The following is a 112,350-nucleotide window of genomic DNA, read 5'->3' as shown; positions in this document are numbered from 1 at the left end:
AATGACCTGAATTACCGTCGTCTTATTTGCTGCCTGAGACTCCGTTCTGCTCAGTATAAGGAGAAAGGAGACTGCGAGCGGAGGGACTGTGCACATCTGGGAGGCCAGAGTGACTCTGTGACTATATGGTGGCTGCTATCTCTCTACCTGATAGCTGCTAGCACTACACATGGCAGGCTGCTAGCACTCCACATGGTAGGCTGCTAGCACTCCACATGGTGTGCATAGTGTGGGGGCCTCTATCAGAGGTAGATGATGGCCCGATCCCAGCCTGTGCATAGGGGGAAGACCTCTGGTCTCTAGAAAGTAAAGAAATGAGACGACAGATCCCAGATGTTTGTTACGGGTTTATTGAACATATTCTTACTTATCGTCTCTACAGAAGGACATTTCCAGCAGACAATCTAGGGGACGGGGGTTAATAACTTCATTACAGACAACGTCATGAACTCTTAAAATTATGTATTTTCCGAAGAAAAAAAAAATATTAAGATCCACGGGCAGAACGCAACAAATAAATAATCTCTGTAATGTTAATAATCTATTAGTGTTCGTATGTATAAAATATACAATAATTTAAGATATTTAATATACAGGTTAGTTGTAGCATAGGAACCAGGGAGGCAGCAGCCTGGCACTGTGAACGGGGTGGAAAGGAAGCTGGTAATGTTTCTGGGGGAGGTCATAATATTTACAAGCATCGCTTGGAGAGGACCCTTTTTCCATGTGTCCTAGTAGTCATGTGGACTCTATAGATGGGGGGGGGCACCAGCTTGGGGACCCTCGCTCTGTGTAGGATAGTAATCCTCCCTATATTAGTGGCACCTACTCTTGAGCTGTCCTATATAATCCTACATATCATATATATAACTGGGTAATAGGTCTGGAAAGTAGAGCACCCAACACCAGCATAACAAGCATCTATGTGACTACTACGGGGGTCCCGCTTGGACCTTTGCCATGGCATTAAACATATGGGTGGGATATACATTAAAACAGATTACGAGCCAAGAACAGGGGTAGAAGGTTCAGCCCCAAATTGCTACATTGGCTGAACACTTCCCCCCCATTTCACTAGAGATTTTCCCTTTAAATATTTTTTTCTGCAAAAGTGCCACTGTAAAGCGCTGCTCTCTCTGGCTGCCGGGGGGCGCTCTGAGCCTCGCGCCTCTCCCTATATATCTACAGTATATTCTAACAACACATCCAAACATTCAAGTCCTAAAAATGAAAAAAATAAATAAATAAAAAAGGCCACAGCCAAATTAAATTTTCCCCTGAATTATGGCAGTCGGTGGCGTTTCGGGGGGTCCAGGCTGCTGACAATCAGTAGTGAAAACCATCAGTGCTATAAATGAAAAACACAAAACCCCCAGAACGATAAAACAAGAACTACAAGCCATCGGCAGCAGGGTCATGGACGAGCTCATCGTCGCCCCCTATGTGCTAAACCGACAGAAAAAAATAATATGGCATCCAAAGGGGTTAAGGGGACGACGGGTGAAGAGAGACTTCCGCGTGCATGCTGTAGTGACGTCCGCCATGACCGGCCTATCGGTACTGATCGTCCGATGCTGAATAATGGGCAGAAATTAACACGGCATGGCGGACGCTCGTCTCGATGAGCGGCTAAGAGGTAAGAAAAGCTGTGCAAACATTGCAGTTCAGGTATACATTATATTCTCACTCTCAACCCCGCGCTCTATATATATGTACACCATATATATATATATATATATATATATATATATATATATATATATATATATATATATATATATATATATATATATATATATATACAGAAAACAAGAGTTTTCCCAGAGATGAGACATGCAGTGCTATTGCAATAACCAGGGGGAGCAGGGAAAGGAGCATGTACAAGGAAAAGGAGGAATGTGTAAGAGCGCCACCTAGGAGAACAATACCATAGAATACTATATGTAGCAGGGCAGGCGCCTAAATGCACCCCCCCTATTCTCTAACTATTGGTACAGGCCACTCATTAAAAATGAGAATGGGTCATTCCCAAAATGAGGTTGGGAAGGGGTGACTTCCGTGACAAGAGCGATCCAGATGAGCCATTTCCGGAGAGACAGATCATCGATCACAAGACGACCCGGATATTAGTAATTTCTGGTTAATTATAAGTGAGGGGTCATCTTGTACACCGTGTACATGCAGTGACGTCACCGGATCCCACTGAGCGGCTATTTGTAGGATAGCAGCAGTCCACGATTCGTCCGCCCTCGCCTGTGTCCTATAAATGATGACATGGTGTGTGGTATGAGGGGCCTGAATGCGGCAGGAGAGCGGCGGGAGCGATACAGGGTGCTGATTACAACGCAAACAGAGAGTCATCCACCCGCTCCTGCTTCTTCCGATTTGTGGGATTCTCTGTCACGGAGGGCTCTGTGGTGGGGGGAGACGGGAGGTCCGGGACATGCTCTACGGCTTTGGCTCGTTCTTCCAGAAACTTGTCAAATTCTGTAAAAGGAAAGATTGATAAATAAATCCCCATCACTCCGGAAGGGGTCAGGGAAAGGCCGATGGAATCCCACGGCACCAGCCTCCCCAGAGCCAATCCAATCTCACCGCACCGGCCTCCCCAGATCCCCTCCCACCGCACCGGCCTTCCCAGATCCCCTCCAATCTCACCGCATCGGCCTCCCCAGATCCCCTCCCACCGCACCAGCCTCCCCAGATCCCCTCCAATCTCACCACACCGGCTTCCCCAGATCCCCTCCCACCGCACCAGCCTCCCCAGATCCCCTCCAATCTCACCACACCGGCTTCCCCAGATCCCCTCCCACCGCATCGGCTTCGCCAGATCCCACCCGTACCGGCCTCCCCAGATCCCTTCCCACCCGTACCGGCCTCACCAGATCCCACCTATCTCACCGCAACCGGCTTCCCCAGATCCCCTCCAATCCCACCGCACCGGCCTCCCCAAATCCCCTCCAATCTCACCGCACCGGCTTCCCCAAATCCCCTCCAATCTCACCGCACCGGCTTCCCCAAATCCCCTCCAATCTCGCCGCACCGGCTTCCCAAGATCCCCTCCCACCGCAGCGGCCTCCCCAGATCCCCTCCCACCGCAACGGTTTCCCCAGATCCCCTCCAATCTCACCGCAACGGCTTCCCCAGATCCCCTCCCACCGCAACGGCTTCCCCAGATCCCCTCCAATCTCACCGCACCAGCTTCCCCAGATCCCCTCCCACCGCACCTGCCTCCTCAGATCCCCTTCCACTGCACAGGCTTCCCCAGATCCACTCCCACCGGCCTCCCAAGATGCCCTCCCACCGCACCGGCCTCCCCAGATCCCCTCCAATCTCACTGCACCAACCTCCTCAGATCCCCTCCCACCGCACCGGCCTCTCCAGATCCCCTTCAATCTCACCGCATCTGCCTCCCCAGATCCCCTCCGATCTCACCGCACGGGCCTCCCCAGATCCCCTCCGATCTCACCGCACGGGCCTCCCCAGATCCCCTCCCGCCGCACGGGCCCTCCCCAGATCCCCTCCCGCCGCACGGGCCTCCCCAGATCCCCTCCCGCCGCACGGGCCTCCCCAGATCCCCTCCCGCCGCACGGGCCTCCCCAGATCCCCTCCCGCCGCACCAGCCTCCCTCTCGTTACATTGCCCCGGCCTGCCAGAATCTCTCACTACATTGCAGCGGCCTCCCATAACCTCCCTCTAGCTTACTTATGACCTCCTATTCTATTACACTGACCTCCAATCAGCAGCCTCCCCAAACCCATCTTATCACACTGTTACGACCTCTACTGACGACTCCATTAAACTCGTCCAGCCTCAATTGACTCATCACACTGGCCTTGCTTCTGCTGACCCCCATCACATTGAGCCATTCTACCTCTCCCCCACTCTACATTAGCGTCCTCCGAGATCCCCCTCCACTGCACTGTGCCAGGAATGCTCTTCCACCAAGTGACCCACCATCAGCCTCCCCGGACCTCTCCTAACCTGTGTCCTGAACATCATCTGCATAGAAGATACACCGGGCATTTACCTTCACTGGTCACTCCTTCCTCCAGTTCTTCCCCCTTCTGTAAAAAGAAAATTACATTATTCTATAATAAAGACGAGAAACACAAGAATCGACCAAGAAGAAAGGTGAAAACGGCTGAGTCCCAGGTGCCCACTATGTGCCTAGACTAATGCAGAAATCCCCCCACCAGTGACATCACACCATACAGCTCTGATAATCCCTCCCACCAGTGACATCACACCATACAGCTCTGATAATCCCTCCCACCAGTGACATCACATCATACAGCTCTGATAATCCCTCCCACTGAAGACATCACATCATACAGCTCTGATAATCCCTCCCACTGAAGACATCACACAGCTCTGATAATCCCTCCCACCAGTGACATCACACCATACAGCTCTGATAATCCCTCCCACCAGTGACATCACATCATACAGCTGATATTCCCTCCCACTGAAGACATCACATCATACAGCTCTGATAATCCCTCCCACTGATGACATCACATCATACAGCTCTGATAATCCCCCCCACCAGTGACATCACATCATTCAGCTCTGATAATCCCTCCCACTGATGACATCACATCATACAGCTCTGATAATCCCCCCCACCAGTGACATCACATCATTCAGCTCTGATAATCCCCCCACCAGTGACATCACACCATACAGCTCTGATAATCCCTCCCACCAGTGACATCACATCATACAGCTCTGATAATCCCTCCCACCAGTGACATCACATCATACAGCTCTGATAATCCCTCCCACTGAAGACATCACATCATACAGCTCTGATAATCCCTCCCACCAGTGACATCACATCATACAGCTCTGATAATCCCTCCCACTGAAGACATCACATCATACAGCTCTGATAATCCCCCACCAGTGACATCACATCATACAGCTCTGATAATCCCTCCCACTGATGACATCACATCATACAGCTCTGATAATCCCCCCACCAGTGACATCACATCATACAGCTCTGATAATCCCTCCCACTGATGACATCACATCATACAGCTCTGATAATCCCTCCCACCCGTGACATCACATCCTACAGCTCTGAATCGCTCCCACTGTTGACATAATATCATCCATACTGGTGGGAGAGGTTATCAGAGGTATATGTGTATGATGTCATCAGTGTGGAGGGATTATCAGAGGTGTATGTGTAGGATATCATCAGGGTGGAGGGATTATCAGAGGTGTAGGATGTCAGTGGGAGGGATTACCAGAGGTGTATGTGTATGTCGTCATCAGTGGGAGGGATTACCAGAGGTGTATGTCGTCATCAGTGGGAGGGATTACAAGAGATGCATGTGTATGATGTCATCAGTGGGAGGGAGTACAAGAGGTGTATGATGTCATCAGTGGGAGGGATTACAAGAGGTGTATGTGTAAGATGTCATCAGTGGGAGGGATTACAAGAGGTGTATGTGTAAGATGTCATCAGTGGGAGGGATTACAAGAGGTGTATGTGTAAGATGTCATCAGTGGGAGGGATTACAAGAGGTGTATGTGTATGATGTCATCAGTGGGAGGGATTACAAGAGGTGTATGTGTATGATGTCATCAGTGGGAGGGAGTACAAGAGGTGTATGATGTCATCAGTGGGAGGGATTACAAGAGGTGTATGTGTAAGATGTCATCAGTGGGAGGGATTACAAGAGGTGTATGTGTATGATGTCATCAGTGGGAGGGATTACAAGAGGTGTATGTGTATGATGTCATCAGTGGGAGGGATTACAAGAGGTGTATGTGTATGATGTCCTCAGTGGGAGGGATTACAAGAGGTGTATGTGTATGATGTCCTCAGTGGGAGGGATTACCAGAGGTGTATGTGTATGATGTCATCAGTGGGAGGGATTACAAGAGGTGTATGTGTATGATGTCATCAGTGGGAGGGAGTACAAGAGGTGTATGATGTCATCAGTGGGAGGGAGTACAAGAGGTGTATGATGTCATCAGTGGGAGGGATTACAAGAGGTGTATGATGTCATCAGTGGGAGGGATTACAAGAGGTGTATGTGTATGATGTCATCAGTGGGAGGGATTACAAGAGGTGTATGTGTATGATGTCATCAGTGGGAGGGATTACAAGAGGTGTATGTGTATGATGTCATCAGTGGGAGGGATTACAAGAGGTGTATGTGTATGATGTCATCAGTGGGAGGGATTACAAGAGGTGTATGTGTATGATGTCCTCAGTGGGAGGGATTACAAGAGGTGTATGTGTATGATGTCCTCAGTGGGAGGGATTACAAGAGGTGTATGTGTATGATGTCCTCAGTGGGAGGGATTACAAGAGGTGTATGTGTATGATGTCATCAGTGGGAGGGATTACAAGAGGTGTATGTGTATGATGTCCTCAGTGGGAGGGATTACAAGAGGTGTATGTGTATGATGTCATCAGTGGGAGGGATTACAAGAGGTGTATGTGTATGATGTCCTCAGTGGGAGGGATTACAAGAGGTGTATGTGTATGATGTCATCAGTGGGAGGGATTACCAGAGGTGTATGTGTATGTCGTCATCAGTGGGAGGGATTACAAGAGATGCATGTGTGATGTCATCAGTGGGAGGGATTACATGAGGTGCATGTGTGATGTCATCAGTGGGAGGGATTACATGAGGTGTATGTGTATGATGTAATCAGTGGGAGGGATTATCAGAGGTGTATATGTATGATGTCATCAGTGGGAGGGATTACAAGAGCTGTATGATGTCATCAGTGGGAGGGATTACAAGAGGTTTATGTGTATGATGTCATCAGTGGGAGGGATTATCAGAGGTGTATGTGTATGATGTCATCAATGGGAGGGATTACAAGAGGTGTATGTGTATGATGTCATCAGTAGGAAGGATTATCAGAGGTGTATGTGTATGAGGTCACTGGTGGGAGGGAATGACATCATACCATACATTACAGCTCTGATAATCCCTTCCACCATTGACATCATATTCCGGTAATGTTGGTCACATTGATTTCTCACTAAGCGCATATACACAGACATAGCAGTTCAGACCCATATCCGAGTGACGAGTAGAAGAGCATCTCACCACGTCCGTCCCGAGCCACTCTTCTAGGTCATCCATGTCCGAGGCCTGCGCCACGGGAATCTACAGCAAGCACGTGCAGCCAAAATACATCCAGAAGCATGAGGCGCGGTGGAATGGCAAAACGAGCAGGGGAAAAATAAAATGAATAAAAGAAACAAAAAATGCAAAATATGACAACAGAAAATGTGCTAAAGATGAAGAGGTAATAACGGAGAAAGGAAAACAACATGAGGATGACAACGCCATAGCCGGGGCGGCGGCGGCAGAACAGGGCACTAGAACAGACATGTTAGGAACCTGTGACTATAGATCTTCATGGATGCCCCTGGGCAAGTGGGCAAATGTTTTACTGACCAGGGCTTGTCCAGAAATGGCTGCTTTACTGAACTCAGTAAGCCACCAGGGGGCGCATGATTAAAAGGTGCAATACCAGACGCTGCCTGCAGATGAGGGTGGCGCTGCGCCAAGTGGTTTTATATGGAGGATATTAGGCTATAAATTAGCAGCCATGATTCCCAGACTAAGCCTAAAGCATAAAGTCTATGAACTCTTAATATACTTTATGTTTCACCATTTTTTGAAGATCTCTTCTTGCTGTCAGTGAATATAAGGTGTAGTCAGACCCAAAGTCCGATGCTAGCCTAGTGCCGCTCATATGGTGCTTCCAGAGATGCTGGAATTGTTGAGAAACTGACACATAAAGAGAATGATTATGATTGATGGGCAAGCTTCATTCCGCTATTAAACATACAGAGACATGAGACACGTCTAGGGATCGACAGGTTAGCGGCTGCGGTGTCAGTGGAGATTAGCGGGCGGTGTCAGCGCTACAGGGACGGGCAGCGTCTCCGCTCCTCGTATAAGCACAAGTTTGCTTCCATGCGATTATGATATAAGGGGTGAGATCTCGGGATGACGACCATTATCTGACCCTTTAATCTGCTGCTCGTCCCCCCCTTCCATTCAGTATCGGGCACTGGCCTCCATTTTGCCTGTTGTCGCCATCTTGCCTGTCCTCACCTCTGACGCTCGCCAGCTGTGGGGTTGTTACCTGCTGCACCAGTGTTTTCCAACCTGTGTCTCTCCAGCTGATTCATAACTACAACTCCCAGCATGCCCTGACATGCTGAGGGCCGGCTGGTGATCACGGCTATAGAAGCCCCCCAGGCCGGCTGCGGTGCAGAGCTTACATAGGAGCGGCGGGTGCGAGGCTGGCACGAGGACCAGGATCAATGACTCGCACACGTGTCAGGGACTTTAGACAGGAATCGTCTCCTGGAAACACAAGTCGTGTCACGGGGGAATTTGGACCCGTCCGCGTGAAGTGCTGGATGCAATCAGTGCGGCATTGCTTCCTATGATAAGAAGGGTATCGCCGGCTGCAGGAGCGAGCGGAGGGTTCTGCATGCACGAAAAGCGGAGGAGGAGAGGAGAGCACAGCAGCCCCCGCTTATTTCAGGGGTCAATACTCCAGAACTGACAGAGAAGTTCAGTAAAGTAGTCTCCTCTGCAGGATCTCCTCATATACTCCTCTCCAGGATTCCCTCATATGCTCCTCCACTCCAGGATCCCCCCTCATATGCTCCTCCTCTCCAGGATCCCCCCTCATATGCTCCTCCTCTCCAGGATCCCCCCTCATATGCTCCTCCTCTCCAGGATCCCCCCTCATATGCTCCTCCTCTCCAGGATCCCCCCTCATATGCTCCTCCTCTCCAGGATCCCCCCTCATATGCTCCTCCTCTCCAGGATCCCCCCTCATATGCTCCTCCTCTCCAGGATCTCCCTTCATATGCTCCTCCTCTCCAGGATCTCCCCTCATATACTCCTCTCCAGGAATACCTCATATGCTCCTAGTCTCCAGGATCTCCCCTCATATGCTCCTCCTCTCCAGGATCCCCCCTCATATGCTCCTCCTCTCCAGGATCTCCCTTCATATGCTCCTCCTCTCCAGGATCCCCCCTCATATGCTCCTCCTCTCCAGGATCTCCCTTCATATGCTCCTCCTCTCCAGGATCCCCCCTCATATGCTCCTCCTCTCCAGGATCTCCCTTCATATGCTCCTCCTCTCCAGGATTCCCCCTCATATGCTCCTCCTCTCCAGGATCTCCCTTCATATGCTCCTCCTCTCCAGGATCTCCCCTCATATACTCCTCTCCAGGATCTCCCCTCATATGCTCCTCCTCTCCAGGATCCCCCCTCATATGCTCCTCCTCTCCAGGATCTCCCCTCATATGCTCCTCCTCTCCAGGATCCCCCCTCATATGCTCCTCCTCTCCAGGATCCCCCCTCATATGCTCCTCCTCTCCAGGATCCCCCCTCATATGCTCCTCCTCTCCAGGATCCCCCCTCATATGCTCCTCCACTCCAGGATCTCCCTTCATATGCTCCTCCTCTCCATGATTCCCCCTCATATACTCCTCTCCAGGATTCCCTCATATGCTCCTGGTCTCCAGGATCTCCACTCATATGCTCCTCCTCTCCAGGATCCCCCCTCATATGCTCCTCCTCTCCAGGATCCCCCCTCATATGCTCCTCCTCTTCAGGATCCCCCCTCATATGCTCCTCCTCTTCAGGATCCCCCCTCATATGCTCCACGTCTCCAGGATCCCCTCATATGCTCCTTCAATCAGTTCCTCCCTCACATTTTCGGGCCCCTCTTTGGAATCCCGGGACAGCATTTAGCGTGGGCAATTGGTTCAGCTTTGATGAAATGTCCTCATCTAAAAGGACTGCAGAACCAGACTACACAAGGCATGCTTTCAGACGGTTACCATGGAAACACATTGTCGTGTATAGGAGCTGTGGACACAAAGTAAACTATCCCCAAAATTATTTTAGACACATTGTAAATACCTGTTAAAAAAATATAGATAATTTTAGTTAAAACTTGTGTTTATCCCAGGAGTCCAGACACAGACGCTGAGGATCAGGATTGCAGGGATTAATAGCCAGATATCTGCGAGTCGTGTGCACTGCATGATGGGACGTGACGGCAGACACACCGCCATATGCTGGATACATGGACGTCGGTCCGTCCTAGGATGCCTCGATAGACCCGCAGGCGCCAGGGTTCGCTGCTATATTACCCTATAGAATATATATGTTCTGCAGTTACAGGGGTGGCTGGTGCCGTACAAGCAGATATCCGGCTGCTCACGCTCCGCTCGGTTAGGTTGGTAAGATGCCACGAGGGTGAAGGGGGTCAGATGGTTATGGGGGAGGTCTACCTGCGGGAGCACTGCTCACCATTCCTTGAGTAATGAGCCACTTGTCTATGGGCTCCATGGCTGAGACTCCAGCTCTACCTCTCCTCTGGGACAAAACCCCAAAATGGCGTAAAAAATAAAAAACACAAGAAAAAAAAAAAAATAGAGATTATATACCGTGAAACAGTGTGAGGAGGACATGATGCATAAAGAGATGGTGCCCGAGTCCACGCACATGATCCATTGATCTCGGAGCGACCAGGTCCTTATCATTAGAGAAATAAGCTTTATAGCTGAGAGCAGCACAATCGGCAGCTCATAAAGACTAATCATCAATACTACGCTCACAGCGGTGCGGCCTGATGGATCAATGTTCGCCTCCGCCGGGGGACGAGGGCAGATGCATCGATCTGCTCTGCAGGATCAGCACTCGTCTGTGACCGTGAAGCTCCTATTACTTCAATGCATTGGTCTGGCACCACCTATTGCTCCTAAGAAGGAACTGCGGGCTGTATACCATTGTGCCAGAAGTCATATAGTTAAAACCAGCCGATGACCAAGGCTCTGGCCGGGCGCTACATACCCCTCCTGTGTTCTGCTGCCGGACATCTAAAGCAATTGCCAGCCCACCGAGAGCTTGGGGGTCCTCGTACGTCACACTGCCAGAGAGAAAAGTGTCAATTAAATAGATGACACATGGCAGTAATAGATGCAAGTACTTTTTGTGTAGTCTTCAAGATGACAACCTTCACCCTAATAACAGGATTATATTTATATTACCCAATAATATTGATAATAAAAAGCAGAATTCTATTCACCCAGTGTCACTAGAGGGAGCTTATTGCATAGGGTTTATGTATGTATTCACTGTATCTCTATACAGGGAGCTCCCCCTAGTGGTGACTAGACAGGATCTAATGCATCTCAGTATACAGGGAGCTCCCCCTAGTGGTGACGACAGACAGGATCTTATGTATCTCAGTATACAGGGAGCTCCCCCTAGTGGTGACTACAGACAGGATCTTATGTATCTCAGTATACAGAAAGCTCCCCCTAGTGGTGGCTGCAGACAGGATCTTATCATGTATCTCTGGATACAGGGAGTTTCCCCTAGTGGTGACTGCAGACAGGTTCTTATGATGTATCTCTGTATACAGGGAGCTCCCCCTAGTGGTGACTGCAGACAGGATCTTATCATGTATCTCTGTATACAGGGAGCTCCCCCTAGTGGTGGCTGTAGACAGGATCTTATGTATCTCTGTATACAGGGAGCTCCCCCTAGTGGTGACTGCAGACAGGATCTTATCATGTATCTCTGTATACAGGGAGCTCCCCCTAGTGGTGACTACAGACAGACAAATGTAAATAATCACATTCTGTGTATGAGATTTGGAGCTGTAAGGTGAAAATTAAGATGTATTATGAAGTGAATCAGCACAGAGGATTGGATATACATCAGCACTTACACGATCACTATGTGCTGAACTCACCAATATGTTTTGTTAGCGATTTCCTAGGCTATAAGACACCACCATGCACAGATCTCATACTCACTCCTTCCTCTGTTCGGCCAGAGAACTGCTCCTTGTTTGTGCAAACATATCGAAGTCGTCCCGCGGGTTGGTGTTGGGGAGCGCGCTGAGGGTGGAGCTCACACTATTAGATCCGACATCTGAAAGAGAAAGTTTCCTATTTAATTTTGAGACCAGATGCAGCTTAAAAAAATCCCTCCCCCCCATTTAATAGAGCAATGTGCGGCTCTTCTAGACACGGGGCAGGCGAGCGTCGTCACATGGGCCTGATTAACTTCCACCCATAAATCTGGTTTGCTATGGATGTCACAGGGAGTAGTTGACTTTTAGGACCCCTTTATCCTAACCTTACAGCTCCCATTCTCTTCCCGACCACGGAGCCTATACATCCGCCTAAATCTGCAGGAACCTGTATTACTGAAGATCAGACATTAATGGGTTAAGAATGGCTGCAATTTGTTGGATCATTTCGTTGTTATTTACCAAGTCCTCCCAGCTGGGTTGTTAGTGACGCCGGGGCGGTGTTCCCCACCATTGGGCTCACGACTGCAGGGGATCCAGGACCCAGGTCTATCAGATTATCCTCCGTGACCTCACTCAGCATCTGCGACGGGAAATACATAATCAGTGGCTACTATTTAGGGGGGGGGGGGGGGGGGGACTACAAGCTTAAAGCGGCTCCGGCGCAGTCTCACCCCGTTCGTGTTCGGAGCGGCGCGGCCTGACCTGTAGCGCTCGAACCTAATGAAGAAGGAACGGCCATTAGTCAGGAGGACGTGCGGCGTCAGGCTCTCCACAACGCTTCTTCCTTACCTTTCATATCTGAGGAAGACGTTATTCAAGTCGTCGTTGACGTGCAGCAGCTCCTCGGTCACCTCCTCGTTGGACACTCGAGAGATCAGCTCCACGATCCGCTGCTGCATCGCTCGGCAGGTCCGGTTCAGGTCCTATAAACACGGACAGTCTGGGCCCAGATCCGAATCCCAATAATGCGGGGATCCATCCTCTGTATCGGCGGAGCGCCCCCTACCTGCAGAAGCTCCAGATCAGAGGCGTCTTCTTGGCCAGGAGTCATCTCCGTCAGCATCTCAGACATGACCTTAGTGTTTCCGCGAACGATATCCAGCTCGCTCCTCAGGCGGCCGATCTGGAGTGTAAGCAGAAGACGTGACCGCGTAGATATAGTGAGCAGTGGCGATGACTCCGGACATGGCCCGTGAAAGCCTATGGCTTACCTGTTCTGAGTTGGCAGTGATTGGCCCACGCACGCTTGGCGTAGGTGCTGCTGGGGTGGTGAATGGCGCCGGAGATGACGAGAAAGAACCCGAGTTCGCCCGCTGGTGGGACTGGGGCGTATGCATGTTCATAGCGGGGTCCACCTCGGGCACGCTCTGTGTAAAACAGGACACATTACAAGGGAAACTTCGGCCTGGCAGCTACAGTCCTATAGTCTGTGTGGTCACAGGTCTGGAGAGTCATGTGCCGAATAATTGGACTTTTCCTAGCAATGTACTGCAGCTGCCGATAATCATGTAGAGCGCACACTAAGACTGACAGCAGAGGACACACTGCACCCGATACACTGCAGCTATGAATTATTAATCCTGTAGTCTCTGTCTGCAAGAAAATTCAGTGGCCCGGACCCTGCAGACGGCACAGGAGATCGCGGCTCCTCTACATACCGTAACACTGTGGTATTGAATTATATAGTGTAAGCGATCAAATTATTGTAGGTTTCTGTCACCTAGGGACACTAAAAAAATAAATGAAAAATTAAAAATAAAACGTTATAAAAAATATACACATGTACAAAATAGATTTAAAAAAATAATATGTGTTTATTTTTCATTTTTCCATCATTTTCTTAGTTTCCGTAGGTGACAAACCGTAAGAATAGTAAAATATTTAATTTGTTTAAAATGATTAAAAAATAAAAAAAAAATTACCCAGTTTTTACCATACAATAAACGCTGTAGAAACAAAACTCCCACCACCACAAAAAAAAAAAAGGTATGGCTCTTGGAATAGAAGTAGGGAAAAATTAAAAATTCTTGGGTCCCTAAGGTCCTGTCCTTTTCCAGATCTGCACGGATGTGCGTCGCATGAGATTTTCTACAAATTAAAGGTGATTTCCTACCCTTTGTGGAGTGTGTATCGGAGACAGGGCATCGAGATCGGCCATGGGAAACTCAATCCCTTTTCTTTTCAGCTCTTCATAAATATGCACCACTCCGGTGAGGTCGGGGCTGCTCCGAAACGCGTCGGCCCAAGCCTGGAAAACAGGAACAGAGAGATAAGAGACATAGATGAAATCCCAGAGACATTACTGTCCACAGATACTTGTGGAAGGAGGACAATTGGAGCAGGAATGTCACCGCACAAAACATTGCAGGTTCTGCTATCTGGCAACATGAATGCACACGGGAAGCACGAAGTCTAAATCCCATCTATATGAGGGAGAATAACACCATCGCAGTCACAAAAAGATGCCAAAAACGATCGAGACTTCTCAAACCTCAGGTCTTGTACCCGATCATCCTCATAAGAGCGTCGCTTACCTCGCTGACTGTCTCAATAGCCAAAAAGCCAGGGATGATGGGGATAGATGAGCCGGAGAAAAGCCTGCTGGGTACTGAGGCTGCTGAGGTCCCCGGCACAGCGAGGTCCCTGTGACACAGGAGCCCAGCGGTCTGCCCAGGGACATATGATCTACCCAGAGAAACCTCATATGAGCCGCCATCCAGCTGATGGGACACGCGGCACTAGAGCGATCAGTGTCCAATGTCTTATTTATCAGGTAATTTGCTCACTAATTTTTAACTAGTGATTGTTAATATGATTCACGAATGAGAAACAGAGGACAAGGGGAGAAAAAAGGAGGTCTAGAGAAAGAGCAAAAGAGAGAGAACATAGGAATGTGAGGGCCAGAGAGAGAGAACATAGGAATGTGAGGGCCAGAGAGAGAGAACATAGGAGCGTGAGGACCAGAGATAGGAATAGGGGGGGGGGGGGGGAGGAGGAGGGAGAGGGAGAGGGAGAGGGAGAGGGAGAGGGAGAGGGAGAGGGAGAGGGAGAGGGAGAGGGAGAGGGAGAGGGAGAGGGAGAACACAGAAACGTAAGGGCCAGAGAGCGAGAGAACACAGGAACGTGAGGGCCAGAGAGAGAGAGAGAACATAGGAACGTGAGGGCCAGAGGGAGAGAACATAGGAATGTGAGGGCCAGAGAGAGCGAGAGAACATAGGAATGTGAGGGCCAGAGAGAGAGAGAACAGAGGAATGTGAGGGCCAGAGAGAGAACATAGGAATGTGAGGGCCAGAGAGAGCGAGAGAACATAGGAATGTGAAGGCCAGAGAGAGAGAACATAGGAATGTGAGGGCCATAGAGAGAACAGAGGAATGTGAGGGCCAGAGAGAGAGAACAGAGGAATGTGAGGGCCAGAGAGAGAGAGAGAACATAGGAACGGGAGGGCCAGAGAGAGAGAGAGAGAACACAGGAACGTGAGGGCCAGAGAGAGCGAGAGAACACAGGAATGTAAGGGCCAGAGAGAGCGAGAGAACACAGGAACGTAAGGGCCAGAGAGAGCGAGAGAACACAGGAACGTGAGGGCCAGAGAGAGAGAGAGAGAACACAGGAACGTGAGGGCCAGAGAGAGAGAGAGAGAACACAGGAACGTAAGGGCCAGAGAGAGAGAGAGAGAGAACACAGGAACGTAAGGGCCAGAGAGAGCGAGAGAACACAGGAACGTAAGGGCCAGAGAGAGCGAGAGAACACAGGAACGTAAGGGCCAGAGAGAGCGAGAGAACACAGGAACGTAAGGGCCAGAGAGAGCGAGAGAACACAGGAACGTAAGGGCCAGAGAGAGCGAGAGAACACAGGAACGTAAGGGCCAGAGAGAGAGAGAGAGAACACAGGAACGTGAGGGCCAGAGAGAGAGAGAGAACACAGGAACGTGAGGGCCAGAGAGAGAGAGAGAACACAGGAACGTGAGGGCCAGAGAGAGAGAGAGAACACAGGAACGTGAGGGCCAGAGAGAGAGAGAGAACATAGGAACATGAGGGCCAGAGAGAGAGAGAACATAGGAACATGAGGGCCAGAGAGAGAACAGAGGAATGTGAGGGCCAGAGAGAGAGAAAGAACATGGGAATGCGAGGGCCAGAGAGAGCGAACAGGAATGCGAGCGCCAGATAGAGCGCATAGGAGGGAGAGAGAGAGGGAGAACATAGGAGAGGGAGGGAGAGAGGGAGAGAGGGAGAGAGGGAGAGAGGGAGAGAGGGAGAGAGGGAGAGAGGGAGAGAGGGAGAGAGGGAGAACATAGGAGAGGGAGGGAGAGAGGGAGAGAGGGAGAGAGGGAGAGAGGGAGAGAGGGAGAGAGGGAGAGAGAGAGAGAGAGAGCGAGAGAGAGAGCGCACATAGAAAGAACATAGGAATGCGAGGGCCAGAGAGAGCGAACAGGAATGCGAGGGAGAGGGAGAGTGAGAGTGAGAGAGAGAGAACATAGGAATATGAGGGCCAGAGCGAGAACATAGGAATGTGAAGGCCAGAGAGAGCGAGAGAACATAGAAATGTGAAGGCCAGAGAGAGAGAGAGAACATAGAAATGTGAGGGCCATAGAGAGAACATAGGAATGTGAGGGCGAGGGCGAGAGTGCGAGCAAAAAAAAAAAAGAGAAAGAAAACATAGGAATGTGAGGGCCAGAGAGAGAGAGAGAGAAAAAGAAAGAAAGAGAGAGAAAACATAGGAATGTGAGGGCCAGAGAGAGAACAAAAGAATGTGAGGGCCAGAGAGAGAGAAAGAGCATAGGAATGCGAGGGCCAGAGAGAGCGAGAGAACATAGGAATGTGAGGGCCAGAGAGAGCGAGAGAACATAGGAATGTGAGGGCATCAGTAAAGCCCCCCACACACATTGGAATGTCATGAGGGAGTGCGAGAGAGCGAGAAAGAAAGAAAGAAAGAAAGACAGAAAAAGGGAAAAAAGGAAAAGAGAAAGAAAAAAGACACGAGAGGAAAAAAAAAAAAAGAGAAAGGGAGTGAAAAAGAGAGAAACAGAAAGAAAAAGAAAATAGAGAAAGCGAAAAAAGAAAAGAGAGGGAGACAGAGATAGGGCTCAAGAACATGGGAGAAGAGGGCTCAGCTCCTTGTCCCAGTAGCACCCTGCGCTGCCCACCTGTATCAGGGCCAGGACTTTATCCTGCACGATGGTCGGGGGGTTGTTCTTAGGAGAGATGATTTTTACCAGGACTCCATCTATAAAGTCGCGGTGCGTCACAAGCACATGAAATCGATGGCCACAATTCTTCACACAAGTCTCCAAAACCTGAGGAAAAAAAGTCAGAGAAACATGGATTTTTGTGAGTAGTCACCGTAAAATCCTTTTCTCCGAGACGCTCATTGGGGGACACAAGTACTGTGGGGTGTATGCTACTGCCGTTTGGAGGCTGACCACTAAGTATACAAAAAAAAAGTTAGCTCCTCCTCATACACCCTCGCCCCGATTGCGGGCAGAAACCATTTTAGTGCAATAGCAGTAGGAGAACACAAAAACAATTTAGCCTTAAAGCAGAATACCATATGTCTGAAAAAGGACCACCTTAATTTAAAAAAGGAATTATATTCATTAAATAAACAAGAGCCAACTGGCTATCAGGGTGGGTGCTGTGTCCCCCAATGAGCGTCTCGGAGAAAAGGATTTTACGGTGAGCACTCACAAAAATCCATGTTTCTCCTTCGTTTCATTGGGGGACACAGGTACTGTGGGACGTCCTAAAGCAGTCCCTGGGTGGGAAGTCAACTCACCAATCCAAGCGGCATGCCCTCCTGTCTAAAGGTGCGCCACTGCTGCTTGGAGAATTTTTCTACCCAGGCTCGCATCTGACGAAGCCTGAGTATGCACATTGTAATGCTTAGAAAAAGTATGTAGGCTGGACCAGGTTGCCGCCTTCCATACCTGCTCTGCCGAAGCCTGGTGCCAAAGCGCCCACTGCCCGAGTAGAGTGCGCCCCTATATCCCTGCTGGAATCGGTGTGCCTCTAATACGGTAAGCCTCTTGAATAGTTAGACGAATCCATCTGGCTATGGTCAACCTTGAGGCTGCGAGCCCCTTCCTGCGCCCTTCGGGGATCACAAACAGTGAGTCTGTCGAAAAGGTGCCGTCCTCGACACGTACCTCCTGAGCGCTCTTACTAGGTCCAAAGTGTGGAGCGCCCTTTCCACCCTATGTACTGGCGCTGGACAAAATGAAGGCAGCACAATGTCCTCATTAATGTGGAAAGAGGACACGACCTTCGGCAGAAAGGGAGGAGCTGGTCTAAGGACCACCTTATCCTTGTAAAAGGTAAGAAACTGTGCTCTACAAGATAGGGCTGCCAACTCCGAGACCCGCCTAATGGAAGTTATGGCTACCAAGAATACGAGCTTCCTGGAAAGGTATGATAATGAAATTTCTTGTAACGGCTCAAAAGGAGCTTCCAGCAGGACACGGTTAAGATCCCAGGAGTCTATGGGCGCTCTATAGGGGGGCACCAAATGAGAGACCCCTTGAATGAACGTCTTGACCTGCATATTAGTAGCGATCCTTCGCTGGAAGAGGACAGACAAGGCCGATATCTGTCTCCTAAGGGAGCTCGGGGCCAATCCTGCGTCTAGGCCTGACTGAAGAAAAGCCAGGATGTTGGGAACCAAGAAGGATAGTGGAGCAACCCCGTGCCTCTCGACACCAACGAAAGAAAACCTTCCAAGTGTGATGGTAAATTCTCGCCGAGGTAGGCTTCTGGGCGCTAACCATTGTAGCAACCACTTCACGCCCAAACCCCGCCTGGGTCAGAATCCAAGATTCAACGGCCATGCCGTCAAACACAGGGCCCCTGAGTTCGGGTGGCAGATCGGCCCCTGAGACAGTAAGTCTGGTCGTTCCGGCAGACGCCAAGGAACGTCTGCGAGGAGCTGCACTAGATCCGCGTACCATGCCCGATGGGGCCAGTCTGGGGCCAGCAGAATTGCCAGAACCCCCTCTGTCTTGATTTTCCTGATGACCCTCGGAAGTAGTGGCAGCGGGGGAAACAGGTATGGGAGCCGAAACTGGTTCCATGGTAGGACCAACGCATCCACTGCGATTGCTCGCGGGTCTCGAGACCGAACGACAAACACGGCCATTTTGGCGTTTACCCTGGAGGCCATCAGATCCACGTCCGGTGTCCCCCACCATTGGCAATCTGCTGGAAGACTTCGGGGTGCAGGGACCATTCCCCGGCCACGACACCCTGCCAGCTTAGGAAGTCCGCTGCCCAATTTTCCACGCCTGGTATGTGGACTGCTGAGATTACCGAGTGGTTCCCCTCGGCCCAGCTTAGTACATGCTATCTCGCGCATGGTTGCCCTGCTGCGCGTGCCTCCCTGGTGATTCACGTACGCCACTACCGTGGCGTTGTCCGATTGAATCCGGACCGGATGTCCTGCTAGAATGTGCTGGAAATGTTGCAGTGCCAGCCGCACGGCTCGTATCTCCAGCAAGTTGATCGGGAGGCGTGCCTCCTGATGCGACCATTGCCCCTGAGCTGTGTGATGGCGAAAAACTGCTTCCCAACCGAGAAGACTCGCATTGGTTGTGATCACCAACCATTGATCTGGGGGAAAAGGTTTCCCCTGAAGAAGAGAGGAGTCGCGCGCGTCCACCACTGCAGTGACCGTCTGACTCGAAAGGACAACCTGCACTGATGATCAAGCGTGAATGGACTCCTGTCCCAAGATGTCAAGAGAGCATGCTGCAGGGGACGAAGATGAAATTGGGCAAACGGAATCGCTTCCATTGCCGCCACCATCCTCCCTAGAACCCTCATCCCGAACCGAATGGTGTGAGGGCCTGGTTGTTGAAGTTTCCGAACTCCCTGCCGGAGCGCTCGAGCCTTGTACTGAGGGAGAGTTACCAACCCTCGGGAGGTGTTGAAAATCATCCCTAGGAACGAAATCCTCTGAGCTGGGACAAGGGATGACTTTTTCCCGTTGACCAACCATCCTAGGCGCGATAGGGTATCCAGCGTGATGTTGACATTTTCCTTGCATGCCCGAAAGGACGGACCTTTCACCAAGAGGTCGTCTAAGTACGGTAAAGCCACTATGCCCCGAGAGTGTAGAATGGCCATGACGACAGCCATTACCTTTGTGAACACTCTGGGGGCGGTGGCCAACCCGAAAGGCAGAGCTACAAATTCGAAATGCCAACCATCGATTGCAAAACGTAGGAACCTTTGATGCGGGGGAAAAATAGGGACGTGCAGGTAAGCATCCTGGACGTCGATCGAGGCCAAGTATTCTCCCTGCTCCATGGCCGATATGACTGAACGGAGAGATTCCATTTGAAAGTGCCTGATTCTGATGAACCTGTTCAGGAGCTTTAGGTCCAGAACCGGCCTTACTGTCCCGACCTTCTTGGGAACTGCGAACAGGTTGGAATAAAAACCTTGAGTTCTCTCGCACTCTGGTACAGGGACAATGACCCCGTTGCGCTGAAATACCTTGATGGCCCCTAGCAACGCCTCTGCCCGGGATTCCGCTTTGGGAAGCCGGGAAAGAAAAAAATCATCTTGGAGGATGTCTGACAAATTCTATTTTGCACCCGGACGACACTAATTCCGCCACCCATGCGTCGCGTGCTACCGCGACCCAGACGTGGCGGAACCGGAGTAGATGTCCGCCCACTCTGCCGTCCTCGGGTAACGGATGCCCCGAGTCATTTGTCTGAGGGCTTCTGGGACCTGGCCCCCCCCCTCGACCTGGGCGGGCGGCCTTGCATCCTGCCCAGCGGGATGGCTCTATACGTGACCTGACGCTCCTTGTCTTGGTTGTAGCGAGCTGGGGCGGCAAAACTGGCCGCTGCCATCCACCCGGGGAAGCGAAATGCTCGAAAGCGTGCCTGAGGCTGACGAAATGGCAGTTTAATTTTCTGCTGTGGGAGAAAACTGCTTTTTCCCCCCGTAGCATCTGAGATGAGTTTGTCCAATTTTTCCCCAAAACAGGCGGCTACCCTGATAAGGCAGGGAAGTCAAGGATTTCTTGGAAATCGAATCAGCCCGCCATAGCCTTAACCACAGGGCTCTTCTAATGGCGATTGCATTCGCCGCCGCTAGTGTTGCGCAATTAGCCGCATCTAAGGACGCATTGATTAAATAGTCACCCGCCATCGCAATCTGACCTGCTATCTCAGACACTTCCGTCGGCAGGTCTCTATCCTGTAGGACCTTATTTAAAGAATCTGACCATGACATCATGGCCTTGGCTACCCATGTTGCCGCAAATGAAGGAGAGAGCGCTGATCCTGATGCCTCATACACCGAGCGGGCCAAACTCTCTCTGAGCCGACCGTTGGGTCTTTAATGGAAGAAACACTAGGCACCGACAACAAAGTTCTTGAGGCCAAGCGTAACAATGGGGGATCCACAATCGGAGATTTCGCCAATCTCTTACAGAGCTCTGGTGCACACGGTTATCTCATTGCTAGCGTTTTTTGGCCCGAAAAACGCTTGTCTGGACGTTCCCTGTGACGCTGCACTATTTCCTCGAACTCTGGATGAGTGCTAAACACTCTATGCGGTCGCCTGGCCTTCTTAAAGGATACCTTATGACCTGAGGTTAGGGAGACATCCTCCTCAATACCAAAGTCTGATTGACAGCTTCAATGAGACTGTCTACCGTCTCCCGACACCCCGGGGTATCCAGGTCCAGGGATTCCTCCGCGTCATAACCTGAACTCTGCTCGCTCCCGGAAAATGGTGACGGTGAATGAGATACCGCACTCACGGATGCCGAAGCACCGGAGGGGCCCGGAGACGCAGTGTGGGTTATATTCCTATGAGTCTGCCTAGAGAGAGTGCGGCCCCTGCAGGTCGGAGGCTCCTGTGAGGTGGATGAACCTTCCCAGACAGGCGAGCCATCATCTCTGCCCCTATCCGGGGCCTGAAGGGTCTCGATCGCCTTCGTAAGCGAAACCATGGACCGCGAGAGTGATAACGCCCATTCCGGGGGGATCCAGACCCCTGGGCTCCGTCGCAGGGGAGGGCTCCTGGGCGCGTTCGGAGTCACAGGCTTCACATAACTTAATAGTCTGCGCTCGTGGGAACATAACCCCACAGGAAACGCATGCGGCATAAAGGAACGTGTGCGTTTTTCCTTTCCCAGACATATTGCTGATTAGGCCAATTTATGAAAATTTGAAGGGAAAGGAGGAAGAGGAGGAGGATAACCCCTTAATGCGCGTAGTGTGGCTCCGGGACGGGGTCGCACTTACCCTGCTCCTGTGTGCCCCCCCCGCGCTCCTGGGTCTGGCTCCGATGCGCTCCTTCACCTCTGGGCAGGCTGCGAGGTGCTCTCCCGGTCGTGGCCTACCCTGTACTAAAAGCCGGGGCCTCAATTTATCCGGCGCCTGCCCTAGCCACGGGGGGCGGCGCCGGATATGACGTCACGCCGGGGCGGGGGGGTGGGGGAGGCGGAACTTTCATCTGCGGCCTAGGCCGAAGCCGCGGGCTAAATTAGTCACCGCCCGCCCGTGCGCTGACGGCCCCACTACCCCGCCGGTCTCCACTCTCCTTCACCTCCGCTGGCGGTGCTCCACATCCGCGGCCCTGCTGTCTTTCATGCCGCTCTCCTCAGCCACGTGCAGGTACAGGGAGGGAGGAGGGGAAGGGAGGAGGAGAGGGGGGGAATGGAGACTGCCAATCACAGCCCTAGCCCCGACAATATATCACTGATAACCAGTGGCAAACATCAGGGGATTTAATAGTGCGACCCCCTGCCAAACGCTGCCCAGGGCCTTCCCCAGCTCCATACCTGCTTCTCCAGCCACTGGGTAGCAGCACCTGGGGTAATTCATTTTTGGACGGTGCAGGCACCCTAGCTCCGTCTGCCTTCAGGGGCGAGGAGAGGGATCGTCCGCCGCCATGCAGCACCGCCGTCTTGCGTTGGTGGAGCAGTGGGGGCCGCACAGACTAGTCTTGTGCCTCTGTGCATGCCCATGGTTTCAATACCTAGGGGTGGACAGGGCTAAGTCTGGCATAATGTCCCACGTTGCGGGAAAGGATACGTGGAGGGACACTCGCACGTGCTCGCCCGTTGATGGTTTTCAATAGGATGCGTTGCCCCTGTCTAATCTTCATAAAAAAGAATAAAGAAAAATAGATGTCCAGTGAAAAGTCCCAGAGATGTCCCTCAGTGCGGGAAAGGATCCGCGGAGGCGATACTCAACGCGTGCTCGCCCGCTGATGGTTTGGGGAGATCGGAGCCTTTCAATAGGATCCGTCACCCCTGTCTGGAGAGATCCAGACTGTGTGTGCCTACATAGGACACTAAGCAAAAAACTGGTTTCCGCCCGCAATCGGGGCGAGGGTATATGCGGCGGAGGAGGAGCTAACTTTTTTTTTTGTATACTTAGTGTCAGCCTCCAGACGGCAGTAGCATACACCCCACAGTACCTGTGTCCCCCAATGAGACGAAGGAGAAAAGAGACGTTAGCATTCCTATTACTGTCTTTAAGAGCTTTGGTTGCGATCAGTAAATGGGGACATTCTTAGACTATGTTCACATGCAGTGATTTTTTTTTTCCCAAACACCCATTTTTCAGCACTTTCACAGTTTTGTTTTTTTTTCAGTGCATTTCGGGTGTGGATTATACGTGTGCAAGTATAACAAAGTTAGTTTTATTCACTGAAATGCAGCGTTTTTTCACTTTCTCATTGCTTTCTATGGGTGAAAAAACCTGCAAACATGTGAAAAGAATTGACATGCTGCAGATTTAAATGAAGCTGCAGTTTTCCAACTCAATCAGGGAAAAAAAAAAAAAAAAAACAAGAGTGTGCATTTCTGAAATCTCATAGCTTTTGCTAGCACTCTAAAAATCAGTGAGCGGGCGTGCTCCATCTATCAGGATAGAGACGCTGAGCTCAGTGATTGGCTGCAGTGCTCTTAACGCTGCAGTCAGTTACAGACACTGGGAGAAGCAGCAGAGACTCAGTGATGGACCCAGGGAGGGTGAGTACAGCGCATCTTGTAATTGAAACACAAAGCAAGTTAGAAAGTTGTAGAACTTTGCGTACCGTCAGCGCCAGCATCACTTCTCTGTAATTCTTGTTCCCGTTCAGCCTCTTCTTCAGGGCTCGAATTGCATCTTTTGGCCTAAGGGAAAAAAAAACAAAAAAACAGGGGGTACTGAAAAAAGTTTGGGGTCCAATTTTTTCTTTTTATGGTAACTTCCCTCTAACCTACCACCCCATCAAATGCAATAAATCAGGTTTTCATGAAAATTCTGATTCTGAACCATGTGCTTAAGGCGACTGTTTGGATGACGTCAGCATGGAGGCGACAGATATATGTAACCTTTCTGGATCAGTAATGACTCCAATGTGTCACAGAACCTGCGAGAAGTTCACCCGCAGGGTCCCTGCGCTGAACTCACCCTTCCTCCGTCTCGTTGATTATGTCACAGATCTCCATGTTCAGCGTCCAGTCTTCGCTCTGCAGGGAGCCATCTGTGGCTTTTTCTGCCAAAACACAAAAATAAAAAATATGTTAGAAAAAAAAAAAAAAAAAAAAAGAAAAACTAATTTATTTCTGGAAAAGTTTGGTGATGACAATCAATATGGCCGCCATCACAGGGGTCATAACCCAACTTTTCCTGACTGTAACCTGAACTTTCAGAAGAACTTTTGACATGTCAGAAGTTTTGATCTTTTGAGGGTCCGGGTGCCGAGAACCCCCCCAGTGAATAGGGAAAAGGAAGTCTCGAGGGTGAGCCACTCAAACCCCCACAAATCAAAATGTCATCAGAAAAATAAATTCAGTTAAACATTAAAGGGGTTCTCCGCTCTATAATAAAACTTTCCAATACTCTTATGATTTCATTCACCGCCTTTTTCAAGATCCCCTCTTGCTGTCAGTGAATGGGAATAACCACAATCCAAAGACTGAAAACTTCTGGTGTCGTTACAATGTATCATTGTAGGTAAGAGCCCCTAAGATCTGAAGTTCGGGGGGCGGCTGGAAGAGTCTCGTACAGCTGCTTTATTATTGGTAATGCCTTCACTGAGACACTGTGACAAACTGCAGCTGTGTGAACGGGATTGCATTGGGTAAAATCTTTTTTTTTTTCAGCTTTCAAAAAAAGAGAATTCACTGACAGCAAGCAGAGATGTTTTTTTCTATCTTTTTAAATAAAAGATCCCCTTTTAAATAAGAGATGACACCCTTCCGAAAGAGAAAAAAAAAAAAAAAAAAGGAGGAAGCCCTCCAAAGGATGGAACTTCATCAACCATGCCCAAGCTGCTGCAGCGCTTCTTTCAAGCGTTGACTTACCATTTACATTAAGTAATTGCCTATAGAAGCACATCCCTGTTACCAGACCCCCATTCATATTTCCTACGTCCCCTTATGTCGCCCCATTACCCTCAGTCGGTCTCCCCCCTCTATTGTAACGCACCCATCAGCGCCGGCTGCGGCGGCCTCCACTCGGTGGCTCGGAGCTCTGCGGTGATGATATATCTCCAGGCGAGACGCAGCGTGGACAGGACCCAGTACAGAGTGATCATGGCTGTCCTGGGGAGGCAGAGACGTGCGGCTCCTCATTTACTCGCCCGTGGATGCTGCTGGCACGCTACATTCGGCGCCGCTGCAGCCGGTTTAACCCCCGAGTTCCCTGGAGGAGACGCTGCAGATGTGCGCTAGGGATCCACAGGAGACGAGGCTCGCACTGCAGCACTGCACATCTGTGCAGTAAACGCGCGGACACTGCAGAGTCAGCAGAGTCCCAACCAAGCCATCAATCCGGCGTCGCTCCACCCAGAAACTGCACCGTCAGCAGCTGCAATAAGGGGGCCCCCCGACCACCAGAGCAGCCGCCGCAAGCGCCAAAGGCAGGAGTGGCAGCGCCACAGCTCCGACCGCCTGCTGCAAGGGTCCTTTATCTGCTCCTGGGAAAGCTGGGTGACAACCAACATGGCGGACAAGTTCTGTCAATGGGAGACCAGATAAACCCAGGAAAGTGAAGCATAGACAGCTCTTACTGATCAGGGAAATTGAGGAAAATCAGGTGACGTAAGCAGCCATACTGACGGTTTCCTAGAGAACAAACGCTCACAAAAAAGACTAATCTGCTTCTTGGAAAGCTGGGTGATCACCACATTGCACGTCCGTCCTACAAAACACTATGCGGATCTGTAGGAAAGCTGAGCGATAAGCGCCACAAGAGATGGAATGGCGGCCATATTGGTCCTCACCCGGATTTACTAGAAATGCGCAGATTTATCCAAATAGACTGAAGGAAACATTTATTGTCAACCAACCACAGCAGAGTTTTCATTTTACCACACCAGTGTAACAACCAATCACAGTGCAGCTGCCCATTGCAACAAATCGGAGTAGTTTTCATTTTTGCACTTCAATGTAGCAACCAATCACAGAGCAGCTGTCGTTATACCACAACAGTGTAGCAACCAATCACAGAGCAGCTGTCATTTTACCACAGCAGTGTAGTGACTAATCACAGAGCAGCTGTCATTTTTGCCACCAATCACAGAGCAGCTGTTATTTTTGCCACAGCAGTGTAGCAACCAAAGAGCAGCTGTCATTTTCGCCACAGCAGAACCAAACAGTACAATTTACATTTTACCACAGCAGAGAAGCAGTCACAGGACAGCTTTCGTTTTACCACAGAAGTGTAGCGACCAATCACAAAGCAGCTTTCATTTTACCACAGCAGAACAGCCACCAATCACAGTACCGTTTACATTTTTTGTTCCCCAAGTAACCAATCACAGAGCAGTTTTTATTTTGGTGCAGCTTTTAAAAAGAAAAAATGAAAAGCAGAGTTCTCATTCGTTGCTAGATAGAACAAACACATAAATGAAGCCTACAGAAGCCGGACTGAGGGAGGGAATAAAAAAACACAAAAATGTGACCAGACCCTTATAACGCTCCGGCACTAAGCTGTACTGTCCCTCAGGTCTGTATGGAGATGCAGTGAGATGAGGGGCAGGTTGTGTCCAGAGATAAACGGCTCCTCAGCGGGGCACTGCAGAGCGGCGCGGGCTGCGGATGTGTACAACTTATCAGGATATCTCATGCGGAAAATCTGAATGTGAGGAAATGAATCCATCACTGCCAGGAGAGGCTGCACCGCGCAGCACCTGCCGCTCCGCCCTGTCAGCGTCTGTGCACACGCTGCGGATTTGGCTGCGGATCCGCAGCAGTTTTCCATGCGGTGTACAGTACCATGTAAACCTATGGAAAACCAAACCCGCTGTGCACATGCTGCGGAAAACTCTGTGCAGATTTGCTGCGGTTTTGAATCGGCAGCATGTCAATTCTTTGTGCCGATTCCGCAGCGTTTTTACACCTCTTCCATTATAGGAATACGCAGGTGTAAAAACGCAGGTCATTTTACCTGCGGATTCAGCTAAATCTGCGCGGAAAAATCCGCAGCCAAATCCGCAACGTGTGCACACAGCCTCAGGGGGTCACTTACTTATAACACATCACCACTGCAGCTCACATAGGGTTAGTCACACAGGTTTCCTTCCCTCGTCACTGCACTGGTGACAAGTCAGGACTCGGAGAACAGTGAGGGATTCTGCAGATTTTGATTCACATTTGCTACGAATTTCTCCAGTGAAAATCCAAATTTAAAGCACAAAGGGTGAAATCTGCAACAAGTTCACAACAAAATCCGCATGTAACACGGAGGGAAAGGTGGAAATCCGCCACAAAATCCGCATGTAACAGAGATACAGAGGGGGAAACCTCAAACAAAATCTACATGCAACACTGAGGGAAAGGGTGAAATCAACCACAAAATCCGCATGCAACATGGAAGTAAAGGGGGAAATCTGCAACAAAAACCGAATGTAACATGCAGGGCTGTGGGGGCGGAGCTCATTTTGGTGGAGTCGGTATAAAATGGACCGACTCCTAAAATATATAATAAATTGGGTACAGTAGTTCAATGCAGAATGTGCTGAATATTTTTTCATAGGAATTTGGGAAAGTTATGAAATGTCCTATAAATGACTGTTCTATTCCTGATCTAAGGCTACATTCACACACAGCGTTTTTCCTGCGTTTTTTGAGGATACGTTTTTCAGCTGCAAAAGCCGATCAGCTTTTTAAAAAACCGCATCACCTGAAAGGTTTTTGAGCTCATAGATAATGTTTTCAATAGCAAAAGCAGATTAGAAATCTGCTCTATCCATTTATCCATATCTGTATCCATATCATATCTGTACCAAAAAGAATGAAAGCCGGGTAGCACACCGACTAACACTCCTTTTTTTTAGCACCAGTGAGGTACACCTCATAGCTGCCCAAAAGGACGCCCAGGACAGGCATTGCTCGTCTTCAGTAGCATCAACTGATAGTTGGAATAAATAGCCTGCATTCACCACATCTTCTTAAGGTGAAGGCTTTATTTTCAAGTCTAGGGGTGTGCAGTATGAGGTTCTGCAGCAGCTGAGGTATGCAGTATGAGGTTCTGCCCCCCCCCAGGTTTGATCCTGGCTACGCCCATAGTGTGAATGTAGCCTGAGGATCTAGGCTTTATCTTAGCCGAGATAAGTCATAGTGTGTGTGTATGTGAGTATATATACAGTACGGACCAAATGCTTGGACACACCTGCTCATTCAAAGCGTTTTCTTTACTTTCATGACTATGAAAATTGTGGATTCACTCTGAAGGCATCGAAACTATGAATTAACACATGTGGAATTATATAATTAACAAAAGTGTGAAACAACTGAAAATACTGTATGTCTTATATTCTAGGTGCTTCAAAGTAGCCACCTTTTGCTTTGATTACTTCTTTGCACACTCTTGGCATTCTCTTGATGAGCTTCAAGAGGTAGTCACTGGAAATGGTTTTCACTTCACAGGTGTGCCCTGTCAGGTTTAATAAGTGGAATTTCTTGCCTTATAAATGAGGTTGGGACCATCAGTTGTGTTGTGCAGAAGTCTGGTGGATACACAGCTGATAGTCCTACTGAATAGACTGTTAGAATTTGTATTGTGGCAAGAAAAAAGCAGCTGAGTAAAGAAAAACGAGTGGCCATCATTACTTTAAGAAATTAAGGTCAGTCAGTCCCAAAAATTGGGAAAACTTTGAAAGTGTCCCCAAGTGCAGTGGCAAAAACCATCAAGCGCTACAAAGAAACTGGCTCACATGAGGACCGCTCCAGGAAAGGAAGACCAAGAGTCACCTCTGCTGCGGAGGATAAGTTCATCCGAGTCACCAGCCTCAGAAATCGCAGGTTAACAGCAGCTCAGATTAGAGACCAGGTCAATGCCACACAGAGTTCTAGCAGCAGACACATCTCTACAAAAACTGTTAAGAGGAGACTTTGTGCAGCAGGCCTTCATGGTAAAATAGCTGCTAGGAAACCACTGCTAAGGACAGGCAACAAGCAGAAGAGAATTGTTTGGGCTAAAGAACACAAGGAATGGACATTAGACCAGTGGAAATCTGTGCTTTGGTCTGATGAGTCCAAATTTGAGATCTTTGGTTCCAACCACCGTGTCTTTGTGCGACGCAGAAAAGGTGAATGGATGGACTCTACATGCCTGATTCCCACCGTGAAGCATGGAGGAGGAGGTGTGATGGTGTGGGGGTGCTTTGCTGGTGACACTGTTGGGGATTTATTCAAAACTGAAGGCATACTGAACCAGCATGGCTACCACAGCATCTTGCAGCGGCATGCTATTCCATCCGGTTTGCGTTTAGTTGGACCATCATTTATTTTTCAACAGGACAATGACCCCAAACACACCTCCAGGCTGTGTAAGGGCTATTTGACCATGAAGGAGAGTGATGGGGTGCTACGCCAGATGACCTGGCCTCCACAGTCACCAGACCTGAACCCAATCGAGATGGTTTGGGGTGAGCTGGACCGCAGAGTGAAGGCAAAAGGGCCAACAAGTGCTAAGCATCTCTGGGAACTCCTTCAGGACTGTTGGAAGACCATTTCTGGTGACTACCTCTTGAAGCTCATCAAGAGAATACCAAGAGTGTGCAAAACAGTAATCAAAGCAAAAGGTGGCTACTTTGAAGAATCTAGAATATAAGACATATTTTCAGTTGTTTCACACTTTTTTGTTAATTATATAATTCCACATGTGGTAATTCATAGTATTGATGCCTTCAGAGTGAATCTACAATTTTCATAGTCATGAAAATAAAGAAAACTCTTTGAATGAGAAGGTGTGTCCAAACTTTTGGTCTGTACTGTATATATGTAATCAATATTATACAGTATTACGTGATTACAATTTATTACAGTTTTTTGTGTTCTAAAGTTGAATTCCAATAAATAGATATTATGTTCTATCTAAATATCTTGATTATTGGATCATAGAAATTATTAAATGTCTGATGTTCACATTGTACTACAATAAATTTTTCACTTAAATATAAGCAATATGTGTGGGAGTCGTGGAGTTGGAGTCGGTGTAAGGGAAATTGAGGAGTCGGAGTCGCAGGTTTGGCTTACAGACTCCACAGCCCTGGTAACATGGAATAAAAGGGGGAAATCTGCCCCCCAAAAATCTGCATGTAACATGGAAGGTGGAAATCTGCATATAACAAGTAAAGGGGGAAAATGGCCCAAAATCCGCATGTAACACAGAAGTAAAAGGAGGAAATCTGCAAAATAAATCTGCATGTAACACGGAAATAAAGTAGGAAATCGACCACAAAATCTGCATGTAACATGGAAGTAAAGGGAGAAATCTGCCACAGGATCCGCATGTAACACGGAAAAATCTGCATGTAACGAAGAAGTTAAATGGGTAAAACGGCCCAAAATCCGCATGCAACGCGGAAGTAAAAGGGAAACCGGTGACATTGGACCGTAAACAATTTCATAATTGAAGTTTCTGCAGTGAGAACGGTCCTGAAGATTCGCAGTTCTCTCACATTATGCCCTGAGGATGACTAATAAGCGATACAAGCCCTTTAAATGTACAAGTACGGTATTCGGTCAGCATTTTACCTCAGTATTCGGTCAGCATTTTACCTCCGTATTCGGTCAGCATTTTACCTCCGTATTCGGTCAGCATTTTACCTCCGTATTCGGTCAGCATTTTACCTCCGTATTCGGTCAGCATTTTACCTCCGTATTCGGTCAGCATTTTACCTCCGTATTCGGTCAGCATTTTACCTCCGTATTCGGTCAGCATTTTACCTCCGTATTCGGTCAGCATTTTACCTCCGTATTCGGTCAGCATTTTACCTCCGTATTCGGTCAGCATTTTACCTCCGTATTCGGTCAGCATTTTACCTCCGTATTCGGTCAGCATTTTACCTCCGTATTCGGTCAGCATTTTACCTCAGTATTCGGTCAGCATTTTACCTCAGTATTCGGTCAGCACTTTACCTCAGTATTCGGAAGCCAAACCCAGGAGTGGGTGATAATCCAGAAGTGGTGACGCGTCTCTATTGTACTTTTCCCCTGATTGTTCCTCTCCCGGTTTTGGCTACGAATACTGAGGTCAAATACTGACCAAATACTGAGCACAGCCTAATGGAGGGGATGCAACCGGTCAATGGAGTGTTAAAGACGAAGTTCACCTTAAAAATCATCTGTGTATTACCTTCGGGCCCACCAGAGGTAAACGGGAAGAAATTCAGGAAATTGTGTCATCTACCTGGAATTACCATCATGCTCTGGCCCGGGGCCGCACCTCTACACCACGCCCGGGTAAATGGCGGCCTCCTGACATTTCGCCCTGATAATTACTATTATTATTATACACGTAGCCCTTATATACCACAGTCACAATCACTCGGCCACTTCTTTTTCCTGACAAACGTTTTGCATAAAAGCAAAAAAAATTTTTGAGAAATGTCCAAACTCACAGCTATCAGTGACAGAATCTATGAGGTAATGGACAGCACTGTATATAGAGGTGTATAGTGAGTATATGGGGATACAGCACTGTATATAGAGGTGTATAGTGAGTATATGGGGATACAGCACTGTATATAGAGGTGTATAGTGAGTATATGGGGTATACAGCACTATATAGGGGTACAGAGAGTATATGGGGTATACAGCACTGTATATAGAGGAGTATAGTGAGTATATGGGGGATACAGCACTGTATATAGGAGTATAGTGAGTATATGGGGGATACAGCACTGTATATAGAGGTGTATAGTGAGTACATTGGGGTATACAGCACTGTATATAGAGGGGTATAGAGAGTACATGGGGGTATACAGCACTGTATATAGAGGAGTATAGTGAGTATATGGGGTATATAGGACTGTATATAGTGAGTATATGGGGTATACAGGACTGTATATAGAAGAGTATAGTGAGTATATGGGGTATACAGGACTGTGTATAGTGAGTATATGGGGTATACAGGACTGTATATAGAAGAGTATAGTGAGTACATGGGGTATACAGGACTGTATATAGAGGAGTATAGTGAGTACATGGGGTATACAGGACTGTATATAGAGGAGTATAGTGAGTATAAGGGGTATACAGGACGTTATATAGGAGTATAGTGAGTATATGGGGGATACAGCACTGTATATAGGAGTATAGTGAGTTTATGGGGTATGCACGACTGTATATAGAGGGGTATAGTGAGTATATGGGGTATACAGGACTGTATATAGAGGAGTATAGTGAGTATATGGGGTATACAGGACTGTATATAGAGGGGTATAGTGAGTATATGGGGTATACAGCACTGTATATAGAGGGGTATAGTGAGTGTATGGGGTATACAGGACTGTATATAGAGGAGTATAGTGAGTATATGGGGTATACAGCACTGTATATAGAAGAGTATAGTGAGTATATGTGTATACATCACTGTATATAGAGGAGTATAGTGTGTATGGGGTATACAGGACTGTATATAGAGGAGTATAATGAGTATATGGGGTATACAGGACTGTATATAGAGGAGTACAGTGAGTATATGGGGTATACAGGACTGTATATAGAGGAGTATAGTGAGTACATGGGGTATACAGGACTGTATATAGAAGTATAGTGAGTATATGGGGTATACAGGACTGTATATAGAGGAGTATAGTGAGTATATGGGGTATACAGGACTGTATATAGAGGGGTATAGTGAGTATATGGGGTATACAGGACTGTATATAGAGGGGTATAGTGAGTATATGGGGTATACAGGACTGTATATAGAGGAGTATAGTGAGTACATGGGGTATACAGGACTGTATATAGAAGTATAGTGAGTATATGGGGTATACAGGACTGTATATAGAGGAGTATAGTGAGTATATGGGGTATACGGGACTGTATATAGAGGAGTATGGTTAGTATATGGGGTATAAAGCACTGTATATAGAGGAGTATAGAGAGTACATGGGGGATTCAGGTATACAGCACTATATATACGGCTGTGTGTGTATATAGGGCTATCTATATATGGGCTGTGTGTATATAGGGCTATCTGTGTATAGGCAGTGTGTCTATACAGGCTCTGTGTATATATGGGCTGTCTATATATATATATATATATATATATATACGGGCTCTGTGTATATACGGGTATACAGCACTGTATATAGAGGAGTATATGGGGGGATTCAGGTATACAGCACTATATATACGGCCCTGACTGTGTATATACAGGCCGTCTGTATTTGTGCTCTGTGTATATGGGCTGTATGTATATACGGGTATACAGCACTGTATATAGAGTATAGCGAGTACATGGGGGATTCAGATATACAGCACTATATATGGGCTGTGTGTGTATATACGGACTGTCTGTATATATGAGCTGTGTATATACGGGCTGTCTGTATATACGGGCTGTGTGCGTATACACGCTCTGCGTGTGTATATGGGCTGTCTGTATACGGGCTGTGGCCTGTGTGTGTATACGGGCTCTATGTATGCGGGCTGTGTGTATACGGGCTGTGGCCTGTGTGTGTATACGGGCTCTATGTATGCGGGCTGTGTGTGTATACGGGCTGTCTGTATATGGGCTCTGTGTGTGTATACGGGCTGCCTGTATACGGGCTCTGTGCGTGTGTATACGGGCTGTCTGTGTTTATATGGGCTGCGTGTGTATGCGGCTCTGTGTATACATACGGGCTGTGTGTATATATATGGGCTGTGTATATACTTGCTGTATATACGGGCTCTGTGTGTGTATGCGGCTCTGTGTATATACTTGCTGTGTATATGGGCTCTGTGTGTATATACGGGCTGTGTGTGTATACGCGCTGTGTGTATATACTTGCTGTGTATACGGGCTCTGTGTATGTATATGGGCTGTCTGTATACACGTTCTGTGTATATACGGGCTGTGTATACATACGGGCTGTGTGTATATATATGGGCTGTGTATATACTTGCTGTATATACGGGCTCTGTGTGTGTGTATGCGGCTCTGTGTATATACTTGCTGTGTATACGGGCTCTGTGTGTATATACGGGCTGTGTATACGGGCTCTGTGTATGTATATGGGCTGTCTGTATACGGGCTGTGGCCTGTGTGTGTATACGGGCTCTATGTATGCGGGCTGTGTGTGTATACGGGCTGTCTGTATATGGGCTCTGTGTGTGTATACACGCTCTGTGTGCGTATATGGGCTGCCTGTATACGGGCTCTGTGCGTGTGTATACGGGCTGTCTGTGTTTATATGGGCTGCGTGTGTATCAGGGCTGTGGAGTCGGAGTCGGAGTCGGAGCTCATTTTGGTGGAGTCGGAGTCGGAGTTGGTATAAAATGGACCGACTCCTAAAATATATAATAAATTGGGTACAGTAATTCAATGCAGGATGTGCTGAATATTTTTTCATAGGAATTTGGGAAAGTTATGAAATGTCCTATAAATGGCTGTTATATTCCTGATCTAAGGCTACATTCACACACAGCGTTTTTCCTGTGTTTTTTGAGGATACGTTTTTCAGCTCTATCTATCCATTTATCCATATCTGTCTATCCATATCGTATCTGTACCAAAAAGAATGAAAACCGGGTAGTACACCAATATATATTCTGTTCTATCTAAATATCTTGATTATTGGATCATAAAAATGATTAAATGTCTGATGTTCACATTGTACTACAATAAATTTTTCACTTAAATATAAGCAATATGTGTGGGAGTGGGAGTCGTGGAGTCGGAGTCGGAGTCGGTGTAAGGGAAATTGAGGAGTCGGAGTCACAGGTTTGGCTTACCGACTCCACAGCCCTGGTGTGTATGCGGCTCTGTGTATACATACGGGCTGTGTGTATACGGGCTGTGTGTATACGCGCTGTGTGTATATACTTGCTGTGTATACGGGCTCTGTGTATACACGTTCTGTGTATATACGGGCTGTGTATATACGGGCTCTGTGTATATGCAGGCTGTGTGTATATGCAGGCTGTGTATGCGGGCTCTGTGTATACATACGGGCTGTGTGTATACGCGCTGTGTGTATATACTTGCTGTGTATACGGGCTCTGTGTATACACGTTCTGTGTATATACGGGCTGTGTATATACGGGCTCTGTGTATATGCAGGCTGTGTGTATATGCAGGCTGTGTATGCGGGCTCTGTGTATACATACGGGCTGTGTGTATATGCAGGCTGTGTATGCGGGCTCTGTGTATACATACGGGCTGTGTGTATACGGGCTGTGTGTATATACTTGCTGTGTATACGGGCTCTGTATATACGGGCTCTGTGTATACGCGCTGTGTGTATATGCAGGCTGTGTGTATATACGCGCTGTGTATACGGGCTCTGTGTATGTATATGGGCTGTCTGTATACACGTTCTGTGTATATACGGGCTGTGTATATACGGGCTGTGTATATACGGGCTGTGTATATACGCGCTGTGTATATACGCGCTGTGTATACGGGCTCTGTGTATACACGTTCTGTGTATATACGGGCTCTGTATATACGGGCTCTGTGTATACATACGGGCTGTGTGTATATGCAGGCTGTGTATGCGGGCTCTGTGTATACATACGGGCTGTGTGTATACGGGCTGTGTGTATATACTTGCTGTGTATACGGGCTCTGTATATACGGGCTCTGTGTATACGCGCTGTGTGTATATGCAGGCTGTGTGTATATACGCGCTGTGTATACGGGCTCTGTGTATGTATATGGGCTGTCTGTATACACGTTCTGTGTATATACGGGCTGTGTATATACGGGCTGTGTGTATACGGGCTGTGTGTATACGGGCTGTGTGTATACGCGCTGTGTGTATATACGCGCTGTGTATACGGGCTCTGTGTATACACGTTCTGTGTATATACGGGCTCTGTATATACGGGCTCTGTGTATATGCAGGCTGTGTGTATATGCAGGCTGTGTATGCGGGCTCTGTGTATACACGTTCTGTGTATATACGGGCTGTGTATATACGGGCTGTGTATATACGGGCTGTGTGTATATACTTGCTGTGTATATGGGCTTTGTGTATATACGGGCTGTGTATATACGGGCTGTGTGTATATACGGGCTGTGTGTATATACGGGCTGTGTGTATATACGGGCTGTGTATACGGGTTCTGTGTATACACGTTCTGTGTATATACGGGCTCTGTGTATATGCAGGCTGTGTGTATATGCAGGCTGTGTATGCGGGCTCTGTGTATACACGTTCTGTGTATATACGGGCTGTGTATATACGGGCTGTGTGTATATACTTGCTGTGTATATGGGCTCTGTGTATATACGGGCTGTGTATATACGGGCTGTGTATATACGGGCTGTGTGTATATACTTGCTGTGTATACGGGCTCTGTGTATACACGTTCTGTGTATATACGGGCTGTGTATATACGGGCTGTGTATATACGGGCTGTGTGTATATACTTGCTGTGTATATGGGCTCTGTGTATATACGGGCTGTGTATATACGGGCTGTGTATATACGGGCTGTGTGTATATACTTGCTGTGTATACGGGTTCTGTGTATATACGGGCTGTGTATATACGGGCTCTGTGTATATGCAGGCTGTGTATATACGGGCTGTGTATGCGGGCTCTGTGTATATATACGGGCTCTGTGTATATATACGGGCTGTGTGTATATACTTGCTGTGTATACGGGCTCTGTGTATACACGTTCTGTGTATATACGGGCTGTGTGTATATGCAGGCTGTGTGTATATGCAGGCTGTGTATGCGGGCTCTGTGTATATATACGGGCTGTGTGTGTACATGGAGGCCCTGTACTCTATAGATGGACGGTAGAAGACACGGTCCGGCCCGCGGGCCTCTTACCGACACACTGGCCCACCGGGGTGCTGTACGGGTTCCCCAGTAGAAACTCCATCTTGATGACAACAAACAGCCGGCCTCTGCAATGGTTCCCACAGACAAGCCAAGGTCCCGCCTGCTCCCTGTGACCATTGGATGCATTTACTGCATATCTACAACCATTGGTCTCTTCTTCTGTCAATCAATATAAGACTCTACCCATTTTTCTAAAAAAAAATAACCGTCATCGACATCTGATTCGATAGTTGTCCTGTCATTTAATTTGACATACTGACTCCTCGACCAATCAGAAATGAGTTCTTTTCCTTGTCTCCCGCTTCCGATGAAGATGACAGGACCAACACCCGCCCCTTGATTCTGATTGGCCAATGGCCCATGACATTGCTTGTTCATTAAGAAGACCCACCTTCTCGTGACTTCATTTTTTTCAAAAACCAATTTCTATTGGCTAATCACAATTTGAATGACAAAACTTTATTTGTCCCCGTGTTTATTTAAGTCTATGCTTGTTTATTGGTCCATGTGGATCACGTGCCCCGTTTCCCTTAGTAACCATCCAAACACTGCACCTTTTGCAGATCTGACAGGTAAATAATGGCACTTTTGTGCCTTTCAGTTTATTTATTGTTTTTTTTTGTTTTTTTTTTAATTGCACTGAAGCATAAAGAGAATCCTATGCGTTGTCATTGTACAGCGGGTTCTTTAGGAATAGTCAGCTGTGGAACTACAAGCACCAGCGACTCCTCCCTGTGGTGTAGTACACCGTTCTCTGTCTTATACCTTTTATTTTGGTTTCTTGTCGTTTTTCGCCTCTATCTCTGCTTGCTGTCAGTGAATATACAGATATCTGAAGACAAAGGTGAAGAAATAATTTTTTTTTTCATTTTTAGGAAAGAAGCAGAAAGCGAGTGCCATGTACGACACGGCGGAGCCGAATGTGATCGACGACGGGATGCTGAGAGACGCCGTGGAGGAGCAGGGTCCGCGAGGGGAGGCCGGCCGCATCGCCAAGATGGAGGGCGTCAGCTTCCAGGACGTCACCAGCTTACGCCTCGATTTCAAGAGTGAGAAAAGCGTCTGCGGAACCGCGGGCCAGGACCCGCTCCGGGGTTACGTCACCCTCGGGTGTCAGGGTCCTGGAGGGGGGGCTCCATGTCACTTTCACAGTTTTCCTCCTCGACCTCCAAGAGCTAGAACTTTTTTTCTTCCAATCCATACAGTCGTCTCGCGGCTCGTTCTCTGCGGTACAAGCTGCAGATTTACTTTCACCGTTTTTTCCTCTGTACGACTTTCTGATCTCTTTATTTTCCATTTTTTTGTAAGGAGAAGTGATGATAAAACAGCATTTTTTATTTATTGATTGATTTAATTTATTCTATTTTTTTTTATTTCCATGTTCACTGTATGAGCTTTCATTTCCAGCTTTTTATTTTATATATACATTACATATATTTATGCATATATATAATTTCTTTTTACACTTTTTATTATTTTTCTTAGGTAACTTGCACTATACACTACAATAATAATGTAATATTGCAGAGTATTGTAAATTACTGATCTCAAATATGGCAGACGCAGGGGATTTCACTGAGTCCCTCTGGCTGCCATGAGAAAGTCAGTAGCACCTCTACCTCCAATCGCAGACACAGAGGCCTTTATCTAACTATAGAGTAGGTGATAAATGTATTATCTCTCGGGAGTCCAGTGATCATTTGGGTTCTTAGCCGTGTTCCATCTCACTGCCATCAGGATTGTATGACATGGCAATCACGCATGCACGATGCCATGTAATGTATATATGATGGGGTGCTGTGCTAGGCTTTCTCCATCAGTCCTATAGTCCTGGTGTTCGACCTCTGCTCTATTCAGTCTCAACAATAGTGAGACAGAACGAAGGATCAGAGCTCCCATTTCATAGAACGCTGTTGTTTCATCATAGCTATCACTCAGGGAACAATTAGGGAGGTTTACTTAATAAAATTGCTGTTCCAAAGTGACTTGTGACACTGGAATAATCCCCTGAGGTGGCCAGGACCCCCACTGATGTGATGATGGAGGTCCATGCTGCATGATGTGACAGATGGGTATACATTGGTTTAATTGTTTCAGACATCCTGAAGGTGGATAATCTGTGGCAGTTCCACAATCTGACCAAACTACAGCTGGACAACAACATCATTGAGAAGATCCAGGGACTGGACACGTTGGTGCATTTAGTTTGGCTCGGTGAGTAAACTGCTTTCATACAATTCCTCTGTATTAACGTTATCGCTGGGAAACTTGCAGATCATGAGAATGTTGCTCTCTTGTAAGTCTGTATCCTCCATTCATTTGTTCCTGCACAGAGGCACTCTTGACTGTTCAGGGAACTACCACTATTCCTATTCTACCCAATATGGCGGGCTTCAGTTCTCCGTACAACTGAGCGGCTGCACGCCCTTCACTCTCGGATGACCGAGTGATGGCATATCATAGGAAAATCGGAAAAATAACCAATCGTGTTGTGACATCTTACAGACATGTCTTTCAACAACATTGAGATGATTGAAGGTCTGAGCGCTCTCCCCAAGCTGGAGGATCTGAGTCTGTACAACAACCGCATCTCAGCCCTGGAGAACATGGACAGTCTGAAGAATCTGCAGGTCCTGTCCATAGGGAACAACAACCTGACCTCACTGGAAAACGTAAGGCTGGACACAGGGTTCGGAGGGGTGGGGTATGCACTGCAATCATTCATTTATGACCTATTCCCTAGATGGATATATAAATGTAGGATCGCTGAGGTCTGACGGCCCCAATGAGGATCCCAAATTCCCATGTGCGACCACGACTGCTAGGCAGTGACTGGAGCAGTGGTCACGTGAACTGTCGCTCTGTCATGATAACTGGGGTCTCAGCAGTTAGACCCCATACATTTGTCATATATCATGTGCATCTCGCATAGCTCCCTAGAAAGTCTATTAATTTGTTATGGAATAATTTAACTCTTTTTAAACTTAAAGGGAGTTTTCGGGGCCAGAGCAATATGGCTGATTTCTAAGGCCAAATTCAGATGTCTGTATATCATGGTCTGAGAACAACCAGCATTACACAGAACGGATGCAGCATATTTAAGGCTGTCAAATCCCGGTCAGGTAACCTGTTGCCAGTCCTCACACTGTGGGCCGTACTCTGACCATGAAACACACAGATATCTGAATCCAGTCTTAAAAATCGGCACCGCACCTGTCCATGTTTTGTGTCTGAGCTGTATTGAAGTGACTGTAGCCAAGCTGCAGTACCTGACACAACCTGTGGACAGGGTGGTTCTGTTTAAGAAGAAAGCAGGCACATTTTTCTCCCCCGTGCAGCCCCTTTTACTCTCTATATGACTAATGATGTTATGAGGGATGCATAAAACTCCTGACATCTTCACATGACACCATGTTATTTCCTTGCCTCCAGCTCATCTACCTCCGCAGATTCAAGCATCTCAGGACCCTGAATCTATCTGGAAATCCACTGTCAGAAGATGAACATTATAAATTATTCCTGGCGGCTCATCTGCCTGACCTGGTGTACCTGGACTTCCGACTTGTAGACGAGAACATAGTATGTACATTGTTCTTTTCTCTGCAGTATTACCATAGCCGAGGACCGTAGTAAAGGGGGTCCCAACTCTAAGCTCTGTTCCATGCAAATCTATCACCGCACTTGCATAGAGCTGTCCGAGTCCTCAAGATCTGGCTTCACTGTGGATTACTTCCCACAGCAAAGAATAGAAAGAGACTGAGGTGTGACCGCGCACGCCACCATTGAAGGTTTTTTTCATGGATGCACAAAGGCCATCATATGGGGGGCTCTATCATTAGGATAACAGGTCTTCGTAATAAAACATTTTTTAATAGGTGTCAATTGATAAAGTAAGTAAATGCATAAATCTACATTATTGAAATATAAATGTGGCAGTGGCACAGAGCCTTTAATTTAAAGGGGTTTTTCAGTTTATATATATTGATGGCCTAATCTTAGGATAGGTCATCATTATCAGATCGGCGAGGATGCAGCACTTGGTAGCCCTGCCAGTTGCATGAGATCAGTTTCGGATCTGCGCATGGTGCAGATCCGTCAACATTATAGTTGTCAAGTACTGCACAAATGCACCTATTCTTACGCATGGGAGTAGTGGCTACAGCCACTATACAGTTGACAGATTTGTTCTGTGCAACTGATCCCATCCGACCGGCAGGGGAGCAGAGTGTTGCATCCTCGCCAGTCTGATATTGATGACCTATCCTAAGGTTAGGCCATCAATATAATCGTAGTGGACAACCCCCTTAAAGCCTCCTTTTTGTACCATAGAGGGACATTGCTAACGTGAAGTACCAGTATTCTATCGAGGAGCTGAATCAGAATGAGACTCTGGAGAGGGTGAAGCAAGAGAAAGAGGACAAGCATCAGCAAGAGCTGGATGCACACAAGGTACTCCCCAAATAATAAACCTAATTATGGGAGTGGCTTGATGTTACCCTGTCCAGCCCCCTCATCATTCATGACATCATAGTGCTGTCCCCGTCCCGTGCAGACTCCCAGTCATGTCACAATCTTACTATAGACCCTAAAATGAGCTTTTTTGTTAAATTGCAAAAATACTAAAACTGACCAGAAAGAAACAAGTGTGAACAGGTACAAGCTGCTCTGACTAATACATTTATTGATAAGGCCGCCTATGTGGAGTATCTGAATGGCCCCTTCCTGTTTGAGGGAATGTACGCAGAGGACGTGGAAGGAACCCGGCTCGCATCCCTTCCCGCTGTAGCTGAACTTGTGGAATCATATCCTTTTATTATGCATTTTGTACAGTGAATATGGCGGTATTATGTGGACTTGTCCAGGGAGCATCATTGAAAGCAAACCTGACCTTTCATGTAAAACCTGTAGAAAAGCTGCCGGCATCGCTCACAACAAGGTGCAACTGGTTTTGGTGCACAGGCCAGTTTAATATGCTCTGTAACTTGCCTTCAGGGGGGTGGTGGTGCCTGCATTCTGCCAGCACTATAGGTGCTGAAACTTCCTTTCCTTCACTTCCCAGTATGCATTACTTCTATCATTGTCCAATGGCTTGTCTGCCCTAAGATGAAAGTCGTTTCTCTGTTATGTGGTTTGACAGACAGTAGATCAGAGAGACAAAGACCCACCCCCCACTTCCTATTGAGAAACAAACACCCACCCCCCACTTCCTATAGACAAAGACCCACCCCCACTTCCAACAAAGACCCACCCCCACTTCCTGTAGAGACAAAGACCCACCCACACTTCCAACAAAGACCCACCCCCACTTCCAACAAAGACCCACCCCCACTTCCTGTAGAGACAAAGACCCACCCACACTTCCTGTACAGACAAAGACCCACCCCCACTTCCTACAAAGACCCACCCCCACTTCCTACAAAGACCCACTCCCACTTCCTACAAACACCCACTCCCACTTCCTACAAAGACTCACCTCCACTTCCTGTAGAGACAAAGACCCACCCCCACTTCCGACAAAGACCCACTTCAACTTCTACAAAGACCCACCCCCACATCCTGTACAGACAAAGACCCACCCCCACTTCCTACAAAGACCCACTCTCACTTCCTACAAAGACCCACCCCCACTTCCTACAAAGACCCACTCTCACTTCCTACAAAGACCCACCCCCACTTCCTGTACAGACAAAGACCCACCCCCACTTCCTACAAACACCCACTCCCACTTCCTACAAAGACTCACCTCCACTTCCTGTAGAGACAAAGACCCACCCCCACTTCCTACAAAGACCCACTCTCACTTCCTACAAAGACCCACCCCCACTTCCTGTACAGACAAAGACCCACCCCCACTTCCTACAAACACCCACTCCCACTTCCTACAAAGACTCACCCCCACTTCCTGTAGAGACAAAGACCCACCCCCACTTCCAACAAAGACCCACTTCAACTTCTACAAAGACCCACCCCCACTTCCTGTAGAGACAAAGACCCACTTCCTACAAACACCCACTCCCACTTCCTACAAAGACTCACCTCCACTTCTTGTAGAGACAAAGACCCACCCCCACTTCCTACAAACACCCACTCTCACTTCCTACAAAGACTCACCTCCACTTCCTGTAGAGACAAAGACCCACCCCCACCTCCTACAAAGACCCACTCTCACTTCCTACAAAGACCCACCCCCACTTCCTGTACAGACAAAGACCCACCCCCACTTCCTACAAACACCCACTCCCACTTCCTACAAAGACTCACCCCCACTTCCTGTAGAGACAAAGACCACCCCGACATCCTACAAAGACCCACTCTCACTTCCTACAAAGACCCACCCCCACTTCCTGTACAGACAAAGACCCACCCCCACTTCCTACAAACACCCACTCCCACTTCCTACAAAGACTCACCCCCACTTCCTGTAGAGACAAAGACCCACCCCCACTTCCTGTAGAGACAAGACCCACCCCCCACTTCCTACAAAGACCCACTCCGACTTCCTACAAAGACCCACCCCCACTTCCTGTAGAGACAAAGACCCACCCCCACTTCCTGTAGAGACAAGACCCACCCCCCACTTCCTACAAAGACCCACTCCGACTTCCTACAAAGACCCACCCCCACTTCCTGTAGAGACAAGACCCACCCCCACTTCCTACAAAGACCCACTCCCACTTCCTACAAAGACTCACCTCCACTTCCTGTAGAGACAAAGACCCACCCCCACTTCCTACAAAGACCCACTCTCACTTCCTGTAGAGACAAAGACCCACCCCCACTTCCTACAAAGACCCACTCCGACTTCCTACAAAGACCCACCCCCACTTCCTGTAGAGACAAAGACCCACCCCCACTTCCTGTAGAGACAAGACCCACCCCCCACTTCCTACAAAGACCCACTCCGACTTCCTACAAAGACCCACCCCCACTTCCTGTAGAGACAAGACCCACCCCCCACTTCCTACAAAGACCCACTTACACTTCCTGTAGAGAAACAAAGCCGCTCCCACTTCCTGTAACAAAAAGATTATTCTGGCACCATATGGCGGTTCGGTAATTCTTGATCCCCAAAAGTTTTCGGCGCCTGCCCTCTCACCACTTCCTGCCTGTGCGATTCCTTAGCCTGCCCCTCACCTATAGGACAAAGTGCACTGAAATCTGCCAGAATATATTCGACTACGGTCTTCAGCACCATGAGAAGAGGGAGGCAGAGATGGCGGTATTCAACGAATGTCTGCAAGAAGCCGTGACAGAAAACCAGGAGGCCGGAGCCAAGAAAATCCAAGAATTAGAGTCGAAAAATAACGAGGTGAGGAAGACGTCACCGTCTATCGGGCTCATGATAATGAATAATCCTGCAACCCACCATTGCAATTCTGCACCGTTTTCAAGATCTCCGCTTGCCGTCAGCGACTGCAAACCTAACCTTGTCACGGCTGAGGATTTGCTCCAGTTACTCCCATTTTTTTCTTCCTGTCCCACTTTTACAGCATGTATTGACTGCACTCGCCGGAGTTCTGTGCTGCAGCTCGGGTTGTTCTGTTGCGCTATATTCATAATTGCAGTAGGTCTGTTTGTGCTGTGTTATATAAGGGCTTATGCTTTTTTTTTACCTTTTTTCCGGCAGCTGCTATATCAACTCTCCCAGATCACCGAGCAGCAGATTCTGGATGCTAAATCCTTGCAGTACAGCCAGGACGTGGCCCAGCTGATGGACGCACTGCTACATCTGGAGATTCAACTGGTGGATCAGCTCGAGGTAAATGTGTCCGCTTATGTAAATTCTTCATTATAAGTAGTTTTCCCTCTGTTGTTCCTCCGGGAAATAACTTAATGAAACCATTCCATCTTGTCATTTTGGTGTCCCTGCACCTGTAAATCAGCGCTGGCAGTGGGGACGGAAACACCGTGTACGAGCCATTGCCAGGAGGAACAATGGAGGGGAAAAATTAGATTTGTGCAGCTACAGCAGCGATGCTTTGGGTCGGCGATAACCTGGTCCATTCTCCTTACTGCAGGAAATCTTAAAGGAGTACGAGCGTAATATCAGCGATCTGGTGTCCACATTCCTGGAAACGGTGCAGAGCCTATATCCTTTCTCAGTCTGGAGGCAGCGAACAAAGTAAAACGAGTTTCTACCACATTTTTCAGTTTTGTAATACACCATCTATATATCAGTGCGTTCAGATGTTCAAGATCTCTGCTTGCTGTAGTGCAAGGAGATCCTTTCAAGTGAATAGGGCAGGCTGTGAAGTTGCGGCTCTAGGCAGGGGCGCTGCAGACCCTACATACTTAGGATCGGCAGAGGTCGGACCCCCAGTAATCAGCAACCCCGTCACGACAAGTGCCTTTAACAGTGCTCCACCCGCAGCTGTTAAATCCTGCTGTCAGTCACTGATAGCGGGATTTAACAGATGCCAGCTGGAAGCGCGTCACAAATCCCACCCATCGGCGTGCCTGTCACATAATTGGAGGGGGGGGGAATGGTTGTAATGACAGCCAGGGGTCTGCAGAAGACCCCTACGCCTGTCATTGTGGCTCTACTGTGAACGCCGGCTCGTGGTCGGCGTTCACAGGTTGTGACTTCTGCTTTGCAGAGAAGCTTCAAGTCCCCTAAGGGAACTATTAAATACAGTAAAAAGTTAAAAAAAAAGTTTTAAAAATATGAAAAAGAATAAAAAAAAAAGCAAAAGTTCAAATCACGCTTCTTTTGCCCCATTAAAAAACAAAAAAATAAAATAAAAAATACACATATTAGGTATTGCTGAGTTCAGAAACGTCCAATGTATCAAAATATAAAAACAATCCGATGAGTAAAGGACGTAACGATAGAAAAAAATAAGAAAACGCCATGTGTTTTGTCTGCCGCAACACTGCAATAAATTGCAATAATAGGCAATCAAAACATCAAATCTACCTCAAAAACAATAAAAACTTCAACGCAGGGCACAAAAAGAAGCGCACCCCCTCCCCCAGTATCCAGAAAAATGAAAATAATCAAAGATAAAAAAAAAATAAGCAAAAAAAATGCTTTCTTACAAATTTTGGATTTTTTTTCACCACCTACCATAAATCAAAAAGAACCCATCCATGTTTGGTATCTGCACACTCGTAATGACCTGGAGAATCATACTGTCATGTCAGTTTTACCATATAGTGACTATAGTAAATGAAAACCCCCAAAAAACAATTAAGGAATTACACTTTTTTTGCAATTTCGCGGCATTTGGAATTTTATTCCATTTTTCCAGTACACTATATGGTAAAATCAATGGTGTCAGAAAAGAAGCCCTCACGTGGCCATATTGATGGAGAATTAAAAAAAAGTGGCGCTGGGAATAAGGGGAGGAAAAACGGATACAAACAGAAAAACCACCCAGAGGTGATGAGGTTAAACTTCTATCTGGATGAATGCAAATGCTCGTGTGCGTTAAATGTGTACAAGAGGTAGAATCATCATGAATGGTTGAATAATATATATATATATATATATATATATATATATATATATATATATATATATATATATATATATATAAAATGTGTGTATACTCACCCTCCCCAGGTCCAACGCCAAAGCTCCAAGTGTCTCATTGTCTGCAGCGCGGATGTCTCATCATGGCAGCCAATCAGTGAGCTCAGCTCTTTGATGGCATGATTTGATTGGCTACAGAGCTCTTGACGTAACATCAGACAATAACAGAACCCGGCGCTGGACCTGGGAAGGGTGAGTAATGCGCATATTTAAAAAAAATTGAATCCAGGTAACAGCGGTTTTGCAAAACCCCTTTAAAGGCATGTTCTAGCCATATGCTATTCCTTATTAACCCCTTTTTAAAAGTAGATACCTGGCATGAGCAAGACATTTCGCCAGTGAACAATAAAATCCTCCCATTCACTGACAGCGAGCAGAGAAGTTGAAATCCGTTCTATAGGAGACAATTGCTTAACTTTTCCTTACTAGTGAATGATCGCCATTACAAGGGTTTATTGCCTCCCTGAACTTTTTGCTTCTTTTTGGAGATAAGCGAGGTAAGCAATGTTTCTGGAGGGCCTCCACCATGCGAGATCAGGGATAATAAAGTGGCTGATAACAGGGAACAATAGATAACCTTTAGTTGCTTACCAAATGAAGATACGATATGATACTGAGTGAGGGAGGAATAGATAAAAAGACAAATCATTGGGTAAAGTGATGGAATTTTATTACTACGGTCACAAAAATTTGCCCTGACTCGTCCCCGTACAATGGCCCAGATCAGAGACCTAGAGAACCAGCACCACGAGAAGCTCCTGGAGCTGTGCATCAGCCTGCTGGAGAGCGTCCTGAAGGGGGAGATGGACGAAGACATGACCGATGAACTTCGAGCGGTAATATAATACTTAGATCTAGCAGTGTAAAGCATGGTGGACAGAGCAGATATACCGAAGTCGCTGCTCGCGGTCACTCTCTTTCTACTCTCCTAACAGTTATTTGTAGACAAAGACACCATCATTAATGCGGTCAGCTCCTCCCATGACATACACATGTTGAAAATCGACAACCGAGAGGACGAGCTGGTCACCAAAATTAACAACTGGGCTACAAACCTGGTACAAAAGGTGAGATTTTTTTTTTTTATTTTGGAGGTTGTACGAGGTTTTCTGTGACAGCTGCTAAAAGGTCACAAATCGAAAATCAAAAAAAAAAAAAAAAAGAAATAGATTTAGAAAACATGGCAACAGCGCCCCCACCTGTCTGCAGGTTGTTTGATATTACAGCTGTAATATCAGACACAACCCAGGGGCATGGATGGCAGTTTCAGAAAGAAAGAAGCCATGTTTTGTTTTTTTTAAGGGGTTGTCCACTACTTGGACAACCCCTTCTGATTTCCTATGTTCCCTCCCTTGTAAAATAATAACACCTATGCTCACATCCGGTGCCATTCCAGTGGTGTCTGCACTGGTTCTCCCTGCAGTCAGTCAGCACTGTGTCCACTCTCCCGGCCTTCGGACAAATCGCGTACATCTGGAGGAGGCAAGAGCAACTTCATTCATCATTTTTCCCACTGTAACTGGGGCATCACTAAGAGCCTCAGTTACTGAGGAGACTGGGAGATAATTTTCTGGGAAAGCCGACCCAGCTCGGCTCCGATGTTGGAAACCTAGCAATATTGTGGCCTGCAGGTCCTACAGAGTTGTCTGTGAGTACATAGCGCTCAGTGATCACTTTATAGTAGAAGACAGGAGCGGTAATAACCCGCGTCTGTCATCTCCCCAGGGTCCTGAGATACCATCATAGCTTGAGGTCCTACGATCGCTCCCTGCCGTCGTTACACCAACCGGTAATTCATTTTATGTCAACTTCTGTCAAGGTTCACAGGGAAGAACTGCAAAGGAATCGGAAGCGGGTCGCCGAGATCAACGCGTACATCGATCACTTGCGAGACGAGCTGGACAACCTTGACGTGCTGGAGCAAATATGACAGTCTCTCCGGCCAAGCAAGGAGCCGCGTTTCACGCCAAATTGACCAAAAACTGTCATTTAAGGTTCAGTTCACACACACATGACAGCTTTCTCTTTGTGGAAAGTCTCCTTTAAAAGGGTTGTCCAGGATTAGAAAAAAAAAAAGATGGCAGCTTTCTTTAAGAAAAAGCGCCAACCCAGACCATGGATTATGTGTGAAACTGCAGCTCAGCTTCAGTGGAGCTGTAATACCAAACACAAGTCACGAGTGGCGCCGTTTCTGAATGAAAGCAGACTTTACCTCCTAAATCTCCAAAGGCCTTTCTCTTGCTGACCACTATCCAGCCCTGACTGAAGAGGGGGCAAGAACACCGAGACCCCCCCCATGACTACAGATTGCTGCCTTTCATTTTTGGAGGAGTCTCTTGTTTGGCTAAAATCCTAAGTCATCAAAGGGTTAAACATTGACCTCCGATAGGTGGAGAACGCTCCTGCTTCCTTTTGCGGCGCTAATTTGCATACTTTTCCCTATACCTGCTGGGTGGTCTCCAAAAGAAAGAAAAAGTCCCCCCCCCTCCGCCCCAAAGACTCTAATGAATCACCTGACCACAACAGTCATTTTGTGTAATTGGCCCTAGGAAGCTCATCAGCGAGGAAGAACGATCCTGTCATGTGCAGTCCTATGTAAACCGACAACACATTATATATTAACCCTTTTCTCATTTATGATATTTTTTTTTTATGTTTCAAAAAAAGTATACATGATTAGGAATGGAGCTTTTTTTTATGACTTGATTTCCGACTGTTTTGTGTACACAGCTCCAATGCAGACCTATAACTACAAATGAACCCTGTTCACCTGATCCTGCAATGACGCCTCCTTTTATCCGTCCCCTACATCTTGCTAACCTATCAAGAAGTACAGGACTGCTTGACTGCACAGATGGCTTGTAGTCTGTAACCAAGGAATCGCAGTATTCTGCATGGGAGCTGTGAACACAAAATGGATTTTTATGTTTTGATTTTAAACATTGAAACAGCATTGTGGTGAGAAGCGAGATGTCGTCCGTGCGTCATGGTGGATCTCGAACGTCAGTCCTGCAGGAGCTTGTGCTTAATACTGGAGCTTGATGAACAGAGATGGACAAAGAGGGTCCCTGCAGCCGTTCGGGCCTGTAACTCCTGAAGGTCGTAGTCGTGAGCCCATTCCACGTTGCGCCAGCGCTGGATCTGCCGTCAGAGAGAATAAAGGGTTAAATGTCCATCAGATAATAGTAGATGAATCTGAGCCCTTTGATCCTACCTGGAGATTTCTGTCACAGGTTCATCCCTTCCATTACAATGTTGTACCGTGCCAAAGGGGTCTGATCCCTAAAGCAAGGGTCTACAAACTGCGACTACTAGACTACAACTCCCGGTCTACCTCATAGGCTGTTATAGTCTATGTATAGCTGGAGACCCATGCTCTATAAAACCCTTTCATAATGGTGGTCCCAGATCACAGGCACCCATTATATAACAAAGGGTCCTTCCACTGGATTCCCCCTTTACATATGTCAGATATCAAAGGGTCATTCCACTAGATTCCCCCTTTACATATGTTGAGTCCGGATGAACGAAGCGAGCTCAGGAGCTGGAGATGCCAGCCGTGTTATCCAGATGCAACAGCAGCAACCAGAGCTAACTCAGTTTGCTGCTGTTTAACTATTTAACGACTGTTGTTAATCACTGAATGTGGCATTTAAATAGCTCACATGCCATTGACACCCCCCCACAATGCAATCGCGGGAGTCGATGGGATATCATGGCTGCTTTGGACATGCAGAAGGCCTCCATGGCTGCTGCCATCAATGGCTCTTGGAAAAATAGGAGGAAAAACAAAATATATATTTTTTTTGCTGGTTTTAAGTCCCACGTTATAAATATATACAACCACAGAAAGTATGTGCACCCCTTCCTCTCAGGCTGCCGTTAGGGAGACCTCTTTTACCATATCATGGGCCTCTATGGGGAATCGAGGAGTACTTATTCCCAGGAGACCGATGTACCTGATACTCCTCCTCCAGGCGGGACAGCAGGACGGCCTTTTGTACAGTCATGAATCGATCCAGAAGGCCCAAGGCGAGTATCAGCGATTTCAGCTGAGAAACCATAAACTCGATGCCTGCGGAGCAGAAATCATCAGAGTAGGGACACAGACGCAGCCCCGAGGAGCGGACAACATGGCGGTCACTGACCTATTAATGACCAGGAGTTGTAGGAGGCCAGATGGCGGTGTAACACCTCTCTGGTCTCATCTGGAATAAGTGGACCCATGATGCTGGTGGACGAGCCGATCACAACATTGTACCTGAGGAGCAGAACCCGCGATAAATAGTTTTGTTTTCCTAATTGTATATATTTTTGAATAAAAATAATTTTTGCAATTGTGTTTCATTAAAATGTTTCCATCGTTTGCCTTCTACAGTCTCCGAGTCGCGCTGTCTACTGCTGGCTGCATAATGAGTAGACGGAGATTCTATCAGTGAGCTCCTTCTGAAGGTCCAATGAGTTTCTAACTCTTCTATCTAAGCTCCGCTAAGCTTTTTTATGACCATATTAAAGTTGAAACTGTCTGTAAAAGCCAAACGGTGCAAAATAATTGATGAAACCCAATTGCAAAAATGAATTATTATCCCAAATAAAAGCATTTCCGTGAAGAAAAATATATTGTCCCCAGAAATGGAACATCCCTTTAACGATACACGGGATGTCAGAACACTGCACCCTCTCACCTATTTTCCGCCCATTTCAGTACAGGGTCCCATTCGTTCGTCTGTAGCTCTACCAGTGCAGGGGGCTCCTCTACTCGGTAACTGCAGGGGGAAAACAAAACAGGAAGGAGTGAACGGTGTGGTCACATTGTGGGGGTGAGTGGTGCGGTCACATTGTGGGAGTGGGTGGTGCGGTCACATTGTGGGAGTGGGTGGTGCGGTCACATTGTGGGAGTGGGTGGCATGTGTGCCCCAGCAGGGCAGAGGAATTCAGGAGCGGAGTGTGTTACTGTCATGGGAGGCAGTGATCTCTCCCGTCCTATGAGGAGGATGTGACTGAGGACAGAGCAGGAGATCACAGTAGCACAGAGTATTTCAGGAGCGGTCTGTGCTCATCCTGTAGGTTAGGGGCAGAAGAGTCAAGTGTAAGGCCTCATTCACATGTCAGGTTTTTTTTTTTCACGTATGAGTAAAACTGAATGAGTTGCATCATTTTTATGTCTTCATGGGGAAGAAAGAAAAAAAAAAGTTTCTCTTTTCTAATGCAACAGTCCATGAAAATCGGACAGCAGTCAAACGGACATGTGAATGAAGTGTAAGGGCGATCTGCAGCACAGAGCATTTCAGGAATGCAGTCATAAACTGGGAGGCAATGATGTGGCCACTTTTATAATAGTGAGAACAAGGCTGAATGTGCCAGGATCAGTGGAGAGGGGCGAGAAGGAGACGTGGGAGGAACAGAGTCGGCCCAGCAGCACAGAGGATTTTAGGAAAAGAGTCAGTGAGAGGCTCCAACCCAGCGATGGCAGGAGGCGCAAGAGACTCACCAGATGGTATCTGTATCCAGGAACTTCAAAGAGGCCGCGATCAGCTGCTCCTTACTCCTGTGCGTTGGGTTATCCAGAGCCGTGTTACACAGGGTGGTCTGCAGGACGGGAAAAGAGGGGGGACAGATAGATAATAGATGATGGATAGATAAGTGTTTGTGTGGGTTTCCTCCAGGTTCTCCGGTTTCCACCCACACTCCAAAGACCTAGTGATAGGGAATTTAGATTGTGAGCCCCAATGGGGACAGTGATGATAATGTGTGCAAACTGTAAAGTGCTGCGGAATATGTTGGCGCTATGTAAAAGGAGATTATTATTATAAATAGAAAGATAGATAATAGATAATTTCTTGGATGGTCTCAGTTACCAGGTGCATTGTGAAGAATTTGATGGTGTCTCGCTGGGATTCCCACTCGGTGGCCACGGCTATCGCTAGAGGTTCACTCGGGACAGTAAAGATCTTTCCTTGCGGGGTCCGTAACTTCCTACGATCCAGGCTAACCTCAAATCCACCTGATAATTACAGCAAACATCAAATTATTCTACATATTTAGAAAGGGTGAGAGCAGCAGAGAATGGGGGCGTCGGAGTCCAAAGTCATCCGGGGTGAAACCCGCCCAATCCACCATGAAGACAGCACTCGACTCCTTTCCCTTGATATCTTATCCTTAGGTTAAGCTGGGACTTTCACTAGTAATATTAGATCTACTGGGGTCTGTCATTTTTAGCGCTGGGAATTGTATATCCTCATCTAAATAAATAAATACCCCTGTAGATGGCAGAACTTTGTTTCTCCGACACAGAGGTCTAAATCTGTATACACAATGAATTGTATTATTGAGCTGTGCCTGCAGCTACCACTAGAGGGAGCTCTGTGCTTACTGGTCTTATTTTGAGCCTAATAAAAAAACCCAGTCTGCAATGAGCTCCCCCTTGTGGTGGCTCCAGGTAGACACATATCATGTAACATTTTTGTCTATGGATCTCTGTATCAGAAAACAAAGAGACTCAGAGTGCATAAACACATGCATGAATACATATTAGCCTTCCTAGGAGGCAGAATATAGGTGCGAGCTGCTCACCTTCACCTTGGGAAATGCTGACACTCTCATAAAATTTCTTTCTTTCTAGAACAATAGAAAACAAAAACAGAAGCTGGATCGGATACAGATTATACGGTAATTCACAAAATCTACGAGTGGATTATAGGGATTGTCCAGGATCAGATTCATACATCACATGTAATATGTTTAGATAAACAGCGCCACCCCTGTTCGCAGGTTGTATGTGGCATTACAGCGGAGTTCCATTACCAGGTGTGACGCTGTTTCTGGCAAAAAAAAAAAAGCCAAGATTTTCTCTAATTTACACAACCCCTTTAATCCAGACTAGGCGATTTTTCATTTTTTTTTTTTTGCGTCCCCTTCTTAGAAGAGTGGTAACTTTTTTTCATATTCTTCCAGTCTCATAGCTGTGTCACTGTCGGGTCTTGTTTTTTGAGGGACGAGTTATAGTTTTGAATGTCGCCATTCATTTTACCATTAAATACACTAGAATATGGGGAAAACATGAATTCTGATTATGTTTGTGTGGAAGGTATCAATATAACTGAAAAATAACCTGGCGGCACAACTCACATTTTTGGCCTTTTTTTCCCTGTCTTTTCATATCTTGATAGTCCGAATTTGTACCGATGCAGCGACATCAAGTAGGTTTAGCTTTCATTTTTTAAGATTTATTTTTATTGGGAGAACGTTTCACTTTAATTTTTTACTTTATTTTCTAGTTTCCTAAGGGGAATTTTCATGATCACTATTCAAGTGCCGACCTCTCTGCCTTGCGCTCCCCATTATTGACATTTTGGCATGGTCGCCCCCTTGGCTTCCACTCTGCACCCTCCCGCGCTGCCAGCTCTGTAACATCAGGGGCAATGATCTGCTCAGCCCTGAAGGCAGCGCTCGCAGGCTGGGTGGTAATAAGCTTGTAAGCTGCACTCCTTGCCTAAGAGACCGGCCACCCCTGATAGACAGCAGAGGTGGCTGGTAGCCTTGGCAATAAACAAAAGTAATTCTTAAGAATGGCGATAATTTATAATAAGAGGTGCTTACATACGCTTTATCCATATAAGAAGCATCCCCTCATCTATGGGGGTCACATACTTGTCAGTACTCACCAGTAGGGGGAGCATAGGACCTCCTCTGGGTGACGATGCTGTCCAGCGAGCGCAGTTTGCGGCACAGGCCTCCGGTCACACCCGCAGGACGCGCTGACAACATACGGTGAAGGATCGGCAGCATCCTGACAGTGGGGGGGTATTTTTGCACTTAGTTTAGAAAACTAAAATAAAAGAACACAAAATGCTGAGTGTGAATATAAAACAATAGACCTTAAAGTAAGAGGCTATTTTACATTTAAAGGGGATGTCCACCTGTGGAGATATTTACTGAAATACATTGATTTTGGGGTTAAAAATCAATTTTGCAATTGGGTTTCAGTACAGATTATGCACCGTTTGGCTTTTACAGGCCACAATCAACCCTGATGAGGTCTGCAGTCATAGATCAGAGAGGAGCTCAGAAAAAGCCAGATAAGAGTGAGGACAATCAGAGCGAGCTCACTGATATATGCTCAGCTAACTCATTCAGCAGCTAAAGAAGGTGAGAGGTGCAAGATCTGTGATGGCGCCCAATGGCAAAAAAAAAAAAAGAACAGGGCGAATCTCAGGGGCCACAGCACTGCTACCAATGTACCTGCTCACATCACACAGGGGCAGGTGAGCGGCGCCATGCTCATCCTCCCGGCACCTCCTCCTCTGGGCGCAGCCATGTTGCCGGTGACCCTGGCTGCGTCTCCTCATACGTCACATCCCTCTTCCAACCAATCACAGCCTCCGCTCCTGCACACGAGGACTACATCTCCCGTCATTCAACGCTCGGCTCCTCGACCAATCGTATCGCCTGGTGAGGGTGTGGGTGGAGCGTCTGTCGGCCAATCGCTACGCTCGGTGGTGAAGAGGCCCAGGCGCTCAGGCCGGGAGCGGAGAAACGGCCGAGCCCTGCGGGACGAGCTGTGCCCAGCGGCAGGGGGCGCCGGCCCTGGATATGCCGGTCCGAACTGAGGCTAGCAGCACGGCCTCCGGCTCCTCGTCCCTCATCCCGCCACCTCCCATCAACACGCAGCAGCCCGGGGTGGCCACCACCCTGCTGTACAGCGGCTCCAAGTTCCGGGGGCACCAGAAGAGCAAAGGCAACTCGTACGATGTGGAGGTGGTGCTGCAGGTGAGCGGCCCTGTGCGGCATGGGGGGCTTCTCCAGGAGAGAGGGGCCCGGGGGTCCCTCCTGTCCCTGCTCCTTATTTTATGTCCTCACCCCCTATCTTCCTATTTTGCACCCCACTTTCCCTGGAGACAGCACAGGTTGCCCCCCCCCGTTGTCGCCCCGTTGATGCGTTATCAGGGGGTCCTCACCTGCTGCCGTCACCACCATCATCAGCAATGCCCCCTCTGCCTGGGCTGCAGGGAGATGAGCGGCTGCCGGACCCCTCTGATCCCTGGCAAACATCACGGTAGACCGCCCGGTCCCCCATCGTTGGTGTATACTGCCCCCCACAGGGCGAGGACGTGGCTGCTGTTCTCCCTGTGTAGCCCCCCGCTGTCCCCGCACCGATCCTCTGCTGCATAGTGATGATACACAGTGGGGTCACAACAGACGATCCGTCACCACGCAGCCGCCTGAGATCCGCACATGGGACTGATACACTGTGACAAAAGCTCAGCAGTGACTGCTCTTCTGAAGGCAGCAACTTGCTGTTTTTCTTTTGCAGCTTTGTAACACTTTTCCCTCTTTCATCGTTTTCTGCTTTCTCTACGTGAATTGGAGCCACACGGGAATGTCACGCTCTGCAGGAACGTCTGGACTTCTTGGCCTTACTAGAGAAACATCTCTTGCCCCTTTAAATCTGATGACGCCCTGTCTGTCAATCACCTGATCGCTGCAGCCAGTCACGAGTGTGGAGGGATCCATGGAGTCACCTGTATCGTGTGTTCACAGCTGTGGGGTTGTTACAGTTGTAACCAGTGTAGACCATGAGACCTTCAGGCTGCGACATTGGAGCTTAGAGATTTGCCTCCTCACATTGATCTCCGATGGTTCATACTGGAGACAACGCTAACAAACCCGCAATAATAGGTGGGAAAACCTTCCATAAAGCCTCTCTCTGGCTGCGGGTCTTGTGCCGTTGGCAGCGAGTCTCCTGCGGTGCCGCCCTGCTGATAGCTGTGACCCCCCCCCTCTAGTCCCAGCACTTGCTCCATCTAGCGGTGACCTGCGTGGAGCAGCGACGTACCGCACAGTAGGGTCCACGCCCCTGCCAAGGCATGAGTGTGATGTTAGAGATGCTGGGCCTCTGTGGGACGCTGATTCTTTATTAGGGTACTGTTGAGTTTGTGATGCAGTGCCACTGTGATAATGCTGTATTCCGGGGGGGACAGGAGGTGTTGTCATAGGGGCTCGGGTGCTAGTAAACCTCTTTCTGCTCCGCAGCACGTGGACATGGAAAATGCTTATCTGTGTGGATACTTGAAGATAAAAGGCCTTACTGAGGTGAGTGACCCTACAGGTAGAATGAGCCCCATTACTGACAACCCTGCCATGGAGCCCTTTTCCTGAATGCCGTGGGGAATACTCTAGATGGCTGGACAAGTCGTATAGAAATGGTGGTCATGAATATTTAGGGGGGCTTATTTTTATTTTCTTTTTGTTTAAAGGCATGGAGGATTAAAAATAATCATCATAGGCAAACTCTCCATCCAGCACGGATCACTTTGTTCATACACACCGACTGCGAAAATGGCATTGGCGCTGTTTAGACATTGCTTTTAACCTAGGGTTTTCCTGTGTGGGGTATTTAGAGGTGATGATGCCCATGTATCCCCCAGGACGAGAGCAGCGCTAGGTCTGGAGGGACAATGCCGTATTTTAGCAAAAGCAGGGTCACAATGCAGATCAGAAAGCCACTCGGCGGCCCCATGCACTTTGCCGTTTTGCTGCTGTGATGCTTCTTGGTTTAGAGCACCGGGGTCCTCTTTTCTCGTGTGCATTTTAGGAGACTTTTTCGCTATGACTCTGCCATCTGGACCTCCCCCCTAAAAATAAGAAGCAAGGGAAGCTGCAGGGCGTAAAGTCGGTTGGCGCCCATATAACGCACTGTCCTAGGAGCTGGGTCTCTGTGAGTTGTATTCCCATCTCCGATATTTCTGGCTGCGAATCCCTCTTTTCTAAACCCTGTGTCTATTTCTAGTCTGGGTACCCATGTTCTGCCGCCAGGAATAAGGAAGTGGTCGCCATGCTCCACTCTCATCACCTCTGTGGGAGCATGCTCGCTTGGCAATTATCACTACTTCCATAGAAGTGAATGGAGAGGGTCACACACTTGCAGCCACCTCTGGTTCTGACTGATCGAGATGCTTCAGCTTTCCCATTGTCTGGTATTACAGCTTCTACCTATAGAATATGATAATAATAGCCTCCTTCATCCTCTTTTTAGGAATACCCGACCCTCACCACCTTCTTTGAAGGGGAGATAATCAGTAGAAAACATCCTTTCCTAACCAGAAAGTGGGACGCGGATGAGGACGTGGACAGGAAGCACTGGGTGAGCGTGGGCAGTGTGTGGGCCGGTCGCTCTCTGCCTCTCGTATTCGGCCCCCCTGGGCACTGATCCATCGTCTCTCCACACAGGGGAAGTTCCAGGCTTTCTACCAGTACGCCAAAACCTTTAATTCCGATGACTTTGGATTCGAGGAACTGAAAGCTGGTGATTACGTCTTCATGAGGTGGAAGGTGCGTTTCCCTGTAACATCTCGTAAAGGGACTATTATCCCCCCCCCCCCCCCCCTGTCTATAGGATGAAGGGTTCAGATTATAGACCCCCCCCCCCCATCCATCCATGTGATTTGGGGTTTACATGGTTTCCTCTCTCCGTCCTCTGCAGGAACAGTTCCTGGTGCCTGATCACACAATCAAAGACATCAGCGGCGCTTCCTTTGCCGGCTTCTACTACATTTGCTTCCAGAAGTCGGCGGCATCCATAGAGGGTTACTACTATCACCGGAGCTCAGAATGGTGAGCGCTGCCGGCCTCGACGTGACATTCCTGCAAGAAGAATGTAATGTTCAAAGGCAAAAAAAATACTTGCACCACAAGAGGGCACTGTTCTAGTATTAGTGTTTTGCAGCTCTTGGCACCATATGGCGATATAATGCCTTGCAATACGGTACCATTTAAAGGCGTTCTCCATCCCTTAGCGCAGGTGCATTGCCATCACTTCATGATTACTGTAACTAATCATCTGCTTTTGCAAAGCATTGGACTTGGCCAACCAGTAGCTGTAAGTAAGGCCGGGATCACACATGCGCGACACTCGGACGGGTCTCGCAGACGCACGCTCCGCTCCCGAGTGCCGGGTATTAACATGCGAGACTCGTCCAAGTTTCTCGCTTGTGTGATCCCGGCCTAAGGCTGTTTCCATTCGCTGCTAGCTAGAAGAGTTTTTATGAGCCCTCTGTTTCTCTTCACCTTGCAGGTATCAGTCCTTAAACCTGACGCATGTCCCAGAACACAGTGCACCCATCTACGAATTCCGGTGACAGGAGCCCGACCTCGCCGCCGCCATCACCACCGTAACACCGACAGAGCGGAGCTGACCGCACCGAAACCTGCCGTTTCCTATCTGTCCGAGAGACTCTGAGAAGAATGTATGAGTGTTAAAGCAATGACGCGTGCAGCGGCGTCCACTCTGTACGCAATTTTTATTTTAATCCACTGGGTTCTTTTTTTCTTTTTTTTTTTTTTTTTTTTTTTTTTTTTTTTTTTTTTTTTTTTCCTGCTTGACATTATTGCGCCTCCAGCTTTATCCTTCCAAGACTAACATGGACTCCTTTGCCTAAATGCACCCCATTGGACCAGAACGTGGATTATTGCACCCACCCTGGACAAATGCAAAATAGTGGGGGTGGGTGCTGCTGAAACCCCCCTGAACATACGAGCTTCACACTCCATCTATGGGGGATCTACCCCATTTCCTAATATCTATTAGCAAATCTTTTCCTCCCACCCCGTCCTCCGGTCCCAATGTCAAAAAGGAAAAGTTTTTCGGACTGCAATACACTTCTCCGTTTTCACATTGAAAATGGGAAATGTCAGATTTTTTTTATATATATCTATAAATATATATTATAAATACACATATATTTAATCAAAGTATAAAAAAAAATTCTATGGATGCCTCCTGAGAGCCGACCGAGCTGCTGAAGATTCAGTTCCGTATTTTGCGGCGGCCTATTTTTCCAGGGTATACCTAAACGGGTGACGGAGACGCATTGCACCCCCTGCTTGTTCAGTCTCATTTTAATGAATTCTGTATATCCGAGCTTCTCAACGGTCTAAGTGCAAAGTGTGGGAACAGCGCCACCGGCTGGCAGACTGTGCTCACCACAGCTGAATGGGTTGAAAGAAAAAAAAAAAGTGACCAGCGGCGAGGCGGACTGTTGATGCAAGTGACCATTTTATATTTTAATTTTTTTGCGAGGAGCCTGTTTTGGAGTTGTTGTCGTATTTGCTATGTGTCATGGATTAAAGCGTGGCTGGCTTTTCTCTCTGATTCTCCGCCAAAAAAAAAGAGCTTCAGGCTTCTCATCTATTCCACAGTCGCTGCACATTTGTTGAGAAACACATTTAATATTTTTTTTTTTTTCTTTATTCCCCATCAAAGAAAAACTCTTGCAGTTACACTGCTGACTTGTTGCTTCAATGTGACATTTACACTGATTAGAGTGGATGAAGAGGTCAAATTGATTTTTTTTTTTTTTTTTAAATATATATAAAATAATATACCATAGAGTGTGGCAGAAGACTGCCGGGTAAATGTAGGATTTAATCTAGAGCATCTCTTGCACTAGGGCACATCGCAATGCATTGAGTTCTGGCAGCAACTGGAGCACAAGAACCGATTTGATATTTCATTGCAGCAAATGCACAATAAAGAAAATATAATTAAAAAAATAATCTATGATGATGGTAGGAGGCTTGATCAGCCTGGAAATGGAAGGTTGCAAGGTCATCAGTCTTTGCCCAGTGTAAAAAAAAAAAATGAAGTGGCAGCTGCGCACTTCTGTGTGAAGGTTTTCATTGTTGGGCTGTGTGCACACTGCGTCTTCCGCCCCCCCATCAACGAAACATAATGCACAGTGCACATATTTCAGCTTCTTTAACTGCTGCAGGGTTGGGAAACCTTCAAGAGGGCAAAAAGAAGCAATCATTCTTTGGGCTGCTTCAGAGGATAGAGGGTAAAAAATGCTGGTGGTGAACAATGGTTGAAAACCCTACAGGAACCTGCTTCACCTGCCGGCAACTAAAAAAATGTGTGCACATGGTGTGTTTTTTTTTTTTTTAATTTTTTTATTTTTTTTTTTTTATTAGAGAAGCTTATGGAGCAGAAAGTCTCAATCACTCATCTTGGAGGTTTTGCTCCGAAAACTCCGCAAAAAGGCTATTGTATTCACGGAGTCTTAGGCCAGTTTCACATCTGCGTTTCAGGGAGCAGCGACGGCCGCTGCTAAGCCCCGAGCCTCTGCCGGTAGCTCCGCCTATCGGCGCAAGACGCTGCACGCGTCCTTCGTCCCCATCTATATCACTGGGGATGCAGGCTGTGCGCAGTATGCGTTTGGCGGCGCATGTGTCCTTTTGACGGTGCGCCTAGCGCAACCAAATTGCAACAGGTTGCGTTTGGCGCTGGTCGGTGCACCGTCAAAAGGATGCATGCGCTGCCAAACGCATACTGCGCACGGCCTGCGTCCCCAGTGATAGGGGACGCATGCAGCGTCATGCGCCGATAGGCGGAGGCGCGGCAGGGGGCGGGGCTTAGCGGCGGCCTGCGCCCTGAAACGCAGATGTGAAACCGGCCTTAAGAACCTCTAAGGGTAATGTGCACACGCTGCAGATCCGCAGCAGTTCCGCAGATGGTACAGTACCATGTAAGTCTATGGGATTTACAATCCGCAGTGCACATGCTGCGGATTTTTCCCTGCGGAAAAGCTGCAGTTTTAAATCCGCAGCATGTCAATTCTGTCTGCGGATTCCGCTGCGGTTTGACACCTATTCCATTGTCCAGGTGGCAAACCGCAGGGGAAAACCGCAGGCCAATCCTCAGGTCACTTTACCTTCGGATCCGCACGGAAAAATCCGATGGTGAATCCGCGGCGTGTGCACATAGCCTAAGAGTATGAGTTTTTTTGTAGATCCTGTAAAGTGGCTTCAATAACACTTCATTTACATTGTGAATCTACTTTGCAGGTTTTCAGCCTGTTGGCCGCATTCACACATTCAGTATTTTACATCAGTATCTGGAAACCAAAACCAGGAGCTGGTGAAAAATGCAGAAGTGGTGACGTGTCTCTATTATACTTCTCCTCTGATTGTTCCACTCGTTATTTTGAGTTACAAATACTGATGTAAAATACTGACCAAATACTCATTGTTTGAATGTTGCCTAAAATTTATTTATTTTTTTTTTTTTCCCTGGTTTTGAAAAATGCTTGATCGGAGGTGGGGAAGTTCATGTCATTTTCCTTGTTGAATCTGCTCCAAACTCGGCACTGTCCAAGCAAAATACTCCAAAATAACGTGTCAATGGGGAAAAAAAAAACGCTTAAAGCCAAAAAAAAAAACAACTCCCCAAGAAAGAGCGATTCTTGAAGCTATTTCCACTAGTAAACGTGTTGTTTTTTTTTTTTTTTTTAAACACCCCCCCCCCCCCCAAAGAAAGAAAAAAGTTAACCGAGTGCACATCCCCTAAGGGTACAGTCACACATGGCTGCTACGCTGCAGATTTTCTGTCTGGATTAGGTGGAAAACTTGCAGAGTTTTCCAGGGACGGCACCACGAGTGAGAGATTACCAAATCTGGAAAGTCTGCAACGCACATTTTAAGGGTGAGTGCACACAGTGCTTATTGAGCTGCGGATTTCTCCGCACGCATTTGCAGGTAAGGTGACCTGCGGATTTGCCTGTGATTTTCCCCTGCGGTTTGACACCTGGACAATGGAATAGGTGTCAAACCGCAGCGGAATCCGCAGAAAGAATTGACATGCTGCGGATTTAAAACCGCACCTAATCCGCAGGGAAAAATCCGCAGAATGTGCACTGCGGATTGTAAATCCCATAGACTTACATGGTACTGTACTATGTCTGCGGAACTGCTGCGGATCCGCAGCGTGTGCCCATAGCCTCAAACTGCTGCAGAATCCGCAGAAAGAATTGACATGCTGTGGATTTAAAACCGTAGCAAATCCGCAGCATGTGCACTGCGGTTTTGAAATCCCATTGATTTGCATTATACTGTACAATGTCTGCAGATCTGCTGCAGATCCGCACTGTGTGCACATACCCTTAGGGTTTGGCCACCTGTATCAAACAAATAATGTACTTCCACGAAGCAAAATCTGATCAGAAACGTGGATTAGATTTTAAGAAATCTCATCCCTATGCTGAAAATGAGAGTTTTCCAGCCTGTGGGCATCTATGCAGACCTTGGTACGGATTTTGTTTCTATTGATTTGCTGCTAAAATCTCACACACAATTGCAATTCCAGGGGGATTTTGTGAGTTTTGCTGCAGATCTCCAGAATAATCAGCAGTGGGAAATCTAGTATGTGCGCACACGCCCTAATGCTAGTAACGCAGGAGACCTTTTCTAGCTCTTAGCCATCAGGCGTCTGCTTGTTGAGTCGCGCCATGTATTTTCTGCAAGGATTTGGCAGCATTTCTGTGACCAAAATCCGCGGAGGTGTGCGGCCGTACCGTAATGAGATGAAACTCCTTACTGGTATGTGCACGTTTAACTGAAATCCCGCCTGAAGAAAGTGATAAAAATGGCGAGCCGTGCAAGAGTTAAATCCAAAGAGGTTATGCTTACGTTTCTTCTGCAATATTTTTTTTTTTTTTTTGGGGGGGGACTTCTTCGGTATACCCCAACGCGACTGTTCTGATCAGGAGACCCTCAACTGGTCCAGAAATCGTGGTCCGTGCAGGGAACATAAAACTCAGACGCCCCAATCCAGCCCTAATCTGCGATCTAGTGAACAGAAGTGAGCTTTTTCATGGCCAGTCTGAATTTTTTTTTTTTTTTTTTTTGGGGGGGGGGGGGCATGGAGCCGCTTTAAAAAGTGCCTGAGAAAGCGCTTCATTAATACATTGACTCTTTCTATTCAGTTCAGCGTTGTGAGTGCTCTCTTCCCACTTCCAAGTATTGAAAAATGACTAATAAAGTGTGTGTCATTCTGTATTGGATCCTGATTAGGGGTGAGCGGACCCATGGAAGTTCCGGTTCATGACCCTAACTGTCCAGTATGAACCCCAAACTTTTAAGTTCAGCTTCGCTCATCTCTAAGGGCTCATACTCACGAGAGACTCGCTCGATTCTTCGCATGAAAACCTGGCACTCGGACCGGAGCGTGCGGCTACATGCATTTGTGTAGCCGCACGCTCCGGTCCCATTACCAGCGGCAGTGCCGAGTTTACACGCGAGAGATTTGCACGATAATGGTGCGAGTCTCTCGCAAGCGAGTATGAGCCCTAATCCTGATAACAAAACTGCTCCAATCTAGGCGATGTTCTATCAAAAGGCTTTAAAAAAACATTTTGGGAAGAAAAGCTCCAAAAAACTCTTCAAAACTGCGTCAGGAAGCAAAAAAAACTCCCCAAAGATGGGCCGTTTTCTGGAGCAGATTCCGTCTAAAAACTCATAATCTTCAACTGCCTCAAACGCATTTTTCGAGGTGGTCAAGACCTACAAAAACGGCTTCAGAAAAGGGAGTTTCTGGTGAAATGTTTCTTTTCCAGAAGTGTTTCTTGAAGAGGGTCTGAAGGGTTCTTTGCAGCCTTTTAATTGGATAATGCCTAGTTTGAAGAGGTTTCCTTCTGTATCCACTCCAAAAACGTGATCTGCCCTGACTTATTTTTTTTACCAGGTCCTCTTCAGGGTAAAAAAGTTCCCAAAACTCTTAAGAACAACAAAGTGAATTTGCCATATAAATGACTTGTGAGCGTTTTCGAAGAGGCTTTTGGACCGGATCCGCTGTAAAAACTCATTGTGCCCATACCATAATGTTATGTTCACACTTATTTTATTTTTTTCTTGAGGAATTTTTGGAGCAGAAATGGACTATATCCACCCAAGTGTCACTTTTGCTGAGACTTAGGATTTTTGTTTGTTTGTTTTTTTTTTTGTGCAGGAAGATGAAGTTTTTGAAGAGTTTTGCATTTTTGAGGAATTGAAGTGTTTCTTCTCCCAAACCTCCTCAAAATCCTCCGTGTGCACAAAGCCACCAATTGTCAAAACATCTCACTTTCCTTTCCTGCTCCAAACATTCAGCCAATATATTTTTTTTTTTCCTCTATGTGGTGATTTTTTTTATGGTTTTTATTTTTTGCCTTGAAACGTTTGCTTTCGAGAAGTCTTTTGTTTTGTTTTTTTTTACGATTTTTCTCCCATTTTTTTTTAAACCTGTTAATAAAATGTTAGCGTTATTATGGCAGCAAAAACGCCTCAAGTGCTTGTTGTTTTTTTTGTTTGTTTTTTTTTTTTAAAAACCTCATTGACTTCAATTGTAAATGATGGAGTGGCTTCATGGTGGAAAACACTCCAGGGACGGTCTGGTTCTCTTTAAATCAAACTCTTGGTGTTTTTAAAAACCCGAAACTAGTGGAATATCCCACTGTCTACTGAATGTGATGGTGTCGGTGATGTCGGAGGCTCGGGCTCTTCTAGGGGAGCCCATCTTGGCTCCGGGCAATGCCTGGTACTGCAGCTCGGCCCCATGGACCGTTCTGGGCCGATCGCTTCAGTACCGTTCTTCATCAATCATGACGCCAGGAATTAAATATATATTGGTGTCTGGTGTAAAAATTAAAGACTTTTAACCTGTTCGCATCCATTTTTAGTCTTTTGCACCATTTTTTATGGTATTGGGTAACACAATGGCTTAATTTGAACCATTTAAGCCTGGTTGCTATGGACACACTGCCTAGCAACCATTTTTCCATAGGTTTGCTAAGCAGCAGTACCCTAGCAACCAGCGTGTCTTAAGATTTCTTAGGCCAAGCTCACATAAAGCCGAGGACGGAGAAGGGGCATGGAGGCTTGGCCGAGCCATAATGCTCTGGTTAATCTGGTGCAGACAGATTATTACAGCCTGACAACTGCTGCTAAGGAGAGTATTCCTAACAACCAAGCTGTCAGGTATCACAGAGCTAGTCAGGGATAACCCCTTTTATTGCCCATACAGCTTAAAACCAAAATTGAGCACAAAAACCTCTTTAGTCTCCCTGAGAACAGTTTAAACTGGTTAGAAAGTATGTCTATGAGGTATTAGGCTGACACAACTAGTTTTGGGATAGACAGGTACATGAATGTCTTTTATGCCCTTACTAAAGATGGCGACCGAATGACGGGCGCCGGGTAATGACGTCAGCTGGAAGCTCCGCCCTTCCCCGGCTGCAGTGTGCTTCGCTTCGCTTCCTTTCACGCCTGTGCTGGCAGGAGTCAGTAGGCCGCAGACATGGGGATCCTGGAGAAAATCTCCGAGATCGAGAAGGAGATCGCCAGGACCCAGAAGAACAAGGGTGAGATGGGGGAAGGGTCTGCACTGGAGACGGATATAGGGGGATGATATAGTGGGGAGGCCCTGCAATGGTCGCTATAGTGGGGGGATCCTCCTTTACTGGTTATAAGGGGGTATAGCGGGCAGGATTTGTACTGATGATAGGGGGATATAGGGGGCAGGACCTAGTATTGGTTATAGGGGGGATACAGTGGCAAAGGCCCTGCACTGGTTAGTGAGGGGGATATAGTGGGGAGGGCCCTGCACTGGTTATAGGGGGGATATAGTGGGGAGGGCCCTGCACAGGTTAGTGAGGGGGATGTAGTGGGGAGGACCCTGCACTGGTTATAGGGGGGATATAGTGGGGAGGACCCTGCACTGGTTATAGGGGGGATATAGTGGGGAGGGCCCTGCACTGGTTAGTGAGGGGGATATAGTGGGGAGGACCCTGCACTGGTTAGTGAGGGGGATATAGTGGGGAGGGCCCTGCACTGGTTAGTGAGGGGGATATAGTGGGGAGGGCCCTGCGCTGGTTAGTGAGGGGGATATAGTGGGGAGGACCCTGCACTGGTTAGTGAGGGGGATATAGTGGGGAGGACCCTGCGCTGGTTAGTGAGGGGGATATAGTGGGGAGGACCCTGCACTGGTTAGTGAGGGGGATATAGTGGGGAGGGCCCTGCGCTGGTTAGTGAGGGGGATATAGTGGGGAGGACCCTGCACTGGTTAGTGAGGGGGATATAGTGGGGAGGGCCCTGCGCTGGTTAGTGAGGGGGATATAGTGGGGAGGGCCCTGCGCTGGTTAGTGAGGGGATATAGTGGGGAGGGCCCTGCACTGGTTAGTGAGGGGGATATAGTGGGGAGGACCCTGCGCTGGTTAGTGAGGGGGATATAGTGGGGAGGGCCCTGCGCTGGTTAGTGAGGGGGATATAGTGGGGAGGGCCCTGCGCTGGTTAGTGAGGGGATATAGTGGGGAGGGCCCTGCACTGGTTAGTGAGGGGGATATAGTGGGGAGGGCCCTGCGCTGGTTAGTGAGGGGATATAGTGGGGAGGGCCCTGCGCTGGTTAGTGAGGGGGATATAGTGGGGAGGGCCCTGCACTGGTTAGTGAGGGGATATAGTGGGTGGGGCCCTGCACTGGTTAGTGAGGGGGATATAGTGGGGAGGACCCTGCACTGGTTAGTGAGGGGGATATAGTGGGGAGGGCCCTGCACTGGTTAGTGAGGGGGATATAGTGGGGAGGGCCCTGCACTGGTTAGTGAGGGGGATATAGTGGGGAGGGCCCTGCGCTGGTTAGTGAGGGGGATATAGTGGGGAGGGCCCTGCGCTGGTTAGTGAGGGGATATAGTGGGGAGGGCCCTGCGCTGGTTAGTGAGGGGATATAGTGGGGAGGGCCCTGCGCTGGTTAGTGAGGGGGATATAGTGGGGAGGGCCCTGCGCTGGTTAGTGAGGGGGATATAGTGGGGAGGGCCCTGCGCTGGTTAGTGAGGGGGATATAGTGGGGAGGACCCTGCGCTGGTTAGTGAGGGGGATATAGTGGGGAGGGCCCTGCGCTGGTTAGTGAGGGGGATATAGTGGGGAGGGCCCTGCGCTGGTTAGTGAGGGGGATATAGTGGGGAGGGCCCTGCGCTGGTTAGTGAGGGGGATATAGTGGGGAGGACCCTGCACTGGTTAGTGAGGGGGATATAGTGGGGAGGGCCCTGCACTGGTTAGTGAGGGGGATATAGTGGGGAGGGCCCTGCGCTGGTTAGTGAGGGGGATATAGTGGGGAGGGCCCTGCGCTGGTTAGTGAGGGGGATATAGTGGGGAGGGCCCTGCGCTGGTTAGTGAGGGGGATATAGTGGGGAGGGCCCTGCACTGGTTATAGGGGGGATATAGTGGGGAGGGCCTTGCACTGGTTAGTGAGGGGGATATAGTGGGGAGGGCCCTGCGCTGGTTAGTGAGGGGGATATAGTGGGGAGGGCCCTGCACTGGTTAATAGGGGGGATATAGTGGGGAGGGCCTTGCACTGGTTAGTGAGGGGGATATAGTGGGGAGGGCCCTGCACTGGTCAGTGAGGGGGATATAGTGGGGAGGGCCCTGCACTGGTTAGTGAGGGGGATATAGTGGGGAGGGCCCTGCACTGGTTAGTGAGGGGGATATAGTGGGGAGGGCCCTGCGCTGGTTAGTGAGGGGGATATAGTGGGGAGGACCCTGCACTGGTTAGTGAGGGGGATATAGTGGGGAGGACCCTGCACTGGTTAGTGAGGGGGATATAGTGGGGAGGGCCCTGCGCTGGTTAGTGAGGGGGATATAGTGGGGAGGGCCCTGCACTGGTTAGTGAGGGGGATATAGTGGGGAGGGCCCTGCGCTGGTTAGTGAGGGGGATATAGTGGGGAGGACCCTGCGCTGGTGTTAGGGGGATATAGTGGGGAGGGCCCTGCGCTGGTTAGTGAGGGGGATATAGTGGGGAGGGCCCTGCACTGGTTAGTGAGGGGGATATAGTGGGGAGGGCCCTGCACTGGTTAGTGAGGGGGATATAGTGGGGAGGGCCCTGCACTGGTTAGTGAGGGGGATATAGTGGGGAGGGCCCTGCACTGGTTAGTGAGGGGGATATAGTGGGGAGGACCCTGCGCTGGTTAGTGAGGGGGATATAGTGGGGAGGGCCCTGCACTGGTTAGTGAGGGGGATATAGTGGGGAGGGCCCTGCGCTGGTTAGTGAGGGGGATATAGTGGGGAGGACCCTGCGCTGGTGTTAGGGGGATATAGTGGGGAGGGCCCTGCGCTGGTTAGTGAGGGGGATATAGTGGGGAGGGCCCTGCACTGGTTAGTGAGGGGGATATAGTGGGGAGGGCCCTGCACTGGTTAGTGAGGGGGATATAGTGGGGAGGACCCTGCGCTGGTGTTAGGGGGATATAGTGGGGAGGACCCTGCGCTGGTGTTAGGGGGATATAGTGGGGAGGGCGCTGCACTGGTTAGTGTGAGGATGCTACACGGGCTTGGTATATGGCCGCCTATGATCTCTTCCCGTTTGTCTTCCAGCCACTGAGTATCACTTGGGATTGCTGAAGGCGAAGCTCGCCAAGTACAGAGCCCAGCTCCTCGAGCCCTCCAAATCTGCTGCCGCCAAAGGAGAGGGCTTCGATGTGATGAAATCCGGCGATGCCCGAGTGGCACTGATCGGGTTCCCCTCTGTGGGTAAGGTCGGTAACCACCCTGATCCCTTGTGACTACCTGTACTCTAATTCTGCATAACAGCATCAATCTGCCATATACCAGACCTGAACACATCCAGAGCTGCATTCTAAATGGTTGCACTTGTGCAGACTCGCACCGCAGTGAGATGCCATCCTATAGCGCTTGTTGCTCTCCTGCATTATGGAGGATGTGACATAGTAGATTCCGCATTTGGCCTGCAGGGGCAGCAGTGACATCCGGCAACATAAAGGGGTATTTCACCCACAAACATATCAACCATCCCCTGTGCATGTGATTAAGTCACTGGGGTACAGATGCCTGGTATTTCTCCGATTGCAGCCGAGCAGTCAGGAGGAGATTGACTAGATCCTTAGTTGCTCTTGCTCAGTGCTGCCCCCTACTCAGACTCTATCGATGTTTCATGAACAGCTGGGCACCGCATAGAATTGTGAATGCAGCTCTGGATGTTACTGGAGTATGATGATAATGTTACCATTTACCTATAATGTTCTTTGAATGTTTTTTTGGAATTTTGATATCGTTTTCCAGTCCACATTTCTGAGTCTGATGACCTCCACCGCTAGTGAGGCCGCCTCCTATGAGTTCACGACGCTGACGTGCATCCCGGGAGTGATAGAGGTGAGGCTGATTGGAATTTTGCATGATTTTTTTTTTTTTTTTTTTTTTCACCGTACCATTTTCAAGAGCTCTGCTTGCTGTTATTAACCCCTTAGTGACCAAGCCAACGTTTACAATTCTGACCGCTGTCACTTTGTGATAATTACTTTGGAATGATTCAAAGAATCCCACTGATTCTGACATTTTCTCGTGACATATTGTACTTCGTGTTAGTGGTAAAATTTCTTCTATATGACTTGTCTTTATTTATGAAAAAAATGGAAATTTGGCAAAAATGTTGAAAATTTTGCAATTTTCAAACTTTTAATTTTTGTGCCCTTAAATCAGAGTGTCTTGTCAAACATAATAGTTAATAAATAAGATTTCCCACATGTCTACTTTACATCAGCACAATTTTGGAAAAATAATTTTCTTTTGTTAGGACATTATAAGGGTTAAAAGTTGACCAGCGATTTCTCATTTTTCCAGCAAAATTTACAAAACTATTTTTTTAGGGACCACCTCACATTTGAAGTTGCTTTGAGGGGGCCTATATGACAGAAAATACCCAAAGGGGACACCATTCTAAAAACTGCACCCCTCAAGGTGCTCAAAACCACATTCAAGAAAATTATTAACCCTTCAGGTGCTTCACAGGAACTGAAGCAATGTATAAGGAAAACACTAACATTTAACTTTTTTCACCCAAAAAAAATTTTTTAGACCCAAACTTTATTTTCACAAGGGTCACAGGAAAAAAGTGGACTGCAAAATTTGTTGTGCAATTTCTCCTGAGTACACAGATACCCCATATGTGGGGGAACACTACTATGAGGACACATGGCAGGGCTTGGAAGGGAAGGAGCAGCATTTGACTTTTTGAACGCAAAATTTGCTGGAATCGATGGCGGACCCCATGTCGCGTTTGTAGACCCCCTGATGTGCCTAAACAGTGTAAACCCCCCACATGTGACCCCATTTTGTAAACCACACCCCTCAAGGATTTTTATCCAGGGGTATAGTGAGCAGTTTGAATCCACAGGTACGACACATTAGGTCGTCATATTGAATATATCGTCATTAGTGTTGAGCGCAAGTGCTCGCTACTCCAGTTTGCATCGGGCGCTCGGGTATGCACCGAATATCGCTGGTGCTTGAGTGACATGCCCTGCCCCACATGTTTCTTGGCTGTTAGACATCCCCAAAAAAACTTGCAGGGATCTGTGATACTCGGTGCATACCAGAGCATCCAATGCAAACTCGAGTAGCGACGACTTGCGCTCAACAATAGCCGTCATATTGTCATCGGTGTTTTTTTACTTTTGAAAACCCCCCAATTCTAACTTCAGTGCTAACCCCAACTCTAACCATAGCCCTAACCCCAACCCTAACTGCAAAGAATGGAAAAAATAAAAAAAAAATTATTTTATCATTTTTAAGTAACTAAGAGGGTGACAAGGAGGGGTTTATTTACTATTTTTTTCTTAGGGTCTATGACAGTGATCAAAATGAATTAATAGGAATAATTTCCTCTTGTCGCCGAGTACCGGCTGGCAGATCTCGGCAGGCGCACTGCGCATCCCGCCGCCATCTTCTTCCAGCGGAGGTATCGGGGGGGGGCTTGGGGGACCCCATTTTTCTCACCTCTGGTATGCTAGATCATATCAGAGGAGAGAGAAATGATTTGTAAATCTAACTTTTTATTTAATTTTATTGTGATCGCTATTATTCGGTGAATAACTGCGATCACATGACAGGGGACCGTAAAAACCACATAAGTGAACATATATTTCCCTATAAAATTCAAATTTATTTATCTCAATTAAAGACCAACCCAGTGAAAAACTGGTATGTATGAAAAATACCATAAGATAAAAACCTAACCTAGACGATACCCTACAATAGAACGAGGCTTTTTTCCTGCCTAGCTGTGGAGGTTGGCACCCTAATAGGACGATTTTGGCGCCCCCACTCAAGGTAGGCTTTCCCTCACTCCCCTAGTTCACCCTGGCAAAAAAAGGTGGGAAAAAAATGTCCAAAAAGAGCAGAGGTGAAGTGAGTCTTGAAACTAAATAGGTACCCAATAAGTATAGTAAAAACCAAAGTACATGACCTTTTCCTTCCAAGAGATCAGAGGGACTGCTCAATCACAGTAATGTATATATTTAGAGTCTTATAGGCACATACAACAATAATTATGGCACACATTTTTTTCTTCATATAAGTAATGAGACATGTGTTAAGCAATAATGTCAGCAAAATCCCTCAGTTATTAGGCAATGATGATGTCCTCGTCTACTATGGCAGGCAGCATCCATTTGAGTACAACCTCCTGATGAACCGTACCATTTACAGGGAAACGCGTCGGGGTGCACCTGAGTCATAAGTCCTACCTTGGGGGAATATGGGTGGCACCTTTTTTGGTTATATCGCTTATCTATTAACCATGGGACTGTTTGGTGCTATTTGTCAGCATATGAGGAGTTTGGAGGACACCTGATATGAGAACTCATATAATTATACTGAATTGCCTATTAGGGTGCCAACCTCCACAGCTAGGCAGGAAAAAAGCCTAGTTCTATTGTAGGGTATCGTCTAGGTTAGGTTTTTATCTTAGGGTGTTTTTCACTGGGTTGGTGTTTTTTAATTGAGATGAATAAATTTGAGTTTTATAGGGAAATATATGTTCACTTATGTGGCTTATTATTTCCTAAGGGATCCTTATTTGAGCTTGACTGTAAAAACCAACCCGGTTCATGTTCTCCAGGGTCTCCACTACTCCTGGGAGCCAAGACCCCAGAGATTTTCTGACGCTGGGGGTCGCTATACCCTTATTTCTCGGCTCCGTTAAATAGCAAAGTACCCTTAACTGCCACCGTTTATAAGGCTTTTTGGCGGTCGGTAAAAGTAGAAATATTAGATACTGTTAAGCCACTGAATGAAATTCTGAGTGTCCCCATTCACTGACAGCAAGCAGAGCTCTGCTTTAGCTTTTTACACATCTAAACTGGGGAAACCACCTGTCGTTTGGGCCGTCCGTGATACCTTTCTGTGCTTTCAGTATAAAGGAGCGAACATCCAGCTGTTGGATCTGCCGGGAATTATCGAAGGTGCAGCACAAGGTGAGTGCTAGCTCTTGCGTTCACAGACCAGGACGTCGATGCTCCTGATAATCGTCTGTGATGCTCTGCATGAGCGGGGCACGCTGCATCGTCCATAATGTACCCTATACTATATCCCCCTGTAGGAAAGGGCAGAGGTCGCCAGGTCATTGCTGTCGCTCGGACATCGGACGTGGTCATTATGATGCTGGATGCCACGAAAGGTGAAGTCCAGAGGTGAGCAGTCCGTGGTGGCACCAGATCACGCCCTGCTTGCACTTGGTGGGCACTCCTATTATACGCTCACTGTCGTGACTTTCTTTTCACCAGATCCTTATTGGAGAAAGAGCTGGAGTCTGTCGGTATACGGCTGAACAAGGAAAAGCCCAATATATACTTTAAGGTAAGTGATTGGAAAATACAGGAATATATGGGGTTCATGGAGCTGGGGTTTTTTTCTTTTTTTTTTTGCATAATTTTGTCAGTTTTCTTAGTAATTTCCTCCCAGTATAATAACGTGTATATAGATAGATCCCATTACACAAAGTTTGGGGTCCGTACATATAATGTAAATGTTGAGTTAACCGATTGGTGGTTTTCACACGTGATTTCTTAGTTGTGACCAAACATGTTATTTCTGTACTAATGGAGATGAGCGGTGCCTGGATGCCACTGCTGCCGCTATCCTCACGGGGATCATACAGCGGAGCAAAAAAACATAATAATCACCCAGGCCACTGCTCCTATTAACTTGTCAGTGGATCCTGACGAAATATGGGCAACTTAATGTGCGTTCACATGCTGCATTTTTAGAAAAATGTTGTAAAAAGAAAAAAAAAAAACTTCCAAAATTTGAGACAAATTGTCGCTTTTTTTTTTTTTGCTCCATATCATACATAGACAATTTTCTGCTACGGAAAAGTAGTAGAATTTCTACCTTACGTGGCGCCACTTGCCAATAATGTTTGATTTTCTTTATCGCCTTATTGGGGGACACAGATTACCATGGGTGTATGCTGCTGCTCTTTCTTGGAGCCTTCATTGGGGGACACAGCACCCTCCCTGTTTAAGTTGTACCGTGTTGGGTCTTCGAGTCCCTTGTTGGGTTGGTACATATGTTCATGGTTTTTGGTTGCTTCTCCTACTGCTTTTTCACCAACTGAGGTGCTTGGTGCCTGTCGGTGGGTGTATACTAGGGTGACCGCAAAAAATCGATGTCGGAATTTTGTCCGTCTGGACCCCACAAAACGATTCCCCTTTCTATATATTGAGATAGCCAAAATTTGAGCTCGATCAAACGACGTTAACCCGTGCCGCTCTTCGCTCAAAGTTTGAAAAAATCCAAATTGAGGCATTTTAAGATTTAGGTATTTTGCATAGTCTGTTAGACTATAAAGAATGTGACAACAACATTGCAGAAATAGCCCTGACCAAATTTTCGAACCATTTGTGGTATTTGAATGCAGAGTTGGTGGGATTATCGTTTTTTGATCCCACCATTACAGACACCATTGCTCAGTAGCACAGATGAACCATCAGAGCACACTAGGGTTGTAAAGCCAAAAGTTAGGAAAGAAAAATTAAAAGAGGTAGGAAGTAACCGACTTTAACGACCTTCTGACAAAAGATGAAGAACAAAAGCATTATGTCCTGCAAGTTGTAAGCAAATGCCGAGCATTATATTCTGACGTTTCAAAAACTACTTTAACAAAAGCTCTAGAATAGATTAGATAACTATGTAAAATTATCAACTCATGTAGGTTAGCGTGCTCTGATGGTTCATCTGTGCTACTGAGCAATTTATTAGCCATTAACAACTTTTCATTGTCTGTAATGGTGGGATCAAAAAACGTTAATCCCACCAACTCTGCATTCAAATACCACAAATGGTTCGAAAATTTGGTCAGGGCTATTTCTGCAATGTTGTTGTCACATTCTTTATAGTCTAACAGACTATGCAAAATACCTAAATCTTAAAATACCTCAATTTGGATTTTTTCAAACTTTGAGCGACGAGCGGCACGGGTTAACGTCGTTTGATCGAGCTCAAATTTTGGCTATCTCAATATCTGGAAAGGGGAATCGTTTTGTGGGGTCCAGACGAACAAGATTCTGACATTTTTTCCCCCCCATATGAGATCCGGTCACTCTAGTGTATACTGCCGGGGAGGAGCTAATTTTCTTGCTTTGCTTAGTGTCAGCCTCCTAGCAGCAGCAGCAGCATACACCCATGGTAATCTGTGTCCCCCAATGAAGGCTCCAAGAAAGAGATTTTACGGCAAGAACCCAAAATCCCTCTATTCCATGCCGAAACAAGATTATAAATCAGTTGCAGCCGTTTCGCACTCATGGCGCTTCCTCATGGGCTCTTAGAGGCAGGAGACCAAAGACCTGAAACTGCCATAGACTGTTATTTGTCTCCTCGTTGTGGCATGAGTGATCAGTAGTGAGTGCTTCTACTTTACTCTTGTGTTTTTTGTTTTTGCTGTAGTATTTTTCTATTTGTCTTAATATTGATAAATTATATTTTTTTTTTAATAAAAAATATTTAAAAAGAAAATTTTGTGTGTGTGGGACTGAACACCAAGCTACGACTGACCACATGCAGCTTAATTGGTGGATTGAGGTGGAGTTGCCTTTAACACATTCACATTGTTAATTTTTTTTTTTTTTTTTTTTATTTATTGCTAGCCCAAGAAAGGAGGTGGCATCTCATTCAACTCGACTCTCCCCCTGACCCAGTGCTCCGAGAAGCTGGTACAGCTCATTCTGCACGAGTACAGTATCCATCCTGCTTGCTGCAATGTATCTGTCCATATAATGGAGGAGGCTGAGTGTGTGGTGGTCCTGCCATACAGCTCCTCGGATCCAGCCCATAATTCTTATGGTCCTAGAGAATGGTGATTGACAGTACAAGGGGTTGTATATGACGGCAGCCATATTTGCATGATGCAAATGATGAGAAGTAGAGGATTGCTATAATCCGTGATTGGTCTCTGCAGTAGCATCCTTCATGGACCATTATTGCTGGGGTGCTGCATACACCTAAAACATACATTCACCGCAACCTATAGATTGGACCTTAATGAGCTTTTCACCAGAAATGTTCAACGCCGAGGTCCTGTTTCGGGAGGACTGCAGCCCGGATGACTTCATAGATGTCATTGTCGGAAACAGAGTGTACATGCCATGTCTGTATGTAAGTAGATGGGAAATATTCAGAATGTCTGATTGGGCCGTATCTGCACGGAGGATCCATTATTATATTCTGCAGGGTTTTGGTTTGACGGATAGGAGTATGGAGGAATTGGTATTGTTCTATTCAGTAACCCCCTTATTGTTCTCCCAATATATCATCGATAGGTGTATAATAAAATAGATCAGATCTCCATGGAGGAGGTGGACAGACTGGCCCGGCAGCCGCACAGCGTGGTCATCAGGTGAGAAGTGGAGTCTTCTGTGACCTTTCTCGCATCCCATCCCCCATCCCCTCTCTGGCTCTTCCCGCGTCCCATCCCCTCTCTGGCTCTTCCCGCGTCCCATCCCCTCTCTGGCTTTTCTCGCGCGTCCCATCCCCTCTCTGGCTTTTCTCGCGCGTCCCATCCCTTCTCTGGCTTTTCTCGCGCGTCCCATCCCCTCTCTGGCTTTTCTCGCGCGTCCCATCCCCTCTCTGGCTTTTCTTGCGCGTCCCATCCCCTCTCTGGCTTTTCTCGCGCGTCCCATCCCCTCTCTGGCTTTTCTCGCGCGTCCCATCCCCTCTCTGGCTTTTCTCGCGCGTCCCATCCCCTCTCTGGCTTTTCTCGCGCGTCCCATCCCCTCTCTGGCTTTTCTCGCGCGTCCCATCCCCTCTCTGGCTTTTCTCGCGCGTCCCATCCCCTCTCTGGCTTTTCTCGCGCGTCCCATCCCCTCTCTGGCTTTTCTCGCGCGTCCCATCCCCTCTCTGGCTTTTCTCGCGCGTCCCATCCCCTCTCTGGCTTTTCTCGCGCGTCCCATCCCCTCTCTGGCTTTTCTCGCGCGTCCCATCCCCTCTCTGGATTTTCTCGCGCGTCCCATCCCCTCTCTGGCTTTTCTCGCACGTCCCATCCCCTCTCTGGCTTTTCTCGCGCGTCCCATCCCCTCTCTGGCTTTTTCTTTTTTAGTTGTGGAATGAAGCTGAACCTGGACTATTTACTGGAAATGTTATGGGAATATTTAGCACTTACCTGTATCTACACTAAGAAGCGAGGAGGTAATGATGTTTTACTCTCTCCCCAGCCAGTTGGATGCTTTTGTCATGTCTGAACTATTTAACAAGGGTTAATTAAGTTCCCTTCCACCTTTACTGAGTGGATTTATATGTAAGCTCCTTTTGCTCTGACCTTAGTGCTTGACAAGAACCGATCAGTGAATTCAGTGGGAACTCTGTAATGCTTCATTTTCCCTGTGGAGGCGCTGTGAGGAAATGAACACTTGCTGCCACCCAGCTGTTATAACCTGTGATCTTACCTCCCTCTTCATCCACAGAGCGGCCTGATTTTGCAGATGCCATCATCCTCCGTCAAGGCGCCTCTGTGGAGCACGTGGTAAGAATTCCTCTTGTTTGCTGCAGTCTTATAGGCGTTTAATCCTACTCTATAATAACCAAGGACACTTTATCAGCAATTATTAAAACCAATAGATTGCAGAAAAAAGATACCTTCTGTTTGTGTGTAATTTGTGAATTTCGGGGGAATAGCTTACACCAAAAACTTATGGAAATGGACTCCTAAATGGGCGCTGCTGTGCGCGATTCAAGTTCTGTTTTGGTGTCGTGTTCCAGGTCACTGGTCGTGAGGATTTGCCTGTATAATAATTATATCTGAGCAGATCTGACTGTAAAGTCACACGTAGGAAACTGGTCAAAAATATTTGATGGCACAAGACAGTAACATGTTGTCCAAATTTGTTACAGCAAGTCTGAATTTAGTGTCACCGGTCAAACTGCATATAATATTAAACTATTATTGGACCTGATGAGGCTCATGTACTTACCTTGATAATGTCAGAAAACCTGTATAATTTTTTTTAACACTGTATACTCCTCAGTGTCTTTCCTGCTGAATCGCCTTCAATCTAGTTTTTGCAACAGCCCCTCACTGTCCTTCCTCCCTGCTGCTGCTGACTCTCCACCTATTCTGATGGACAGCTTTTCATTGTGCTTCCTAACTGCTGCTGAATCTCCATCAATCTAGTTTTATCGATGGCTCCCCTCACTGTCCCTTGCTGCTGAATTTTCATCTATCTTGATGGACATCCCTTACTTTCCCTGCTGCTGGTGAATTTTCATCTATCTTGATGGACATCCCTTACTTTCCCTGCTGCTGGTGAATTTTCATCTATCTTGATGGACATCCCTTACTTTCCCTGCTGCTGGTGAATTTTCATCTATCTTGATGGACGGTTCCTTACTTTCCCTCCTCCCTGCTGCTGCTGAATCTCCATCCTGATGGACAGCTCCTCACTGTCCCTGCTGCTGAATCTCCATCTATCCTGATGGGACAGCTCCTCAATGTCCCCTCCTACCTGCTGATGCTGATTCTCCTCCCTCCTATCCTGACTGACAGCTTTTTTTCTGCTGCTGCTGAAATCTCACACTGTTTAGTACAAGCTGCAGCTGTCAGTCATCCTGGCCAAATGGAGACTGAATACTTTTGGATGTTCATTTTAATACCAGAATTAGCCAGATTTTCAAAGTAAGCACACTAGTCTCCTCAGATGTAAAAGATCTAATTAATAATTTATGCAGGCTGCACTGTAAAATATTTTTTATTTTAATACTTGTTTAATCTGTCAGGAGGAGAGCTGGGGCTGACTCTGTGACTCAATCATAGCTTCATGGCTGCTAATAGCGGATGCTATAACTTTGCAGCCTTAATTCTATCAGACAACTCATAGAAGCTGTTACCTTTCACATATATGTATTTTATTTCACTTGGAAGTTTTTGTTTTTTTCTAGTGTCACCGGATTCACAGGACGCTTACCAGCCAGTTTAAATATGCGCTAGTTTGGGTGAGTATATAGTGAATGTGTTGCTGCTTTATTGTCCAAGATTATAAGAATATCACTGCTGTCTGCCTAAAATTGTCACCCCGTCCACTGGTTGCATGTGGTTTTTCAGCTCAGTCCCAATAATTAACTTCTTTATGATGGCAGAATAAATAATAACTGCTGTGTAGGCTGAAGAATGGAAAACAGTGAGTGCAGCTCTGGAGTATAATACAGGATGTAACTCAGGATCAGTAATGTATGTACACAGTGACTGCAGCAGCAGAATAGTGAGTGCAGCTCTGGGGTATAATACAGGATGTAACTCAGGATCAGTAATGTATGTACACAGTGACTGCACCAGCAGAATAGTGAGTGCAGCTCTGGGGTATAATACAGGATGTAACTCGGGATCAGTAATGTAATGTATGTACACAGTGACTGCACCAGCAGAATAGTGAGTGCAGCTCTGGGGTATAATACAGGATGTAACTCAGGATCAGTAATGTAATGTATGTACACAGTGACTGCACCAGCAGAATAGTGAGTGCAGCTCTGGAGTATAATACAGGATGTAACTCAGGATCAGTAATGTATGTACACAGTGACTGCAGCAGCAGAATAGTGAGTGCAGCTCTGGGGTATAATACAGGATGTAACTCGGGATCAGTAATGTAATGTATGTACACAGTGACTGCACCAGCAGAATAGTGAGTGCAGCTCTGGGGTATAATACAGGATGTAACTCAGGATCAGTAATGTATGTACACAGTGACTGCACCAGCAGAATAGTGAGTGCAGCTCTGGGGTATAATACAGGATGTAACTCAGGATCAGTAATGTATGTACACAGTGACTGCACCAGCAGAATAGTGAGTGCAGCTCTGGGGTATAATACAAGGTGTAACTCAGGATCAGTAATGTAATGTATGTACACAGTGACTGCACCAGCGAATAGTGAGTGCAGCTCTGGGGTATAATACAGGATGTAACTCAGGATCAGTAATGTATGTACATCGTGACTGCACCAGCGAATAGTGAGTGCAGCTCTGGGGTATAATACAGGATGTAACTCAGGATCAGTAATGTATGTACATCGTGACTGCACCAGCAGAATAGTGAGTGCAGCTCTGGAGTATAATACAGGATGTAACTCAGGATCAGTAATGTATGTACATCGTGACTGCACCAGCAGAATAGTGAGTGCAGCTCTGGAGTATAATACAGGATGTAACTCAGGATCAGTAATGTATGTACATCGTGACTGCACCAGCAGAATAGTGAGTGCAGCTCTGGAGTATAATACAGGATGTAACTCAGGATCAGTAATGTATGTACATCGTGACTGCACCAGCAGAATAGTGAGTGCAGCTCTGGAGTATAATACAGGATGTAACTCAGGATCAGTAATGTAATGTATGTACACAGTGACTGCAGCAGCAGAGTAGTGAGTGCAGCTCTGGAGTATAATACAGGATGTAACTCAGGATCAGTAATGTATGTACATCGTGACTGCACCAGCAGAATAGTGAGTGCAGCTCTGGAGTATAATACAGGATGTAACTCAGGATCAGTAATGTAATGTATGTACACAGTGACTGCACCAGCAGAATAGTGAGTGCAGCTCTGGGGTATAATACAGGATGTAACTCAGGATCAGTAATGTATGTACACAGTGACTGCACCAGCAGAATAGTGAGTGCAGCTCTGGAGTATAATACAGGATGTAACTCAGGATCAGTAATGTAATGTATGTACACAGTGACTGCACCAGCAGAATAGTGAGTGCAGCTCTGGAGTATAATACAGGATGTAACTCAGGATCAGTAATGTAATGTATGTACACTGTGACTGCACCAGCAGAATAGTGAGTGCAGCTCTGGAGTATAATACAGGATGTAACTCAGGATCAGTAATGTATGTACACAGTGACTGCAGCAGCAGAATAGTGAGTGCAGCTCTGGAGTATAATACAGGATGTAACTCAGGATCAGTAATGTAATGTATGTACACAGTGACTGCACCAGCAGAATAGTGAGTGCAGCTCTGGAGTATAATACAGGAGGTAACTCAGGATCAGTAATGTAATGTATGTACACAGTGACTGCACCAGCAGAATAGTGAGTGCAGCTCTGGAGTATAATACAGGATGTAACTCAGGATCAGTAATGTAATGTATGTACACTGTGACTGCACCAGCATAATAGTGAGTGCAGCTCTGGAGTATAATACAGGATGTAACTCAGGATCAGTAATGTAATGTATGTACACAGTGACTGCACCAGCAGAATAGTGAGTGCAGCTCTGGAGTATAATACAGGATATAACTCAGGATCAGTAATGTAATGTATGTACACAGTGACTGCACCAGCAGAATAGTGAGTGCAGCTCTGGAGTATAATACAGGAGGTAACTCAGGATCAGTAATGTAATGTATGTACACAGTGACTGCACCAGCAGAATAGTGAGTGCAGCTCTGGAGTATAATACAGGATGTAACTCAGGATCAGTAATGTAATGTATGTACACTGTGACTGCACCAGCATAATAGTGAGTGCAGCTCTGGAGTATAATACAGGATGTAACTCAGGATCAGTAATGTAATGTATGTACACAGTGACTGCACCAGCAGAATAGTGAGTGCAGCTCTGGAGTATAATACAGGATGTAACTCAGGATCAGTAATGTAATGTATGTACACAGTGACTGCACCAGCAGAATAGTGAGTGCAGCTCTGGAGTATAATACAGGATGTAACTCAGGATCAGTAATGTAATGTATATACACAGTGACTGCACCAGCAGAATAGTGAGTGCAGCTCTGGAGTATAATATAGGATAAGTAAGGTATGTACACAGTGATCTTGACTGTCGGGCCTGGTTACATTGATATTAGCAAATTTTGTAATCTGGATAGTAGTTCAAACTTCAACATGGTGGCCTAGTAGGATACATTTTGTTAACTTCAGATGTGATTTTGTAGCTATTTCTGACTTTTTTTTTGTATGTTTAGGGAACCAGCACCAAATACAGCCCGCAGAGAGTCGGACTGACGCACAACATGGACCATGAAGACGTCATCCAAATAGTCAAGAAATAAAATGGCTGACTAGACCTATGCATAGAAGTTATTTACAGCTGCCTTACACCCTCTTTTTAAATCTCCCAAAAAAACGACATAACGCACCTGAAACACAACACTCAATGTTACAGCCACAAATTGTGAGCTGTATCCTCCGGAATGGACGCTGTTGATATCGGAGCCATGCACCACCCCAACCTCGTTACATAAGGAACTGGAGAGAGATTCTGGCATATAGCAAATACACAATCTCTGTACCTTTGGTCTAATTCTTGTTTCTTAGCAAATTTTTGGGGTACCATTTATTAAAATCGTCTGGCCCTTGGCAACCAATCATATCTCTGCTTTTAGGTCTGGCACCACTCTGAACAAATGAAAGGTTTGCCGTGATTGGTTGCTATGGGCAACAATGTTTGGTTTGCTGTCAATTTTGACATCCTTCAGGGACGTAAAATACAGTGAAACAGGAAATTTTACGAGGAAATTTTTTTTTTTTTTTGTTTTTTTTTTTATTCCCTACTACCCCTAATTTCCATCGCTCTTACCTCCATGAGGCTTGACATTGCTATCATTCCATCAATTGCTCTATATATGAGCTGGTGGTGGATGGGCCGCATTGAAAAATGTCAATAAAAGCTAAAAAGAAAAAAAAAAATCAAAGCCATCAAAAAGGTATCAATAAAAAAAAGCAAACGCTCACTCAGCCCTCAATCAACATAAAATGAAAACGTCAGGTCCTGGAAAATAGTGAGTTTTTTATTTTTTTATACTAATTTATGAGTTTTGTTTGATTTTTTTTCTCTCAGAATTTTTATACTAATTTTTTTTTTTTAATTACATTTTTATAGTTTGAGACAAAAATTTCACCATTTAAAAAATTTGTAGGTTTTTTTTTTTTTTTTTACTACCATATTCACACTGACCTGCAGACTCCGTGTTACAAGGTCATTTTTACAGCAAAGTGTTCGGCGTAAAAAATAATTATGGGGAATGTTTTTTTATTTATTTTATTTTTTTTTTTTCTTAGGGTCTGGTCATGGAATGCATTTGTTTTGAGAGATTAGTCTGGGGCTTATGTTTATTTTGGGGTCTCTGTTAGGCCTGTTTCACACATCCGTTTGTGACCATCTGTCAAAATCCGCCGTTTTGCAAAAAAAACGGATCCGCTATTTTCCCTTTTTAACCCTGAATCTCGTCTGACTGCTGGCAGAAAATTCTCTCTCTCTCGCCACTCATCTCCTGCACCTGCGATGCTCCTCCTCGCCTGCACCATCTTCGCTCCTGCACCCGCGTTGCTCCTCCTCGCTTGCACCATCTTCGCTCCTGCACCCGCGATGTCTCCCCACATCCTGTGATGCTCCTCGCCTGCACCCGCGATGTCTCCCCACATCCCGTGATGCTCCTCCTCGCCTGCACCATCTTCCCACATCCTGCGATGCTCCTCCTCGCCTGCACTCGCGATGACTGCCCACATCCCGCGATGCTCCTCGCCTGCACCCGCGATGACTGCCCACATCCCGCGATGCTCCTCCTCGCCTGCACCCGCGATGCTCCTCCTCGCCTGCACCCTAGATCATCGTTCCTCGTCGCCTGCTCCCGCGATGACTGCCCACATCCCGCGATGCTCCTCCTCGCCTGCACCCTAGATCATCGTTCCTCGTCGCCTGCTCCCGCGATGACTGCCCACATCCCGCGATGCTCCTCCTCGCCTGCACCCTAGATCATCGTTCCTCGTCGCCTGCTCCCGCGATGACTGCCCACATCCCGCGATGCTCCTCCTCGCCTGCACCCTAGATCATCGTTCCTCGTCGCCTGCTCCCGCGATGACTGCCCACATCCCGCGATGCTCCTCCTCGCCTGCACCCTAGATCATCGTTCCTCCTCGCCTGCTCCCGCGATGACTGCCCACATCCCGCGATGCTCCTCCTCGCCTGCACCCTAGATCATCGTTCCTCGTCGCCTGCTCCCGCGATGACTGCCCACATCCCGCGATGCTCCTCCTCGCCTGCACCCTAGATCATCGTTCCTCGTCACCTGCTCCCGCGATGACTGCCCACATCCCGCGATGCTCCTCCTCACCTGCACCCTAGATCATCGTTCCTCGTCGCCTGCTCCCGCGATGACTGCCCACATCCCGCAATGCTCCTCCTCGCCTGCACCCTAGATCATCGTTCCTCCTCGCCTGCTCCCGCGATGACTGCCCACATCCCGCGATGCTCCTCCTCACCTGCACCCTAGATCATCGTTCCTCCTCGCCTGCTCCCGCGATGACTGCCCACATCCCGCGATGCTCCTCCTCGCCTGCACCCTAGATCATCGTTCCTCGTCGCCTGCTCCCGCGATGACTGCCCACATCCCGCGATGCTCCTCCTCGCCTGCACCCTAGATCATCGTTCCTCGTCGCCTGCTCCCGCGATGACTGCCCACATCCCGCGATGCTCCTCCTCGCCTGCACCCTAGATCATCGTTCCTCGTCGCCTGCTCCCGCGATGACTGCCCACATCCCGCGATGCTCCTCCTCGCCTGCACCCTAGATCATCGTTCCTCGTCGCCTGCTCCCGCGATGACTGCCCACATCCCGCGATGCTCCTCCTCACCTGCACCCTAGATCATCGTTCCTCGTCGCCTGCTCCCGCGATGACTGCCCACATCCCGCGATGCTCCTCCTCGCCTGCACCCTAGATCATCGTTCCTCGTCGCCTGCTCCCGCGATGACTGCCCACATCCCGCGATGCTCCTCCTCACCTGCACCCTAGATCATCGTTCCTCGTCGCCTGCTCCCGCGATGACTGCCCACATCCCGCGATGCTCCTCACCTGCACCCTAGATCATCGTTCCTCGTCGCCTGCTCCCGCGATGACTGCCCACATCCCGCGATGCTCCTCCTCGCCTGCACCCTAGATCATCGTTCCTCCTCGCCTGCTCCCGCGATGACTGCCCACATCCCGCAATGCTCCTCCTCGCCTGCACCCTAGATCATCGTTCCTCCTCGCCTGCTCCCGCGATTACTGCCCACATCACTGGTATGAATTCCCAGGCGCGGTTCCTTTAAATTTTTAACCGCCGGATCCGTACATCCGCCGATCTGTTGCCACACGTTCCTGTCAGTCTGCCTGCGGATCCGTTTTCCGCTGTTTTGGCGGGTTTAGACTGACAGGAAAAACTGAAGTGTGAAACAGGCCTTAGCTGTCCCCACGGTCAGTTTATTTAGGAGGAAGGGGTTGGTTTTAGGACCTATATTATTGATGTGGGAATGAAGGGGGTCTGGTTTGCAGTCCTCAGTTTAGAGTGTCCTAATCTGGGGGGGGGTTACGAAAAATTGGGTCATAAGCGCTTAATCGTGTAACGCTGGGGTCTCGAGTAACTGTGGTGCTGCATGGTTTTTATTCAAAATGGCTGCACACCTCCCTCTCTAGTTTCCTCCTTTCAGGTATCACAGCGTCTCCTTTTATATACCAAAGTAGATTTTGGTGTTGTGGCCGATTCCTAAAGCGGTGGCGGCAACTAATGTCCTGCAAAGTGGGACTACAAGAGTGACCGGACCTCTGACCAATGAGAATGCAGAGTTTTGGAGGGAAAGAAGAGGCAGGATCTTCAGAGGCGTGTGTCTGAGCGCCACAAGGAATTCTGACTGGAAAATGAAAGGTCTGTGAGGAGAAATGGACACTACTGACCGGGAAGAGGAAGATCAGTGAGGTATAAATGAAAAATGGTGGCAATAAGGGAATTAAAAGGACAGTACCAGCCCTCTAAAAAAAAAAATTACATACCTGAATCCATGACCTTATGGGCACCATTTTGCGCTCGTATAACATAAAAAAAAAAGTCCAGCCTGCAACCAGGTCCAATTACCCAAACAGAATTAAATCATGTTATACCAAGTTCATGGCAATGTGCCCATATTTTATATTTGTGTGAAATCTGCTGCAAAGGGGCCATTTTACCTCAGTGGCTACTACTTTTGTTTTAAAAAGTTGTTCACACACAACGTATTTTTAGCGGTTTTGCCAATAAAACCGCTAAAAATAAGCTTCCCATTAATTTCTATGCATTTTGCACTTTTTGTGCATATTGATGCGTTTTTTTACCGCGAAAAAACCCGCATCGCGGTAAAAAACGCAGCATGCTCATTAATTTCGTGGATTTTTCCGCGTTTCTGGCTATGTCTATGCGTTTTGAAAACGCGCCGGAAAAAAACGCATCAAAAATGCGCAGACAAAAAAGGCGTGATTTCTGGGAAGGGAGTCAGGTTTTTGAGCAGAAATGTTCTGCTACGTCTGCACTTAGCCTAAAGCTGGCCTGGCAATGAGCTAAGGAGTCCTGACAGGAGGTAATTGCGTGAAGAGCGGTGAGGACTGTGCCGGGGTTCCATTAATTACAGTAGGATCTGTGCACGGCGGTCACTGGGCGTCAGACAATCGCCTCAGTCACTGCGGTCGGGAGCGCATTTATGCCTGGACATTCCCTTCATAGATTTACATAAGTGTGTAACGGATTATATAGGAAAGTACATGTGGCGCCCCTGAGGCTCGGTCGCCACAGAGGTACTGCACCTCCTCCTGAGGTGTGGTGCCCCACCATCCAGGTAAGTTGGAAACTCCTGACCACGCTCCAACACTCGCATCCCACACAATAGAGTAGTTCAGCATAACCACATAGCGGCTCCCTGCTTAGAGAGAAGCAGAGCACCTTTGGTGGTTCCCTGCTTGGAACACTAGACGTGTTGGGAGGTGGGTGGAGTTTAGACTAGATATAAAAGAACGGGATAGTTCCAGGATTCAGGTTCAGTCTGACACAAGGTTGAGGAAGAGAGAGGAGGCCACTCAGAGAGGAGTGGGGATCCCTGGAAGAAGGGATGGAGGAAGGAGTGCTGCAGCTGCCTGAGTGACCTGAGCCAGCTGGCACGGGAAAGGAAAAAGGAGAAAGACGTAGAACTGAAGCCTGAGCTTCCATAGAAGGGAAAGACAAGTACGGAACGTAGGTGTAAAAGGGAACAGAGGACGTGGGTTAGAGGAAGAACCCTGCCTAGAAGTTCTAAGCGCAAGGCCGAGGCCCGGTCCCCGAGGTTGTATGGACACTAATGGTTCTGCAGCAGACACCGGTGGAGTAGTGGGCTGTAAATGCACTACTCCCATCTAAGACTTGGGGGCACAACAGCAACACGGATAGAGAGCCGGGACTCAGGAGTAGAGAGTTCCCGAAGCAGGCTACAGCTGTCTGCCGTACAAGTAGAGTTCTTGGGAACATCTGTTAGGAGGAACTCCAGTGTAACTCAGTACTAGGAGATCTTCACACTTAAAGGCGCTATAGAGGAGACATTCAGAAAAGGCACATAAGTTGGCGGAGTGTGGAAGGGAGCTTTCCATCTTGCCTGGAGGTTGACTGAGTCCCTGACCAGGAGGACACGGCACGGAAGCGGGCACTACAGTCTGTGAGTAAAGCTTTGGAACTACATGCCCTGGTGTCCTCCAATCCTTCCTGCGTCCGTCCGCCTAGCACTGCTACATCCCCTGCGCCAGACACTACACCATTCCAGTGTCTCCACATCTACACTGCCCTGGGACAACAGCCCTGCCTGTGGAGGGCTATACCATCCTTGCTGCACCACACCATCTGTCCCAGAGGATCTGTCTGCAGCGTCGGCTTGACACCTCCCTCGCCGAACACCACAGGTGGTACAAACTATTCATCTAACTACATTTCACCATTCACTTCTACCCCTATTACTTGAGCACCCAGGGCCACGGTCCGGGTCACCGCTGCTGTGACACATCCCGCTGACACCGGCCCGGTACCGAGTACCCCACGGCCCTGGGAGGGCGACCCATACACATCAGTAGGAAAGTGCTACAGCAGCTGAGGTGTGTATGATGAGGTTCTGCAGCAGTTGAGGTGTCTATGATGAGGTTCTGCAGCAGCTGATGTGTGTATGATGAGGTTCCGCAGCAGCTGAGGTGTATATAATGAGGGTGTGCAGCTTCTGCGGTGTGTGTAATGTTCTGCAACAGCAGAGGTTTATTACGATGTTCTGCGGCAGCTGAACTGTGTATCGTGATCAGGGCTGTGGAGTCGGAGCTCATTTTGGTGGAGTCGGTATAAAATGGTCCGACTCCTAAAATATATAATAAATTGGGTACAGTAGTTCAATGCAGAATATTTTTTCATATGTATTTGGGAAAGTTATGAAATGTCCTGTTCTATTCCTGATCTAAGGCTACATTCACACACAGCGTTTTTCCTGCGTTTTTTGAGGATACGTTTTTCAGCTGCAAAAGCAGATCAGCTTTTTAAAAAACCGCATCACCTGAAAGGTTTTTGAGCTCATAGATAATGTTTTCAATAGCAAAAGCAGATTAGAAATCTGCTCTATCTATCCATTTATCCATATCTGTCTATCCATATCTTATCTGTACCAAAAAGAATGAAAGCCGGGTAGCACACAGACTAACACTCCTTTTTTTTTAAGCACCAGTCAGGTCCACCTCATAGCTGCCCAAAAGGACGCCCAGGACAGTCATTGCTCGTCTTCAGGAACATATCAACATCAATTGATAGTTGGAATAAATAGACTGCATTCACCACATCTTAAAGTGCAGGCTTTATTTTCAAGTGTAGGGGTGTGCAGTATAAGGTTCTGCAGCAGCTGAGGTGTGCAGTATGAGATTCTGCGGAACAGTATGAGGTTCTGCCCCCCTATTTTTGATTCTGGCTAAAACCGTTTCTTATAGATATGGCGAACCCTCAGGTAACCATAAATGAAGGTCAATGGACACAGGTGCCTGAATTGAAGGAATTGCTTAATCACCTATTTACCTTGACTAAAAAATTACAAGCTGAGGATTTAACTCCTGGCATTTTCATAAGGGAGTGGAAGAACTTGCTATTTTGCCTGTCCCAAAGAGGAGATTTAATCGCAGATGGCATTTCTGCTTCAATGAAATGGAGAGAGACACAGCTATTGGAAAAAAAAAATTTTCTGGCAGCTGTTTATGTGGACCCAAGTCATCGTATATTGCTTGATGATCAACAGCTTACTAAAGGAAAAGAAGCTCTGACTGAGGTAGCAGTTAGGATGAGTGGCCTACAGGAGGACTGCCAGGCGCATGAGGACTCGGGTCCTGACAGTGCTACTGCTGCCATATCGTCATCCTCATCAGATGAGGAGTTTGACTTTGACAAGTATTTGGATGACATGGAGCAGGCAAAGTGTTGCCGCAAAGAAAAAGACTTCACTCTGTCTCCTATAGCAGCAGATTGACCATATTTCAGCAAAATGTTTCACTTGCTCTCAAAGAAAAAGAAAAATTCAACTGTTCATCAAAACTGACTGTGCAGGAGGCAATTCCTTTATACCCGGAAATTGTTAGAGATGTTACCCATGTGGTTACGGCTTTGCCTCCAACCCAAGTTAGTGTAGAGAGGTTGTTCTCTGGCCTTAAAATTATTAGGTCAGATTTTAGGTCATCTATGATGGAGGATCTGATGGAGTCAGTTCTATTTCTTAGGACAAATTCATAGACTGCACAAATGTTGTGTAGTATGTTTTTGTTGAAAACTTTTTTTTGCCACTTACATAGTTTATTACATAATGTTATATGTATATATACTGTATATATGTAATCGATATTATACACTGTATTACATATTTACAATTTATTACAGTTTTTTGTGTTCTAAAGTTGTATTCCAATAAATAGATATTCTGTTGTATCTAAATATCTTGATTATTTTATCATAAAAATGATTAAATGTCTGATGTTCACATTGTACGACAATAAATTTTTCACTTAAAAATAAGCAATATATGTGGGAGTCGGAGTCGTGGAGTCGGAGTCGGTGGAAGGGAAATTGAGGAGTTGGAGTCTCAGGTTTGGCTTACCGACTCCACAGCCCTGATTGTGATGTTCTGCAGCAGCTGAGTGTCTATTATGATCTGCATGAGGAGAGGTATTATGATGATTGGCATGAGCTGAGGTGCATATCATAATGTTCTGCAGCAGCTCAGGTGCGTGTTTTGAGGTTCTGCAGCAGCTGAAGTGAGAAGTATGAGGTTCTACAGTAGCTGAGGTGCGCATCATGAGGTTATGCCGCAGCTAACGTGCATATCATGATGTTCAGCAGCAGCTGAGATGAGTATTATGAGGTTAAGCAGTAGTGAAGGTGAGATCAGCAGAGCCCATGTAGCGCCGCTTATCTCCATATTATTCTCCCATGAGAAGATGATGGTTATATGTTATTACTTACAGACGCGTGACCTGTAATATACCGTGATGGCTCCATCATCCTGAGGGCTGCAGCAGTTCAGTTGTTAAGCGTAGCGGCGCGGTCCCCTCTCCATCCATGACTGATTTGAGAATAATAGCTGTCATGAAATATGCATTAGGAAGGAGCGAAGGCCGGTGTGCGGTGTGTGCGGGGCCGGAGCCATGGCTCCGGGGGTCTCCTAACCCTATAATCAGACTTGCAGGACACCTACGGTGGGGGAGGCGCCTGGCTTTAGGACTGCAGCCCTTGTGGACATGTGGCAGCTGTAGGGAAGGTAAGCGCTGTCCTGGGGTTATATGATCCATCCGTACCAATGGCTTTTGTTTATTGCGACGGCTTCTAGGTTACGGGAAGCTTGTATTTCCCAGGCTGCGCCTTCCCGTGTAATGTACACAATCTGTAATGGTGTCACCACCTATCTCTACTGCTCTCTATAGGATACCAGGCTGGGAAGGAATATGGCGTTGCTGGGGGTAAAGATGACTTACGTGGGTGTATAAATAAAGTTTGTTGCAGTTGGCACAGGACGTATTCACATCAGATGATATATACTGTGTGGTATATGGACTGGTGTAAGTGTATGGAGAATGATGGGAGGAGTAATGCTGTGTGGGGACAGGATTACAAATACCATGTATATCGGCATTTATTACCGACGGATAATGGGGAGTGTAGTCCTGTTAGGTCCACATATTTAAATTTTTACGTAAACTTCACTATTTTAGGTCTTTTTTTTAGCGAGACTAATTTTGTTTAGTGCCATTTTGCTAAACCTGTATATAAAATGTACAATTATTATAATTTTTTTATGGATAGAATGGAAAAAAATCATTCCAACCTTTTTTTTTTTTTTTACTCTATTTACTGATCACCGTTATATACTGTTAACTGTATTGTACAGGTTTTTACAATTACAGGGATACCAAATTTGTCCACATTATTTAATGGTTTATGTTTATTTTTTTATTTTTTTTAAAGTGTATTAAAAAAAGTTTTTGTTTTTTTAGTAATATAGTATTAAAAGCAATCATTTTTTCTTTATGTTTAGTAAGTAAATAGTAATAGTACATGTAAATAACATAGGGTACTTTAACACTATTTCGATTTAAAAAAAAAAAAAAAAGCATAAAAGCCATCCCACCTCAACAAGGTGTATCCAATTGGGACGGTCATATTCTCTAGTATTAAAATCACACCTTGCCTCAGATGACTGCATTATAGTTGCAGACAGAGCAGGATTCAGACACTGGCCTGTGGGAAGCTATATAGAAAATTCCCACGTAGTACAAGAAACTACAGCGAAACAAAAGAAATGAGCCAGAACACAAGTTGATAAAAGTGCAATGTGTAGGAGCACGTTCACACTGTGACTACTGAACAGACAAATCTAAGGTTTTAGCAAAGAGCAAACAGATGAACGGCAAACTAGGGCACACAAATCACCACATTAACAGACGGAGCTCTTTATCTGAAGTATTGCGGTGTATATTTCAGTAAAAAAACGGAGGTGCTTGCATGAAAAAACATGAATATTTCAATGTGAAATAAAAAAAGAAGAAATATGCAGCACTCACCAATATAGCTGAAAAACTGTGCGTCTTTATTTCACATGAATTCCATCAATGGATATGTGGACATGCAGGACGTTAGAGGAATGCTAGGGGAGGGAGGTTGCAGGACGTTAGAGGAATGCTAGGGGAGGGAGGTGCCGGACAATGGCCGTTTCGCGATTACTCGCTTCTACCTGGACCTGTAGAAGCGAGTAATCGTGAAACGGCCATTGTCCGGCACCTCCCTCCCCTAGCATTCCTCTAACGTCCTGCATGTCCACATATCCATTGATGGAATTCATGTGAAATAAAGACGCACAGTTTTTCAGCTATATTGGTGAGTGCTGCATATTTCTTCTTTTTTCATTTTTTCATTTCACATTGAAATCTAAGGTTTGTCTATTAAATGGCCACAGTGTGAATATGCTCAAACTGATGTTCTGGGTCATTTCTTTAATTTTTCCCTGATGTACTGAATAGTGACGAGCGAACGTGCTCGGATAAGGTGTAATTCAAGCGTGTGCTACAGAGTCTCTTTGGCGTGCTTGAAAAATATGTTCCAGTCTCCATGGCTGCCTTTTTTTGCAGCTGTTCGACAGCCATAACACATGCAGGGATCGCCTGTTTGTCAATCTCTGCATGTGTTGCTGCTGTCGAATAGCCACGAGAAATGCAGCTGCGGGGACTAAAACACATTATTCGAGCATGGCGAAGACTCTCGCTTAGCACATGAGCATGCTTGAATAACACCTGATCTGAGCACTTTCGCTCATCGCTCAAACTAATGTATAAATATGTGTATCTGTATAAAAGTACAATATGCTTGTAAAGAAAAAAAAGAGTACCATTTAGCTCTTGAGGCAGATTTTTCTCCTTTTCCTATACTTAGCAGCGCAGCATGTGGATCACAGCTAAAGCTCCTGTCTGCCATGCTATAGGTTGTGTGAGTTTGAGTCTTGACAGAAACACCAATAAATACAAAAAATGAAATCTACATTTATGAAAGCAGCTACTGAGCATGGAGCGATGCAGGGGGAACTTTCTCTCCCCAACTGTCTTGGGTTGGAGAAGGAAAGTTTGCCGATGAGCTAAGACTGGGCCCCTGTGCGGCTAAACCGCCAATATGTTTTGTGGTGCTCTAACTCGGAAGACAATACTACGCATGAAAGGCTTAGGCTTCTTTCACACATCCGGCTTTGTGTCTCCGGTGCCGTGCGGCGCCCACATTTAAAAGAGCAGCGCGAGACTCACAGTCTTCGCGCATGCGCTGTGAGAAAAACCTGTCTGGCGCTGTCAAAAAACGTTTCAGCAAACGTTTTTTGCAGATCGCGGACGGCTACTTGTTGCCGTATCCGGCAAAAAACGGATGCGCCGCATACCCATCCGGCATGGTGCGGCGACAATACAACTCTATGGGACAAAACCGGATCCGGTTGTTCCAAATTTCGCCGCATCGTGCCGGATTCAAAAAGCCGGATGTGTGAAGGCAGCCTTAGATACACAGCTCTGAAAACAGTGTCACACATGTTAGGTTTAGATACAGCAGCTGTAGATGATCCTATGAAGTCGCTGAGGATATGGAGGCCAGATATTGTGTCACCTGCAGCATTGTCCTGGCAGAGCACCAGGTGACAGCAGGAAGGGCGGCACAGCCCTGACTACAGATGATGGCTCAGTCCATGCTCCTATTTTAATGTAAATCAGGCCATTGTCATTGTTATTTACTTGTGCTGGTGACGTGTGGTTGACACCATCACGGAGAGCGAGCGGACAGAAGGCTTGTAGGGTCAGGAATCACCATCTATGTACAATGTCTTGGGAAGGCGCTATTTCTTCTGATGTCCATCATCGGGTCTGAGGCCCACCAGCAGGTAATGATGCTAAGGATTTGTAGGGTTCTTTTCACCTCAGAACATCTGAAGCAGAAGCGACATGTTGGTGTCATCGCAAGCTACTTTCTAATAGGCTCATTCTTTCAATTCCTCGCCATTTTCCACATCTCATTTTGCTGTCAAGTGGGAAATGAGCTTTTGCTAAAATTGTGTCCAGTCTAGACAATCCTCTGTGACCCACATGCAAAATTCCTGTTCTAGTGGTATATAATGACGTATCTGTCTCAATTAACTCACAGAGTGTCATGCTGTAACAGTCTTTGGTAGGGAAGGGAGGCATCAAACTGTCCCTGAAACTGGGGCACTAACTATCTCAGTCCAGGGGGTACTCTTGAAGGTAGAGAGGCCTGAGTCTCTGCCATTATTATGCTACTGCTAAACCCCATGAGTCTGGTACAGAAATATAAGGTAAAGAAGACACAAAAACAAAACGGATAACAGAAAGCAATGAACATACAAACACCAAAGATAAAGAGGGTATATAGGGAAGGATAGGAATGTACCAACCAAATGGGAATAGGATAATGAGGAAAGCATACACCCAAAAACAGCACGCAATAATATCCAGTAGCAACAATGATTTCCAATTCAGCGCAGTGTCTCCAAGTAGCTAAGAATATAAGTTTTCACTGGTAAGACAGGTAAGGTCTAACCAGGTTTTATGGGGAGAAGTAATGAGCAGATCAGAAGCAGCTGAAAATGGAGCTGCAAGTTTCTGACTAGCATAGAAACGGTCGTTATCCTCCTCAGCACCAAAAGAAACCTAATCCATTTAAAATGGGACGCAAACACGCAGGCTAAATGGAAGATCTGCGATTCACAATATGTAGTGATCTCCTAACCCCAGATCTCCCAGGAGGACAGGACACACGTGACACAGAGGATGGTCTACATCAGATACAATTGTATCAGAAGTATTCTTTCTGTACAGGTTAGGTTTTCTGCTTCTGTAAGACTCATCCACATCTTGTTTTTCATTTCCATCGGAGGTATATTCCCCAATGTATACCCTGACGTATGACAATGTGTAGGCATACAGTAACATACGTCAGCCGTTAACTGCCGTTTTATATAAATAAAAATATAAGGGAAAAAAATGTATAGTTGGAAAAATTGTTTATCAATGAATATTGGCCCAATGTATGTCAAAAGGGGAGTCTTTCTGGACACTCTGGGTACTTGGAGTCTATAGGGGCTTTCTCGGTGAATTTGCAAAAAATATGTTCCCTTTTGCATAGCAGACAGAATTCTTGAAGAATTGGAACAGATAGTATTTAATAAAGTTGTAAAACTTTTCATGATTAAGCTTCATTATACAGAAATGATTTTGCATTAAATTACTATTCAATACTAATTAGGGAAGAGGAAGGTCCTTGGGGCCTGTGTCACATGACCTGCAGGTTAGCATGGCAAGGTGTATAGTCTTTGTTTAGTTATCTATGACATAACACAGACATCATGTGATGGTCATGAGAGGGTCATAACCCTATAGCCCATCTTCTGTGATATATAAAGTCACTCCCTTATTGCAGAGTACTTACCTTAATAATCAAAAAATATACCTCACTTGCCATAACTATGTCATTTTACATCTGATGTAAGTGCCGCTGTTCTCCTGAATCCGGCATTGTTTTTCGTCTATTTTTGCGCCTTTCCGTTCCTGAAATCCGACCCCTTTCTAGCCGGTATATTAATCTAGTCTTGTTAGCCAAGAGGGTGTGGTCATCAAAAACCAGGATCTTCTAAAAATCAGGGTACATTGTCATGAAACTTATTATGGTAGGGGTAAAAACTGCATGTTAACAGCTTCCTGCGCCATCCTCCGGTACCATGCTGGGACCCAATGCCTGAACTCCGGCCCTTGCCAAAATTATTACTCATGACCCATTGTCACAAACAGGGATTCTTCAAAGCAGTTGTATACGGTTGCTCCATCATGTGACATCACCGGGTCTGGATTAGCTCAACCAGTTCACTGGAGGATGAGACTCGGCTCTTCGTGCAATTTAAGGAGCCCCTGACATCACCCCTCTGTATATTTGATGAGGAAGTGAGGGCAGCGCAGTCACAAAAGAATATTGTGCAAGTCAAAATGTAAATTTATTGAGTAACATGATAGATGGGATCTGGTGTTAACTATTTAACGACCCGGCGATGCTGAGAACTTTAAACAGGTGCAGCAGGATTTAGTGTCTGACTTTAGACAGACCCTATTTGTACCTATGCTAACCAGTTTAGACTTGTAATATACATTAGAGTGTGAATATATATATATTTATTGGACATTAGGGCACTAATATTGTCACCCATGTTTTCCAATCCTCTGAATGTCAAATCATAGAACCGAAGTGGCGCACCGTTCTTTTATTAGAGGTGGTACAATGTTTTAACTGCTTGTCAACATTGGCGAAAACGTCAGAAAATGCTTTAGTGGTGGGTTTCTCCTATAACTAAAAAATCTTTTAATTAGGTGATTGACAACTTTGCAGAATATGATGTGGTTTGAGCCTTCAGATTGTTAGGGATTTAGAGGTAAAAGAGGGGTTGTCCAGAACAAACGGTGGTTATCTTACCTTCTGGAGGACTCATGTCCATTGACAGACAACATTTTTCACTGTACTGCTTAAATTCTCCTGTGGAGGCACTGTTGGGAGCATTAACACTTGTTACCAAAATCCCACTTATTCACAAAATCGCTCGCCCCTGAACTCAGCATATTTTCATGGTAGCTTTTAGTAAAAAAAAGTGTTTAAAAAACTTCACAACTCTTTTTTAGGTGGACATAGACACATTCTTGGAAGATCTATTCAAGATTGGTGGATAATAAAATAAGACAACCCTCTAAATTTTTCTAGTCTCTACGATAGGGCTACCTTTAGGTATGTTTAATGTAAGTGTTTCAGTATGTCGCCTGTCTACTATGTTTTTTCCAGATTGGCAAGGATGGCCGTAGGCCTGTTACCAAACTGGCCGCAGGCCAGTTACCAAACTGGCCGCAGGTCTGTTACCCCGGTCTATAGCCGTTTTGTAGGGGACCTTTTGGGAGTTTTATGCAGTCTACTAGGTAGAGCCTACCGTAGAGGTGAGTGGCAGCTTTCCTTCACAGCTGAGTAGGCGCACCGGTTGTTGAAGACGCTTTCCCAGACGTCTTTAACAATATATTACTCGTCAAGATGAGAAATCGATCTGTTTAAACAAAGCAAAAGACAAATTTGGAAACATCTCTGATTAAAGTTGTATGAAATGAAAGAGACCTGAATCCAAAGCTTTCATTAATTTTTCACAGCTCTCCGGTGGCAGAAAATTATTAAGACGGTATTAGAAGAATCAACAGGTTCTGTAAAGATTTATGTGTTTTTGACCACGATGGCAGATACTTGGCTATTTTAATTAGTATTTAAAGCTATGGTCGATCAGCATCAAGAACTATTTCCATTGTACAAACCAACCCATTGGAGACCAAAAGAAGGCTTTTTTTTTCTCCTTCAGGTAAGTAATAGTCAGTGGCTACATTAGTTAGCCTTTACTGCCCATTCCCATATGTGTGCTGTATGCTTATGTTAATGGATGACATACAGACACACTGTATTCTTTGGCTCATGGCCATTTTTTGTGGATCAATATTCCGCATGAAGAGGAAACAAGTCAGAGTTTTGGTCCAATTTTCAGACCAAATTTGCCTACTCAGGTGAATGGGTCCAGGTGAAAATAAAAAAAAAAGTACTAGTACTAGTTTTTTTCTACAAAAGTACTAGTTTTGAAACAAAAAAATACTTTTTTGTGACACAGAATACTCTTTTTTTATTTGGATTATATTGTATCACAAAGTTAGGATTTTATAATCTCCGAATTTAGTTTTCCGACAAGGCTAAATCATGAATTTTGGATTCACAATTTTTTTTTTTTTCTATAAACGATGCCCCATAGATCCAACTGTGAGAATAGAAAAAAGTAAAATTTTTTTCCTTAATTAAAAAAAAAAAGTAAATGGAGACTGTAAAACTTAAGCAGTGCAGTTGGATTTTAGGTATATCTTATTAAACTTTCCACAACTCTTTCAACCCGTGTTCATAATATTTTATGCTTAGGATAGGCTCCTTAGATACCCTGTTTTACTATATTTCTGCATTGTGTAAAACTGTATATACTGCATCTGCAAAATCGTCCTCCAATTAAAAGGTTAATATGTGACCATGTTCTCTCGGTCTTCTTTCATTAACATTCGGGTTCTTGCATCTCAGCACTTAAGTCTTTTTTTTTGGTTGGAAAAGTCTCAGGGTGGTAAAGTAGGAATGGTACAGGCTACTTGCATTATTCATATTAAACTGAGCCAAGAATATAGTGTTACAGCACAAGAGGACGGCCACTATATCTTGGCTTCCTACTTCTCAGTGCTCTGCAGAAGCATCACTACGGCTTGATGTAACAGGAATACCTCTGGACTTATGCTGAGAGTCTCTAGATTTCTCAAGACTCCTTTAAGACGGATGTACTTACATGGATTTACTGGTTTGCCTGGAAAGTGAGCTTGGTGGATTCCTGCAAAGAAGAGAGTTTATGAAGTGACTTTTGTTGTGAACCAAAGGATGGGTGATTTGGTCATCATGCCACCACCAGATCAAGGTAATTGAAGATGTTGATTGCGAAGAGCTTGGTATTCATGAGCATTTTGCATCGGTCTCAGAGCCACCTGGAAGCACGGAGTATTTTTTCTTAATTAAGGCAAAGACTTTGGTTGCGCGTACGTTACTATTTAATTCCGCTCTCCATATCACCTAACAGCATGAGCATTCCGTTTAGTAGAGTTTTAGATCTGCAATTTGCTTTTTGTGTTCTCAACCAAAGTGAATACGGAACGCTGCCGTATATAATCTCAGAGACGGCAGAGACATTGCACCATTTAGTATCCACAGAGGAGCACTAGCATGAGCTTGGAAAATTATCATTATGGGCGGCAAAAAAGGTGATGCGAAACCAGCCAAGAGAGGTGGTGGAAGAGAATCACCCTCTAAGCCTGAACCCAAGAGCAAAGATGAAAAGAAAGGTGGCAAAGGTAAAGAAAGAGATGATAAAAAGAAAGGAAAAGATGCCAAGAAAACAAAAAAAGAAATAGTAAGCGAGGAGGAAGAGGAGGAGGAAGTGTCTGAGGTAGAACGTGGCAAAAATGAAGAAGAAGAAGAAGATGAAGATAGTATACCAGCGGCTAGAGGAAAGAGAGGAAGAGATAAAGGTGTGGCAGCGCTAAAAGGTGCTTCTAAAGCAGTGGCCGGAATGAACAAAGGTAAAGTAAGAAAAGATCCAGTAGAAGAACCAGAAGTTTCTAAAGCAAAGGATCCAAAAAAGGATATAACAAGAGCCCAACTAAAAGGGGCAACAAGGGCCATGGCTGGACTGGCCAAAAAAGTAGCCGCTCCTCCTAAGAAAAAAAGAAGTTTAAAGGCAACATCTAAACTTTTCATGAAATTTGGGCAGCTAAGACCAAGGAGATCAAAAAAAGGTCACTTCAAGACAGCATCAAAACTGTTTATGGGCTTAAGAAGAAAATTTGCAGCTCCATCTCTTCTAGACAAGAAAAAGAAATCCGCTTCGATGTTGAAAAAAACATCCAAACTTATGGTAGGCTTACGGAAAGGCTCAAAGAAACCATTGCCAAAAGCTAGTGCAGCGAGTGATGGGTCAAAACCAAAGCCTTCGTTTTTACTGATAAGATTGGGAGGTAATGCTCCAAAACCAGACCAACAAGAAAAAAAAGGACCAGGGAAGCTATTTGGGGGATTGTTTGGCCGAAAAAAAGCAAAAGATAAATTTAAACCAAAAGCTAAAGTGCTTTCTAAAGTGTCAGCAGCTGCCAACTGGTTGACCAGAAGATTTCTATCCAACAGAAGTAAATACTTTCAAAATGAAAGAGCCATACAGGATGCTTGGCTTACTAGGATGGGAGCACAAAAGTTGCCATTCCCTTCGCATGAGGAACTTGACAAATATAGGATGAACATGAAAAGGTTTCCAGGTGCTCACAGATTCTATGGCCAATATGAAGATGTTTATGGACATCCTAAGAACTTTGAGGCCTATCGACACCAAAGATTCCCAACGCAGAGATACTTGCAACATGGGCCAGGAAGACACGATGATGCATCAACTGAGTATTACAACTACGACGATGAAGAATATAATTTTGATCAGAATGGATATTACAACGAGGATGAAGAATTTCCATTTGCCCACAATGGTCAATATCCAGCATACGCAGAAGCTGAGGAAGAGTATGATAATTATCCGGGGTACCCCATGGAAGATGGCTACACTTCATATCAAGATAACATGGAGTATTATGATGAAGGCAGTCATCTGCTTAAGAGTCAAAACTCTTATTTTCAATATGATGTAGATGTACACAAGCCACACAACGCATATTCATCATATGGTTATGATGGGAATCAAATAGGTTATTCCCAAGATCCAATGAATCCATATGATTCCCAGGAAAATGAAAACGAGTCATTTGGTTATTTTGATAGTCAATCTCCTCATTCTGACATGGAAGAAACAGATGACTATAACAACTACCCCAATAGAATGAACAACGGTGGTTACATGGTATCCCCTTACGCAGAGACATTAAACCCATATGCCCAACCTTCAGAAGATATCATAGAATATGATGATTCAGAAGCAATGGAACACAGTAGTCATCCATATTACGAATCAGGAGACCAATTAGAAGCAGAATCTTCAACACTATCCCGAAATAGGAAATATAAGCTGTTTCCAAGACCACAAGTCAAGTTATTTGGCCGAGAGAGGTTATATGTTCCACTACCCCCATCTCCACATATATCATTTACGGATTTTGATGATGATGAAGAAGAAGAATATGGTGAAGATTTACCATTACTTCAACCGAAGCAGCCTAGAAATCCACGACCCATTGGTGCTAAATCTCTTTTTGCAAAATCTGTTCAAAGAAATTTTAGCCAGCCACATACAAGAGGAGTGCAAAAGTTGCTATCTACAAAACCTATAGGAAAAAAAGTAAATGCACACCATTATCAAGAAAATTACCCAGAGACGGATTTGCAAGACTTTTCCCCAAGAGCATTCGGTAGTCCTTTGGGTCAGTTTATGAAAAAGTCACTTTCCCCTAAGCCAATCTTAAAACGTAATGAGCATCAGATCCAAGGGCGACCTCTATCTCCACCGCCAAGGAATCCTTTCGCGGAGGCAACATTTGAAAGACCATATTCTCCACTTCCTTCCCTAAAAAATGTTCAAATCCCACAGCCTTCTAATGATTATCAGACTAACAAAATTCCCTCAGCACAACGATTAGAGGCCTTACAGAAAGATTTGGCAGATGAGCGAAATTCTACTCTACCATACCACAAACGGTTTGGCCATAAACTGGCTGGTATGGATTCATCAAATGTTTTAAGAAGAACCAACCTTTCATCTTCTAACACAAATACTGAAACAAACCCTACTTTACAGCACTCCAATCAAAGATTTCTCCCATCGCCTGGTCCAAGATTTAGTAAACAAGGAAAGGAAATATCGATGCCCCCATCTCCAAACCTTTCGACAAGGCAGAGACCAGTTTCTCCTAAACCTACAATGAATGCATTTGGCTTAAACAAATCTACTTCTGTCTCTCAAAATCAAAATGGACAAAAGGAAGCCGAGCTGCGTTCTTCGTTAAGACAGAGAGGAATTTTGTCCTCACCTCAGATGGGTAAGCAAAATTATCCAGGGTCACCGTCACCTACCAGGGTACCACACTGGACTTCCAATTCTAGCAATCTTCCCTCAGCTCAGTTGGACAAACCAAATTTTCCAAGGTCACCTTCACCTACAAGGCTGACACATTGGTCTTCCAACTCTAGCAATCTAAATGTAGGTGCTGTTCCCTCATCTCCACTACCTGTCTCTCCATCGCCCTCAGCAAGCCCAATGCCCCAAAGAATTAGTCATTTTGCAAAAAAGGAAGCCCAAATGTCATCGTCATCACTGTCAACCCAAAAAGCTTTTGAAAGTCCCAATTTTTATCCTGATCGTCATATTACACAGCAGAAATCTCCTCAAATGGCAAGAAGAATGGATGGAAAAATAAATAATTACCAAGGAGGTTCCATGCAAAGACGAGGGATTGAAACTGAATCAAGGGAAGAAATCAAACCACTTACTATGAATCCATTTATGAAACACTTACGACGCACTGCAGATATGAAACCAAGAAGTCCATCACCAACACGACACTCAATGTCACAGATGCCACCCTATAGAGAAAATAACATAAGCCCATCTCATCCAAAGTCTCTTCGGCCACAAAACATGTATGGATTGCCTAGCTCACCATCTGAACTAAGAAAGTCACCAGTGTTGAACAGATATGACAGTATGAGAAGTTCTTCCAGTCTATGTCCACCTAGCACTTTATCAAAAACCTCAAGGCAAGGAAGTGACCATCCTATGACCCAAAACTTTCTAGAAAGTTCTTCACAATCTCCTCCTTTCTTTGATCCTCCAAGATCCCCATTGCAGGGAAGAAATAATAGTATAAGAAGAGTTGCAAATTCAATGCCATCTAGCCAAGTACCACCAGAACTTGGTTTCTGCGCACCAAGAAAATCAGCTGAGCGGTCTCCATATTCTGCCTCATTTTCTGATCCCACTAAGTCACCGATGCAGGGAAGACCTGGTAGCATGAGAGGAACCTTAAGTCGCTCATCTCAAAACCCAGTTTCCCAGCCGATGGGAAGACATAATAGTATGAGAGGAATAACTAGGCCAATATCCTCCAGCCCAGCACAAGGACAAGATGTTTTTTACGCACCAAGAGGAACATCTGAGCCTACCCAATTTGTCCCATGTTCTGATCCCACAAGGTCACCAGTGATGGGAAGACCTGGTAGCATGAGAGGAACCTTAAATCGCTCACCCCATAGTCCAGTTTCCCAGCTACTAAATAGGCAAGGAAGTAGTGTGGTGATAAATGGTGACATGAATGAGGGTTCAATGATGTCAACATCTGACTTGACTCCAAATTCTAAGAGTCCATTCTGGAAGCGATTTGGACAGCCACTTGTGGGAATGTCTCAAGGTCCCCCTCCATCACAACAGATGTTACGCAGAGAAGAAAAACCTTCAAACCCATTTGTAAAAAAGTTTGGCCAGAAGGCAGGTAATTCAGTTCAAAGGCCAAAGTCTCCAACTTTTTCTATGAAAGAAAATCTTGGAGGAGGTACTTTTAATCCTTCTTCAACTCAAAATTTTGGGCATCCTTATGAAGATATGAGAAGTGTACCAAGACAGTCTCCAAAATGGAATCCTATGCCCTATTCCGGAAACATGCGCCAATCAAGACCTCCATCTCCTCAACCCGAGTTGAAGTCATTAGGTGGGTTTATGTCTGAGTCATTAAATCAAGCAAGCCATGGATCCCTGAATGGAAGATCAAGTATTCATTTAAAATTTCGGGGATCTCCAACTTTGGCAGGTGCCAACCATTCATTCCCACGACATCCACCACCAAGGGATCCATATATGTGGCAAGGCCCTCCCAAACATCCAGCAGAGTACTATGATGGTGACTTTGAAGATGGCAATGGTAGATATGCTGTAGTTATGCCTCAAGTTCATCAAATGGAAAACTTTAGGGGTCGTGGTAGTCTGCGAAATCGGCCTTGGCCCAGGCACCATGGAGGGAATTTTCGTGAGATGCCAGGGACATGGGAATCTGAAAAATCCATGCATAGTAGGCCTTGGACTGACACCATTAAAAGAGGTTCACAAAGGGCCAGAGAAAAAGTTGCCAATTACCTGACACATGGCAGCACCCAATCTCCAAAAAACTGGCAACAAATGGCTGGCACAAGAGGAAGGTCTCAGATGGATAGCAAGGTGCGGTAATTATATTATTTTACTTTGTTTTATTTTCTATAACCTGAAATTACGGTACACAAAAAGAGGGTGGGGGCAATTTATAATCCCACTGGCGTAAAAAAAAGTCTCCAATTATGGAGCATTGCACAATAATTTGCAGGGTTTTTTTTAATCTTTTCACGTCCATTTCACGTAGCTGTCAAAGAGAGAGATAGATAATAGATATATAATAGACAATAGACAGATAATAGATTATCTATAGATAATAGATATATGAATAGATGGATAGATAATAGATTAACAGATAATAGATAATACAAAGACAGATAGATAATAGATAGATTGATAGGTAATAGATGAAAGATAGATGACAGACTGATTGATAATAGATAATAGATTAGATAATAGCTACATAGATACATAGATAATAGATAGATATATAGATTATAAATTGATAGATAATGGATAGATGATAGATAAATTGATTGCTAGATAATAGATGATAGATAGATCCCAGTAACCTTAGGTTAACCCCAGAGCTGAGATCGATGTTGTGAGAAGCGGTTTGTGTTCTCGGTTGTTCCACCCGGAGCTCCAGTCCCGGCCTTCCTTCCTTCCATCCATGGCGGTTATCAGTTTCAATCTGCTATGATTTGACAGGAGAACAAAACGCAGTGATTTGTCTCATAATACACGACATAAAGGATAAGTCTGAGGGAGATGGGAGGTCGGGCGCTGACCCCACTACACAATGAGATTTATGTAAATGTGGGGAAATGATCCCCGCCATAGAAAGGAGCAGAGATATTTAATTAGGAAATGGATGAAATGAAACTTTGGCAGCAATAAAGAAGCAGAGGTCATACAAGGGGAACGTGTAACCGAGAGAGAGAGACGCCATCCATTACTGATAGTCACAGGAAAGAAAGTATAGAAATAAAAAGTAATACATCTCACTGATTGTATGGAGCAGGCAGGTATAACCCGGGTATCTCCTGCATATAATTATATATGTACAGCTGGTATAACCTGGGCATCTCCTGTATATAATTATATATGTACAGCTGGTATAACCTGGGCATCTCCTGTATATAATTATATATGTACAGCTGGTATAACCTGGGTATCTCCTGCATATAATTATATATGTACAGCTGGTATAACCTGGGCATCTCCTGCATATAATTATATATGTACAGCTGGTATAACCTGGGTATCTCCTGTATATAATTATATACGTACAGCTGGTATAACCTGGGCATCTCCTGTGTATAATTATATATGTACAGCTGGTATAACCTGGGTATCTCCTGTATATAATTATATATGTACAGCTGGTATAACCTGGGCATCTCCTGTATATAATTATATATGTACAGCTGGTATAACCTGGGCATCTCCTGTGTATAATTATATATGTACAGCTGGTATAACCTGGGCATCTCCTGTATATAATTATATATGTACAGCTGGTATAACTATCTCCTGTATATAATTATATATGTACAGCTGCTATAACCCGGGTATCTCCTGTATATAATATGTACAGCTAGTATAACCCGGGTATCTCCTGTATATAATTATATATGTACAGCCGGTATAACCCAGGCATCTCCTGTATATAATATATGTACAGCTGGTATAACCCGGGTACATCCTGTATATAATTATATATGTACAGCTGGTATAACCTGGGTATCTCCTGTATATAATGATATATGTACAGCTGGTATAACCTGGGTATCTCTTGTATATAATTATATACGTACAGCTGGTATAACCTGGGCATCTCTTGTATATAATGATATATGTACAGCTGGTATAACCTGGGTATCTCCTGTATATAATTATATATGTACAGCTGGTATAACCTGGGTATCTCTTGTATATAATTATATACGTACAGCTGGTATAACCTGGGCATCTCTTGTATATAATTGTATGTACAGCTGGTATAACCTGGGTATCTCCTGTATATAATTATATAGGTACAGCTGGTATAACCTGGGCATCTCCTGTATATAATTATATATATACAGCTGGTATAACCTGGGCATCTCCTGTATGTAATTATATAGGTACAGCTGGTATAACCTGGGCATCTCCTGTATGTAATTACAGTCATATGTTAAAGTTTGGGAACCCCTATTAATGTTAACCCTTTTTCTTAATAACAATTTTGGTTTTTGCAACAGCTATTTCAGTTTCATATATCTAATAACTGATGGACTCAGTTATATTTCTGGATTCAAATGAGGTTTATTGTACTAACAGATAATGTGCAATCTGCATTTAAACAAAATTTGACCGGTGCAAAAGTATGGGCACCCTTATCATTTTCTTGATTTGAACACTCCTAACTACTTTTTACTGACTTCCTGAAGCACTAAATTGGTTTTGTAACTTCATTGAGCTTTGAACTTCATAGCCAGGTGTATCAAATCATGAGAAAAGGTATTTAAGGTGGCCACTTGCAAGTAGTTCTCCTATTTGATTCTCCTATGAAGAGTGACTTCATGGGCTCCTCAAAACAACTCTCAAATGATCTGAAAACAAAGATTATTCAACATAGCTTTTCAGGGGAAGGATACAAAAAGTTGTCTCAGAGATTTAACCTGTCAGTTTCCACTGTGAGGAACATAGTAAGGAAATGGAAGAACACAGGTACAGTTCTTGTTAAGCCCAGAAGTGGCAGGCCAAGAAAAATATCAGAGAGGCAGAGAAGAAGAATGGTGAGAACAGTCAAGGACAATCCACAGACCACCTCCAAAGACCTGCAGCCTCATCTTGCTGCAGATGGTGTCACTGTGCATCGGTCAACAATACAGCGCACTTTGCACAAGGAGAAGCTGTATGGGAGAGTGATGCGAAAGAAGCCGTTTCTGCAAGCACGCCACAAACAGAGTCGCCTGAGGTATGCAAAAGTACATTTGGACAAGCCAGTTACATTTTGGAAGAAGGTCCTGTGGACTGATGAAACAAAGATTGAGTTGTTTGGTCATACAAAAAGGCGTTATGCATGGAGGCTAAAAAACACAGCATTCCAAGAAAAACACTTGCTACCCACAGTAAGATTTGGTGGAGGTTCCATCATGCTTTGGGGCTGTGTGGCCAATGCCGGCACCGGGAATCTTGTTAAAGTCGAGGGTCGCATGGATTCAACTCAGTATCAGCAGATTCTTGACAATAATGTGCATGAATCAGTGATGAAGTTGAAGTTACGCAGGGGATGGATATTTCAGCAAGACAATGATCCAAAACACCGCTCCAAATCTACTCAGGCATTCATGCAGGGGAACAATTACAATGTTCTGGAATGGCCATCCCAGTCCCCAGACCTGAATATCATTGAACATCTGTGGGATGATTTGAAGCGGGCTGTCCATGCTCGGCGACCATCAAACTTAAATGGAATTGTTTTGTAAACAGGAATGGTCACAAATACCTTCATCCAGGATCCAGGAACTCATTAATAGCTACAGGAAGCGACTAGAGGCTGTTATTTTTGCAAAAGGAGGATCTACGAAATATTAATGTCACTTTTATGTTGAGGTGCCCATACTTTTGCACCGGTCAAATTTTATTAAAATGCAGATTGCCCATTTTCTGTTATTACAATAAACCTCATTTGAAACCAGAAATATAACTGAGTCCATCAGTTATTAGATATATGAAACTGAAATAGCTGTTGCAAAAACCAAAATTGTTATACTGAAAAAGGTTAACATTAATAGGGGTGCCCAAACTTTTACATATGACTGTATATAGGTACATCTGGTATAACCTGGGCATCTCCTGTATATAATTATATACGTACAGCTGGTATAACCTGGGTATCTCCTGTATATAATTATATATGTACAGCTGGTATAACCCGGGTATCTCCTGTATATAATTATATGTACAGCTGGTATAACCTGGGTATCTCCTGTATATAATTATATATGTACAGCTGGTATAACCTGGGCATCTCCTGTATATAATTATATATGTACAGCTGGTATAACCTGGGTATCTCCTGTATATAATTATATATGTACAGCTGGTATAACCTGGGTATCTCCTGTATATAATTATATATGTACAGCTGGTATAACCTGGGTATCTCCTGTATATAATTATATATGTACAGCTGGTATAACCTGGGGATCTCCTGTATATAATTATATATGTACAGCTGGTATAACCTGGGCATCTCCTGTATATAATTATATATGTACAGCTGGTATAACCTGGGTATCTCCTGTATATAATTATATATGTACAGCTGGTATAACCTGGGTATCTCCTGTATATAATTATATATGTACAGCTGGTATAACCTGGGTATCTCCTGTATATAATTATATATGTACAGCTGGTATAACCTGGGGATCTCCTGTATATAATTATATATGTACAGCTGGTATAACCTGGGCCTCTCCTGTATATAATTATATATGTACAGCTGGTATAACCTGGGCCTCTCCTGTATATAATTATATATGTACAGCTGGTATAACCTGGGCATCTCCTGTATATAATTATTTATGTACAGCTGGTATAACCTGCGTGTTTCCTGATGTGTGATTGTGTATGTACAGCTGGTATAACCTGCGTGTTTCCTGATGTGTGATTGTGTATGTACAGCTGGTATAAGTTCTGCATATATTTATGTACGTTATATATTGATATGATGCAGCTGTGGGACTGGTACATGGTGAGCTTTAGGATAACTTTGCATCCCTGTGTTGCTGCTCGATGTCCCCCTACATTTGGCATTCTCCATGCTCTGCACTTATCCACCTTACAGATAAACAAGTGATCGTTGCATTAAGTATTGCTGCTCTCTCTGCTATGAGGTGGAAGTGTTTTATTATTTCCACAGATGCCAAATATCAAGGGTATATCCGTATATAGAAAACAACTCCTCATGCTCTCCCATGTCCTAAAATCCTTTGAATCCAACTAGCACAAAACAGAACGAAAAATCTTCTGGATTATCAAGCATTCTGGATTCTAAAACGGTCAGAAATGAGGCGATGGAAATTATATCTCCACGTCGAAATTATCCCAGTCCAATAAAAATTAGTGTAAAAAAATAAAATAAATATACTTAGAGATTCTTCATTGTTTTATCAGAATTACTGATTCAAGGGGATTTTATTGTACATGTAAAACTATTTTCTTTGGTGCATTTTTTTTTTCTTTAGGTCTTAGAAAATTTTGGACGGCAAACAATAATGCAGTTCTGAAAAATGTGCACCAAATAATGACAGTGTGAACAGAGTCAAAGCGTCACATATTAGAAGAGAATGTGAGGGACGTTTACTAATAAGGTGCAATGTACAAAACACTCGCCGAATGTACAAGCAACCAAGGCCTAAAAGGACTTGCTTGGGGGTGTATTATACATTACTAGTAGTGGGGGGCAGAAAACGAAGTAGTCCCCAAAGCTTTATCCTGGAGACAGTGACGTAGCTTGGGTTGGTAGAACCTGAACAAAGCAAGTATTTTGAGCCCCTTAACTCTAAGCCTAACCCACTCTCTAGCCCTAAGACTAACCCTAGCCTTAAAGGGGTTGTCTGGTTTTAAACTAGAAGTCTGCACTGCGCGCCAGGAGTGGCACGTGTGTGATCACAAGTATGAAATTTGCATACATGAGGTCACATGCCAACTAGACTGTATCCGATTGGAAAAGTTTAGTCAGGATGTGGCAGAAGTATACAAATGGCATACTTGTGGTCACATAAGTGCCGGCACCGGAAAATCCTCAAAGGGCGCAATGCAGGCTTGTAGCATAAGAAAGGACAACCCCTTTAAGCCTAGTCCTAAGCTAATCCCAAACCTTAGTTTATCATGGTTAAGGTTTGTCATTTCATTGCTGCCTATGCAGAGCGCAGGAGTAGATGACAAATTCATCTACATTGTTACACTCTGCATAAGCATCTCCAGGCAGGCAGTCACTGCATACTTGCGGATGCTATTTGCTTCACAGTGCAAGCAGCATAGGGGATGCAAAGTTTTGCTCCCCCATAGACCATGGTGCTCAGAGCAACCACCCCCCTGGTGTACACCACGCTACGCCACTGTCTAGAGACACCTAGAGGACATCAGCACCCTCACTTCCTTGCAATGGAGCTTTGATTTAAGGAGGGCAAATCCAGATGGAACCATCCCTTTAAAGAGACAAGATAAAACTTATTCAAATTGGAGATCAAAAGAACCCTAAAATACTTTATATTAGCGCCATATTGCACCATATTAGCAAATTCCCTTAGTCTAGTGGCGTGAGGCTAGGTCTCTGATCCTTAGGGGCAATACCTGTGATGACACTGCATGCAAATTTTGCTTTTCTTCCTCTCGAGTGACGGAGGATTTAGTTTTTATTGTATATTAGGCATTTCTGTCGCTTTTTCTTTTGTGGTGACAACTAGTATAATCTCCTGTTGATTCTGTCTCTGAGGAATAAGTAACATTTATGTCTTAATGAGAAATGTGCTATTGTACAAAGTTGTCAGCCAAAAGTTTCTTAAAGGGACGTTCCAATTCTGCACGTTGAATAAACCCGCACAGGGTAAGTAGATCCTGCAAAGAAACAGCAAACGGCAAGTCACACGAGACATAAGATCCGTGCAGCTATTCTATGTATTCGGTGCTCCTTAAAGGGAGTTTCCACTATACAGTATATATATGTTACCGGTGGAGGTCTTTCTTAAAGGGATTATCTCAAGCAATGTCTTTATGCTGTCCTATAGTCAGAGCCCTCCTTTTTCGGCCTAGCTATGATAGACTCGGCTAGTCCATAAATTATATGGCTGCACACTTATTGTGAGGGGCAATTGTTGCAAGGGAAGTGTTTAAGCGACCACCCAATTCTATACCTGCAACCCTCAGTGGATTGCTGGGTAGCTTCCATTTCAAAAAATTAAGTATATCTTCAAATTTTCCAAAATTTTCTTCCAGGAGAAATTCGGGAGTGCGGTGCCCAAAGTGTACCACTTTTTTTTTTATAAACATGCCCCCTTTTAGAGGCCATGCTCCTTATCACATCCTCATCCCTGCCCCTTGAATGTGTATTTGAGTCTGATGATGCAGCATCCTGGTGCCGAAAGTAGTAAAGCATTCAAGAAGCCTTGCTCTTTTTTTTTTTATTGAGTGAGGTGGCACCTTGGAGATTGTGCGGCTCTTGTAAGAGTCCAGGAGGTCTCCCATTTTTCTTACCCCCGAGAGTGTTCCAGCAGAGTTGTTAAGGGGCATATATGTCGTTCGTCTTGGGGTACACTTAAGTTAATTTCCTAGATTTCGATTTGTGATAATGTTGAAGATGGAATCTTATTGATTGCATTTTGCACGTTAGGGGGTTCTGGGGGTGCAGCGGTGAACCCTTAGTTGGCCGTCATAAGAAATACAGTAGATCACAGTTCAGACAATCCTATGGTTGCTTTTCATCACAACGTGTGCAAAGTACAAAATGCCTTAAAGGATTTGTCCTCAGCAACTTGTAGAAGATTCTGGTCTTTTTCTGACATTTTTGTTGGTTTACCCAAGATGCAATCCATGAGGAGCCCTCAGAATGCGGGGCCAAGCCAAGGGCAGGATGAGAATGGGGTGCAGGACATGACGCAGCTGGAGTGAGTATCATCAGATGATGGATTTGCTGCAGTTACTTTCTGTTTTCAGCATTCTGTATGTAACATTGTATATTGGGTGTGATGTTTCCATTGTGATTTTGCAGGGACTTACAGGAAGCATCGGTCCTCCAAAACCTGAGAAAAAGGTTTGAGCGAGAGCTGATATATGTGAGTATGGCGTCCTCTGAGATTCTAGAGGGGTTCTCCGGTGAATGAATTATCCACAGGATCGGTGCCTGTTCGGTGGGCGCCTGCTCGAGCTGCATAATGGGGGGACTTTTATTCCCTTTGCAAAATGGAGCAATAGGTCGGACACCTGATTGTCACTCCATTCATTCTTGTTAGGCTCACCAAGTGAGGTGTATCCTCAAAGCCCAAGGTCCAGGTGGGCACACTGGCCTCGGGCGTCTGTGCAGGAGGCAGTTGAGACACATGGAAATCAGGGAGCCGAGGTACATGAGACCACAGACAAGAGTCTGGGAACAGGTAGCCGAGAGCCTAGAGACCGCAGACAGGTAGCAGAGGTCCTGGAAGCCGCAGACAGGTAGCAGAGATCCTGGAAGCCGCAGACAGGTAGCAGAGATCCTGGAAACTGCAGTCAGGTAGCAGAGATACTGGAAACTGAAGACAAGTAACAGAGGTACTGGAAACTGCAGACAAGTAGCCGAGGTCCTGGAAACCGGAGATAGGTAGCAGAGATTCCGAGGACCCCAGATGGGTAGCAGAGGTCCTGGAGACAGCAGACAGGTAGCAGCGTACCTGGAGATTGCAGACAGGGAGCAGAGGACTTGGAGACTGTAGACTAGTAGCAGAGGTCCTGGAAACCGGAGATAGGTAGCAGAGATTCCGAGGACCCCAGATGGGTAGCAGAGGTCCTGGAGACAGCAGACAGGTAGCAGAGGACTTGGAGACCTCAGACAGGTAGCAGAGTACCTGGAGATTGCAGACAGGGAGCAGAGGACTTGGAGACTGTAGACTAGTAGCAGAGGTCCTGGAAACCGGAGATAGGTAGCAGAGATTCCGAGGACCCCAGATGGGTAGCAGAGGTCCTGGAGACAGCAGACAGGTAGCAGCGTACCTGGAGATTGCAGACAGGGAGCAGAGGACTTGGAGACTGTAGACTAGTAGCAGAGGTCCTGGAAACCGGAGATAGGTAGCAGAGATTCCGAGGACCCCAGATGGGTAGCAGAGGTCCTGGAGACAGCAGACAGGTAGCAGAGGACTTGGAGACCTCAGACAGGTAGCAGAGTACCTGGAGATTGCAGACAGGGAGCAGAGGACTTGGAGACTGTAGACTAGTAGCAGAGGTCCTGGAAACCGGAGATAGGTAGCAGAGATTCCGAGGACCCCAGATGGGTAGCAGAGGTCCTGGAGACAGCAGACAGGTAGCAGAGTA

The 112,350-nt window shown here is 46.2% G+C and overlaps 5 protein-coding genes across 10 annotated transcripts; 3 read left to right on the top strand and 2 right to left on the bottom strand.

The window, feature by feature from the left end:
• Positions 1-334: 334 nt before the first annotated feature.
• On the bottom strand, positions 335-37,248 carry TOM1L2 (target of myb1 like 2 membrane trafficking protein). Of its 4 annotated transcripts, none has more exons than XM_073558490.1 (15): positions 37,082-37,248; positions 24,260-24,344; positions 23,901-23,979; positions 16,988-17,137; positions 13,961-14,095; positions 13,059-13,214; positions 12,854-12,970; positions 12,637-12,770; positions 12,519-12,564; positions 12,307-12,427; positions 11,846-11,963; positions 10,875-10,950; positions 7,086-7,145; positions 4,031-4,067; positions 335-2,487 (listed from the first exon to the last, which is right to left on the bottom strand). In XM_073558490.1, the coding sequence occupies exons 1-15, from the start codon at positions 37,131-37,133 to the stop codon at positions 2,339-2,341; spliced, it is 1,515 nt and encodes a 504-aa protein (XP_073414591.1). In that variant the 5' UTR covers positions 37,134-37,248; the 3' UTR covers positions 335-2,338. The 4 variants fall into 4 exon arrangements, with proteins under 4 accessions (XP_073414591.1, XP_073414593.1, XP_073414590.1 ...); XM_073558492.1 differs by lacking the exon at positions 37,082-37,248 and adding an exon at positions 31,436-31,459; XM_073558489.1 differs by lacking the exon at positions 37,082-37,248 and adding an exon at positions 25,280-25,581.
• A 350-nt stretch (positions 37,249-37,598) lies between these two features.
• On the top strand, positions 37,599-48,558 carry DRC3 (dynein regulatory complex subunit 3). Its single transcript, XM_073558702.1, has 13 exons — positions 37,599-37,665; positions 37,969-38,142; positions 39,191-39,307; positions 39,599-39,765; positions 40,526-40,672; positions 41,423-41,542; positions 41,783-41,895; positions 44,228-44,402; positions 44,721-44,852; positions 45,112-45,182; positions 47,341-47,464; positions 47,564-47,695; positions 48,448-48,558. Exons 1-13 carry the CDS (start codon positions 37,599-37,601, stop codon positions 48,556-48,558), a joined length of 1,650 nt encoding a protein of 549 aa, XP_073414803.1.
• On the bottom strand, positions 47,282-55,025 carry ATPAF2 (ATP synthase mitochondrial F1 complex assembly factor 2). Of its 3 annotated transcripts, none has more exons than XM_073558484.1 (9): positions 54,870-55,025; positions 54,293-54,456; positions 53,202-53,246; positions 52,487-52,632; positions 52,120-52,217; positions 51,314-51,394; positions 50,777-50,889; positions 50,588-50,703; positions 47,282-49,769 (listed from the first exon to the last, which is right to left on the bottom strand). In XM_073558484.1, the coding sequence occupies exons 2-9, from the start codon at positions 54,414-54,416 to the stop codon at positions 49,632-49,634; spliced, it is 861 nt and encodes a 286-aa protein (XP_073414585.1). In that variant the 5' UTR covers positions 54,417-54,456; positions 54,870-55,025; the 3' UTR covers positions 47,282-49,631. The 3 variants fall into 3 exon arrangements, with proteins under 3 accessions (XP_073414585.1, XP_073414587.1, XP_073414586.1); XM_073558486.1 differs by having other exon boundaries at positions 54,878-55,006; XM_073558485.1 differs by lacking the exon at positions 54,870-55,025 and adding an exon at positions 54,548-54,684.
• Positions 55,026-55,064: 39 nt separating this feature from the next.
• Positions 55,065-59,798, top strand: GID4 (GID complex subunit 4 homolog). Its single transcript, XM_073558487.1, has 6 exons — positions 55,065-55,397; positions 56,661-56,720; positions 57,664-57,771; positions 57,858-57,959; positions 58,111-58,241; positions 58,702-59,798. The coding sequence occupies exons 1-6, from the start codon at positions 55,221-55,223 to the stop codon at positions 58,763-58,765; spliced, it is 642 nt and encodes a 213-aa protein (XP_073414588.1). The 5' UTR covers positions 55,065-55,220; the 3' UTR covers positions 58,766-59,798.
• A 5,842-nt stretch (positions 59,799-65,640) lies between these two features.
• DRG2 (developmentally regulated GTP binding protein 2) lies at positions 65,641-82,085 on the top strand. Its single transcript, XM_073558483.1, has 13 exons — positions 65,641-65,797; positions 68,793-68,953; positions 69,498-69,587; positions 72,628-72,688; positions 72,814-72,904; positions 72,998-73,070; positions 75,359-75,449; positions 75,769-75,866; positions 76,031-76,107; positions 76,807-76,895; positions 77,171-77,229; positions 78,642-78,695; positions 81,684-82,085. Exons 1-13 carry the CDS (start codon positions 65,734-65,736, stop codon positions 81,768-81,770), a joined length of 1,095 nt encoding a protein of 364 aa, XP_073414584.1. The 5' UTR covers positions 65,641-65,733; the 3' UTR covers positions 81,771-82,085.
• The last annotated feature ends 30,265 nt before the right edge of the window (positions 82,086-112,350 follow it).

The sequence above is a fragment of the Dendrobates tinctorius genome, unplaced genomic scaffold (genome assembly GCF_039654945.1).
Source record: "Dendrobates tinctorius isolate UK_male_01 unplaced genomic scaffold, ASM3965494v1 ptg000257l, whole genome shotgun sequence".
Lineage (NCBI taxonomy): Eukaryota > Metazoa > Chordata > Amphibia > Anura > Dendrobatidae > Dendrobates > Dendrobates tinctorius.
Note: the sequence above shows the minus strand (reverse complement) of the source record. Positions and strands in the feature narration are given on the sequence as shown.

What these genes read in the sequence shown, in the direction of transcription:
- ATPAF2 (XM_073558484.1), bottom strand. Translation starts at nt 54,416, where the DNA reads ATGCTGCCGATCCTTCACCGTATGTTGTCAGCGCGTCCTGCGGGTGTG. An exon ending in CAGCATTTCCCAAGGTGAAG is followed by an intron (nt 52,633 to 53,201) that starts GTGAGCAGCTCG and finishes TGTAATTATCAG; the next exon opens with GTGGATTTGAGGTTAGCCTG. An exon ending in CAACTCCTGGTCATTAATAG is followed by an intron (nt 50,704 to 50,776) that starts GTCAGTGACCGC and finishes TCTGCTCCGCAG; the next exon opens with GCATCGAGTTTATGGTTTCT.
- TOM1L2 (XM_073558489.1), bottom strand. Translation starts at nt 25,388, where the DNA reads ATGATCACTCTGTACTGGGTCCTGTCCACGCTGCGTCTCGCCTGGAGA. An exon ending in CCGCTCCGAACACGAACGGG is followed by an intron (nt 12,428 to 12,518) that starts GTGAGACTGCGC and finishes TTCCCGTCGCAG; the next exon opens with ATGCTGAGTGAGGTCACGGA. An exon ending in AACCCAGCTGGGAGGACTTG is followed by an intron (nt 11,964 to 12,306) that starts GTAAATAACAAC and finishes TTTCTCTTTCAG; the next exon opens with ATGTCGGATCTAATAGTGTG.
- DRG2 (XM_073558483.1), top strand. Translation starts at nt 65,734, where the DNA reads ATGGGGATCCTGGAGAAAATCTCCGAGATCGAGAAGGAGATCGCCAGG. An exon ending in TGTACATGCCATGTCTGTAT is followed by an intron (nt 75,867 to 76,030) that starts GTAAGTAGATGG and finishes TATCATCGATAG; the next exon opens with GTGTATAATAAAATAGATCA. An exon ending in TTAAATATGCGCTAGTTTGG is followed by an intron (nt 78,696 to 81,683) that starts GTGAGTATATAG and finishes TTGTATGTTTAG; the next exon opens with GGAACCAGCACCAAATACAG.
- DRC3 (XM_073558702.1), top strand. Translation starts at nt 37,599, where the DNA reads ATGTGGATCACGTGCCCCGTTTCCCTTAGTAACCATCCAAACACTGCA. An exon ending in GGTGCATTTAGTTTGGCTCG is followed by an intron (nt 39,308 to 39,598) that starts GTGAGTAAACTG and finishes GACATCTTACAG; the next exon opens with ACATGTCTTTCAACAACATT. An exon ending in TAGAGTCGAAAAATAACGAG is followed by an intron (nt 44,403 to 44,720) that starts GTGAGGAAGACG and finishes TTTTTCCGGCAG; the next exon opens with CTGCTATATCAACTCTCCCA.
- GID4 (XM_073558487.1), top strand. Translation starts at nt 55,221, where the DNA reads ATGCCGGTCCGAACTGAGGCTAGCAGCACGGCCTCCGGCTCCTCGTCC. An exon ending in ATGTGGAGGTGGTGCTGCAG is followed by an intron (nt 55,398 to 56,660) that starts GTGAGCGGCCCT and finishes TCTGCTCCGCAG; the next exon opens with CACGTGGACATGGAAAATGC. An exon ending in TATCACCGGAGCTCAGAATG is followed by an intron (nt 58,242 to 58,701) that starts GTGAGCGCTGCC and finishes TTCACCTTGCAG; the next exon opens with GTATCAGTCCTTAAACCTGA.